The sequence below is a fragment of the Patella vulgata genome, chromosome 4 (genome assembly GCF_932274485.2).
Source record: "Patella vulgata chromosome 4, xgPatVulg1.2, whole genome shotgun sequence".
Classification (NCBI taxonomy): domain Eukaryota; kingdom Metazoa; phylum Mollusca; class Gastropoda; family Patellidae; genus Patella; species Patella vulgata.
Genome location: NC_065882.2, coordinates 19,467,784 through 19,611,962, shown reverse-complemented (window position 1 = coordinate 19,611,962; position 144,179 = coordinate 19,467,784). Strand labels below are relative to the sequence as shown.

The 144,179-nt window shown below is 34.5% G+C and overlaps 3 protein-coding genes and 1 long non-coding RNA gene across 8 annotated transcripts in view; 2 read left to right on the top strand and 2 right to left on the bottom strand.

Moving 5' to 3' along the window:
- Positions 1-5,751, top strand: part of LOC126817463 (tetraspanin-3) — a 10,752-nt gene extending 5,001 nt beyond the window's left edge. Inside the window, exons 5-7 of the mRNA XM_050544454.2 lie at positions 195-350; positions 465-548; positions 1,153-5,751. Of these exons, the coding sequence (XP_050400411.1) occupies positions 195-350; positions 465-548; positions 1,153-1,251 (339 nt within the window). The 3' untranslated portion in view covers positions 1,252-5,751. The remainder of the gene's footprint in view (positions 1-194; positions 351-464; positions 549-1,152) is intronic.
- Positions 5,752-10,728: 4,977 nt separating this feature from the next.
- On the bottom strand, positions 10,729-34,440 carry LOC126818404 (uncharacterized). Its single transcript, XR_007679220.2, has 3 exons — positions 33,688-34,440; positions 14,038-14,238; positions 10,729-13,048 (listed from the first exon to the last, which is right to left on the bottom strand). It is a non-coding gene; the product is annotated as an uncharacterized LOC126818404 (long non-coding RNA).
- Positions 34,441-38,471: 4,031 nt separating this feature from the next.
- Positions 38,472-53,124, bottom strand: LOC126818932 (protein FAM81A). Of its 3 annotated transcripts, none has more exons than XM_050546629.2 (7): positions 53,069-53,124; positions 48,494-48,588; positions 47,115-47,674; positions 45,454-45,702; positions 44,724-44,963; positions 43,677-43,790; positions 38,472-41,949 (listed from the first exon to the last, which is right to left on the bottom strand). In XM_050546629.2, the coding sequence occupies exons 3-7, from the start codon at positions 47,646-47,648 to the stop codon at positions 41,734-41,736; spliced, it is 1,353 nt and encodes a 450-aa protein (XP_050402586.1). In that variant the 5' UTR covers positions 47,649-47,674; positions 48,494-48,588; positions 53,069-53,124; the 3' UTR covers positions 38,472-41,733. The 3 variants fall into 3 exon arrangements, with proteins under 3 accessions (XP_050402586.1, XP_050402588.1, XP_050402587.1); XM_050546631.2 differs by having other exon boundaries at positions 53,076-53,108; XM_050546630.2 differs by lacking the exon at positions 53,069-53,124 and having other exon boundaries at positions 48,494-48,624.
- A 111-nt stretch (positions 53,125-53,235) lies between these two features.
- On the top strand, positions 53,236-140,163 carry LOC126818930 (ras GTPase-activating-like protein IQGAP1). 3 transcript variants are annotated; one of them, XM_050546625.2, is made up of 44 exons: positions 53,236-53,625; positions 54,151-54,247; positions 87,063-87,219; positions 88,495-88,572; positions 88,778-88,854; positions 89,437-89,504; positions 90,164-90,255; positions 90,931-90,952; positions 91,526-91,704; positions 92,178-92,268; positions 94,322-94,482; positions 95,771-95,864; positions 96,188-96,348; positions 96,910-96,949; positions 97,954-98,117; positions 99,822-99,903; positions 100,623-100,786; positions 101,242-101,332; positions 103,571-103,738; positions 104,472-104,522; positions 106,831-106,973; positions 107,760-107,930; positions 108,550-108,633; positions 109,114-109,185; positions 109,336-109,405; positions 109,632-109,718; positions 110,422-110,543; positions 111,212-111,510; positions 116,885-116,959; positions 118,151-118,300; positions 119,442-119,582; positions 120,327-120,411; positions 120,783-120,947; positions 121,775-121,842; positions 122,766-122,898; positions 123,982-124,084; positions 124,529-124,655; positions 124,830-124,917; positions 126,968-127,080; positions 129,673-129,787; positions 130,086-130,252; positions 131,599-131,739; positions 132,456-132,564; positions 135,612-140,163. In XM_050546625.2, exons 1-44 carry the CDS (start codon positions 53,559-53,561, stop codon positions 135,735-135,737), a joined length of 5,058 nt encoding a protein of 1,685 aa, XP_050402582.1. In that variant the 5' UTR covers positions 53,236-53,558; the 3' UTR covers positions 135,738-140,163. The 3 variants fall into 3 exon arrangements, with proteins under 3 accessions (XP_050402582.1, XP_050402583.1, XP_050402584.1); XM_050546626.1 differs by lacking the exon at positions 104,472-104,522; XM_050546627.1 differs by lacking the exons at positions 53,236-53,625; positions 54,151-54,247; positions 87,063-87,219; ... (8 more) ...; positions 95,771-95,864; positions 96,188-96,348 and adding an exon at positions 96,470-96,493.
- The last annotated feature ends 4,016 nt before the right edge of the window (positions 140,164-144,179 follow it).

Below are 144,179 nucleotides of genomic sequence, written 5' to 3'. Positions count from 1 at the left end.
TCAAGGTTGAAGCCACCAAATTCAATTTGTTTTTAAGGGTATATGTTTTCCCATCAAAATGCCACCGAAATTATCTGTTTATTCTGTGGACTTGTCTCACTGTTGGCTTGTTTTTTATAGAGTTACCAAACTTACTGCAACTGGTGTAAAACATTTATGTGCAGTAATTAATGAGATTGTTTTTATCTTTATAGCTTCATTGCTGTGGTATTCAAAATGCTTCTGACTGGAGTCATTCAATCTCCTGGGGCCACGAACATCCTAATCAAGTTCCTACAAGTTGTTGTAGAAACGAAACATGTACAATGAATGGAACTCTGGTACCACGTGATCCTGCAATTTTCAAAGATGTAAGAACTTGTATGTTATCGTTGTTGAATTTGGTTTTAATCATTGATACACATATTTTCAGTACCATATATTAAAGATATATTATATCAGTGAAAATACATTGTTATTTTCAGGGTTGTTTGAGCTTGTTGGAGAATAAACTCAATACAAATCTTGTATATATAGCTGGAATTGCAGTAGCTTTTGCAGTTATTCAGGTATGCATGGTCATTATATTTATATCTCTATTAGTCAAGTATCTGGATGTAAACTATTGTACACCTGACTGGGCACAAGTACTTTTCATCAGAAATTTTCCACCTTGTATCATATCATACTTATAACTTGTGTACTTTAAACAAGGAATGAAATATATAGTTAAAAGCCTCTGTCTGTACCTCACAACAACTTTATATCACTCATTTCTCTCTGGTTCCTTGGGAACAGCATCTAGTAATTTGGATGGGTCCTGTGTATACATCGAGATGGGACAGGCAACCCTACTCCTTGTTACGTACAACCAGGTATTCGAAACCACGCTAGTTGACTCAATTACAGCCCTTATGATACAGCGCGCACATGCTAACCATTCGACCATCCACCCCCCTCGACATGCATGTAAAACAACCCTCGACAGTTGAAATTGAATTGCTGCCTGGGCATTATTTCCCTCATAGCACACTGTATGGCATATGCCCTTCTTAATTAGCCTGACAGTGCAGATAAGTCGCACATTTGTAATTGTCCTAATCATTCTGCTCTTGTTGCAAGAACACTGTTTGTTGTCTGGATGGATCTGTATGTGAATTTTATATTTTACAGATTCTTGGTTTAATATGTGCCTGTATTCTGTTATGTCGCAGTCAAGAAGTTCGCTATGAAACATTGGTTGGTGCCGAAAGAAATGGTTTAAGAGTGTAAGTTGGAGATTTGAAGGAGACGACAGTTGATCCATCCATAGAAAAGAAATTATAACCTTTTAACGATATAGCATTCACTGATTGTCCTTAACTAATAGTGCATTCCACATTTCTATTCAATTAAAATAGAGAATTACCATGATACTAGAGTTATATGTCCATCTGTAGGATTCAGTATAGATTTGTTTTTGTTTAAGCATGGAACTTGTTAACTACTTGTTAAAGTAATCTATCAGGGGCATATACAGGAGGACGACATTCTGGTTTCCTGACAATTGGAATTCTTTGTGGTGAATCATATTATGTACTAGAATAATGCAATATCCTGGATTTTAAATACAAAAAAATAAAATTTATGTTATGCCTTTTGACGTTTGTGTCAGCTGGACTGAAGTTCTAAATCTGTCTCAGGTTTCGATATTAAAACTTGGATGTTTCTCTTTTCGAAAAACACCAAAAAGTTACAGCAAAATTAAAATCCTGTCAGACCAGCAAATTTATTATTGCTTTAAGCTTAATGGTGTTGAAATATGTAATGGATGTAATGTGGTAGTTCTCTGTTTTTATAGTCTCATATATATGTGTGTTTTTAAGTTGCTATTAATTATTATAATGTATATTAAGAAGAAAGTAAACTACACTAGGGCCTCATTATTCCAATGTTTGATATAACAAGGATGTTAATATTAAGAAAGAAAAAACTATTTCTTCTAGGGGGAAAAATTTGGGCAGATTTAAAATTTTATCACACTTCAAGGAAAAAGTGAGCACTGAAGACAGGGTTGGAATAGGAGTGGAGCTTTACTTTTGATTGTATTTTAAGTTTACTTTCAATTTATTACAAATATACTTTATACAATTGTTAGAGCTGGCACAATATATCATTGCGATTCACTTTCGCTATATTGGATCTCAGGATGCTTTAGTTGAAACAATAACACTGCAGTAGAAGCGTTTCGGTAGTGTGGCATGTTTAGTATATAGATCCAAATGGCACACAACGAAATCAATTTAACAAACCCTCAAGCCAAATTCAGTTTAAAAGTTTAAAAGATGACACAATAAAAGATCATGTAAACGTTCCAACGATACAAATCTCAGTGTGAATGGTAGTGCTTATACACAGCGCTAACAATTTATGTGTTTTCTTGCTATGTTTTATATACTGTTGGCTTATATAGTTAATTGGGATATTTTATCTAAAAATTTAATCAGGAAGGGGAAGTTTGATCATTCTGCCAAAAGTGCTAGATCTACTTAAAATTGAATTATTTAAATAGTAAAATAATTTCAGAGTAACATAAAAATTATGTTTGATAAATAAAATATCAGCCCTTAAAAGCCTTTTGTGACTATATTTGATCTAAGTTTAATATGATTGAGGATAGATAGAAAAGATGTGACATCAACTACAAAATTAAAATTCTTTCTCAGTGATATTTTAATAAAAACATAGTTGTCTTTTATTTGGTCTCATCATTAATGTTTTATTGTGTGTACCATTTGGTTCTGTTCATATGATGTTATTAATTTAATGGTTTAATAGTTTTAAGAATATTTCTCCATATTAAGTTAAGTTAATGTATTACAAAGTTACAGTGAGAAAAGTGTTAAATTATCATGAATAGCTTAGACTGTATCATGTTGCATGGAGTTATTTTTCAAAACGCAATTGATTTAAGAAATCTTTTAGACCTCGCCTTTATGGATAAAATGTATGTATTAATTTTTGGATTTACAGGATTTTTGCTGTTTAATTTTAATTTTCGTCAGAATGATTATCTAGTTACTCTGCAGTTATTACTTGAGTGATTAACATCATCTCAAAACAAGATAAGCAATATAATATATTTATGTGTATATACAACAACCTCTATTTAAACTAGGCCAATTCTGTGTACTTGTAGTATCTTCACAACTCTCAGACATAAAAAGAAAGTGTTAATCTATTCTATATTCACCCTTGACTACTTTAGAACTGTTTTTCCACCAACAAACTGACACATTTGATGCAGCAAATGATGAGTACACATGCATATAATCTTGTGTGCTATTTCTATTAATATTTCTAAGTGTCGCCAAGATCATCAGTGATAAAAATCCTGTTCTTTTTACTTAGCGCAAGCGTCACTCAAATTTTGATCGCCTGATCAGTACTACATCAACCTAGTCCAAAAAATGTATAACATTTATTGTATTTAAGGTGTAAGGTGAGACAAGCTGTTCGGCCTATTTCAAGATGAATGTATTATAGTATTTTTCACATTTCAAAGTCATGATGCATTGTAAGCTATTTTAAAACTGTTATTTGCACCATTCGTTTTTGGCTAATAAATTATAAGGGAAAGTAATTGTTAACTCCCCCCCCCCCCCATCCCCACTGTAATAGGTACTCAATACTCTTTAATGATATGCATTTTTTTAAATGGGATATAAGAGAAATGCATGATAAAGTAATTCTCTATTATAACAAGGTAATTAATACGAAGTAATATTAAATCAAAATGAACACAGTCAGTTTATTCAAAACTCTTCGTATTGATTAGTCAGGTTAGATAACTGTGTAATTAGGTAATATAATACAGACACATTAAAAATTGACTAATCCATGTCCTTGTCAAATATGTTCTCTTTGCCCTTTGAGACCTTATTGGACTGACAGATTTGGGACAAGGTTTCACTGTATCTGTACATAATTCTATTATTAGTTTATATACTGTATTGTGATATTATTTGAGGCCTGTACAGTGTTTAATCTATTGAATATATTAGTATATATATTATATGATATGTATTAGATCATTATATACATATATATTATGTATTAGATCTGAGTTGTAGATAAGTAATATAAGCTTTTACATATATATGTATTTTCCTCATTTAAGCTAACTGTGCTGAATATGGAATGGATATTCCTTTTTTTTTTCTTTCTTTCTTTTTAAATGTTACTTTTTTGAATTTTAAAGCTTATAAATTTGGTTTCCAATACCATGTGTTGGTTTAGAATTTGATTGGGATCCATAGCTTATATTATTATTTTGTTTGTATATATTCAGCAGTGTTCCTTTAATTGAAAGAATTTGAAATATGAATATGTTTATATATAACTGAACTCTAGACATTTTTTCTGTGACCTACTAAATTTATAGATCCTAGTATATATATGTATTTGCCAGACTAATGATGGTATATATATAGAGGCTAGCTAAAATTTGATTTCTGTACTCTGTTTGGGTGTAACAGTAAAAACTAAAAACTGTATGTTACTTATGTACAGCTTATTCTTGTAGAACAAGAAATATCATAAGTGATAGGGCTGGCTGACACCACATATTGTTGAATCAATGTATCACAATTCATATGACAAGGCACCACAATCTGAACTGTTGATAAATTGAAAGTAGACGTAGATCATCTCCTACAGTCAACATTGTGACCTGGTTATGAATCGTAATAAGAATTGTGTTGCAGCACCCGAATCACAGTAGGTAATTGAGACTGCTACAATACCCAGCAATAATTAGTGATAACTGTTCATAATTAGTTAAAAATTTGTATGGAACTAACTGAAATTATTGTCTTTGTGCTAGTCAATTAGATCTTGTTTGTTTCTTTGTTGCCTTTTGGTTTCTGTTAGGGCATTTAAATTTAAGGCCTTAAAATAGTACAAGACTATATGCACCACACTTGCTTTAGCTAGCACTGCACTTTATTTATATATTGAGTCTATTGGAAATGATGGCCAGATTTGCTTAACAGGGTTACATAACACAATTAAGAAATAACCATCTTTGGTTGTATGAGTGACTTAATAGCACAACAAGCACTAGATATGGATATCAAGGGAATTATAGCCAAACCCACTTGCCAATGATAAAGGCTTGTAGTCTTTCACCCCGAATTAACCAGTTTTATTTACTAAATATATCTATAGAGGTTCCTTTAAAAGTCCAATTTTTATTATGGAGTTTGGAAGTAGAAATACCTAATGGATTACTACTACTCTATAGCATTAAAAATATTGTTTAAGGCAAGTATATGACACTTATATAGTAGATTACAACACGGGTGTGTTCATTGTTGGGCATTGCAACAAATTATTTTCACAGTAAGATTTTGTTTGTATATATTTTCGTGTTCCATTACATTTTAAATAATAAGGCACACATATTTGAATTTTATAATATCATAATTTAGAACAAATAACACATTGAGATTATCATTTAAAAAAACTGAGATTATTTTTTTGCTTTGTTAAGACTGAATATGATATAATTCTCAAAGGATGAATGAAAAAAATTGTTAAAAAAAAAAGAAGGATGTGCCTCTACATAATTTTTGTCAAGGATTGTTGTTTAATTTCATTAATGATTTTTTTGTTCTTAATTTGATTTGTTTGAAGATTTTACCAGTTTATTTTAAGTAAATATTTAATAGCACTGATATTATATTATAATTGTCATCACTAGTCTGCAATAAAAATATTTCCACTTTAAAGTCACTCTTGTTAATATTTAGTTAGTTGATATATCTAAAAAAAACAAAGAAAGATCTACTTTTAAAGTAGTGTACATCTTTCATGATGATATGATTTTTAGACGTAAGTGAAATGGACTCAACGCAAGAGGACACAGAAATGTAATGGTGATGATACTAGTACTACAGTACCTTGATACTATAGTGACACAGGTGTTTATAGATGTGTCCGAAGAAAATATTCTTGACTTTGTTTTTTGATTTCCTGCATATTGGTCCCAGGAAGGAATATTAGGAAATCAGCCAAGAGTAAGGAGTTTTTTTATATTTACCCAGGCTATTTTGATAATAGAATGACTCTTCTACTGGTGAATGATCACTAAACTTATAATTTCCAATGAAAGATGATGCATCTTCTTTGTTTTCAATAAGATAATTGAACATCTCAATTTCAGCTAAAAGTCTTTCCACTTCATGGACAGTTTGAGTCTGGGGGTTAAAATCATGTCCTAGATCGACAAATTGATGACCATGGTAATTACTGAAGCATTAGATCAACTGATTGATCAGGTCGTTCTTTGGATGGATGAGCTTCTTGTGAAGTATATAGTTGCAGGGCCATTTGAAAACGCGGCGTTTTTGTGACCTATGTCAGTCTTTATTTCCTTCGTTGCTTTCGGGAGCATTGTCTTTTGAAACATGTATCCTCTCCTTTTTTCAGAGAATCTGGTTTCAAGATATTACAAGGTGAATATCCATCCATGATCTTACATGTGCAAATGGAACTGCTTGTAATGTTCATCTTGCACCCTCTTCCTCGTACGATGGTTTTTCTTTCTTTGTTGGTCGTATAACACCGTTCCCTCCCTTATATTTGGAACTCTCGAAGAGTTTCCTATACAAATCCGCTATTTCGTCCGATCTTTATATGCTGTCTTGAAGAATGATAACCCTGTCCATGAAATCAGGGGGACAGGCATACTCCTTGCATAATATAATCTTGGGATGGAAACCAAGGCCTTACTTTTGACAGAATGAAGAACCCCCGATACTCTAGTAAGAAACGTTCCAGTGATTGGTCTAGGAGATTGACATGGAGCATTTTCATTATCTTGTCTCAGAGATACCATAGCTCGATGTCCTTCTAATACTTTCTTCTTAAAACCATAGATCCAATCCATTCTGTTATGACAGCACACAAATATAAAATTCTTCTTTACCTTGAATCCATAGTTGTATAAGATTACGATGTAAAAATATGTGAATGATAACAATTTTATCACAGAAATAACAAAAACACGTCTTACTAATTCTAAAACTTGTAAAGTTGTGATACTGATAGAACAATGGAAATAACGTCATTAGTTTCATTATCCCGTCGTTTTAATTGTGACGTCATAATGAGTAAACTTTGAACCCCACACTCCTGTTTTATTACCTTACTATGTTATACCTATATTATTATTATTATTATCACAGCATATTTATAACGCGCCCTTTCATATAACATGTTCAGGGGCACTTTACAAAGTGACAATGTTATCATAAATAAACAAATAATCATATATACTATTCAAAAAAAGTAGGGGATATTTGATTTTTAAGTGTTATTAAAGTCACCTAATGAAACTGACGAAGAAACAAATGACAAAATGAAATGAAGTTCACATTCATCGATTTATTCCAAATGATCGTTAGACTAAGTAAGGCACAGACTGACCATTATAAGGGTAAAATGATACCCGGGGTCAAACAGCAAAGTTACCACAGCATCACAACCAAGTCAGTAACGGGTAAATCCTCCTCTGTTTGCCAAACAAGCATTGATCCGACGTGGCATACTCCTAATGAGACGTCTAAGGTCATTTTGGTCCAGATTGTCCCATTCCTGTTGCAACGTAGCAGCAAGTTCTTGGACATTGGCAGGACGTTGTTGACGTTGACGTAACCTCTGTCCAAGCATGTCCCAGACATGCTCGATGGGGGAGAGGTCGGGACTCAGTGCTGGCCAAGGTAATGTGGTGATGTTCTGTTGTTGGAGGTAACCTGTAACGATCCTGGCCCTGTGACATCTTGCGTTGTCATCCTGGAAGATGAAACGGCGGCCATGACGTCGTGCGAACGGCACAACATGGACTGCCAAGATGTTGTCCCGGTAGTACTGGCCTGTAACACGCCCTGCAACAACATGTAAAGCCGTTCTTCCAGCAACAGTGATGCCTCCCCACACCATAACAGAACCACCCCCAAATCGATCATGTCTGATGACGTTAACGTCTTGGAAGCGCTCGTTTCGACGATGCCACACCCTCCTACGTCTGTCCAAAAAATCAACAGTGAACCTTGACTCATCTGAAAACATCACATTGCTCCAGCGTCGATTATCCCAGTGTTGACGATCCCTACACCAACGACGTCTTGCCTGAATGTGATGATCTCTCAAACAAGGGATCACGCGAGGACGTCGGGCACGAAGGTGACCCCTATGCAGTCGATTCCGAATCGTCTGGCCACTCACTCTCACACCAGTGTCTGTTTGAAGACGAGCGCTGATCTGATTTGCTGTGATGACACGATTTCTCAAGGCCAAGGTACAGATAAATCGATCCTGGGCTTGAGTTGTCGCCCTTGGTCGACCTGAGCGTGGTCTGTCCTGTACAGATTGTGTATCACGGTATCTGGACCATAGCCTGCTTATGACAGACTGAGAAACATTCATCGTCCGCGCCACAACCGCCTGTGTTGTGCCGATCTGTAGCATGCCAAGGGCACGTAACCTTTCATTTTGGGTAAGCCGACGCATATCAAAATTTGTTTTCTGGTCAGTAAAACAATTAAACTGATGTTTCCACCCTGGAATTCAATGCCACAATGACTGTAACATTCAAAGTCAGAGTCGTGCAAATCTTGGGTTGGACCCCCATGATGATCCCAATCATCACCTGTATTCCATGCGGTAGCTATTGGTGCGTTTGGGCGTCACATGTAACTGGAAATGTTTCTTCTGTTAGGTTCTATAGTGACTTTTTTCGTAGTCATTTGCATATTTTAGTATTAAGCCCCCAAAATCAAATATCCCCTACTTTTTTTGAATAGTATATAAAGATTCCATACTTATTATATTCCTATACCTATATCTTATACAATACCAACTAACCAGGAGGTCCGAGGTTTGATCCCGCGATATTGGCCTAGAAAGTTCTCCGGAATTTTCCAGTGTGGTTTACGTTTGTCATTGGATGTAGGACGGAGGGCCTAGTAAGGCCAGTGTCGAATAGGATGAAAAACCGAGGTCCCGTTTACATGTTGGCGTGCAGGTAAAAAAAAACCTTGACAGTTAGAATTCGAAAATTGGATGGAACGTCCTGCAATTCTGCAGCCGACTAATGAAGATGGGCATACGCCACGCATTGTGTGAATGGAAATTTGCCCGAACTGCATCGTTTTCGCATATTCTTCTTCGAGATCTCGTGTTCGATCCTGGCGTTGGCCAAGAAAGTTGCCGGTGCAAGGCGGAGGTCTGGCAAGACAGAAGGGCCGCTACACTAGAGTCAAAGGGGTTCTTCTCTCCGATACGAGGGGACCCGTCTCATTGGCTCCGTATCAAGTTTTCTCCCCGGATTTGACCTTTCCTTCTGTTTTCTTTTCTGAGATTTTCCAAAAAATGTTGTTTAATCCGCTTCTGAATGATATGCTATTTTGTGGAAGACGTAACGATATATGCCAAGTTTGACACTTGAACACCGAGAACGCGCCATTCCTTTTATTCAAGAGGGCATACGCACCAGGGCCGTCACTAGAAGTTTGGATGATTTTAATATTACACTACCACCATCCTAATATCTCGCGCGGACCCTTTCTGTCGGAAAGGATCGACCAAGGTCTGCAGGGCAACGCGTCACAACCAGTGGTGTTCCATTATGTGATTACGCCCTACCCCTTGAACAATAAATGGGGGACGGTAACATGGGTTCACCAGTGCTGACATTATTTGTCGCCGACTACGCTCTGTGGTAACTAGTCTTGTAGAGTCACATAGATGTGAAAGTTTATTGAGCAATTTCTTCAGGTCGTCCATTGGGGTTACCATCAGGCAATTGTTTCTGTTTCGAATAAAGATCTCCCATCTCTGGACCATCGAAGGTTTATGGCAATGAATATTCGTTTGGTATGTCCATCGAAGCCATTATGGTTTCTGTTTCGAATAAAAATCTCTTATCTCTGGATCATCTCTCGATCGGAATGGCGGTGGTTCAGTGAGTAAGACGTTGGCTCCCCACCGGGCGCTACCGTGTTCGATCCTGCTGCTTGCCGAGAAAGTTCATCGGTGTTTTGCGGCGTAGTGCCTATTACGTAATTTTGAATAGTGAATTTTATTTCGCCCGGCTACTTGGCGTTATACTATAATGCAGTCTTACGTCTATTATACAGTCATCGCTTCGTATTAATTTCTGAATTAAACATCTGATCAGGACGCACTGCATTTGACAGCAGAAGGGGTGGGCGAGATAACCGCCAAGAGTCTGTCGAAATAGTCATGAACCATTGGCTGATTGCTAATTGCAACTTACCTATAGGCATCGAAACTCCAGTCGGAAACTGTATGTGCTTCTGGACTCGGTCATCCAGATTGGCCATGTGCGTGGCCACCAATCAATCATATTGGATAGCTCGACTCAAGATTTGATTTCTGTTGCTGAAATTCAGTCGATAAAAAAAACGAAACAAAAAAGAAAAAAAAAATGACGAAAAGCGACAAAATAATAAAATACTAATCAGTAAATTATTGTGAGAAATAAACATTATCAGTTGGTCTGACGACATTCAAGATTATCAGAGATACCACACACAGAAAACAATCCATCGGTACCACCTGCCAAACTGTACCATACTGGGGATTATGCACTGGAGAATCGCCGAAAAATAACTCTAGTTGTGAGTTGGTCCTTACGCCAAACTATGTTAATCCTGCTAAAAAAAACTGAAAATAAATTATACATTATCTTATGTCAATGTGTATCTGTCTAGTATTTATTCAACATGATAACCCTGTAATTACATTGTAATTAAGCTACTGTCTCTTCACAATTAAACAATCACTTCTTTCGAAAACAAATGTCAACACGTATCTTATATTTATTGTTCATCTTGATGATAACCCTGGAAATACATTTTAAATAAGCCAGAGTTTCTACACAACTCCGATAGACATTCACCTCTTTGGGAAGTATCCAGATGTATCCTATGTTTATTGTTCCACTTGATACCTTTGTAAATAGATTGTAAATAAGCTATTGTCTTCTCAATACTTATGATTTTTTTTTGTAAATAGTAACATATTTCTAAAACTATCCTAATCTAATTTATTATAGTACCGTAGTTGTTACGATAATAAACCAAGTCTCGATTATCCACTTTTAAATTAAATAACTAAATGGCGATCGTGTTTAAATCCATTCAAAATCACAACCATTCGAAGATCTAGAGAGTTGATTATGGGCTTGTCATGTGAATCAGCCCCAAAGAAAGACCTGCAACAGGCAGATTTAGCTCTTGCATAATGCAGCTTTAAGTTATGTAAAGTATATTAAACATACATTATGCAAGAGCTAAATCTGCCTAATGCAGGTCTTTCTTTAGGCCTGAAATGTTATATAAACTATTAATTAGATATTTAATAACATGAAACGACCACAATCGACTCTCCATGCCATCGGATATCTCCGATATTAAGTAGATTAGAACGGTTCAGCCATATTTTGATTTAATTTAAAAACAGAGAAGCGAGGCTCGACTTCGAACAACCAGTATACGGTGGTTGCAGTTAATGCACACATCTTGTCAAACCTTCAACGGCTAATATCTTCACTAGAAGTAGGGTAATTTGAATGAAATTTTCAATATATTCATTTTGCATTATCGAACTATTATAGCAAGAACGGCTAGCTTTTTAACTAAATCTTACATAATGTATTTTTAAGGTGTAAGAAATGTGACAGTATTTGATATCAAGAAATTATCTAAAGCAACTTTATACACAAACATTAACAATAGGCATTAAATCACTGTATTATGAAAACGGATCTAACAAAATACTCATGTGTTGCTCGAAACAACCCTTATAAATATAACTGATTTATTTATATATCACAGAAACTGACATAATTTATCACAGTATCAAAAAAAAAGAAATATTATTTACATATATTATGATCAACATGAATTCACAAACGTGAAGATGGTATCGTTTATATTGAAATAGCTAAATTCCTATTCGAGCTAAAAAGAATTATGCTCATTTTTTATACAAGCTTTCGTTGACTATACGACCATGATTTCAAACTACGCATAACATTAAACTTTTAAAGTCCACGTAAAGTGTTACATTCGATAATTATCCTTGTGGGTTGGTTGATGCAGAGACGCATAAAAACTATAGCAAAGTTGCATTGTGATTAGCCAAAACAATTAAACAAAATTAAGATATTATGCTTATTTTGACAAAAACAAAATTCACTATACCAAAACTGGAAACGATTTATCTACTAGTGTAAAGGGCATATAATAATATATATACACGAAAAACACAAAAGTTAAATCTTGAAATTCATATAAATTTGGACACGCCATATAAAATATGTTAGTAAATAAAATATAGAGAGCGAGAGTAATATTTTTACTATGTTTTACTAAGACAACAATTTGCAGATTTCGTGACCTATACAATTTATCAATGTACTACATCAGTAAGTACATAGACCCATATACTAGAGTGAGCATTTCTTAAACTTAAAATACTTGAAAAAAAAAGAGCCCAAAGCTCTGGCTAACACTCGTTTTTAGCAACGGGCTCATTCCAAAAACAGGGTAGAATTTCAAAAGAAAGGTCTTCGCACACACATGCCACAAAATGCGAACACGCGACAGAAATTGCAACGCAACATACCCTTGTTACTGTATGTATGTTAGTATGCCACATGCCCATTTTGATAAAATCAGAAACACAAAATAGAATCACTCCGGATCGTTAACATGCCCCTTTCTGCGTAATTCACATATGAACGGTCTTTCAATTTTACAGTGATCATTTTCTAAAAACAATTTTGTACTGTTCCACTTCAGTATCAAACAATTTTTCAAGTTATTGTTGATTATTGGTGATACGTCCGTTTTCGGAACTATATGAATAACCTCCCTATGGATAGGTTTTGTTCTCTTGGTATGAATCTTCCATACCCACGGCGCTTGTGTAATATCTGATGATATCGGCTGATTCTTTATCATTCCTGATGTGAGGAATTCTGTGATATGTGGTTGCTCTGAAATAATTGTTTTAAAAATACTAATCATTTCGTGGTAATAAACAATGTTGTTTCAACTTTTAAATATTTAAAGCAGTATAAATTCTACCATTTCGGTAACGGTAACCAAAGATAACACTTTATTTTGTAAGAAGCAAAAGAACTCTAACATTAATTGAATTATGGAGGGGGCGGGGGGAATAAGCGTCTACTGGATTTACATGCCCGGGTGTGTGAAAAATGACTAAAGTTAAATTGTAAAAAGGGAAGTAAGCAGTGACGTACGAACGCTGAATTTCAGAAAAGGAGAGAGAGAGAGAGAAATGGGGTTTAACGTCCACTCGACACAAACTAGGTCATTTCGGGACTAACATATGGTTTAATTTTATTTACATAATTCGCTTGCGCGTAGGAGTTTTTACCAGTGGGAGGAAACCGGAGGACCCAGAGAAAACCCACGAGGTTGGACAGGCGACCCTACTCCTTGCCACGTACAACCGGGGATTCGAAACCACGCCAGTCGACTGAATGACAGACTGTATGATACAGCGCGCGCACGCTAATCATTCAGCCATCCAACCCCCCTTTCAGAAAAGGAGGGGCAGATATATTTTATATTGTAGAAAGGTAATCAAATGCTGATAAGTGATTTTTCAAAGCGTCGCGGTCGTCGGGTAGGGAATATATGATCGAGTGGTCTAACATGCGCCTATTATCTTCGATCCAAAGTTTGAACATGAGAAGGAATGATCAGGCCCGTAGCTAGCGGTGGGAACAAGAGGGGCGCGTTGGACGTTGGCTCCGTATTGCGTCCAATGGAAAGGGCGCCGGTGCGCCCATTGGGGGAACCGATTATTTCCCCAATGGGAAAGACACCATTGGGTGCGCCGAATTTTTCCAGGGGAATGTAACATAATGTCATATGAACCGACCCCGCTGAAGGCCTATTTTGTGTTGAGTGGACCATAAGCTTGTTCCCATTTAACCCCCAAAAAGGTTTTACTTACTAAAGTCGTTGATCAGATAGTCAAACAACCTATTTCCTTCTCTTTCTTGGTTTATAACGAGCAGATGAGAGTCACATTTTCTTTTACAATATCTGACTGCATCCTCCCGTGATTTATTTCTGTGTGTAACAAATTTGTAACAACTGTGCCCGATGCCAACAAACCCCTTTGGACATCTTGTTTTACTATCATGTAAGCACACTGAAAAATAAACATAATTTAAATATTATTTTAGTAGTAGGTAAAAATCGAAAAGATTAACCACTCAGAATTGTAATGTTAATCGGCTACCAATAAGTTTGTTAAGACAATGAGTGCTGGAATTCAATAATATTAAACTGAGACTAAAGTCGATAAGGAATTCAAATAAGTAACCTAGTGATATTCATGTGAATTAAGTGTTAACTTATCTCATTACATACACAGACAAGTAACGTTAGGCCGAGATATAACACTAAATAAATAAAATCAAACAAAACCTTATTGACAACATAAAACATATAATACCCATAATAAATATATATTAAATATGTTTTATGCAAAGGATTGCTAGGGAACCCAACTCACTCCTACACCAAATACGGTATTTGTGTTATATCTTTATTTAAAATATATAATGTGATATAATTGAAATGGGATTAAAGTCCTACTTACGTAGAGACGCAATGTTAATGTGAATTTTTTTTGGATGTGATATAATTGATGTTACAGAGTTATCTGGATGTACAATGTAAAATGACAATGTTTGGTGTGATATAATTGATGATACAAAGTTATCTAGATATACAATGTAATATGACAATGTTTGATGTGATATAATTGATGATACAAAGTTATCTAGATATACAATGTAAAATGACAATGTTTGGTGTGATATAATTGATGATACAAAGTTATCTAGATATACAGTGTAATATGACAATGTTTGGTGTGATATAATTGATGATACAAAGTTATCTAGATATACAATGTAATATGACAATGTTTGGTGTGATATAATTGATGTTACAGAGTTATCTAGATATATAATGTAATATGACAATGTTTGGTGTGATATAATTGATGATACAAAGTTATCTAGATATACAATGTAATATGACAATGTTTGGTGTGATATAATTGATGATACAAAGTTATCTAGTTTTCGTGAAATCCCGACATGTAAAAACAGGACTTAAGAATCCCCGAAGCTTCTCCTCGACCAATACCGGAATTCGAACCCTGGATATTCAGTGTCCTAACCAGTTGGGGAAAGGAGCATACAAAAGTACAGATATTGATATTTATCTTCTTAAGTGCCTTTAAGGACATTACATTAATTCAATTTAGAATTAGATATCAGCTGATATCTATATATAAATATGTATATTTCATACGTTATTATACCATACCATTTCAATAATAATGATTAATACATGAATCGGTGACCTTTCGTACATTGTTACTCACTTTTACAAGAATACAAAATAATTGTTACTTAATAGACGAACTAAGTGAAAATATCTAATAAATGTAACAAAAGGAGTTAAAGAGAAATAAATTTGTTGAGTGACACCCAAGAAATGTTACACCTCCCACAGTTTATTATGCGTTCGCTTAGAGGGGAACTATTTAATGGATGAGTTTGTCTGGCCGAGTGGTCCAATGCGGTCTGTTATTGAGTCAAGTAACATGATAAAATAAATACCCCTTGTCGGAAGTAAATATTGAAATAAAGTCATACCATATTTTACCCTTGAAATAACCTAGTTTGTGTTAACTGGACGTAAAACCCCCATTTTCTCTATTTTTTAAATATCCATAACATTAGTATTGTGAGGGTTTTAGTATAATTTGACTTCACTTTAAACCTGGCAACCCAAATTTGATTGTATGCAATGTTTGTGACAAATCTGCCAAATCATCCTTCGGATACAGACATTTTAACTTTCAATTGACAACGCATTTGTACAAGGTCTTCTTAAAGGGAATTGAAAGGAGCTCGAATCTGCCAATTGTTCGTTCGGATACAGCCATGTTAACTTAAATTATTTAGTGGCGCTCAATGAACAGACGTGAAAAATACCTTATTCTCTGGGGGTCACGGTGGCTGTCCCATTTCGTTTCATTTTTACCTCACTCTCTAAGTAGGGTAGGGATTGGGCTTTCGGTAAATAGTTGTGTCTGAGATTAATTTGAATATGATATTATCCAACATTAATGATATATATTTTCTTGGAAAGGGTGATAATGCATCTTTAAATTGAGCCGAAGTCTTTAAACAAATAAAAAAACCTTACTCGTAATGGATCCATAATCAAGGTAAAAGATTAATGTTAAAGATATGGTTGCCAGGCAAGGAATACCGTTTATTAGAAGCAAAACGTGTTACAATGTTTCGGTGACAGGGTCAATTATTCATTAAAATAATCGGGGCCGGCGGAAGCAATTCTTGATAGGGGGGGGGGGGCTACCATCCTAGGAGTTTAGGCGATGGTCCAGGGGCCGCCTAGGCCCAGGAAGCTCCTGTGGATCTAGATTGTCAGAGACGCTTTCTTGCTAATGAAATTACTCAGCAATGAAGTGAAATTTTATTGATTTTCTAAATCCCTTACCATGCAAACACAGTCGATGGTGGTTTCCTGCGATGCTGAACTTGACAAATATATGCATAATAATACCAAGGTTGTGGATACACTAGAGGTCACAATTTTTATACGATTTTAATGAAACTGACAATGTATAACCTAAAGATCTCGACTTATTTACCTTGTGGACTCTCTAGACCTCTCAGTTTTTATTTGATTGTCAAAACCGTTCACATATGTCACCGTTACATCATAATTACGGCAGAGTTCAAATTTAGTGAAAATCGGACCGAAACTGACCGACAAAATGGTCGCTACCCTTAAAAGCATGTAATACCCAGGTTGTGGGCCATCCAGAGGTTCGAATTTTCATCCAATTTTGATATATCCCAAAGGTCTGGATTCCTTTCGATATTGGCGCGTATTGGACTGTAAACTTTCTGGATTATGACCCTTGATTGTACGATATATCCCGGGGTTTTTTAGCTTCTGGATCCCCTAGGGTTCACCATTTTTATCTTATTTTCAAAACCGTTCAAATATATCACCGTTACACCATAATTTCCTGAAAATCGGGCCGATACTTTCAGTCAAATGGCCACTCCCCTTTACGCAAATAGTATAAAAGCATGTAATGCCAAGGTTGTGGACCATCCAGAGGTCAGAATTTGTATCCGATTTAGATGAACTTAAAACAAGTATCACTAGCTCTTGGATGAGTTCAGTTTTGGTGCGCATTGGCCTCCTGCCTCTTACGCAAAATGTGAAATATATGAATGAAGTTTGTGGACCTTCTTGAGGCTACAATGTTTGTCCGATTCATGAGATGAAACTTTAACTCTCTGTTGAGGATCAAAAGTTCTTGGATGAGTTCGACTTTGGTACGCAGCCAACCTCACATTCTAGAGCTACATTTCCTGCTTTTTACGCAAAATGTGAAATATGTATGAATTTTTAAGCTGTCCAAAGGGGCTACAATTGTTGTCCTATTCTGATGAAACTTAATAAATATGTCAAGGATCAAAAGATCTTGAATGAGAGGATGAACCCTATTGATTTTACCTCTCCCCATACATTCTTGAAAATGTGGGCGTCTTTTGCATGGCAACCGCTTGTTTTAAGTGGTCACAAATGATAGCAGTTTGAGCATATTCTCTTTTCATTATCTATATTTTAACTATTATAGCAATAACTGCCAGCTCTTTATATAATCTTACCTAATGCCGCTTTAATAATTGTAAACTCAAAGATGGAATGTTCTTTCTTTACTACGTTGTTATTACACATCTACGAGATTTACAACCTTACAACGATTCAGCGATTCATAAAGATCTCATTAATATTACAATAAACGCGTGTCATCTTTCTATCAAAATAGAATAGTTTGTTGTAAATAATATAAATAATGTGTATGAAAGAACAATATACTAGATGTTTTATACTGACGTCCAACAGAAACTATATATATCAACACTTTGAGAGACCACTGAATGGCCAAACAAAAACATTGATCGATTATAATAATTATTGAACTAATCACGGTAATAGTACGGCTGATTGAATAAAGTCTATATTTGGTGTGTTGTCCCTTGAATGTAGGATAAAGTAGTCTAATATCGTATATTGATACCTATATCTTGAAGGGACCAAGAGGAGATTAGTTACTACAAACATTTTATTATAAATCTCGCCAAAACACCCGTTCATTTCGCATTCATTTCATCACGTTTAGTGTAATAATTCAAAAATTATTCAGTCATTTGCAAAAGTTTAAGACCACAAAAGTTTTTTCCATGTTTTTCCCCCAATTGCTCACTCGGAATATCATTTCAGCTCTTTTTGTCGGACTGAGTGGGGGGTTTTTGCCCATTTTTAAAATGCTTGATTCGTTGCAATAAATCCTCGTGTTTATGGATGCAATCACTTCTAAGGACTGATTAAAACTGATGCAATAGGAGGAAAAAACAAAAAAGTACGCAAAAAACGCTTGGTGGTCTCAAAAATTTGCAAATAACAGTAATAATGTCTTTAAGGTTTGACATTCTGTTTTTAAAACTATGTTAACACTATTGCGCTGGAACTATAGTTTGACATGAAGTTGTCGAACATCCATTGTCCCACGTGAAATGTTAATGACACAGGTACAATGTTGTTTTAATTATTCCACTTTAAATATATTTACTCGGTTTTTTTTTCTCGACTAACCCATATATTAAATATTCAATTTTTTTTAATTTTTTTTTTCTTAGAAAAACACCTATAAATTGTGATATTTATACAATTCCTAATTACTTTAAACTCAAATTACCTTTTGTTATGCAGATATAAATGGTTTTAATATAGAACGCCGTAGTGATTTTAATACTTTAATACGACACCGTCAGTATAATGTAACCTCTTGTTCAACAATATAATTAATATTTGATCTTTATTTCGTTCAAGTTTTAATTCGTTATTCTATTGAAATCTAAATTTAGGCACTGTGATTGATTAAAGTCATTCTAGCCCATGTCAAAACATCTTTTCACTGGCTCGGTGAAAGGTCGGGTCAACTGAACAGAAAGTCCTGTTTAAACATTCTTTTTAGAGAGAGAGAAATGGGGTTTAACGTCCACTCGACACAAACTAGGTCATTTCGGGACTAACATATGGTTTAATTTTATTTCAATAATTCTCTTGCGCGTAGGGGTCTTTAGGAGTGGGAGGAAACCGGAGGACCCGGAGAAAACCCCACGAGGTTGGACATTCTTTTTAGTCCCTATATACTAAATCGTAAACGCAAACAGAGAGATATAGAAATGGGGTTTAACGTCCTCTCGACACAGACTAGGTCATTTCGTGACTAACATATGGTTTAATTTTATTTCAATAATTCGCTTGCGCGTAGGGGTCTTTACCAGTGGGGGGAAACCGGAGGACCCGGAGAAAACCCACGAGGTTGGACAGGCAACCCTACTCCTTGTCACGTACAACCGGGGAATCGAAACCACGCCAGTTGATTCAATGACAGGCCTCGTGATACAGTGCTCGCGTGCTAACCATTCGGCCATCCAACCCCCCTGTAAACGCAAACAAAATAAAAACGAAATTGAAACGAAGGTAAGAAGGTTTTCTTCCACCGGGCTCGAAAGTTTTTGAAAGGTGGTCTCTAGCGTCGTCTTGGCATGTACCTCGGGTAACTGGAGGTCACTTTGGAAAAACACAGAAACTGAGATTTAACACATCATAGTCCTAACGATCCATCTACTTCATACCTCAGGCGGAGCTAACTGTAGACAGGAGTCTAAGTTTGGGATGATACCACTAATACCCACATTCAGAAAAGTCAACGGTTTTCTTCTACTTTACCATCAAGTAAAAATGTACTTTTTAAAATTAATTATACCAACAACTTTTCTTTAAAACATTACTCGGCATACCCCCAGAAAAATCTTCTACTTTACGATCAATTTATACCAACATTTTTTTTTCAAAATGCCCTTTTAGGCACCGGACCTCTGGACAAATGTTCCCCCCCCCCTCGGCCCTCCGTGCAGTAGTATGTCCATTCTCTAGCCTTCTGTTTGTTTATTACCCAGATCTTATCTTATGCTAGAGCTTGTACATTATCTGTACTTTCGAGTTACTGTACGAGCCATCTACTTTATAAATTGGAGATTTTGATTCATTTCAAAACTGAACAATAAACAATTATAAACCACGGTGTTATCTCCGTTTGCATAAAATAGATTTTGAAGAACAGGATATTTAACACCAGGAAATTGTTAAAATGTCTGTGTCTTCTATCATCATAGATTTATTTCACTAAAATTGTGTTTTGGGACTTTTTTGGGGCAGGGTATGCTTAAACATTTTTAAACATGGTTCTCTGAAAAACTCTTCAATATAACCCTATAATGTCATTTTTTTTTATAGACTTCGATTTAGAATGCCCTATATTTTATTTCATTTCCCACCAGAGGGACAACGGTATTTACCTAATCGACTTGAATTGGTCGTCGGCATAACATCTTTAAAGGAGCTAAATCTGTATTCTTTGGCACCTAGAAATGGACAGAAATGGGCTGCAACGCATAATGTAATAAGAATGTATATTGACTGTTTTTACTCTAATTTCTAATCAGTTATATGCTTATTCTAATCTACACCGATAGTTTTCTCCTGGAGGATATGTCTAGCCTCGTTTATCGAGTCGCTTCATTACAAATGATGCTCGAAAGCATTCTGGCACGCGATTCGTGTGCCAGCTTTAAAATTTTCATTTTGTCTTAAATATTGGATATCAGAGCCCAACACCAATGTTGATGTAATTTGACCAATATGTCGTGTTTGCAATGTCGAAGACTGTGGATGATATTGAGTTAGAGACTTGCCTCCTTTAATAGTTAATTGCAATAACAAATGAGTTACCGACAATATAGAATATACAGTGAATATGGCCGAACATACTGAGCAAGACCACATATTGGGTCTGATTTAAGAATATTCCGCCAATGACATGTTCTAAATTAAAAACAGTCTGGTTGGTTAGTCACACTGACGAGAATAAAAAAAACAAATTATGCATTAAAGCTGGATTCACTCAACGCTATTTGCTACTTTTGTTTACCCCTGCGAACTAATTTTTATCAGAAAAATTGTTTTTCGGAGATTCCATGCAGCTTTAAGTGCATATGACTCTTTCAAGTTCACCTATATGTATAGTGGTATAATGGCTGACAGATATGGAAGGGGATCGACGCCACATTAAAAGACATGTAAACACGAGTAGAAGTTACTATGTCAGCATATGAAAGTGTTGTTTTGATGATTTTTCCATGTTCGATTTTACAAAATAGAAAAGTATTGTCCACTAACGAAAAAACACATGTACAAATGCGCCTTGTAACGTTTGTATTTTCTACATCTGATCTTTCAACTGTTGTAATTTCTACTAGTGCATAATCGACATATGTAACTTCGACATCGGTATTTTCTTCCAATGTAATTTCTCCACATGTCACATCAACGACTGAACGAGTGTAGAACTGTAGTGTAGATAGTGCTACCATCTGACAACCAAAAAAAGAAGAAAGACCTGTGTCACTTATGTAGTATATTTGTACGCTTATGTGCTCTAAGAACAAGTTTTTTGTGGAAGATATTCAAACATAAATATACCTGATTATTATTGTCCATGGCTACGATTGAACGATGTCACCATTGTGGAGCAGACGACAGGGCCGACAGGGGCGGTTCTTTATTCGAAACTATAACTATGCATTCAAAATTATGTTAACGACATGAACACCAGAAATGGTGAATTCAAGACACATACAAATAACAAAGAAAGCAAACTATTAAAAGTTGTATTAAAATTTAGCATAAAACAATATGTTAGTGTTAACTTCCGTTAAAAATTATTGATGCTCCCCATGCAACTTTCTGGTAGTAGGAATGACTTTCCTCGAAGGGTAGCCTCGGTCATCCAAGCCCGTTAGTCGAGGGAGCTATCGCGGAGGAGCCATATTGTCTGGATGACCGAGACTACTTGAAGGGAGGTTTTGTTTTTATGACGCAAGCTTCGGCTAAAATCGGAACCACGCCTTGATGGATGTGACATGTGGAGAAATTACATTGGAAGAAAATACCGATGTCGAAGTTACATATGTCGATTATGCACTAGTAGAAATTACAACAGTTGAAAGATCAGATGTAGAAAATACAAACGTTACAAGGCGCATTTGTACATGTGTTTTTTCGTTAGTGGACAATACTTTTCTATTTTGTAAAATCGAACATGGAAAAATCATCAAAACAACACTTTCATATGCTGACATAGTAACTTCTACTCGTGTTTACATGTCTTTTAATGTGGCGTCGATCCCCTTCCATAGACAGAGAGAGAGAGAGGAATGGGGTTTAACGTCCACTCGACACAAACTATGTCATTTCGGGACTAACATATGGTTTAATTTTATTTCAACAATTCGCTTGCGCGTAGGGGTCTTTAGCAGTGGGAGGAAACCGGAGGACCCGGAGAAAACCCACGAGGTTGGATATAATGGCTGACTGTACATTAACAAGGTCATTCTGATATTACACAATTAAGATCAGTTTCATTCAGATTTGGACCTTTAATATCAACTAATGTAGTTGTTAACCCCGTATATCCAAATTCAAATTATTATTACTAACAAAATATAAGAATATGTAATAATAGAAACTTTGTGTGCGATAGGTGAACCAAGCGGAATAAGTCAACACATGCACAAAGTCTGGCCCATTCACAAAACCAGTGTGGAATACAGCTAATACGTACTATGGGTATTATTAAACCCATAATATAAAGGTGATTCGATTTTAATATGACGCACAGTTCTTTGATTTATAGTATGGCTGACTTTGATTGTCTTTCTTGGCGGTGATTTATATCTATACGTGGATTACTGAAAACTTGATAAAATTCTTATGTTGAATTTACGGCGCCACCGGCCTTAGCATATTATCATATAGGTGATAGACTTTACAAGACGATCGTCATTCATAAATAGATAATAAGGCGTAAATCGGCTACTGTACTATGGACATACATACATGTTTAAACACTGTAGGTGTAATGTTCAAAGATAGTAGACCCATTGAGAACAATAAAACTATAGTACTTGTCTGCCTCGTCCCACAAAAACTTCTTTTATAATATTTTATGAACACGACATTATAGATAGTTTTGCCCTTAATGATCTGCTTACGTGGCGGTTTATCAAATTGGTCAATAATTAAGAAACGTATATTAACTCAACTCATAGAAATCTTTGAGCTTATTAATATGATGCTAACAACATATTGTGGATTAACTCAAAGAACCACTGCCTTCAAGATTCATGATATTTCAAATATTAATTACCATTCACATCTGCAGAAATGATCTCTACATTGCTTAGGCCAATCAAATCTGAAATCCATTTTTTGCGTGGCTATGACTGATTACATTTGACCAGACCAATTAAATCTGAAAACAGCTCTTCTCAGATGTAAGACCAACCAGACGAAATCATCCAAATCACTCATTCATTCATTGCTATACCCAATGAGATCTGAAACCTCTCTGTTTATTTTTGAGGTAAATCACATTTCAATTTTTATTGATAAGGTCTTTCAGGTCCGAAAATATTTCTTTTGATTACTATGGCAAATCAAATCCGAAAACTCATCTACATGTATTAATTGCTATAGCCAAACACGTAATAATGAAAGTCATCCATTTATTGCGAGGGCTAACCAATTCTCAAACGCTTGCATTAATTTACCGCTAGAACCAATCAGTTCTATAAACCTCGTCTTCATTTCTGAGGCCAGTCAGATCTGAAAACACCTCTATAGATCTGAAAATGTCCTGTTGCTTGTTAAGCCACGTTTGATATGAAAAGGTTTCTGTTCATCAGATCTGAAAAGCGTTTGTTCTTTGTTAATGTTAGGTTGCCACTGTCGTGCGATGCGTTATGCCCCCATCAGACCGGGGTGGCGTCCTTACTGCGCTGCTGCAACCGTACGGCGACCAGAAAATGCACAAGGTCGCCCGCAAACGTGAAAACAACGCGAGAAAATGTCCCAAAAAATTACAAACTGTGCAGTTATACAACGTTATCACGTCGCGCCCGTCACGACCTCTCCGCGCTTCTGGCGTTTCTATTGAGATCTATTGGCTTAGCCACGGCGATCATCGGCGAACCCGCGGCGCTCTAACCACGCTCATGGGATTCTTCCCACACGTCTTCTACGTGTATCGCGACTGCACGTGTGTTTCTACCACGTGATCACGGCGACAATTTTAGCTGGTCAGATTTTGGGAAATTTCAAGATGACGACATACACACTGATGTATGAACTACTACTTCTACCTGGTGCTTTAACGTCTGCTTCCACAGAAGTGATATCGCAGACAAGACATAGGAGTGCCGAAGCTTTTTCCTGTTTTTAGAAAATGATTTTGCATTCTTTCCATTTGCGGCCTTAGGCGATGGAGTGGGTTTACTGGGAAGTTTTAATCACCTGTTTTTATACTAAGTCGCACATGAAAAACATGGTCGCCATAGGAGCGTAATGCAAGCTTGGTAACCGCGTCATGCTTGTATTAAGAACTCCATAAACGTAGTAGGAACTCCATAAGATCACCATATGCGCAATGGGAGCCCCATGAGTACGTGGTGCAATCGTGCAACAGTGGTAAAAACGTTGTAACATTGACATGACGACGCCATAAGGACTACGAACGCTTGGGAGGGTCGTGGCAGACACACAAGGGTCGTAGTGAAGACGCCATGGAGTCGCAGTTGCAAATGTTACAATTTTCGTAGCGTCTTTGCCACGTGTGTACTGTGCTTGTACTATGTTCATGGGTTCATGGAGATGTCACAACGCTTGTCTCACGATCTTTGGGACCCACGACCTTCTCACAGCTTTTCATGTCAGATCGCAGAGCCTTGCACAAAACAAACGGCGTTACTCGGCGACCATTGACGAACATGGAGACCACAGCAAGATATCTGGCGTTTCCATCACGCTATTACCACGCTTATGGTAATCGTGACGCGCTCTGATGCCATTTTCTGTCGCCGTAGCAGCGCATAGCAGTAAGATCGCCACCCTGATTTGACGGGGCATTACGATAGGATCGTCGCTATTAAGTCCACAATCTGATACGTGCAGATACGTTCGGATACATTTCGATACGATCAACACGATTGCTTCGACTGACCACAATACATAAGACCTGATAGGATCACCACGATTACTCCACGATTAAAACCACGACTTCAATCGTAGCGCGAATCGTGATAGTGGGAACCTAGCATAAGACTAATGCTAGCTTCCCACTGTCGTGCGATGCGTTACGATGCACTGTTAAAAATAAATGTAAAATTACAGTGAACAATATGTAATTTCTTTAACATAACGCTGTAAAAATACCACTGCATGTTTTTATACTATAAATTTACTGTATTGGTGAGGTAACATGGAATTACGGTAGAAAATTGGTAAATTAACAATAAAAGTGTAGTTAGAACTGTATTTGTATTACATGTAACCTGTATTGATACAACTATGTTTGTTAACGTCGTGTATGTTGTATTTTAACCTTTTACACCAAATTGTAAATTAACTGTCAAATAGTGGCCACATCGGCACTCTTTGGCCACATGTAAGATTACATCAAACTTAATGTAGAAATACAACCATATGTCAGTTTACTTTATGTGAGCTGTATATTAACAGAAATGCCATTTGAAATTGTTTTTTAACAACAAATTGTAAATTAACTGTCAAATAGTGTCCAAATCGGTTATTCCCCTTGACCATATATCGAATTTTTTGCAAAATATTTACTTTCCATTATCGAATGATGTTTTGCATGCTCGGCTGGAACTCCCGCAAAACTTTATGTGATCGCCAGGGTAGAACCTAGGACTACTTAGCCGAGTGGGGACAAAAACATTCGCTTTATAAATGTCACCTTTTCAAAGTATATTTCAAGTAAATATACACTTCAAATTGTATTTTTACCGTAAAATGACTGGCAGAAAGTTGCCAGTAAAATCACTGTGTTTTAACACTGACTTGTAAATGTACCCCTAAATGTACACTGTGGTTGTAAATTTACCTCAAAGTTATTTTACAACCACAGTGTAAATTTACATTGAGTGTAAAATAACTTTGAGGTAAATTTACAACCACAGTGTAAATTTACAGTGAATGTAAATTTACCTCACTTTCTAATTACAAGCACAATGTAAATTTACATCGAAGTTATTTTACACTCTCTGTAAATTTACATGTTGTTTGTAAATCTTAATCTACCGCTTAGGTGTAAATTTACAAGTCAGTGTTAAGAAACAGTCATTTTACTGGCAACTTTCTGCCAGTCAATTTACGGTAAAAAAACACAAAAAATATTTACAGTGTAGAATGGTCTCTACTGAGTCCACGATCTGGTACGTGTAAATACGTTCGGATACGTTTCAATGTATACGATCAAAACGATTGCTACGACTGACCACAATATATGATTAGACCTGATAGGATCACCAGTTTTCAGTTTACTTTTACCTCCAGTAATTTGATACATTCAATACATAATATGTTATGCAATATGAACATTATTTACAACAGAGCTTTATTTGCAAATCTTGCATACATAGTTATTCTTATCAGATTAAATTACATAGCCTACTTATCAAGCCTTTTTCTATGTTTACCAATATTTTGTGTTAGGAAGGCCAACCCACTTGAACAGAAAATTATAGGGAAGGGCCGAACATGTTGAAACTACTCTATTAAAACTTGTCATATGCAAACACTAGTGTATAAATCCTAGTTTAACCCGGAACTAGGTTGAAAAATTTCATTGATCTATAGGTATATCGATCGACCGCGATTTATAAACGATAAAACCGGACATTTGTAGCACTACCGTCGTTGCGACATTGTTTTTAAAATTATAGACAAGGAATAGAGAAATAAGATGGCTTTATATTTCATTAGTTAATATCTTTGGCAAGTTGGTAGGTTCCCACATATGTAGAATTGTACTAAATCAACTTAGTCTGTAATTGACAGTTGACATATAAAAAAGAGCTCTTTAATCAAAACGTGTCAATAATTTACCACCAGAATTACACGTGAGTGAAATTATTCTAATTGCATCATTTGATTTAAAGTAACCAATCATTTTGTTAATTACACAAGTTCAGGGCCATGATCACGCTTTATTGTGCATGATATTCATATACCTTTAAAAGAAACCGGGGAACCCTGTAAGTCAGACTTCTATTAGGTTCCAGAGAGCTTCCATCTGAGTTCCTAGACAGCCGCGAGGCTGGCTGGGGTAGAGAAATGGTTTTAGCTAGTATTGTTATCTATTATGCTTGTATCCATATGTATTCAGCTATATATATATATAAAATGTAGAAGCAAACTGTTGCATTGTTATTCCTGGTAAGACAAACGTCTTAAGAAAACCATTAAGAAGTAAATACACAACGTGAAGCAGAAGTAAAGACAGCTAGAGACAAATTCTAGACGATCACAAGGCTACAGAAATATGTAGTAAGAAAAGATGCATGGGTCGTACATAGGATGTGGCGACCGGTTTCCTCATCCGCTCTCCATGTCAGACAAAGGACCTATGGTGCTACACATTAGCTTAGTCATTGTTTTCAGTATCTCGGTACTCTTGTTATCCCACGCCACACGAACGTCAGGGGGTGATACGGTAATAGGTCCAAACCACCCAGCCGTCCATTCGCCCCGTTTTTGTAACCGGTGCATATCTGATAACCGATACAAGATATTTTTTTTTTATAAAACTTTGCAATCTGATTAAATTACAGATCTATATTTCGTTTCGTTTTTTTTTATACTTTCGATGACCTACACTACATGAAGATCTGACAAGTTGTACTCGAAGGTCATATCAGGGGTAATACGAGAAGCTTTTGACCCTATGACGTCAGGCATTGATTAGTCAATCAGCGTTGACGTTTCTAGTGGTTTACCCACAGTTCCGTGCATGGTACGGGTGCATGGCACGCCAAGAATTCGCCGTAACAGACCGTTTCATTGGCTTATCCCTCACTTCAACTAGACCGCCGGTAATATAACAACTCTTCCAGATCCTAGTGTAGTAAAGACAAGTAAAACGAAATTTTGAACTATAAAAAACGAAACGAAATAGGATCAGTGTTTTAATCAGATTGAAAACATTGTACACACATCAACCTTTTATAGTAGTTGACTAGCCGTACCTTTTCGTTAATTAGAAATTTCTCGGATTTAGTCATTGTTTTGTTGTCCATGGAACCAAGTTTGAGAGCGTGATGTTGACGATACAGGCACTTGAAGGGATTAAAATAAAACTTCTTACTACTGCTTGGCTATATATTATGTACTGCTTGACTATATATTATAGTATTAGATAACAAACCTCATCTCTCAACCCTCCCTGTTTCGAGATAAGAGATGATGCCATTACCTTCAACGTAGCACATGCGGGAGCGATTCGCACCCGACATTTGTAAACAAAATTGACAATATTTTTAATCAAAACAACGATTATTGTTATTTATAATTTTTCTGCCACACCCAACTACAATTAACAATAAATCCTACCTAAAACGGGTACAAATCCCCTCTTTTTAAATCAAAGCGACAGTAGATTGCTTTTTCCGACATTTTAAAATTACGTCTGTAACACATAAAGGCGGGGCCTCGTGTGCAATAGCCAATCAAAGTACTAATCTGATCAGAGTTGCGCAGTAGTAATACGCCGTAATTATGAAAGTCCGAATCAATTTTGATAAAAACAACGCTTGATTTACTTTATTGTCAATATTTGCTGATAAATGAATGTTGTTTCAGTAGATTGGACTGCGTATGTGTAATAAGTACTAATAGTATAAAATTAACTTATTTTTAAGATGGTACATCTATATATATATTTGGGACTGTCGTTTGTCTGTCTGTCTGTTCGGGGTTGGCGGCTACACTAGGTCTGCCCCGAGTCTGAAATTTGGGGTATAAGGTTACCTCGGACCGGGGAGTAACATAGACCAGGTGGCGTTAGTCTACCACTTCCGGTTTCGGAGTTATGACCCCCGAGCGAAGCCGGGTATCCTGCTAGTACATTAATAAAGAAATTGAGTTTGCCACTTGGAACTAAAGGCATCCAATCGTAGCTAAAAACAAGCACATCGGTATATCTCAGCGTTTTTAGTTACGTTCTCGTAGCTAATTATAGTATATACTATAATATAAAGTCAAGCAGTAGTAATAAGTTTTATTTTAATCCCTTCAAGTGCCTGTGGTTGACGACTACTCTTCTTATTAACCTCTGGTTTGGGCAAGTAAAGTAGCATACTTAAAAAAATAGCTGGTCTTATCCAAAACAGCGTAAGCAGCTTTGAGAGTGATCATTAGCACATAAAGTAAAACTGGGGAATGGCGGAAATTCTTTCGGTCTGTGTTAGGGGGTTATTTGTGAACCCGGTGTAGTAGTGGACAAGTTCAGCTTGCAAAAGCACATGCTTGTCAAGTAAGGATTTCAGAATTTTATCGCACTGTGTGTCTTGACCAGACTTGACGTTTTATATAAATAATCAACAACAGTGGTTGCTGTAATAAAGGAATCGTTCTGTCATGATATAACCAGATAAAGAGAAATAAAATTAAATGGAATGAAATGGGGTTTAACGTTCTACTGTTCTGCACCAATCACCGGTGGCCATTTGCCATGCGACTTTTCCGTCTTCGCATCGTCAAATTCCAGTTATCTATGGTTCTTTTACGTGCACGCCAAAGTGTAAAGGGGACTTCTGTTTTTGTCCCATGTATATATTGAGGGAAATTGGGTTTTATGTACATTTGACACAAACTATGTTATTTCGGGATTAACATATTGTACAATTTTATTTTTTCAATAATTAGCTTGCGTGTAATAATCTTTAGCAGCTGGAGGACATCCAATCTGATTAAAACACAGATCCTATTTCGTTTCGTTTTTTTATACTTCAAATTTGGTTTTATTTGTCTGTATACGAAAGTATACAAAAACGAAATGAAATATAGGTTTGTTTTTTAAAGGCTCAATACTACTCTTGTTGTAACTGAATAATATGTCCCAATCTTTATTCTGTCAACAAATTGTACTATTTTACAATATTCCAATTAATTGATGATACAAATTTCATCTTAACACACCTAATTTAAAAAAATTGGAAAAATTCAACTAAATGATTTGAAAAGCCTGACGTTAAGCTTTTCAAATGTGACTTGGATTTAAAAATATTTTGGAACCCTCTGGACAAGTAAAATATGATTTAATGGATAATTTACACAACAGGTAGGACACTAACACATCTAGTACTTAGAATAAGGCTATTTTTTTTATTTTCTGGAGCTGTCAAGCCAGCAAGAGTGTTATTGTCCCTTTAATCAGATTGGAGGAAATCCCACGATCTTGTCACTTAAAAAATCGGGGTCAAAACCAAACCACCAAACTCAATGACATACCCTATGATCTAAAGCGCACGCTTTGGCATTTGCGTTTGTTGTTATTGTTTGTAGTGTGTCTTGTCCGTGGGGTTGTCTTCTGTAATTGTTTGTGTGGCGCGGTTCTTCTGCATTCACTATATAAGGTGCCTTTTAATGTGGGCGTATAAACAGTGTGGATGATACTATTCTTAGAGTTTTGAGATCTGGTGGTATTTAAACCTTTTCTATACTTATAAATAAATAATTTGGACGAGAAAGCAGTAAACCATAGTACTAATGAAATAAAACCCCTGTCCTTTACCTTATTGACATGTGTCGCTTTTTTAAACACTGTTTACATACAATATTTGATGGTACGGCGTGTTTAAATTAAATTCTCTGATGGTTTGATGGACAGAAATGGTAAAACTATTAGACGAGACACATTTGACATTCACAGATCGTCAACTACAATTAAGTTTAAGCTCCAGAATATAATGGGTGTCGTACAAGCTGATTCGGCACTATTTAAAATTTATCGGTATTGTGATTTTATCTAATAAGGCAACTCATCACACTCCCACTCATACAGTAGCGGTGTCAAGCCCAAGGGGACCCGATGCATATTGTGTCATTAACATTTCCTTAGATTAAAAATACATTATGTAAGATTTAGATAAAGAACTAGCCATTCTTGCTATAATAGTTCGAAAGTAGATGATGTAAAATGAATAATTTGAAAATTTCATTCAAATTACTCTATTGCAAGCGAAGATATTTATAGCCTTTGAAGGTTTGACAGACGTGTGCAATAATTTCAACCACCGTACTGGTTGATCGAAGCTAAGATCCTCCATATTTGATTAAATCAAAGTATCGCTGAACCATTCTAATCTATTTAATATCGGAGAAATCTGATGGAATCGAGAGTTGATTAAGGCCTGGATCAGTTAATTAATGTCTAATTAATACTTTAAAAAACATTTCAGGCCTAAAGAAAGACCTGCAATAGGCAGATTTAGCTCTTGCCCTAGCTCATTCGGTGCCGACGAGGGCTCCCGATTATGGACTTAACTTGCATCCAGTATAGACAAGGGCACGTTTCACATCTAATAACCATTGAAAGTTTCCATCAAAACGCTAAAAGTAAAAATCAAATTTAAAGGCCCAATATCCTAGAATATAATTTACAAAAAAGAGTTTTAGACCCAACCTAAAGAACTTGTATTTAAAATAATTCCAGTCCAAAAGTGTTTTTTTTTTTGTAAACTGGGTCAAATTAAAGTTTACGTTGGTTTTCTATTGATTTCATCCTGTCATCTTTCAGCCTCCCAACAAAAATGCAAAAAAGGGAAGCATTTTCCAAACATTCAATATTTTATTTGTTTAATTCTAGTATTACAGGAGGGCAACTATAGGCAGCTCTGAATGATGCAGTTGTGGACCATGAAATATTTCTGGCAATTCCGACACGATAAAACTTGCTTGCTATAATAAATTGCTCCGGGGAGTGGTACCCATGGTAAATATCTGGCTTCCGGTCCTTGCCAATACTCTGACACCGAATATTTTAGTCGAAGATTGGCCTTTAATCGTTATATTTTATTATGAAGACAAATTATAGTTGTTTATTTATAAAATAGACAATCATGAATGATAACGAATACTTAAATTTTTGGGGAATTTCTAATCTTTGTCTTTAAAGTATGAGATAACGGAAATAAAAAAGTAACATCTTTAAGATATCGGAGAATGTAATATTAATAAAAGAAGTCCTTTATTTTTAAATAAATGTGATAATGTTGATCAATTCATGGTATCTTGAAATCTATACATGACAATTTAATCACCGATAAGGACATCACAACAGCTATGCATTAAGTGAAAATGTCCTTGATAACCCAATTACATACAGACTTGAGTAATATATTTAATACCACCCGCACATTCTTATCACATACTAATTATTATGGCAGTAATATATACCCATGTCTTAAATAAATTATTCTTTTAATAGAATAAAAGAATGAACTAAAAAGATATAAAAAACATTTTTGTAATAAAAATAAAGAATATAAAGGGGAAAAGTAAACTTTTGAAATACTTTGTCAATTACGACAGAGTTGCTCTTCCAGATTGATTTAAGAATAGTATTGGTGAGGCAAATTCATTAAGGTGGCGGCTATTTTAATGTTTTCGTTGACCGGTTTGACTTGGGGTCTTTCAAAATAAGTTGCCATAACCATGATATTTTTGCAAATTAATTTGCAGGTCTATATGATACACAAACTAGTACCATGTTTTTCTAATAATTATAGGTAAAATAGATATACGTAAACAAATTAAGGGATACACTACCAAATTAGAGTTTTATACTAATAAATGTTGTTGAAAATCATTATTGCGGGGAATTGCATAAAGACAGTTAAACAAAGGTGAAGCAGAGCGACAGATCAGTTGCCGACCCTTATAGGTTCCACATAGACTTATATCCCTTTTCACCCGAGTCCCAGGTACAAGAAACCGATCCAAAACGGGCACAGATTCAAACCGCGACATCGGTATAAAATTAATATCGACTAATTGTTATAAGTATCGCAACTTTATGTACCTGACTTACAAAGGCCTACATAAAAATTCACGTCAATGTATTAAATGTTTTGGCATTGGTTTATTTTGCAGAAATATAAAGCAATTTCATTATTGAAATATGCATATACCTTTACTATAAGATTTAAAGTTATGACATGAATTTCATTACACTATAAAATGTAGACTATTATATACATATATATGTATGGAGCTACTATTGTTTGCTTTAGATATATTTACAAAGTTGTCCTCAATACGTAGATATAAAGATAAATGTATATTATAACAAAGAGCCTTTCTGCTGGTCATAGGTTAAAAGAATTTCCAAAAAAAAGCACCCCACCACTCCTTTATTTTAATCACTCATCTACCCCCACAATCGATCTTGCGATATGCAATTATACAATAAAAAACCCACACATTTTTATGCATTATTAAAAAAATATAATATATACTGGAATAAGAGTAAAATTCATTTAATTACCTTCATAGATCCATTTTTTTCTCTTGATTTGTTTTTCAAGTCCTTTAATTCTTTCTTGCATTTTTTTTGTCTCTTCATTCGTTCGATTTATGTATTTCTCCATCCCCTCAATGAAGTCGTCAACCCTTTTTCTCAGATATTCACAATTACAGTTATTTGGGCAACACACTTTAATAAATGTAATTAGAATGAGCAGAAATAGCAAAAGTTTCATGTCATAAACCTTTCCCAGTCCGAACCTTTGAAAAAATAATGGACTCCATAAAAGAGCTTAGCTGCACGCATAACAGTCTATTCTACTATATATATGTTAACTTTAACAATACAACTTCAGCGCGATATACACCGAATTATCCAACCTTGATCACAATTATTTAGACTCTGATTTTAACACCTGTCTGTACATGTTGATTTTGACTTCATTTAAGCCATTAACAAAATAATAATAATAAATATGCACTGCCCACACTCTGTTACACCATTTTTTAAAACAGATAACCAGGTCGAAATATTATACTGGATGTCAAAGGTTGAAATTTCGCCATGACGATGACAGCTGATTTAACGCCGGTTTTTTACTCTTTGGTAGGATTTGTTTCTGGTAATGACAACAACATAAATGTAGTTCCTTTCGAATAAAAAAAATGGCTACGATTTCCTAGAAATTGATGCACAGCTTACTTTAACTACTAAGATATTATAGGCTTACTTTCGCCTAGATATACGTGTAAGTTATAATATACCTACATAGCTGTATGAATGATGACATGTGACTGACATATATTGAATGGGTGGATCTACCATTATCTATAACGCTGTACATATATATATTTCAGGCCTCCCCGAAGAAATAAATTTACCTTTGTATTCAATGAAGAGAATTTTAAAATTTCTTTCATTGAAATCAATAAGCAAAGCTAAGCCTTGAAAAAAATGAAACATAGTCTACATGATTCATGAATAAAAAAATTCCACTCTGTTAGAAAATTTTAGACAACAGTTAAAGAGGCATTAGGTAAGATTAGATAAAGAGCTGACAGTTCTCGCTATAATAGTTGAAAAATAGATAATGAAAACAAAATATGCTGACAATTTCAGTCAAATTGCTTCGCTCTGAACCGATATATTAGCTATTCAATTTTAGGCTAGCCTCGGTCGTCATTGCTAACGTTGGTATGATAATAAACAAAGTCTCGATTAACCATTTTTACGTTAAATTATCCGTCACAAAATGTATTAAGATCCAGTAAATATCCGAGGCTAATGATTGCATCGAGGGTTGATTATGGTCTGGATAAGTTAATTAATGTCTAATTAATAAATAATTTAGATAACATTTCAGGCCTAAAGAAAGACCTGCAATAGACAGATTTAGCTACAGAAAAGCTAGTGGATAAATGTATAAATCGTCTTAACGTGAAAAAACTTCGAACGAAATATAACACCAGTCCTAGAAGATCATTACCAGCAATCCCTAGATATCTACGAAATACCTAAGGGGAGATAGAGACATGGGGTTTAATGTCCACTGGACACAAACTATGTCATTTCGGGACTAACACAGTAAAATTTTATTTCAATAATTCGCTTGCGCATAGGGGTCTTTAACAGTGGGAGGGAAACCGGGGGACCCAGAGAAAAGCCACGAGGTTAGACAGGCGACCCTACTCCTTGTCATGTACAACCGGGAAATCGTTTATAAACGACATTGCGTCTAATATATATTCTTCTGCTACACGTCTATTTGTGGGTGATTGTGTAGTTTACATCCCCATAACATCTCCAGAAGATCACTTAGTACTTCAAAAAGACTTAAACACCCTGGTAGAATGGCGTAACACCTGGCAGATGCAATTTAACAAATGTGCAGTCATGAACACTACAACAAAAGGGAACGTTTCCAAGTTTGATTACAAAATGGAAGGAATATCGTTAGAAGTTGTCAAAAATCATCCATACTTAGGAACAGAACTCCTTACATATAGTTTTAGGATTCCTGAAGCGTAACTTAGACACTGTCGAAAAAGCGCGAAAAAACGTGCCTACCAAACATTAGTACGATCGAAGCTCCAGTATAATTCAACAATTTGGAACCCGCAGCAGAAAAAGCACAAGCGAAACAAATAAAACAGATACAATGTAATGCAACTAGATTCGTACTTAGTAAGCTATATAACCATCAGAACACAAGTGTTACACTTATGATACAGCAGTTGAACTGGCCGTCCCTGGAACAATGCAGACAATATTCATGTGACAAAGACGTCTACTGGGTTCATGTCGATTGTACAGATGCGAAGGGACAGATGCGTAAACAAGGTCATTTCTGGACTAACATATATGGTTCAAGTTTATTTCAATAATTCGCCTGCACGTACGAGTCTTTAGTAGGGGGTGGGGGAAGGGGAGTAAAGGTGAAGACGTTTGGTAATAGAAGAATGGCATGATTGAAGAAAGTTAAAAGATTCCGATCGATATTTTCGAAAAAATCCCATAAATGATTTCCACACACCAAGTAAATTGTGCTAGACCATAGTCGAACAAAATCATAATAAGGCGCCTAATAGACAACCAAGCAGAAATTCCTTTTAAAGTCACAGAGTACCAACTTATCTCTCCATATCCTACTAGACTTTATGCTAAAATGGTGTTTAACGTCCTACTTTTCTGCACCAATCGGGATAATGCAGTGTACTGTGAGGAAGAAATTTGTCCGAATAACGGCGATTCCGCCTACTCATGTCAAGGTCTCTTTAACCTGCATGCCAGTGAGAACACTCATATAGCGACACTGGTGATTCCCTTGTTCAATATAAATTAAAAGCCGAAGACAGTGCGAAGTGAAACAATTTTAAATATCATTCACATAATTGTATACTATGTAATATAAGTTTTCAAACAAACTATAAAATGCATTTCAAATGTGTTATTTTTTTGTGGACAGTCTACGTACAGGTCACAATTTCTTTATCCGATTTTGACGAAACGTGAAATATATGTTTATATCCTAAAGATCAAGATTCCTTTGGCTATTGGTACGTATCGGTAACTTCATGGATTATGGCCCCTGATTGTACGAAAAATCAAGTTTTAGCTAGCGTCACAATTGTTATCCGATTCTGATGACACTTAAAAGGTATGTTTATAGTTTATAACCCAAAGATCTCGGTTCTTTTCGATATTCGCGCATATCGAACCGTAACTTCCTGGATTATGACCCCTGCTTGTACGAAAAAACGCATTTTAAGTCTGTGTTCCCTGTAGAGGTCACACTTTTTATTTTTTTTTATAAACCGTGGCACCAACTGTGCACCTTTGCTTGCTGATTTGTTTCTCTATTCCTACGAAGCCGATTACATACAGGCACTCGTAAAATCCAATAAACGATTAGTCAGACATTTTAATTTCACTTATCGATATATCGATGATGTACTATCACTGAATAATCCAAAATTTAGTGATTATGTAGAATTCATATATCCTGATGAGCTCGAAATTAAAAACACTACTGACAGTGACAATGACGCTTAATCCTACTTGGATCTGCGTCTCGATTTTGACAATTGCCATAAACTTGGTGTTAAATTGTACGATAAACGTGATGACTTTGACTTTCCGACTGTTAACTTTCCATTTATTAGTAGTAACATTCCAATATCACCAGCTTATGGAGTGTTTGTGTCTCAACTAATTCGTTACGCGAGAGCTTGTTCATTTTATTTTGATCGAGGCATTTGTCATCTAAGCTTCAACTTCAGGGATATTTGCGAACTAAACTTATTAAAACCTTTAAAAAGTTTTATGGGCGTCATATTGACTTGATTGGTAAATATAACATGTCTCTCTCGGCTATTATTCTAGATATATTTAATTGACGCGTATACAATCTCCCTGATAATATCTGTCTACTACATCGTTAACACTGTTCATCACGTGCATTTTGCATACCGATAGTCCATTGGCCAATCACGCTATTTTACCGAGATTTCGCCTAATAGTTTGGATGCAGCTATGGCGGGTGTGGCGCCAGGCAGGGTAAGCTTACTCTTCCGGACACCTGTTACCACTGTTTGTCGTGTATTTTGTACACGGTGAACAGTCCATATGCTGATTACACTATTTTGCCATATTACACTATTTTGCCTATACGGTTTTTGTTTTTTAGGACTTCGAATTTTGCCTAATGGTTTGGATTGTTCGTACTTGGTTTTATTTTATTTATATCACTGTTACAACCTAATGACTGTTGGGTTTTAATTTCGCGAAACTGCCCGACAAAATGGTCACTCCCTGTACGCAAATAGTGTAGAGGTCACAATTTTTATCCGAGTTCTATGTTTATATTCCAAAGATCTGGATTCCTTTTGATATTCCGTCTTCATTAGCCCAGTCGGAGCAGAACAGTAGGACGTTAAACCCCATTTCATTTCATTTCATTTCCGGGGCCACGATGGCTAAGTGGGTAGGACGCTGGCTCGCAAATCCCCCCACCCCTTTGCTCCGTCATTGTTTGGATCATTGATTATAATCCAAATTCGTCGGTTAGGATAAAGGGAGACAATTTAAAGACGTTTTGTAACAATTTTAAGGTGCATCTCCAACTAAATCTAATAAATTGATAGCCAGTTGTACACTTAAAAAAAATATGGTTGTGTGGTGTAATCAATCGGGGTCGGACACTCATTAAGCTAGCTGTCCAGCAACGCCTTTGCATCTTTCAGTGTCTAAAATAATTTTCCCTTAGATTTACAAAATAACATAATCTTTAACTGGTTTAAAGATTTATTTCAGAAATAAATGTTTCATATTATGTCATATATATATATACTAATTTCTGAATGATACTATAAATAATGTAAATACTAAATATTATAAATTATTTAAAATTTAACAAGAACTTATATCACAGATCGAAGGATTACATATTTCTAACAATTAACTAAATATTAAATATACGATATAATACTTGTTTTGTTAGGAAGATACCATATTTAAAATGTCTGAATACATGTACAACGTGTATTGTAAAATTAAATTTTAAGATGAGACATATTTGTTATAGATCACTACTTTGGTTTTCACCTATGGAAAAGAGATCAAATCAGTAAAAATACTGTAATTAAATATGATTTACATATTATGGAACACTTTTACAAATACATATTATGGAACACTTTTACAAATCACAATCACAGTGGAAGACTCTTTTATTGTCAATTAAAATACAATGTAACCTCATCCTTTGATGTTGGCAATGGTACGAGCAACATGCCAATCGTACATTATTTATATACCAGATGAAATATTGGCCTTGAGTGACGATTTCATTGAAATGCACGTGCGGGATAGTGTCTGTATTTCAAGTTGTTTAATGGTCTTGATCAAGACATTGTGTAATATATTAAAACAACACTTGGACTAATGTCCTTGTGCTGTATCAATACATTACTTAATGACTCGCCCTCAACCATAAAATCATACATAAATGTATATATAGCATACACTGAAATCTGAAGATATATTTTTATTAACATTATCAACAGATAATAAATATATTCAATTAAATATCCTAAATAGAACAAATGTGAATACATTATCAAAATGAACGGTATATATTTTATAGAATTGGGATGTCCACATAACATATATTATTCTAATCTATACATATACTATAGGGAGATATTATCTTATACTAAATATATTATTGTTTCTTATAACAGTGCTTAAAATGGTACTGAATACATTGAATATATTCTATTGGAAGTGATGGTATAATCTTATTAACATGTATTGCATATTAAATATAATATTATTGGATTGGATGGTATATAAAAAATGTATTGTATATTTGATATATCCTATATTTGATGGTATACTCTTATTATATTCTATGGAAATAGTATTGTGTATTTTATGTTATTACTTTATCATCTATTATAGAATATATATTTTTAAATATTATGTATAAAAAATGTATTCTATTATATTGAACTGTATTATTGAATTATCAGCTATTGAATACATATCTATAATCAATTTGACAAAAATAGAGATAACAATAAAACTAACAAAGAATTATAATAAATAACAATAACAAATACTAAAGTGGGGCTTATGTCGATTTTGCAACCCAAATGGGAGCAACTCATTTCGGAGCGCTTATGTCGACTCGGAACTGATAGCAATCACACGTGATTAACAAAATGGCGAATTACTTAGAAGAAGCAACCCAAAGGCATGGTCGGTCTTGCTACAATTCTATTAGTATATTATTGTCAACATCATCAAAACTTGAAAAGTGGGTGTCTTCGTTCGCTTCCATTTGCTTATTTATAAAGTCACATGACACGTGTCTCTTATCACGTGATGTTATTTCCAGAGAAACAAGTTGACTCCAGTTGCAAGAATGCTCATGTCGACTTCAACTAGTTGCCGCTAGTTGCAGCCAGTTGCAGAAAGTTCAACATGTGCAACTAGTTGCTTTGAGTTGTAAGAGGCGCTCAGTTCGACTTTTTTCAGTTGCATTCAGTTGCTTTCAGTTGCTCCCAGTTGCCGAAACGCCAGTTGCTTTCAGTTGCAAGGTCGACATAAGCCCCCCTTAACAGTTTATATAACAAAAAATTGATTTAATATGGTTAACTACTACTGTATTGTACAATAAATAAAACATACAAATGTTTACATACATGAATTATACATTAAAATACAGAAGTTATGTAAAAGCATATTAATTCATTGTTCAGCAAGCTAGATAAAAAGTATTTCCCTAAGTTCAGTGCAGTATGTATTAACAAGTATTTTCCATACAAGATACACCCACATTTTGCAATAGATGGACTGAGTACAGGGAAAATCAATAGGGCCCATTCTGTCATTGTTCCAATGTTTCATATCGATTTAGAAATAAATCTGTTAAAAACTGTAGCCGCTATCACTTTCACCAGGTTTTCAGAACATGGGAGGTAACTTCGGAACGGAATGTCATGGATTGCGACATGGGTTCGTCCTCTCATAACCCCAATGCTACACACCAAATTCTAAATAAATCTGTTAAAAAAAACAAACTGCAGCCTCCATCGCGTTCAGAAGGCTTTCTGCATGGATGAATTACTCAGAAACGAAATTTTGTGGAACCCTAAATATTGATAGGGTTCCTCCTCTCATAAACTCAATGCTTTACACCTAATCTGAAAAAGATCTGTTAAAAACATTGGCCTCTATCTCGTTCACAAATTTCCTCTATATGGTATACAATCAGAGGCCAGAATCCATGAAGTTGCAGTTCGATATGTGCCAAAATCAAACCCATCAGAGAGATTTGGGATATAAAAATACATTTTAAGTTCCATCAAAATCGGATAAAAATTGCAACCTCTAGAGTGTCTACAAACAAATGTTAGGACAAATGGACAATCTGACACAATAATCAGAATTATTTTTGGAAAGATCTGATTTTACATTTAATGAGTAAATATGAATACATGTACAAGTAGATATAAAATAATCACATATTTAAAAAAATACTGTCAAACTTGTTGACTTCTAATGAAATTTTCAACAGTAGAGATGGGGTCACTTCACAAATTTATTTATATATTTGAGCTATTTTTTTTGTTTTACAGTGATCTAATTAGATGGTTGGGTTATTTTTCCTGTGATAATGAGCAAATTTTCTATGAAACATTTATGAACACGTTATTTGTAGAGATTTGATGCTGTTACACTATTTTGTATTTCACCATGACAGGGCTTAACTGTAATGAGTTACGAGCATGATATCAGATGCTGATATGTAAAATAAACAAGGGCTTCACTCTAACAATGTTAGGAGCCATACGTTTCCCACCTTTGACCCAAACCTAGTTTATAGCAAAAGCGTGATATAGTGAGGTCTTATTGTATATTAAACACTCTAGCACATTGAAAGAATCAATATCAATTTATAAAATATAGCTCTGATTCTCCCTGATCTTGTCATACATCACATCATTGCTTTCCGTATTTTTTCAAGTTTTTTTGATTCTTCAGAAAAGACATGAAACCTTTTCACACAAGCACAACCATTTTTCTCAAATGTCCAATTTCTTTCCTTAATTGTTCTTCTAAAATTTTACGTTTACCATCATTGACTAATTTAGCGTTTGTGATACTCTCCTGTATAACTACGAAACCTTCCCTACATTCACGTTTTAATCGAGCAATGTCTTCTGTATTCATCAGAATTCTCGCATCCATTTTCTTAAGGACTGAAGCCTCAACATTCTACAATTTAAAAAAATCCAATAATTCAAAATATGAAGTTCAATAAATGACTGATCTTTTTCAAAATGGCTAAGCTATCACTTACAAAATACCAGTAACTGGTATTACTGGTACCCAGTGGCGGCGCCAGCCGTCGGTGATTGGAGGGGCAAAGCTGGGGCAAAGTCCAAGGTTATGGGGGCAAAGGCATGTTGCGGGGAAATGCAGCCTGGCAGTATTTCAGGCACTGATCGATGAGGTAAAGTGTCAAACGAACGGACTTGCGAATCACGATGAAGCCCATTCACGAGAGTCAAAGTAGGGAGTCCTCCCACAGAAAATTTTGAAAAATAGACTGCCGGAAATGCTGTCTTACAGTATTCTGTCAGGCACCGATCGTCGAGATAAATAGATCTGCCGAGATACCGTTCGTCGCCTGATCACTAGTTTATATCCGACTAGAGAACAAAATGTCAAACGAACGGACTTGCAAACCTCAACGAATTCCCCTTGTGAGCCCCAAAGTAACGAGTCCATTGGGACCTTGCCAAGAAAATTTTGAAAAATAGACTGTCGGAAATGCTCTACAACATGCAAGTTTATGACTGAGTGGGGATGTGGGATTTATTCACCATAGAAGGTATTGATTACCGTAATGTATCACAAATACTTTTTTTTATTTTCTAAAATTATTGGGGGGGCAAACTGAGGGCAGACCAGATTAATGGGGGGGCATTTGCCCCCCCTGGCCCCCCCCCCCCCCCCCTGGCGCCGCCACTGCTGGTACCTCATTTTATTTTGAGGGACACATTGCTAACAATTCAGATTTGCTTGACCCCATAGCGTTGGGATAAATTTCAGGGCTTTTAAAGTTTTTCTCTAAACTGCTTGATGAATTTCAAGCAAATTTAGTAGATAAGTTGATTGGGTGGATGCTTGTCAAGATTTGTTTAAATGATTTTATTTGGCATGAAAGGAGTGGGGCCGGAGAGCACTGAAGACGCAGTTTAAGATATTTTCATCTACTTTTCCAAACCCATTCAATTGATTACAACCAAATTAAATAGATATGTTAACTGGATGATGCTTATTCAGATTTCTTGTGAAAACATATTTTGACATACCGGTATCCATGCTATGTTTCACAAATGGTATGAAATGGGGTTTAACATCCTACTTTTCTGCACCAAATGGTCTATAATAGAGAGAGAGAGAAATGGGGTTTAACATCCACTCGACACAAACAAGGTCATTTCGGGACTAACATGGTTTAATTTTATTTCAATAATTCGCTTGCACGTAGGGGTCTTTAGAAGTGGGAGGAAACAGGAGGACCCGGAGAAAACCCACGAGGTTGGAGGTCTATAATACAGTGTTCCATGGGGGAAATTTTGCCCGTACGGCAGCACTACTGCCTACACCCGACAGTTGGATTCTTTTAGTACTTTTACGAGCAAGTCAACTTGTAGACAGGATCTCAGTTTTTTGTCCCATCCTAACGACTTAATGCTGTCCTTGCCAAGCCCTCTGTCCTGCCACACTGACAAGGGGAGACAACACCAGAAAATCCCGAGGAACTTTCTCGGCCAACACCAGGAATGATCCTGTGATCCCCAGGGAACTGCGATGGGCAATCCCAGGGAACTTCCTTGAGCAACACTGGGATCAAACCCTGTATCTCCTGGTTAGTGAGCTAGCGTCTTACTCACTGAGCCACTGTGGCTCCCGTAATGATCCACAATACTTACATTCTGTATATCAATAATCTGTGTAGAGTTTTCCTGTATTGGTCGATCTTCTAATTTCAATATTCTCATATCTAGAAAATGATAATTATCATCAATCTTTCTTTCTATTCTTTCCTGAAAATATATACAAAACAATTTCCTTCAATCTGAAATAAAATTTTTGTCAATACTATCACTGATCAAGTAATTCGTCAAGATAAACAAGAATAGATGTCGACAACATTTGAAGATTTCATCCTGAATGAAATTTCTGTCTTTTGTTATTATATATATAAAAAAAAAAAAATGAGAGAAAAGAGATACGAATATGAATTTTTGTTATTTGGTAATAATAATATGCATTAAAATTTTGCTTTCTAATTAAAGCAGTCAATATTTCATTCAACATATATCGTGCCTCACTTCGCTCGATGTGACATTTGTCTTTAATTTTGAAATTGACGATCAGCCAACACCCCACCTTGATATTGGTAAAAATCATATGCATGTCCATATTGAACACAAAATAAGTTTTATCTTAACACTGTGTGGATATGTTTAGTTCAGGGAGACGTGTAATTTCCCAAAACAAACTAAGGCATGAAATTTAATTGTGTTTTCCCCTATCTTAAATAGTACCGGTAAGTCCAGCCAGGGGAACCGCACTACACGCAAACCTGTGGAGACAGGACATAAACTGCAAGCAATAAGTGAATGGATCTGGGGGTCAGCCTTAAGCATCCACTGTGCTGCTGTTCAGTCCCGGTCTGTAGTGAGTGATCCAAGAAAAAAGGGGGGAATAATTCCCACATGTTGTATCATACTGGTGTAAGTCATGGTTGGCTATGTCCTACAACAAATCTCAATGTTAGCATATTGAACTAAAAAAAACCTTTTATAAATAAACTATTTCTGGAAATGTAATAAACAGACAAGTAAAGTGAAATGGCTATATATAGTAGTCAAAATTGGAATGAAAACATAAGCGTGTGAAATTAATTACAAATGTATTAATTACTATAAAACAGAGAAAACATAATTGTTTGATGGGAATTAAGCATTTCTTACCAAATCAGTACTGCTACCACCATATTGTTCAATAAGAGCTATAATTCTATCTTCCATTCTTTCTCTTTCTGTCTCCGTCATGGCTTGCATAGTAGTCAACGAATTCTGTAAATCTTCAATCATATGTCTAGTTTTAGCATCTAACATAGTGAGATAGTTTGATGTATCACCTTCTACGTGTTGAATCTTTACCCTACTTTCACCAGCTATTCTCTCTATATGTTGTACTACAGCTGCGATCTATTAAATCAAATAAATGGGGTTTAACATTCTACTTTTCTGGACGAATAAAGATGTGTCTATGCCATACTGTGTGCTATGAGAGTAATTTTGTCCAGACATGCCTGCTACAGCCTACGCTAATATCAAATTGCAACTGTCAAGGGTTCTTTAACGTGCATGCCAGAGTATACACTGGACATCTTTTTTTTGTACCATCTGAATAACTAGTCACTGTCCTTGTTTGTCCTACACCACTGAAACGGGAAAAAAAAAGTTCAAAAACTTCCTTGACCAACAATAGGATCGAACCCCCAGACCTCCTGGTTAGTGAGCCAGTGCCTTACTCACAGAGCCACCACGTCTGCTCCTATTAGATACGAGATATGGGACTTAAAATACGAGTCGCGATTCCTGTTGCAACGAGGCAATGATAGAGCGAGGGTATACCGACGACGAAATGTCACGATACCTTTCTTTTTTTTGAAGAGTATTTTTGAATTATGTGTACCTGAGTTTCAATTCCGTTCATTCTTTCTGACATTCTATTGGCCAATTCTTGTTGTTGATGTGATATTGTTCTGATAGACTGAACACAAGTTTTGACTTCTATGCCCAGACGACCAATAGATGTATCACATCGTACAATTCTACCTCGTACATCAGATAGCGCTCCAACATGATGGACTTCCAGGTTCTTCAGGGCATTATTCTGACCTATAGTTGCACCATCTCTTAGTCTAAGAGAATCTTCTATTGCCTACAAAATAGAACAATATACTTTTTGTGTCATATTTTCAGATGGACAATGAATATTAATACTTAGAGTCAATCTTCATTTCATGAAAGTTTGGAATATAAATAAATTTAAGCTCCGCAGAGTTACACCTTAAAATAAATTTTTTTAAACATACATTATGCAAGAGAAAAATCTGCTTATTGCAGGTCTTTCTTTAGGCCTGAAATGTTATCTAAATTATTAATTAGACTTTAATTAACTTATCCAGACCATAATCAACTCTCGATGTCATTGCTAGCCTGCAATGTTTATTGGATTAGGTTCCGATTTGCTGTTCGACTTCCTTTCATGATTTAATCATGAAATGGATAATCAAGACTATGTTTTTTTATCGTACCGACTTTAGTAATAATGATTGAGGCTAGGCCTAAAATTCAATCGCTAAAATCTTGGTTCAGAGTGGATCAATTTGACTGAAATTTTCAGCAAATTCCCTTTACATTATCTAGTTTTTAACTATTATAGTTGAACTGCCAGCTCTTTATCTAATCTTCCATAATGTATCTTTAAATGGGTTTATCTGTAATGTTGTTTTTGATTGATTAGTGATGATACAAACTCTATACGATTAAATTTTATTGGAAAAGATTGAGAGGAAATTAGTTTCATTACTAATTTTAGTTGGGTCAGTATGGAACACTGGCTTTTGTAATGACACTCCTGCTGCAATGCCCTTAATGGTGTACACACTGTTCATAGTAGAAGGAACCAGTTTCATCATTACATTTTTTACAAGGTGAAAAGGGTTGGAAATGAACTCTGGTTTAACATCCTACTTTCTACACCAACTGGGAATATGAAGACAGACATATGTCATACAGTGTGAAATGTGGGAGATGTATGACAGGATCACAGAGTTTATGCCTACTCTTCATCGAATTCCAAATGTCAGGGCTTCTTGTATGTGGACACCAATGAGTACACACATGGACTGGATTTTTTGTTATTGTCCAGACTTGCCAGACTCTACATCCTAAACCGCTAACCTGGGGGGCCTGTGATTGATCTCTGCATTTGCGGAGACAGTTCATCAGGATTTTCTGGCATGGTTGCCCCTTGTCAGTGGTGCAGGACAGATGGCCTGGCACAGGGCAACGTATAGTCGTTTGGATGGGACGACAACCAAGGTCCTGTGTACTCAATCCCGGCCACGTAAAAGAACCCTTGGCAGTTGGAATTTCCCTCATGGCACACTGTATGGCATATGGCCGTCTTCATTAGCCCAGTTGGAGCAGAACAGTAGGACGTTAAACCCCATTTTATCTCATTTCATTTCACCATCCTAAACCAGGCAGCAAAATCCTGAAGAACTTTCTCAGCTAAAAAGTTTTCATGGCTCCAAAAGGGGGTTGGAGGTCAACAATAATACCTACTGATATGTCATGATTAAGCCGATTAACAACTGCGGTTATACTACGAATATGTTCTTGAAGTAATGTACGAGCATGTTTTTCATCGTTCCATGTACCATGTGTAAAATTCAAACTATCTATCACATCCTCTTTGATTTTCATTGTTCTTTGTAATAAACCCTGTGTATTAACTTCTTGTTGAGAAATTCGGTCTTCTAGGGCATCCAAATGATTGTTCATGTCTGCTTGTATTAAGGGCAGTGTTTGATCGTAACCGCTATCGCGTTGAACAATAACAGGAGGCAGCTGTGTTGGTTGTTCCTGACGTATAATAATTGGTGCCATTTCTTGTTGACGATTGTTGGAAGGTTCTTCATAATGACGCAGAACATAAGGTTCCTCTTGATGACGTATTAATAATGGTCCATCACTTCTTCGTTTCTGCTCTCTACTACCACCCACTGCAATAGCTGTGAAGTCTTGATTTGTTTCATAAGGTGCATATACGGTCGGAGCAGGAGGTTTATCATAGCGTACTGATCTAGAAGAACTCATTTTTTGGTTAATTTAGAGATCCAATCCTGAATGATAAAAGAATTGTATCTATTAGATGCCAATAGAAATAGGATGTAGGGATGAGGATCTAGCCCCTTACACCACCGGAGTCACGAGAAAAGCGGTGAACTAGTTAAGGAACTGCTTTTATGACTTTGTGGCAGTACAGGGAGCAGTAGTTTAAAATGGTTTCTAAAGTGAACAACAAGACTAATTGCAAAGAAGATTACTTTTGTCTCAATTTTTCCAGGGAACTGTGGTAGTCAATACCAGGTATCTACATGTACCAGCTGCTAAAGGGTTAATAATATAAGAATTAGTTGTTTGTAATGCCAGCAGGGTGTAGCAAAGTTAAGCGGGTGTGGTGTGGTGGTAGGGTAGTCACCTGTGAGGGCCGGTTGGAAGGGGTGCAAATTTTTCTCTGGGCTCTAGCTTATAATACCTGTTAATTAACACCTCTTCCTAATATTATAATTATGCTTTGGTGCAATTAATAATATATTTCATTTTCGTAATTTAACCAAATTTAGTAAAATAGACTGAAATTATGTCTTTGCCCTCGGAAGCTGAGAATTCTTGCTACGCCACTGTGTGTATTTAATGTGAACTAATTGAAAAATAATACTTCTATGTTTGTAAACACAATATATAACAAGTTACAACTTGTGTTGTATTGAACCTTCAATAATATCAAATTTCCCTCATCAATCCTATTATTAGTAATTTGAGATATAATAATAATGATTTCAAAGATATCAGAAAAAATAATTTTACGGATATTATGTCAAAATATTAAAGTTCATACACCTAACTGATAATAATCAAAGTTTAAAAGATTAACTGACCTTATATAAAATATCCAGTCCCTTTTTATATCAATTTCTACACTAAATCCCTTTTTCTTCTGAAGAAAAGTCTGCTTATAGTTTTAAAACTTGATCTGAAATCGCGGAAAAATAAAAATAAACTGCATAGTGACAGATCAACAGAACAGAGTATTGTCTATTGTGTAGGCTATCACTATTTGGATTAGAGAGTTGAAAGCAATCCTCACCTTTGTTGTCAATAGATTATACAGACCATATACAAATCGAATGTGGAAAAATGAAAAGCTTTTCATATCCTGCTGTATTGAATGCTTCTATTATAAGCTCTATTCAGGGTCCTTATCAACATAATATCTTATGTTGAACATTATTATAGAACATTATTATTGTAGTCTTAAGAAAGCACAGATCTAGTATGTCCCATTAAAGAGAGCGACAGAGAAATGGGGTTTAACATACACTCGTCACAAACTAGGTCATTTCAGGACTATTTTATTACAATTTTATTTCAATAATTTGCTTGCGCATAGGGCCTTTAGCAGTGGTAGGAAACAAGAGTACCCACGATGTTGGACAGGCGACCCTACTCCTTGTCACGTACAACCGGGGAATCAAAACCACGCCAGTTGACTCAATGGCGGAACTTACGATACAGCGCGCACATGCTAACCATTTGGCCATCTAACACAACCCCCTGTCCCATTAAAGTGTCTGTTATATAGGGTTACTTAATATATGACAGCAGCTTGTATTCTTTTGTTTACCAAAGATTTTAGATTGCTAAGATATTTATAGTTGCAGTACGATAAAGTTACATGAATGTATCTTGGTGGGGGGTAGGGATTGAGGTGTTTACGATTACCCTAAAGTATGGTGGCTCATTGGTATCATGTCGTGGCGTTGTGGTGTAGCCCTTCTTAAGGCGACAACCCAACATCACAACATTTCATCTAAACAATACAACATTTTCACCCGACAACATGACATTAAAAAATTGTAATGTCGTGTAAAAATGCAATCTGTTTCACAGAGTATTAGGAAAGTCTTCTAATATCTCTGTAAAAGATGACTGCCTTCAACACATTATGGCATATCACGCGGCATCAATCATTGGCTCAATGGCGCGTGCATTGTTTACATAAGATGTTACTGATTCGAGCAGAATGGCACCTTTTACTTATTTTAATACCCATTTACACTAAAATAGGAAATAATTTTTACCTACAGATACTTCAAACGTCTTTATTTATTTTTCTAATACATAAAAAAATGTTTTAGAATTTAATTTGTCGTTGGAAAAAAGTTAATATTTGTGGCTCATTAAGTCGCATCGATGTCATCCTTATCAGTGATTGTCGCGGCCTAGCGAATATTCACTGCTGATCAGTGTGGTAAAAATGTTGTATTGTCTGATTAAAATGTTGTGATATTGGGGTGTCAGGTTATCGGCCATATTCCTCTCAATACTATGATTATGTACACTACATGTATCCTGGTGTTGGTCAAGAAAGTTCCCTGGGATTTTGCTGTGTGGCTTCTCCCTATCGGTAGTGCAGGACAAAGGGCCTGGCAAAGAACAGTGTCTACCCAAGCTCCTGAGTACACATTGGCGTGTACATAAAAGAATCCTTCACAGTTGAAATTTGATGAAGAAATGCCACAGTCTATTGAAAATTTCCTTCATGTCACTCAGCATAGTGTATGCCTATCTTCAATAGTCCGATTAGTGCAGAAAGTAGGAAAATGAAATGAAATGGGGTTTAATGTCCTATGGTTCTGCTCCGGGAGCCACAGTGGCTAAGTGAGTAAGATGCTGGCGCACTAGCCAGGAGGTCTCAGGTTCGTTCCCAATGTTGTTCGAGAAAGTTCCTAAGGGTTTTCCGGCATAGTTCCGTCTTGTCAGTGTGCAGGATGGAGGGCGTGACAAGGACAGCTGTTAGTCATTCAGATGGGAGAAAAAAACGGCTCCCATATCATTGTTGGAACTAATAAAACCTGTGACTTTTATACAGGAGAGAATGGAATTCTTAATTAGGGAATTTCAAAATTTTTGTATTGTAAATTTTAAACATGCTTTGCTGAGTTATCTTTCCACTCATAATTTTTAAGTTATGGGCAGCCTTTTTTAAAAAAAATTTTTTTGAGAAGTTCTGAATATTTCTATTCTAAGTTTAATAGTTATTTGCAAGATTGCCAAACACCATGGGTCAGGAGCCAAAATGATTAGGCAAGTTAATGGAGTGAGAATGAAGCTCGGTCAAAGCTGGCTTCACAATCATCAGTGGAAACTTCATAGGTCCACCTTATTCGGTTTTATTCAGGGACTATTTAAGGTAGACAGACAACTACACTGGACTGTCTGATATTATTATTATAGAGAGAGAGAGAGAGAGAGAGAGAGAGAGAGAGAGCGAGCACTGACACAAACTAGGTCACTTCGGGAGTAACATGGTTAAATTTTATTTCAATAATTCACTAGCACGTAGGGTCTTCAGCAGTCGGAGGAGACCAGAGGACCCAGTGTAAACCCACTAGTTTGGACAGGCGACCCTACTCCTTGTTATGTACAAGTGAGGAATCGAAACCACGCCATTTGACTCAAGGACAGACTCAGCCTCCCCCCAACTAATAAAGATGCTATTAAAACTAGTCAAAACACAGGTCTTAACACATACCGAGCACAAAAGAAATCAATTTCTTTTTTCATTCTACTTAAAGATATTATATTTCTTTGACAGCTCATTAAAATATAACCAATGTTTGGACAACATATTCAAAGTCATAAAAAATATTATATAGGCCATATCAACCTCAACAAACTAGGTTAAATTTTGTTTCAATAATTCGTTAGCATGTAGGGGTCTTTAGCAGTGAGATGAAACCAGAGGACGTTGGGACAGGTGACCCTACTCCTTGTCATGTACACGTGGGGAATCGAAACCATGCCACTTGATTTAATGACAGACCTCGGCCACCATAACATCGTTATTATACATCTTTTGTGACCATAAAGGCATAACATCATGTTAGATGCGTGGATAATCAAGCTGACAATGCATAATATTATCTTACACATAGAGCCAATCAAAAGAGCAATACAGAGAACATCAACAATTTCAGCCAATGTGGTTGTCTAAATAAACGAGCAATGAGCATGCACTGCTGTGTAAGCTTAAACAAGTAGTTGATACAGCTAAACCACAAATGTGGAACATGTGGAATCATATGAATATACACAATCTATAAATACCCATTAATAAGTATTTTATTATTAAATAAATAAATGAATTATTATAATATACTAAATAATGATGTCCCCAACAATTTGTAAATCCTGAAGACTAAAGGGGGATAACTCCTTATCCACAGTCCAAACCAAGGAAATCTGCATATCTGATATTTTCCATACTGACAAGTACAACAGATTATTCCTTATTATTATAGTATGTAGAATATTTTACTTTAAGACTTCAGTTTATTATTCAAAGTTAAAAGATGTGTGCTGTGTCATTAAGATGCTAAAAATATGAGATACTTCAAAATCTTACTGATGTAGGAGTATAAAAATACCTGGTGGTATATGTTTATTTCAAAATAAATAGATCTAAAAATAATGTTGACAATATTTAATTTGATGTTTAGGGTTCTAGACTTCTAATCATTTCAGAATTAATCTGGAAAAAAAAACAGAAAGAAAATTCCCTGTTTAGTGGCCATAGTTTGTGGACTAGTTTGAGACCTTTTTTCTCATTTCTGATTGACAATTTCAAGGGGTTTGATGTTGGCCACTGGATAAGTGGTCAATTATAATGGTCTATTATAAAGGTCTGTTACCAATTCTATAAAATGATATTTTATCGACTGGCAGTTACGATGTGTTGATAGTTTTGGACTGATAATCCTCTTATATAATGATGAATATACCAATCTTTAGTCCTACCCTATACTTCTGGAATGAACACTCTGGAGTTTATAACAATATCTATTTACCATATCATTAAAAAATAAAGAGGTCAATGTCTGTTCCTCAATCCCTTTCAGTTTCTAAATAAAATATTGTTTAAAAAATCCAATAAAATATCGTAAATAACATAAAATGGAAGAAATATTTTCAGAAAATATCCAGACCCCCCCCCCCCCCAAAAAAAAACCCCAACATAATATATTATGGTATGTTCGGTTTTTCGATACTTTCTGGAGATAAGAGTATTTTTGTCAGGTTTTATGTCTGTGAGTGACTGAGGTTTCTATATCGAAAAAGCAAAATATCCCTAGCTCTACTTGAACTTACTGGGAGTTTACGAAAATATGGAACAGTAATTTTTTTTTATTAACAAGGCGTTTACTAGCTAGCTTACAAAAAATAACTCTTATTATTTTCCACTAGGATGGACTCCATCCACAGTGATGTCACCATTTACCGTAATGGTTGCAATAAATTTCAGCCAATTTTGGCTGTAAGTAACTTGTAAGATTCGTATAGACTATAGACTCTAGATGTGGATTGATTGACAAGTTCAAGTTCTTTCTATTGAATCATCAACAAATAGGGCCTATGAATAGTGGTTTATGTTGTTTCCGTCAAGTACAAACCTCATACAAGTTATATAAGGCTGTTTTAAAACTTTCATCGGGAGGTTGCTACCATCTGGAATCCATTTGTAAACAACTCAACAGTGGCGCACTCTGTTGGTCGTTCCTGTAACTGTGTCAAAAGTCAGAGGTCAAGGTATATAGGTCTGTATACCCACAATTCCGCGAACAATGTTCAAATCAGTAGTCGCGCCTTTCATTCACTGAAGTTAAAAGACAGTTCGCGCGTATGCTAAGGAATATTTGTATTTATAAAGCAATTTATTATTGACATTTTATTGGAGTATTACCAGTAAAGAGTGTACACCATGTGGTTTTTAATTTGATTTTTATTTTTGTGTGTTTATTCGAGTTTGGGTTGATAAATAAATAAGTGAGTGCTTGTCACTTTTTTGTCATCGTGGACATCCATCCTTCATCTCGGCAAACTACTCCACATGTCGCGTTGTTTTGATGTCAGTAGCTGAAAATAAATTTATTTCAGAAAAGAATGGCATCCCACGATGAAGGTAATGGGGCACAGGCTCCTCATGTCGGTGGGGCAGCAAAGTATAGAAGTGAGTCTATTAATAATTGTTTGATTGATTGTTTGACATTGCATGCTTGATTGATTGACTGGAATTGGATTAATTGCTAGGGATGTCAAAATATGAAAAAGATTCTTAGTTATTATAACAATTTTTTTGCTTCTTGTCTTTATTTTTGATTATCAAATTAGTGTTCATTGATTGATATTTTTAAACTTGCGAATCATCGGTGTGCATGCAAAGTGACATATCTCATATTTAAAATTTTCAAGAGTAAATAAAGATATAAATCAAATCAGTCTAGATAGACCTACTGGTACTTTAATATTACCAAATTAGGATATCTAGATTTCAATAAAGTAAAGATGTAATTTTGACCAAAATCAGGGTTTCGATGTTTTCGAGGCGCAAAGGCACGGCTTTCCTACGAAAAATTTATTCAGAAATTAATTTTTGCACTGAAATATAAAGATAGAAAAGCTAAATAAAATCATGACATCAACATAATAATAAAATGATATTTTAAAAATGTAAACAATACAATATTTATTGCAGCAATTGATGATGAACGACTCACAGCAGATGAAATGGACGAACTGCGAAAAAGTAACATAGCTTACGAATATCTCTGTCATTTAGAAGAAGCTAAAATGTAAGTATTAAATTAAACTGACAATACAGCAGCAAAACTGAACACATCACAATAAACATAACAGTACCTATAGCAAATTGAAAGATCAACAGGTGTTAGTTCCTTGAAGTGCCACAGGATAATAATCAAATCCACCTCAAATATATAAGCACACTAGCATTTAGTGACACATGTTCAAGAAGGAGTAAGCATACCCTGCCTCCTGTATGCCACCTGTCACAACATGGTGGCATGAAGCCAAAACCTCATTATTAAGATTTAACCCTGTAAACCTACATGTATCTATCATACATTATTGGCTTTATGGTATATATGATATACCATACATGTATTTGTATGGTATACTGTGACCTTTAATACACAAAATACAACCAGATTATAAGAGATTAACTATTATTTGATAGTAGGCCTACACAAGATTAACGATTACTGTATAATATTACATATAACATTAGTTAACATGCAGAATATCAAGTATTAGCATTGAAAATTAAATAAAAATTTTTGATCACGTCATTTATGTACTATAATTGTTTCATATAATGGCAAGTATATGGTCAATCACATAGTTTTCCCAATGGGCAATAATGATGTGTTTGACTAAGCAATAGTGAACTAAAAATAGAATATTTTTAAGACGAATATAGCTGGAGACAAGTGTGCCTTACAATATGTTTAACATACATAAACATACTACAATACAAAGTGAAATGTACAGCAAGTCAGTAAACAAAAATTACCATATATGGTTCTGTCCTACAAATTTATATATACATGTATATATAGACATCTGGGTAACATATGTTAACATTTACAAAATTTTATAGCTAGGTTATGGTTTTTCAGTTCGACAAAATTCGTGTAACATGTATTTAGTCGTAGCTTGTACCAGTGACAATTTGATAACGAAAAATTAAAATTATATGGATTATTGAGGTCAAATAATGAATATGGCGAATATGAAATGACTGGGATGTATTTATAATGAGATGAAAATGTAATAGTTATAAAGATAAATTATAATACATGTATGCATGGTTGACTATGTGACTAGCTAACTTTACAGACTTATTTTTATAACACCAGTTATGAATTACATGCATGAGAGATTATTTGAGGCTGGGACTTACTGTAGGGTTATTATTTTTCGACTAATTTGCTCGAAAGGTCAAATAGGTAAAAGTAAATTGTGTTTTACCCATTGTTAAAGGGACCAGAGAGATTGAGTAGATGATTTTTGAACCTGTCAAAGGTGAATGTGAATTAACAAATCTCTAGTGAGTCTACTAGAAAACATGCCTCGCTCACTAGTCTAGTAAGAGACAAAATTATTATGTACCTATATAAATTTCTATGTGTCATTTCATTTCATTTATTCATAGATAAGTACTGGGGAAATGTGACGAAAATATCATAAATTCAGAACCATACACTGGTTATACTTTATATCTGGTCTGGTTGACAATTTCTCACACAGTTGCAGTCCATTTATGTTTGTTCATAATCTTACCATAATTTCATTTAATTCACCTAGCCTAGTGGTCCAGAGTGTTGCGCTTCGACATCTAGCTGGCAAGTCACCTCTGGCTTGCGGTTGTGGTTTCGATTCCAGGTGTGAGCGAATGTGGCTTGGAGATAGGGGCGCCTTCTCACCATCATGGGTTTACTCCGGGTACTCTGGTTTCTTCCCACAGGAAAGATCCCTACATGTGCGCTAAGATAATAAAAATGAAAATAAGACAACTTGTCTGCAATATCACCTTCGGTGGTAGCAGATGTTAAACACTAAGAACAACAACATTAACCCAGTTGATGCTGACTAGTAAGAAATGATTGTCCTACACATTTGTTTCTCTACTTGCTTGAAAACACTGAGAGGATACTATTTGAAATGCTGTCCAAATAAATAAGTAATTCTTCTTCCATAAGTACATGTATGTGTTATAGTTTAATCTCCATTTCGTGTGATTTAGTTTAAACATGCATTATGCAAGAGCTAAATCTGCCTATTTCAGGTCTTTCTTTAGGCCTGAAATGTTATCTAAATTATTAATTAGACATTAATTAACCTTTCCAGGCCATAATCAACTCTAGATGGCAGCACTAGCCTGCGATCTTTAGTGGATTGTAAGCCGATTTACTGCATAACTTTCCTTCTCTATTAAACGATTAAATGGATAATCGAGACTATGCTGTTTATCGTACTGACTTTAGTAATGATGACCGAGGCTTATGGGAATTTCAGTCGCTTAGTTCTCGGTTCATAGTGGATCAATTTGAATGAAATTTTCACCAAATTGCCTTTACATTATCTAGTTTTTAACTATTATAGTGAGAACTGCCAACTTGTTACCGAATCTCCCATAATGTATCTTTAATGTTTTTCTTGTATCTAATTGGAGGCAAAACTTACAGTTTTAAGAATAATTTCATATGTTGTATTGTAAATGTATGTCATTTTTTATCAATCAAAAATAATAATGTTCCTTGGTCTTCAGTAAAAGATGATAGTATTGTGTTTAGTTTTTGTAGCCTTTGTTCCTTCTTATTAGCGTACCTAAGTTAAATATACATTATACAAGAGCTAAATTTGCCTATTGTAGGTAGGCCTGAAATGTTATCTAAATTATTAATTAGACATTAATTAACTTATACAGATCATAATCAACTCTTGACGTCATTGCTAGCCTGCGATATTAACTGGATTTGAATACATTTTCTGATGGATGATTTAATGTCAAAATGGATAATCAATACTTTGTTTTTTATCATACCAACTTTAGTAATGATGATCGAAGCTAGGCCTTAAATTCAATCGCTAATATCTCGGTTCAGAGTGCAGCAATTTGACTGAAATTTACAGCATATTCTCTTTACATTATCTATTTTTTAACTAGTATAGCGATAGCTGTCAGCTCTTTATCTAATCTCCATAATGCCCCTTTAATTACTGGTTGGTAACTTGACTGTTGAGAGGGTGTTGGATGGTTGAGTGTTCTAAAGTGTGCACTTTAGATCATAAAGTCTGTCATTGAGTTAAGTGACATTGTTTTGATCCCAAGCCTATATACATGTATGACAATGAGTAGGGTCGCTTGTCCAACTTTGTGTCTTTTCAGCAGTTTCCTCCCACAGCCAAAGCTAATTATTGAAAGAAAATTGTACCATGTGTTAGTCTCGAAATAACATAGTTTATTTGAATGTTGAGTGGATGTTAAACCCCATTTCTCTCTCTCTGTCTCTCTACTGCTGGGAGGCATTAAGATATAACAATGATAATTTCATACCACATATTTTCTTTCTACATTTAACAGTAACACTATATGTATATTGTTTTGTCGACACAACTGTATTTATATCAAATCTAATCAAGTATTGCCTGTTGTCAGATCGAATTTGAAAATCAATCGTTTCCATACAGACATACATAATTGATTTGTAATCATTTTCAGAGACCTGTTAGATGTTTAAATCCCTAAGATTACTTGGTCTGTGGCAGACTGGAAGATCTTTATTTATTTTGAATGAGATCTATGTTGTACATGTAGACTTGAATGACAAATAAAGCAATACTTGTTACATAGTCATCCCAATTGATCTGTTAAACAAAAAAGCGATTAGAGCATGTTTTGGTTGGGAACTATGGTAGGTTTGTATTGCATGATTTAGTGGCAGTATATTGTACCTGTTTGATGACACAACGTCACTTGTTTATCAAGGAAATAGACAACATTCTATTTCTGTCAATTATCATCTGTTTTTAGACAGCCATGTCGTTTGTTCTTGTGTGACATACATATCCACTTTTCATATTTGTTCATTCTCTCCCCAAGGGGTTTAGATATTTTAGAATTTGATTGTATAGGTCTAATTACATACAAAAAGTACACAGCATAATGTAGACTTAGTTCTGAAAAGAACTGCCTGGTCCTTAAGTTACCTTTGCTAATAGTGGGGTGGGGGACTGGGGTTATGTAGCGTTATGGTGTGCATTGCAGATCATAATGTTTTTCATCTTTTCAAGAGTTTGATTAGAATGTAATGTTTGTATTTGAATAGGACTAGGTTTTTCTGACTATATTTGTGTTTTCACTTTATGCTTCCCTAATAAACACATTTTTAAGTTTTAAAATAGTAAATATCACAAAAGCATTTGAATCGGCATTAGGTAAGACTAGATAAAGAGCTGACAGTTTTCATTATAATAGCTAAAAATTGATAATGAAAAGAGAATATTAGTGATAGATTTATAGGCTAGTCTTGATTGTCATTACTACCGTTGTTATTATAATAAACTCTTGCATAATGCATGTTTATCCAAGAAAGTTGTAGATGACCAATGGTCATATACACATATTGAGCATGGATTTAATGTTTATTCACTATGTAATACACACTTGGGTGTATTGGTCTATGTGGTTAACACTTTGAACATTGTATACTACAAGTTGTGGTTTATATGTGTATTTATATTGTACACTAAAATATTTACTTATTGGACTTTAGTACTAGCTTTTAAATTGTGAATTGAAACTAATAAAGTGACATTATAATAGTAATCTCTGTGGTAGTATTTTTAGGGGTGATGCAGTAAAATAAAGTTATTTTGTACACACTGCAGTGAGAGGGGATGTCATAACATTAACTACACATTGTAGTAAATCCCTTAATAAATTTAATGTGCATGACAATAAAAATTTGAGATTGTAAACAGAGCAATGTTTAGGGCAGTCATAAAATTGCCCAGACTAATTTTGTACATAAGTATACATGTAGCAATTATGTATACAAGTACGTTTATACAGGTTAATGATAGTCTCAAAATGGTCTTTGACAATATTTTAAATTAAAATTTAAAACTGTATATGACTCATATAAACTGCCGTTTGGGCTATTTTGATCTAGTATACATAGAAGTTGCTGTGACATCCTGTAGTGACAGCTTGTGTCAATCAAAACCACTCGGCTATTGTACTATATATAAGTTTATATATATGGTATAGAACAGACTTAATATTCTAATATAGTTATCAATTTGATTATATAGCCATTTTATTAACATAAATCAATACTTTTATATTAATAAATTAAATGATATAATCGTCCGATATACATGTTATGCAAATTAAAATTTGTCATGTACTCCTAATGTAACTATACAATTTTGATATTTAGATTGTGAATCTTCTTTTTATTACAGTCAATATAAACTTATTTCCTTCCCCTTTCGGTGTCCTATCTTACACTCTTTGTGATTGAAGTGTCTTTTTCCTGGTAGAAATTTGTGCTTGATTTTACATTAGGACATTTTTGGTTTTTGAAAGAACAGAATAAGCCATATCGGATATGTTTTTTTTATTAATAAGAGCACCCTTGAAATTTCTATTTGAAAAATGTCTAAATATGAAAATATGCAACAACAATAAGTCTTTGTTAAAGATACATTCCAAGAAAAGTATTTATCGGGTGGTTATTTCCTATAAAAGTATGGCAATTTTAGTATGTATGGAAATTAGAAATATCTAATCTTACTAGAAAAATACTGGATTCCCTGAAAAACACTCATGGAGCGCATGCAGGACAAAAATGTAAGTGTTTCTCTAAACGACAGCCCGACGATTAGGAATGTCTGCTTGCGTGATGTCGACGGTTGCACACGGAGATTGAGCGCTTGATGTACATGTTGATAAACTTTATGAAGAGTTAGACGTACAACACTTTCTGAGATAAAAATCACGAAAAAAGACGTAGGCAGTGGATAATCTGAGAATTTAATTAGGCTTCGATATTTATGATAAATGGATAGCAATTAAAGACAACATCGTCTTATGTATGCAATGAATTCTCCTCCGACTTCGCACCCGTTGCTAGGTATTTCATCAGCAAAGTCACACAATCATGGCCTCTTTTAATAGATTGTTTTATTGCGAGGGTATTCCCTCTCGTAAACAGTGTTTTGAGAAGGATTTGAAGGAAAACTTTGATAGATTAATTAGTTTGAATATGTTTTTAGTCCAAATACATATTCAAATCACACATTTTGTACACGGGATACGTTCCCGTGTACAAAATGTGTGATTTGAATATGTATTTGGACTTTAACCATTGTCATTCCTCAATGAAACTACAGAACACTATAAATATTTTGTAGAAATTCTTTATTTAAAGATGCATTATGTAAGACTTTCATATAATTTAGGTCTTATGCACATAATGCATCTTAATCTGTTGCCACACTCACAACTTTTGTGTTGTTCAAAATCATATACATTACAGCTGGATCAACATTCTGTATCATGATTCAAGCCAAAGTGATACAAATACACTTTTGCTTGCAAGGAATGAAATAAAAAAGACAGTTGAAGTCAATTCAACTTGTATTTCAACATTTTTTCTAATTACCGAGATAGTGAGAGTATTTTAGAACTGCCACACATGTTGCGGGCTACACGTTTTTAAACCAATTCACAAGTGTGAACAGATTATTTGCATCTTCAGTGTACTGAGAATTAGTACTATTTGAACAGTGTGTCCTCACTGAATTTTACTCGTGTGGCTAGCCTCATATATGTATGGCCTGACAAAATTCTTCTTCCTCCGCTCACCTTTTTGTTCATCACCTAGACTTTTGTTTGTTGAGAACAAGTTTGGGGCAACAAGACGAATGATGGTAATACTATTAGCCTCAATTATGTCAATTAACATGTTAAAACTTAGAAAAAATGCACATAAAAAATGTGGATTAGGATATCATTTGAACTGTATTTTGTTCAGTCCCCATGCGATATCTTTGTATGTTTACTGTAAAAAGATAAATAGTCCAAAAACCCTATGGGAGAGAGAGAGAAATGGGGTTTAACATCCACTTGACACAGACTAGGTCATTTCGGTACTAACATATGGATCAATTTTATTTCAATAATTCGCCTGTGCATAGGGGTCTTTAGCAGTGGAAGCAAACCGGAGGACCCGAAGAAAACACAGGAGATTAGACAGGCGACTCTACTCCTTGTCACATACAACCGGGGAATCGAAACCATGGGATGGGATAACCATTTGGCCATCCAATCCCCCACTCCCCAAAAACGCTATGATTTTCTTTTTTACTTAGTGTAAGTATGTTGTGGGTGTGTTTCTGGGGAAAAATCATCTGATCACCTTAAGAAATAAGCCATAAATTATAATCATAATATTTGGTTTCTAAAGTATTTTTTTTATAAATATCATACGATTTAAAGGCATTAGGAACTAGATACAAAAACAAGCTTAGTAGGCCTATGCTCATACTTATTTTCTTACCGGATAATATATGAATCTATGGACTTTTGATCCTTATGCTTTTTGAGAACTGATTAGAATTTTAATCTTGCAGCGCTAATCTTCTCAATTTTATTTTTTGCAAATGGCTTCTGCATCCAGACTATATATATGTATAAAAATTTTGTAATTTCCTATTAATTAAGTAATTGACTTAAATGACTATGAATAATGTATGACTGACTATTAGCATTTTGTTTACTCAAAATCTTTTAACATTCCATTATATAAAATATGTTTCATGAAACATTACACAGTCTCTCCAGTTACAGGAAATTATAGCATGATCAATTGATGTTTCGAGGCATACATCAAGATGGCTACTTCAAGTATTTACATGCTGTGATTTTTTTCAAAATAACATTATGACCAAGTCACCAAATCTGTGTGACTGTAAAAAGATGAATTTATGACATGCACACAACAAAAGTCAAGAAAGGCTATTTAAATATTTTACCATGGATGTGTGGCTTGCCATATGTTTATGTGGTTGAAAATATAGCAGTGGTTTAGCTAACAGATGCGAACTGATAAACTTGACTTGAGATAGATACCTGTGATGATATAGAGTTTGCGAACAAGTGGTGATATCTTGTTAAGAAAACTTTCTGTTGTTTTTTGTTTTTGTTTCTAAAACTTACACAATACATTGGGTTAAAAAAAAAGAACATTCTTGAAAAAACTTGTTGATGAGTGTGTTTATGCTTGTCATATAAAATATTACATGTACACATGTTCATTAACCTGTTCATTTATAACTCTGTTTACTTTTTGAAATATTTTCCTCATGCAATGTATAATGTTTTATTTATTTAAATTAAAGAACATTATAAGATGTTCGAGGTACAAATATGTAGTCTTGATATTAAACAGGACATTTAATTTGAGTAAGCAGGGCTAAATATTTAATGTGTAATGTGAGATGGAGAGATACACGTACATGTAAATCAGGTTTAACGTCCACGACCAGATTTTCCGACGTGGTTTCCTCTTGTCAGTGGTGCAGAACGGAGGGCCTGACAAGGACAGCTGTCTAGTCCTTCGGATGAGACGAAAAATCGAGGTCCCGTGTATATATTGGAATGCACGTAAAAGATCCCCTGGCAGTTGGAATTCGATATAAGAGTAGGCGATAGTGCCGCTGCCCGGGCAAAATTTCCCTCATAGCACACTGTATGGCGTATGCCCGTCTTCATTAGCCCAGTATAGGAGCAGAACAGTAGGACGTTAAACCCCATTTCATTTCATTTGACGTCCACGACACAAACTAAGTCATTTCAGGACTAACATATTGGTTCAATTTACAGTTGGGACCTAGAGAAAACACACCAGGTTGGACAGGCAACCTTACTCCTTGTCTCGCACAATTGTGAGATCGAAACCACGCCTCCAGACTCAATGACAGACCTTGTGATCTAAAGCACACAAGTTAGACCATGGCATGAGGCCACCCCCACATCTCATGTGTAATTCTGTAAGGAATAAAACCTGGTTTGAATTTAACATTAGATGCAAAGTTGTGAATGTCACTGAAATTCAAATTTCGTATTACATCTGACTCAATACGCATTCATGGTATTATGTCTTCATCCATAATAGTGAGGGGGTTGGATGGTCTAGTGGTTTAACACGAGTGTGTGAAACCACGAGGGGTTTCATTGAGTCAAGTGACGTGATTCCCTGCTTCTACGTGACAAGGAGTAGGGTCGTCTGTCCAGCCTCATTTTTCTCTGGGTGTCCTCCGGTTTCCTCCCACTGCTAAAGACCATTAAGTGCAAGAAAATTATTAAAGTAAAATTGAACCATATGCTAGTTCCATAATGACCTACATGTACATGTAGGTGGAGGTTACCCCCCTCTCTCTCTCTCTCTCTCTCTCTCCATAATAGTGATATGGGCATATGGCAGACAATCCTGTGTAGTTGTTTGTCTGCCTTAAATAATCCCTGAATAAAACCGAATAAGGTGGACCTGTGAGCGTTTCCACTGATGATTGTGAAGCCAGCTTTGACTGAGCTTCATTCTCACTCCATTAACTTGCCTAATCATTTAGGTTCCTGAACCATTGTGTTTGGCAATTTTGCAAATGGAAATGCTTTAAACCAGACACTGCCTATTTTATTCACAGGAAATGCTATTTATTCGAGTACAATTTTGTACCTGTTTGTAAACTATATGTTTTTTAAAAGCCATTATAGCTCTTTATTGATTTGAAGATATGTTATTATTGTTTGTTGAGAGGAAACCTGAAAAACATGTAATTCAAATGATGTGCATGATGTGTCAAAATTATTTTAAACAGAATTCCATAAATAAGTAAATTGGTTTAGAGATTTATGATTTTATCTGGCATTGATTCTGGGAAATAATTTATAGAAGTAATTATATAGAAGCGCTCTATGTCTCTGTCGAGATGACTACACCCAGTTATTTGCTTGTTACATCATACAGTGTCGGAAATCAATAGTTTTAAACTACTTTCCAGCAAAAAATTTCTTCTTAATTTTCAACTGAGCTTTAAATCAAGACATCTGCAATTTACTGATAAATGAAATGGGGTTTGACGTCCTAGTGTTCTGCACTAACGAAGACGGGAAGTCACTGATAAAGATTTTATTTATGAGCTAACAGTTACATTAGTTTTCGCTCCTCAAGAAGTAGAGTGAGGTATGGTAAAGATATCCAGATCAATATCCAGTGATTACGCAAGGGATTAAGGTCATGGTTATGTGAACTATGATTACCAAATCATTCGGCTGACTAATGTAATGGCTTTTTATAGAGCGTGATTTCTCCATTTCTAGCATTCTCACACGTGGCAGATATTATACATGAATAAAATTATGAATGGGTTATTTTTCTAGGTGATTTCTTATAATCGCTATTCACCTTTGTGATCTTGTTTAGTCCGTTTTGTAGGTGAAATCAATAACAAATCAGCCATGAGTAGGTGTATCGATTAAAGTGTTTGAAAAAACACAGTAGGGTGTGGCTGTCTCAGTGGAATATATGGTATCATCTTGCCTTGGACTTTAGGGAAATGTTTACTTGATAATTATTTTCCTAGAGTAAAATATTTCATTCAGATGTTATTTTCTCAAAATTGGAATAGACAGGGAATCAGTATCAGTATTTTGAAACCGACATATGGTTACCTTTATTTATGTTCGTTGGGGGTAAGGAGAAAATTTTGCCCAGCTAGCAGTATTTTAACCTAGTCTTTAAAATTTCTGTCAGTCTTATATTTGTACTGTCAATATGCCCATTGAATTTAGCCTTATCAACCCATCCGAATGACTAGTTATACATGTACCTTTTCTTGTCCAGTACGATTTATCCCCCATGCTTTAAAAATCTGGAACTAATCAGGACTACTAGCATTATAGCATAAAGCCCATCGCACACGAGCAAAGAAAATTTGACAAATTTCTTTGACGGTCTCTTCAAATTTTCTTTGACCGTGTACAAAGCCAGCAATTTATTTGACTGCCTATCGTACACGAGCATAAGTTCCAAATCTTTGACACATTTATTTGACGAAAAGCTATGCATGCCAGCTGTTGTCATATGGCAAATGAAAATGTGGCAAATTTCCTCTTGTACACGAGCAAATTTCTTTGACAAATCTCCATTTGTTAAAGAAAATTTGCTCGTGTACGACAGGCTTAAAATCCAAGTCATATATGTCAGTTGGGACCGATTGTCTTAGAAATGGCAGTAAAACTAACATTTTTCCAATCCATTTTCATAAATGGCTATGTTTGATCACTACATACATGTAACTCTATAAAAATCAACGGCATATACAGATTAGTGCACACATACAGAACCCACGTCATTACGTGATCGCTAGTATACATTGTCTCCTGTTGACTCTACTACCATCATACTACACCAATCTCAGTACAGAAATAAGTTAATTCTTAGGTACTATCCAGATCTTCAAGTCTTAATAGCAATAACGTACTTTGTAAATCACAACAAGTATTCAATCAATCAAGATGATCTTAGTTAATGAACTGTAGTCTGGTGAAAGATACTGGAACTACATCAAAGACAATGGCCATTAATAAGATTATCTAAACTCAGAACTTACATATGGTGGCTATAAAATTATTCTCAACATTGCTAATAGTAATTAACATCATAGATGACAGCTGAGAAATTTATATAAGATTTGAGTTGTGATTAATCAGTAGGTACAAAAAACAATTGGTCAAAATAATCTGATCTATGATAACCAAAACTCAATTACACTATGAATGGTAGTGGTACTGAGTGTGGATCTGGATGTGTGCTATTTAATTCTTAGTAGTACAAGCAAATTGAATCGTACCCAATTTACATGTAGATCCAAATTGGCACACTGAAGTGAAGTGGTCTTAATCCAGATTGAGTTTGATTCAGTTCTATTTTGAAATTTTAAATGGGAACCAAGTCGAGCTTTGTTGAATGCGTATGTATTTATTAGTGGCCTTTATCTATACCAACTTATATGAATTTTCTGTGAAGAGTTCCACCCATACATGTAGGTCAGCCGAGTACATTTGAATTTTATGGCAGCCAGTTTCTGACCATGTAATTTGTAATACTATGGTCCTTGCGACCATATTGAATCTTTAACTAATTATTTGGTTCACACTTTCTATAGACTCAAATCACACTACTTAATGAAATGAATGATATATTTACATGTTTATGGTAAAATCCTTACCATTGTCAAAATATCCGTCAAATTCTAGCTTGTTTAGACATGTGTTTGGTGGACCAAATAAGGTAATATTCTCCCCCTGGTCTTTGGAGAATGGGGATGTTTATTCCATATTTGAGAAAGAAATTCTCCTCAAGGTCAGTCTATGACGTACAGAAATTAGGGGGTTATAAAAGAGGGTGTTGAGTGAAATTCATCAGAGCTCACCCAGATATTCCGAGCAGCTATCATCTATGAGAACGAGGACCTTCGAAGCCAAGCAGTTTATCAATAAAGTTGTAGAAATTTACGATCACAAAGGAAACACAACAAGGAAGTCTGATATTACTACAAATTATATGCAAACAGCCATCGTTAAAGTGGTCATTGAATCATTGATATTAATATTACTGACAGTTAAATTTTCATTTGCTGTTATGTTAAACTTATTTTTGCAAACAAAGCTTTCAATTGTTCTGTAGACAATTTTAATATTAAAATTATTCATAGTGTATAAGTAATTGTGTCACTGTTTTGTTATTTATGTAACTTGGATATAAAGTTATGGTTTGTGGTAGGATGGTTAGTATCATGCCGTTTATTCACATCTACATGTACATGTCTGGATTGAGCTTGTCAACGAGTCAACAAGTTTTACTGCCTCCAGCTATAAAACAGAATTAATCTGTAGTATATTTAAAAGTGAAATTGACAAATGGCTGTAAATCATTCTGTGACATATCAATCAAATGACATGTACATGTAGATTACAGATAGATAATGTATACTGGATACATGTGAACTTCTTATATTTAATGGTTACTTTTATTTGACATTCTTAAGTCTTCACATGTAGATGTTGACATAAAAGTGGTATCATTTACAATTCAAATCTCCAATTAAAAATGCCATCAGTACAATTCTTTATTTGTGTCTGTCCTGTATTATTGTAATAATGAATCATTAAATCAAAATGAAATAAAATGGGGTTTAAAGTCCTACTCTTCTGCTCTGACTGGGCTAATGAAGACGGGCATACACCATGCAGTGTGCTTTGAGATAAATTTTGCCTGGACAGCGGCCTACTCTTATATCAAATTCCAACTGCCAAGGGATCTTTTAAGTGCATACCTATGTGAACACAGGTCCTTGGTTTTTCATCCCATCCAAAAAACTAGACAGTTGTCCTTGTCAGGCCCTCTGTCCTGCACCACTGACATGGGCAAACCATGCCGGAAAATCCTGAGTAACTTTCTCGGCCAACACTGGAATTGAACCCACAACCCCAGGCTAGCCAGCATCTTACTCACTTTGCCACCATGACACCCGAATCATTAAATCCCCAACATGCTAGAACAGCCAAACTTTTAATCAAATCATTTTGGTCCAAAATATATTCCAATGACAATTGGAAATCACAAAAATAATAGGCCATGAGGCCATTGTTAGAGCAAAATTGCCCTCATAGAACACTGCATTTGATTGGTTGGTGCATAAAAGTAAGTTGTTAAACCTCATTTCCTTCAATTTTCACTGTTCAGAATATATAATGGACAATTGTGAGGGATCTGGGTTTTTTTTACTGTTACATTGATTCATGAAGAAGGTTCTAGTGTAACAAGTTAAAACTCATGTGCATGTAATGAACACATCCATTCACTTGTAGTCATTTAAAGTGTTTTTCAATATAAATAACCAACAGGCAGTGTCTGATTACAAGTCGATCCTATGAATCAGATTTTATTGACAAGTGTGGTGATTAGTGATGATGTAACGGTAGCCTACAAACTATCAACACCCACCATCAACATTTCTCAGCTCTGCAATGCAAGCCATATGTTTCACCACATCCAAGACAATTACTTTATTGATTGTTGTAAAAAAACTCATAATATTTACAGAAAATGATAGAGTGCATGTCTGGGGTCATACCGAGCCTACACAATAAGCGCCTCAGTGGAATTGGTTTTTATTTCTTCTTATTTGATTTGATTAATTCAATAAAACCAACAAACCATTATGTTCTCTTGGGATTTAGATGAAGTTTTATGATTTATGTGTTAAGTAATTTTATTAATTTGAGAGTCATTTAATTCAATTCAAGACCTCAGTCAAAAAAAATAGCTCATTTGAGCTTCATCAAATAAATGTTATCAGCATTTCTCTTGTGTAGGAAAAATAGAGATACTTTTGAAGGTTCAAAGTAAATTTGTCGCTTTCTGCAAGTAAAAGGTTCCTTTTAGATTTGTGCATGTTAATTGTCTGTAAATTAGGCGATATGTTGATTATTACGCCCGTTGTTTTATAGAAAGTGACTCATGATGTTATATATTTAGGTCACTGGTTGTAGTTAACATCCGTCTAACATTGTAAAATGGTATCCTGTTTTTATCTAATTCCTGTTAAAATTTGAATTCAAATAATATGACCGACTTAAAGATGCATTATGTACATGTAAGAGCTAAATCTGCCTACTGCAAGTCTGTATTTTGGCTTCAAATTTTATATAAACTATTATTTAGACATGTATTCACTGTTCAGAAGAAAGAAATTTGAATGAAATTTTCAGTATATTCAGTTTGCATTATCTACTTTTAAACTATTATAGTAAGAATGACCGGCTCGTTATCTAAAGAGGGGGTTGGGTGGCTGAATGGTTAGCACATGTGCGCTGTACCATAAAGTCTGTCATTGAGTCAACTGGCGTGGTTTAGAATCCCCGGTTGTACGTGGCAAGGAGTAGGGTCGCCTGTCCAACCTCGTGGGTTTTCTCCGGGTCCTCTGGTTTCCTCCCACTGCTAAAGACCCCTACGTGCAAGCGAATTATTGAAATAAAATTAAACCATGTGTTAGTCCCGAAATGACCTAGTTTGTGTCGAGTGGACGTTAAACCCCATTTCTCTCTACCTCTCGTTATCTAAATCTTACTTAATGCATCTTTAAAAATGGCTTGTTTAGAAAAAAGTGTTAATAGTTATGTAAAGCTTGGTAAAGAAATAAATGTTAACAGTTCAAAGCTCTGGAATTATTTCTGATTTGTACAAAACAAAAATCTCCAATCAGTGTAACATAAAATAGTTGAATGGTGTCGACTATAAACAGTTGAGTGGTTTAGTCATGCAGGCACGCAGTGGCAGAAAAAAACAGAAGAGAAATTGGATTGCTATTGATTTCACGCAAAACATCATTTTCCCCCATGTATGATTGCCTCACTGGACCTAAGACTGAAATCCTGGAAATGAAAGAAAATTGTATATCGATATCATTTATGATGTTCAAGTAGCATAAAATAGGACGATTAAGATGAAATGAAATGGGGTTTAGCATCCTACTGTTCTGCTCGGACTGGGCTAATAGATATGGGCATATGTCATACAGTGTGCGATGAGGGAAATTTTTCCCAAACAGCGGCGCTACGGCCTGCTTTTATACTGAATTCCAACTTCCAAGGGTTCTTTTATGTGCACTCTAATGTGTACACAGGACCACGTTTTTTTTTGTCTCATCCAAACAACTATATATTGTCCCTTGCCAGGCCTTCCATCCTACAACTCAGACAAGGGGGAATAGAAATATATGTTAATAATATACATGTATGTTAATAATAGATGAAGGAAAAATGAAATCATGCTCGATGAGTTTTCGCCTGTCCAACCTCGTGGGTTTTCTCCGGGTCCTCCAGTTTCCTCCCACTGCTAAAGACCCCTACGTGCAAGCGAATTAAAGAAATAAAAGAAAGACCTGCAATAGGCAGATTTAGCTCTTGCATAATGTATGTTTAAATGTAAGTGGTATACATTTTCCTTAAAACTTTAAATGATTTACTGTCTAAACCCCATATTACATTGTCTATGACTACGTCTTTTCTCTAACCATTTCCATCTTTATTATTCATGTTGGAGCAGAAAAGTGCTGAACTATAGACCTTCCTGTTTTAGAAAAAAATGTTAGTATTTAAACATACATTATGCAAGAGCTAAATCTGTCTATTGCAGGTATTTCTTTAGGCCTGAAATGTTATCTAAATTATTATTTAGACATTAATTAACCTATTCAGGTGATAATCAACTCTAGATGGCAGCACTAGCCTAATATCTTTAGTGGATTGTGAGCCGATTTACTGCATAACTTTCCTTCGCAATTTAACGATTAAATGGATAATCGAGACTATGCTGTTTATTGTACTGACTTTAGTAATGATGACCGAGGCTAGAGGAAATTTCAGTCGCTTAGTTCCCGGTTCATAGTGGATCAATTTGAATGAAATTTTCAGCAAATTGTCTTTACATTATCTAGTTTTTAACTATTATAGTGAGAACTGCCAACTCGTTACCGAATCTCCCATAATGTATCTTTAAGGAGTCAAACATTTGTAAAGAAAACAAATAGATACAAATTAAATGGATCTGTGTATTGTAAATTCCAGTTTTGCAACTTAAACGCTTGACTGTGTTTTTCGTTTTGAATGTCATAGATTTGATGGATGACGTACATGTACATCAAGACCTTGTGTATATTGAGAAAAATGTGGTTACAGGTGACGATTATTTTATAATAAATGTCAATATTATGGTGGATAATCAACTAGTTGGTAAAACGAAGGAACGATTAAGTGCTTGAAAATCAATAGGCAACTTTTCTCTAATGTACTATATACAGTTATAACCTATTTCAAATATGGTGGCTACTTGACACAGGATCAATATGAAACACTGTTCATTTAGTCTTTAAGCTTAAAGATGTATTATGTAAGAACTAAATCTGCCTATTGCAGGTCTGTCTCCTGGTGTCAAATGTTATATAAATTCACATAAGTCCATTATCTACTCCCTACAGAATCGGATATGGCTGAGATATTAGATGGATGAGGCCATCCACAACATATAATTGGTTACCGTTAAAATGGACATCGTTTATTTTCGTACCAATTATCAAGAATATTTAGGCTACTAAACTTTTGTCAAAACTTTAAACATTCATAACTTTGTTCCAAATACAACTTGAATGTAATTTTCAATATATTAATTTCTCATTATCTATTTTTGAAATATAATAGCAAGAAAGGCCAGCTCTTTATCTAAATCTTCCATACATGGATCTTTAACTTTACTTACCGGTACATATAGATGGAATTTTATATAACATTTGAATTATTCATCAACTATACAGTTGATCAGACGTCTTTTTGTCATATAAACTTACAAGGGCCACATCATTGCAAATTAGACATTTAATTAGCATTGTTTGCATAGAATTTTACAAGATACTGAGTATAGATTTGTGCTATAGTGCTAATCCATGTCAGGTTCTCTTGGCGTCATATGGTTATTACAACACAGGAAAAAAAGAAATGGATGGAGATGTGAATAAATTGCTATGCTTTTTTTTTTTGATAAGACAAAATGACTAAAGTCGCACAGTTCATCAAAATCGAAATGATTGTATAACGTCACAAAATAACCCATATACTACATGTTGCTACAAAAAGTAATCATTAGGCAATGATAAAATTTAGAGCCACTGCTATAATTTCATCCACAGGAAATATATCTTACTATAAAGTGTCATATTATGGGTAGTCTAATAAAATAAAGTGTTTGGGTTATATACGTGTACCAAAGTAAAAGCACTATTGTTAGCTTAGTGGTATGTTGTTTTTCTTACATAGTAAGCATACCCTGCCTTATGTACAATAGCTGTTACTAATCATAATCAGTTGATAAATGACAGTTTGTGATATTCCTAACATACAATGTAGCTTTCCAATTTTCCCCATTATAGTTGTGTTGAGACTTGTTAGAAAAATAATATACAATAGTGTACGTAAGTAAATCATATGAGATTATTGATTACACATAAATATGGTAGGGAATTATAGTATTATAAGTACGAACCACAGCTATAAATTATAATTAAAGCTAACTTCTAATTCCCAATAATCTGGGTTGAATTAGATTATTTTCGAGAGTATATAAATTAGTTAACACTACCAACACCTAGTATTATTAAATCCATGGTATATAAATTATTCATTGTAAAACTTGTGGGTAAAGGTCGTATATCACTCTAAGATGGACTAATTATTTCTTAGAACTTGGTTAATTTATTTCATTGCTTTATATTATTCTTGAGACCTCAATAGAATGGTTGATATTGTTTTCAGAAGAACCCTTGTTAATTGTTTAATTATTAATTTCAAGATTTTGAAATATGTGAATTTGTTTAAATTAACACATTTCTGATGCTTGTGACTTTGTTTAAATTAACACATTTTCGATGCTTGGTGATGGGCAAGTTTTGCCAATGGAAGGTTTGATATTGTAATTTATAGATGAGATACTAGAATGGTTTCTCTGAGCTAACCTCTATTGCATATAAATTACTTTTAATCAGTACAATTCCTTTGTACCAGTAAAAATTAACGTGAAAGTAAGAAAAAATTGACCATCAACTCCGAGAGTCATCCTATTTTGATAGTAACTTTTTTCACAGAATTCAGAGATGATTTCACACATCCAGCATCAAGTAGACTGTTGTGGATAACTTGTTTTAAAGTATTTTACTGCTGTAACAGTTTTATGTAATGATTATATTTGCATGGAATGTATTATATCATTAAAATGAACACAAGAAAATCAATAATTTACATTTTATAAGAACATAATGCTGTAGAAGTACAGTAATTATTTTATCTCGTCCAACTTTCATCTGTTTTATGTCTGTATTATTAAAACTTAAAAAGAGTAATCCTAGATAGATTTAAGTGAATAAGATGGGTTAAATCCCTATGGAAGACATTTATAATCCTTATTCAGGTCTCAAGCAAACATCTGAAGCTCTGTGGTTCCTTTTCAAAATATATGTAATACCAACATCCATTTATCAAGTTGAGTTAGCGACACATGCCCGCATCATGTTGTAACAATGTCAGTCATTGTTGTTTGTATTAGCCAAAAAAAGCTCCCCTTAATCAATGAATTGAAAAAATCGCTCCCCTCAAAAAACTCACCCAGTTTTGATAAGAAGAGTGAATTAGAAATTAAGGAGAGTGATCTGATATTAAGGAGGGTGATTAGTTATGTGCATGGGAAATGGTTCTAAGATCAATAACTGCATGTAATGGGGTCATTCCTGGTTTCATAAATGATAATAAACCCTCAATGACTATGTAAAGGAGAGCGATTTTCGGTTTTATTGGGAGGGGGAAAAAAACTCCCTTTGGTGGACATTCAGGTGACCAGCAGGTGCTCAAGAGCGATCGCTCGCCTTAAAAAACAATGACTGCAATTTCCAGCTATACATGTACTTTTGTATTTTTGTTTGTTGTTTTCATGCAAGTAGTAAGATTTGCACATTATTGCTGTATGTTAATTACCTCTTGGTAAAGTTTACAAACAGTATTACATAGTCAACTTCTTAGAATCATTCAATGAACAATTGGAGGCGCGCACCACAAAAGAGTAACATCATGCCTATAAATGGAGGAATATTTTAAGCTTAATCTTTAAGACAAGATAGATAGGTAATTTCTTTTATGATTTGGATACTTTTTCCCTTGTGACCTGGTGAAATCGAAGACTTGTCCTTTGTTAATCAGTAAATGTTTTGATATCCAAGTTCACGATAAAGTTGTCCACTGGGATTAGGTATCAGGTGCAATGTGTATAATTTACTGTCAAGAACAGTGGGAGTTTAAGTTAATACTTAAATACTTTGGAATTAGACTTTAAGATTTTCGATTGTCGATCAAGACAATATTTTCTTCATGATTAACATTTTAGTTTACTATAAAGTCGTACACTTGGTTTAAACATACGGTGCAGTATGTATAATTAATTGCACTGAGAACTGTAGGAGTTTAAGAGAATACTTTGGGGTTAGACCTCAATAATTTCTTCATGATTGACATTTAACTGTTGTCTCTCCACTTCATGTATGAAATAGGTGGAAATCCCCCTACAACTCTCTCTCAGTCTACAGATTGAGCCACTAAACTGACATCGCCATACAGCTCTCTTGGTGTACTGGATGAGACACAAAAAAGGGCATTTAAAGGGCATTGCCATACATCTGAACCAGTCTACTGGGTGAGTCACAGAAAAGGGCATACACATACAACTCTATTAGTCTATGGAGTGAGCCACAGAAAAGGGCATCCCTGTAGTACTCTGTCAGTCTACCCATGGACCTTATAATACAGTATTATAAGGTCCAGGGTCTATCGTGTGAGCAATAACAAATCATACAACAATCACACTGCACACCACATCATTGCTGATCTATAGTTGTATCTCAGCAGTAATCAGGTGTTGAGAGAAAATATTAAGAACACCATATGTTTGCCTCAAAATGACCCACTTCTTTTCACAAAAGAATATTGACAGCGTCATTGACTACTTATATGACAGTGTCATTGACTTGCCTAATAAGATTTACTAAAGACCTTAAGAAGATAAACACCATATTATTACTCTATTAATGTTGTTATTGCTAAGATAAATGTTTTGTATTCAATATGTTTAATCTGGTGTGACATATTTAGCCTAATGGTGAACTTTTTACTATTATTTAAACCACTCAGTCTGCCTACACATGGTTGTAATAAAATAAAATTGTCACACTATGTGACCAGTGAAAGGCGTTGACTGAATAAATACTACCATGATGACAAATAGTTTTCTATATACATAAATATACAATTTGTGGGTTTCTCACTTCTGCAAGACCTCTGTGGATTATGTTAACTAAGTAAATATGTGGGCTGCTTCAATTGAACTGGGATCAGTATCTTTTCTTTGTGTGTAAGATGACTCAATCAATCCCTGTACCAGTAGTACAATTTTCATTTAATATTGCTGACTTGAATGGAAAATAAAACTAAAAAAATATTTAATGCCCCATATAATAAAGGTTAAATAAATTGTTTAAGATGATACACCAAAGGTTTCCATTGCTGGAAGATTAAACTAAAAAATATCTGTTGCCCTAATATACCAGAATATAAATAAAATATAGAGTTTAAGATGATACTCCAATGGTTTCTATCGTGACTCAATCGAGCCCTTTACTATGTGGTATTATTTTCATTTAATATTGCTGACTTCAATGAAGATTAACTAAATAATATTTGTTGCCCCAGCATGCCAGAATAAAGATTAAATATAGAGTTTAAGAGGATACTCCAAAAGTTTCCATCAAGGGGTAGATTTTAAATGCCGAAGAAAGTTAGATTCTGGATTTTTACAATTTCTTTTTCAATTATAATTTCAAAATTTAATTTTAAGTTGAAGAAAAGGAGTGAAATTGTATCACTGGCAGTGCACAATACCTTTCTTACATTACCCTCACTACCTACAACTAAATGGGGTGTTGATTTGGATTCAAGAATATAAAACTTCTGTAGAAGAAAACCTGGGTCAATTGCAACAAATCATTCATTACCGTACTGTATACGTTCTCATTATTGGATGTGATTAAAGTTTTTTTTGGAGAGGATTTATATTACGAGTAACATTCAGATCAATTATCTTTTATTTACATAATAGATAGCTTACTACACCAATACTTACATAAGAAATCTATACGGTAAATAAGAAAATCTTTTTTGAGGGGTAGATGGCATGAGAAAGTCAGGCTTTACAAGAGTAGTCAATATTGGTGGTGTAAGAAATGAAAGCTAAAAACTTTGAAATGATAAAAATTGTATTGTCTTCTTCGGTTTGATGTAAATTTTCTGGCATTAATGTGTGTGGTTAGTTTGGATTTCAACAGCTCAACAAATTTCTTCTTCTTACTTCAGGAATGTTGAATCTTGTTTGAAGTGGCTTCACCACCTATTTCAGTATTGTGCTAACTAGGTCCAACTTGCTAAACATGGTCTAAAAAATACTGGCCCAATCCTTAATGTATTTGTATCGAATTGCATTTCTATTGACAATGAATATGACACATAGACTGAAAACTGTTTAAAGAAATGGGTGGGAAGATTATTAATGTTGTGTTGACTATTATAAGATTAGTTACGCATGTTTGATTGCATTTTCCCACTGCTAAAGACCCCTACGCGCAAGAGAATTATTGAAATAAAATTGAACAATGATTTGTCCTGAAATGACCTAGTTTGGGTTGTGTGGATGTTAATGAAGGAAAAAAAAGACCTAACGCTGTGCAAAATGTTACACCATTTACCCCTCTGCTACATGGAAATCATCGTGGTTCATCCTCTTGTGTGGCTGTTATTCTCAGATATTTGTCTATCTACATATATAATTGATTACAATCTCGGCTCCAGGGATAGTTTACCCTTTGTTTAGCTCTGGGAAAACTCATCGGCCATACGTCCAAAATTTGGAATGTCACATGATGTATCCTTCCATCGGGCGCTATACAAAAATGCAAGATGGCGACTCAAACTCATGTTTCTTCAGAAATTATGCGTATTTAGCCGAATCACTCACATTGCGCGCTAAAAATAGTTCCTAGTAAACCATTAATACGGCTGTTTTTGAATGAGCTTTTGATGTCAAGATGTGGGAAATGTTCTAAGGATGATCAATATGTAACTCATATGACGAACCGATGCCTAATTTCATTCAAACAAATCCATCTAATCAGAAACCACTGGGGGGCGGAGCTTAGGAACCGATTTAAGACTGATTAATGGCCGGCGAGTTTTCCCAGAGATAAAGAAAAGGGTAAACTTACCTCTGGGAGTTGAGACTGCATTGATTAATGATTATTTTGTTGTCAAATAGGTATATCTGCGTACAATGGAATGTATAACAGCTTCGTTGAATTAAAGATCCAGCCATAAAACCATTGTTCTTAATCAGGTTATTTCGTCTCCTGTGGATGATTTCTTTTAAATGAATGTGTCTGCATGAAAGAGAAAAAAAAGTCTTGTCTGAATGTTGTATTTACACTGTGGATTGTTCACAAAGTTTTGATTGTAAAACTTTCGGTGATTCAGGAGGAAATAGTCTGTAAAAATAGTCTGTAAAAACCTTGATTTGATTATTGAGTAAAAGATTGTCTTTTTCTCACTGGTTATTTTGTGGATTTCTGGTTTTATTGAACAAAGTCTTTATTTCATTGACTTGATTATTATTTGGACTGGATAGAAATACTGGCAAAATACTGAAAGCCCTCTGGAAATATAGATATGGCATAATATTAACACCAAATTATTGTTTAGCTTTGGTTATCTCCTGGGAGTAGCAGATAATGCAGCCTAGTTTCAACAACCGTGCCACTAATACACAGCATAGACAATCCAAAATGTCTGAAGTGAGACTAGAGGAGATATGCAATTTAACATCCACTCAACTCAACTAGGTCTTTTAAGGATTAACATAAATATTAATCAATATTTGGCTTGTTCTCCGGGTTCTATAGCAGTGGTGGATAACGGGAGAACCCAGAGAAAACACACATGGTTAGGCAGACCACCAGAGCAAGTGGTGTCCGGTGTTTTGTAAAGTTTGTAAAGTAAGCACTTACTTCCGCATACATGACAACCATTTCTCATCCAACAAAGAATATATTCGACTATGTAAGTTAAGATCAGCATAGTTGACTGTACATTGTTCGGGTATTTATTTATACTAAGACAGTCGGATTGGATAAAGATTAAGATTTGTAATCTTATAGGAATTTAACTCTTCATTCATCAAATGTCTGGTCACTTTCCAAATAAATAGTTGTCTCAGTACTTGCCAAGTCTGCTTTAGGTCAGCTAATGTTGTCTATAACCAAATAAAGTAATACAAATTTTACTTGCATTAAAGAGATATTTCCTTGATGGTCGCAATTCTAAAGACAAACCATCAACTGGAAAAAATCTTAAAACTGCCATAAAAATGGAATGTCAAGCTCTTTATTTCTTATTCTCGGAGACGGGTCTGTTCAAACCTGTACTGGTCAGTGTAGGCAGGTAGATGGCATGCCAGGTCATAGTGGACCACTGGTCAGTTTGTTTATCTAAACAACTCAATAAGCATGGCCAATTTCATGAAATATGGACAGCATTCACCTCAACATTTTATTAAAACATGCAAAATTTAACCATGTATTGGTTTAAAAATTGGGGTGGGGTGGGATGGGATAGTCGAGTGATCTAATGCATGTACTTTAGATCATAAGGTCTGTTATTGAGTTAAATAGTGTGGTTTCATTCCCAAGCCTGTACAGGACAAGGACTAGGGTAGCTGGCCCAACCTAGTGTGTTTTCTCCAGGTGCTCCAGTGCTAAAGACCCCTACACCCAAGTGAATTATTGAAATAAAGTTATACTCAATGTAAGTCAGAAAATGACCTGTTTTTTTTCGTGTTGATGTTAAACCCCATCTTTCTCTCTTTGTTTTAAAATATAACTGAAATCTAATTTGAAAAAATGCAGCAAAACCATATATTCGAATGAGATATTCTTGATAATAGTGTCACTTTAAGCTGTAGAACTTAATTTGATATGTTCGCTTGTTTGTGATTTCTGCGTATTGTGTTTTGTCTGTATATTTGTTTTATGTAAATTATGTGTGGTGCAGTCCCCCTGCACTTACTGTAAGATAACAAAATATATAAGTAATGCTTAACAGAATAAGTAATGCTTTGTTTAAATTGATTTGCAAAAAAATTGTTGTTGGTGCTGGCAAGAAAAGTGTTTTTATTTGTAGTGGTGTCAACCCTCCATGTTTTAATATCAACACTTTGGCATTTGAAATCTAAATAATAGTAATGTCAGTCCCTGGTTCCCATGTAATTATTTTGAACAAATTTCACAAAAAATGAATGGAATACCGCTAAGTATAAATTGATTGAATTTATTTCTGTCACATTAACCACCCCATTTAACATCAAACAAATAACATACAACTGTTTTGGTTTACCAGTACGACCTGAATTTTAAAGGTCAACATACACATTATACACCAATTAACGGACATAAAAAAGGTAGATTTATTAAACAATAAGCTCATAGCTTTAACGATTTTTGTGATAAAGTTACATGAATGCTGTTTTTGGTAATCTAAAGTAGAATTATAAATAATTGTTGCATGTAATAATACTGTTATTTATTTTGTTATGTGAATTCTTATAATAATGTAATAATACTGTTATTCCATTTTGTATAGGCTTCTAATATTGTAATAATGTTGCTATTCTGTTATGGATAGGCTTATAATTATGTAATAATGTTGCTATTTGGTTATGTATAGGCTTTTAATAATGTAATAATGTTGCTATTCTGTTATGTATAGGCTTATAATAATGTAATAATGTTGCTATTCTGCCGAGTCTAAGCTTTTAGTAAAATTATTTATGCCAATAATATGTTGAAGTTACCCACAATCAACAATCATCATAACTTCGCCATATAAATAAATAAAAAGGTCTATTCCAGTTAGGAAAAAAAAGATATACTCAAATTTATTCGATGAACGGTTTAATTTACATAATTATATACTTTCTTGGTCTAATAGGTAGATGTTGTTTCCCTCTAAACATTAAATATTTATATCTATGTGCCCCTACAGCCTTTCATCAGAGGTTTTGGTTTGCACTTAGATATTAGCCCTGCATTGAATTGCTTCTTATAATAGTAGATACTGGGCTGCCACCTGTAAGAAGTAAGACACACACAAACAGGGTAATCAATAAAGATATTATAAATATATACAGTATAAAACTGTGTACCTATTAAACTAATTGATTAACAGAATAGAATGGCCTAGTTGATTCTAGGCTTGACATTTATATTGACAGAGCAACCATAGAAGTACTGTAAAAGTGTATACAGGGTGGAATAAAAAGATATATTCAATTTGAAAATTGACATCATCATTGATGAATTAAGTAACACAAATATCCAAGATAATATATATATTTATATAGTAAGCAACAAAAGCTAAGGTAGCCGTAATCATCCTTCAGTGTTACTTACTGCCCATGCACCTTGTTAAATATTGGGCAGAACCATATTTGCGTATATACCATAGGGCATAAACAATCAACTTGCCTGTGTTTTCTTTGATTGTCACAAAACAAAGCAAACATCATGAAAGATACATGTAGAAATCAGGCACATTACAAACAATAGTAAACAATCAAAAACATCTAAATCAAATACATTAGATACTGACACTAACCATACAATGGCCAACAAATTCATATTAACAAATTGCAATATACACAGAGGATTTCAACCAAATTTAACAGAAATCCATTTAGTCGTTTGTAATGTATGTATCCCTTGACAAATGGCTGTTGAGTCGATCAGAATGAGATGAATTTGACTTGATATAAACTATGTCAACAAGTCTATATAAAATATACATTAAAATAAGATCCAGTTTAATGCTAGTGCTGCGAGTTTTTCTGCAGGTTACAATAATCAACCATTACAGCTTTTTGAAAAAGACTTTTAGCATCAGGATATTAAATTAACAAATCCTTTGAGCTGTAATTGTCTGGATAAATTTTATCACGAAACCTGGCTACTAGCTATAGGTAAAAAATAGAAATAGAATGAAATGTTCTGCTCCGACTGGGCTAATAAAGACGGGCATATGCCATTCAGTGTGCTATGAGGGAAATTTTGCCCGGACAGCGGTGCTAGGGCCTACTCTTATATCTAATTCCAACCGCCAAAGGATCTTTTATGTGCACGCTAATATGTACATAGGGCATTGTTTTTTGTCCCATCCGAATGACTAGACAGCTGTCCTTGTCAGGCCCAACATCCTGCACCACTGACAAGGTGAAACCACGGCGGAAAAACCTGATGTACTTTCTCTTCCAACCCCAGGAGGAAACCTGTGACCTCCAGGCTAGCAAGCCAGCGTCTTACTCACTTAGCCACTGTGACTTCTTGCGAAAAAATAGATTTTATTTCCTCATTGAATAATGTTTTCAAGGGCCTCCTTGTGATAGATCCATTTGGCATCTAGACTCAATGCCACTCATGTTGCTCTAAGAAATGGAAACTACTACTTCAAACTTAAATTTTAAAGAGAAGCTGTTGACTTTATCTGAATTTTTCAAGAGAATTTATAAATTTTACTATGATATTTATATCTCACTATCAATATTTTCTGATAGGATTGTTCATTTATTAGTTAAAAATTAAGTGCAGGTAATTTGTGGCTTAAACATTTAGTAATATGTATCGTACCTGGTACAAGTATTTTGTCAAGCTCAGTTGAATAGTTAGGCGTGGACAACTTCCTAAAGCGTTAATTATTTTATCAGGTATTTTACTTTTATACATGTATTGACTACAGGTAATTAGAAATAAATTAGTGTCACTGATCACACCTTAAATAATATATACGCCTTTTGAACCTATGTTAGTATTTTTAAATGATTGAAATTAAAATGGAATTAAATTCTATTAAAAGTAGAATTATTGAACTTAAAAAAAAGAGTAAATTTCATTAATATTGAAGCAATTGGTTACATATATATATAGTCGAATTGAATAATATCGTCTGCATATACAGTAACACAGATGTTTTCATAAAAATGCTAAATGTGAAAGAATTAATGTCAAAAACATTTCAAGTATGATTTGTCAATAAGACCAAATTATTTAACAGCTGTTGCTGTTGTGAAAAAATATTTATTTTGATCCCAAGCTTTTACTCATGGCTTTCCTCCAGGTCCCCCAGTTTCCTTTCAATGCTGAAGACTCTATGCACAAAAAGAATATTAAGATAAAATATTTCATAAAATATATATCTCTCTTTCTGCAAGATTATCTTACTCTTTCTGGAACACTTGATACTACTTCTCATTTGAGGAGTTTGTATGTTTGTTGAGCTTTCGTAGTAGAATAGACTATAGGAATGTATTGTTGAGTGATAAATCTATGTCTATATTTGGTTTGACTCAAAATATCCTGCATCATTTGACACATCTTGACTTAAAAACAAAGATAAACAAAGAATGTAAATTTAAGTTTATAAAGTATAAATAAATATGAAGATAACAATGTTCATTTCACAAATACTCAAAATTAATGTGTACAAAATGGATTAATAATATGACATTCTGTTATAATTATTGTAACTAATACCTTGGATATGAATTTTTCACCAAATATGGTATTGTTGGATGTTAAAAAAAAGTTTTATATTTGTTTCTGTATTTGGCATTAAAATTTGATACCTTGACTACATGAGCTGATTTTAACTGGCCAGATTTAAGAAATGCCTGTAATAGGGAAGACTCCCCTTAAAAGGATATTGTCAGATAAATACAATGATATTTAATTATTCTGTTTGCATTGAATAACTTTTACTGCAAAATACTTTCTCCACTTTTAATTACGGTATGTTTATGTCAAAAAGTGTCTGAGCCACCTGATTTACAAATTGGATATTAAATGCTCTTGTATGTCTCTCTTCCCCTTTGGAAAATCCCACAAATCTGTCAAGACAATTATTGTTGTAAAAGATTTATATGAAATTTTTGATAACTTATTAAAGAAAGTGAAGATTTTTTATTATCGTAGCAATGGTACTTGACAATCAAGACTAAGTTGAGATTATCTATTTTATTGTGAAAATCTTAAATGGCCACAGTGTTATAATCTATTTTAAAATCAGAGCCATCTGATGACTCAGAGAGTTGATTATGGGTTGTCATGTTTAAATTAAATAAGCTATATAAAAAGATTAGAAGCCAGAAGGAAAAACCTGCAATAGGCAGATTTATCACTAACGTAATGCATCTTTAAGATATTACTATATAATAACATTGATGAAATAATATATATTATAAGTAAAGTGATACCTTGTTTACTGACTACTGGGAATTGTCAAATCTAAGCAGGGAGAAGTAGATCAGATATTATGTAATTTGGAATTCTCCAGTGAAAACAATTATGTAATTTGGAATTCCCCAGTGAAAAAAAATTCAGGATAGCAAAAATGAAAAGTTAAAGAAATTATGAGAAGATGAATTTGGTTGACAAGACTATTACTAACCATGATGAAATGTTATGAATAGTAACATTATAAGCCTGTCTTTCCCTGATGAATTAACATTTGGCCTCTAAGTGTCATGTATCAGTAGATAGTCAGTACTGATCTTCTACAATAACAAGTAATGATGACTTCTGCTTGAGTTTGATTGATTAATAGCATAGTTATATTGTATTGAATGGTTGATTATTTGTACATAGTTACAAAAGCCATTGTAAGGTTTGATAATGTTTTTTACTTAAAATAGATATATCAATCCATTACTTGTAAACAATACACCGATTGGACAGAAATCATTGATTATTACAAGCTTTCTTAAAGCAGGTTAGCACGTTAAAACCCAATTTCATTTCATTGAAGCAGGTGCTCTTGTTGAAAATAATCCACCGTCTTTTACTCTTGAACATTTTAATAATTGTTAATCACCGGTAAATTTATTCCATCTGGATTCATCAATATTTTTTTTAAAAAGCATTTTTGGTAATGTATTCACGTAGTCAACTACATTACGATACCATCTGTAGCTGAATTTCTGATGTTATATCTTTTTTTATCTACGCATACATTTCCATTTAATCTGAATTTACCGAAGTTGAGATCTAAATGATTATTTTAACATTAACCCAAATCTTTAGTTTTATTTTTTTTTTTACCAGAAATGGCTGTTTATATTGATTATCAACTTTGCCACAACTGCTTGATAAGTTTCATGAACAATAAAATCATCAGACTCGTTAGTTTAGTCCGGTGGTTGGGATAGATGTAAACAAGGGAAAACATGTACACACTGCTGTCTACAATTGCAAATACATGTATAATCGCCATGAGGAAAACGATATGAATACTAAAACAGATTGTACAAAAATTCTTTCAAATTGTATTAAGAGGGAAACGTTAATAGAATAAATAAAATGAATTTAACAAAACTTGCAACAGTTACATTAATGTCTGCATGAGATTTCACATTAAAACATGTATAAGGAAAATGCCTATTGTGTAGTTCAGCGAGTTCAGTATTTGAGTTGAGTATTTTATGGTGTGGAGTTAAGATGTAGTTATGGATGTCACAGTAGGCTAGCCACATAATAAAACTATATCGTTATTGTTTTCCTGTTCTGACTGTGGGAACAGTTTCTATACTAGTTGACTTGGGTTTGTTGTGTCTGTTAAAGGAAATGTAAACACATGAGCTGTCTCGTCTGTCCTTGCAATCTGGTCAGTTACATTTAAAAATGATGTATGAGGGTCTAGGTCAGGTTATGAAGACTTTGCAAGATTATATATTAAATTTGCCCATCCCAATTGTGCATTGTTGGGACGATAAAAACAAAACTAAAATGTCAACAGCAGGTAATCTTCTGACTTGAATTAAAAAGAGACCCTTCAAAATATTTTAAACACCACATATGAGTGGCACTGGTTTGTTTATATGGTTAATGCTGCAAAATATTCAATTAATCAAATCTTTGTAAAGTTAACAATGAATGGAATTGAACCATATTTGGACTGATATTTCAATTTTCACAATATGGTAGTTTGGATGGGATTCAAAATCATTTGAAATGACGATCGGCATTGCAACAAATCTGTAATCAAGCGCTATAACCTACACTATTGGCCACCACCCTTCTTGTATTTTACTATAGTTATGATATTAAAATTATTACTTCCTTAAAGATACATTATGGGAGATAAGATAAAGAGATGGCAGTTCTCGCTATAATAGTTAAAAACTAGATAGTGTAAAGGTAATTTGCTGAAAATTTCAGTCAAATTGATCCACTATGAGCCCAGAAAGAAGCGTGTGAAATTTTTGCATAGTCTCGGTCATCATTACTAAAATCATTAATATAAACAGCATAGTCTCGATTATCCGCTTTTATTGATTTAATTATCAATAGCCGTTAGCGGCATATAGGAATCTAATCCAGCCAACATCGAAGGCTAGCCTTGACATCGAGAGTTTATTATGGTCTGGATAAGTTAATTAATGTCTAATTGATAATTTAGATAACATTTCAGGCCTAACGAAAGACTTGTAATAAGCAAATTTTGCTCTTGCATAATGCATGTTTAATGGAACTAACCTATTCTCTATCTTGGGGAGGAATTTTAATTCCTATTCCTTTTATAGGAATTGTCCACTTGTTGAAGACCACGTTTAATGTATTATTAGAATTTAATCACAAAACACTTGCTCAGAGTTTTGAAGGGGAAATTCCTTGTTCATGTCTGCGGATACACACAAGAGGTATATTTAACTATTAACTGATATGTGTGCACAATGTTACAATGTACTGTGAAATATGAGCTACCAAAATATAATTGACCAAATTGTATAGATCACAGTTTGAACAGGATGCAGCCTACATGAAACTATAATAATAGGATATACCAGCAGTTGATTACCATGCATTATAATTTATGACTAATATTCAATATTCAGTATGTACATGTACATGTATAACCGGTACCGTACTATTCAATGAAACAGAAACCCATGTAGCAGACTGCATGTTCCAAAGAATCCCTTCTGTCTGTATTAGTTCTGAGATTGTATTTCAAACATCATGAAATATACCAGAATTTGACATTATAATCAGAAGTAATTCACTCAAAATTTATATAGATAAGATGATAACTGTGACTTCTAATAAACCTCCACAAGACAAATATGGACGACACCCTTCTACATGTAGATATGTCAGTATAGGTGTATGGGTTTAGAATGACATTATTACGTAAACAACAAGGACAAAACAAAATTCAAATGAAGTAGTGTATAAAGAAAAACATAAGTGTTAAAATCCTGGATGACTAATAATACATGTAGGGTGTACATGTAGATAACATTATTTACATGGAGGCCTACATGACTTTTAATTTTTAGCTTAAGTATGGTAATAAACTTCTGACAGTCTGACATTTTTGTAAATCGTGACATCCTGGTGCAAAATTCATGAAAAATTAAATGTTTTTTTAAGGGATGATGATTCTCCCCCCCCCCCCTCATTCAAAATAGCCGATAAAATGTGGATAAAATTAAAAGGTTCCTAAATGAAAATTTAATTAATGGCTATTTTCATTAATTTGCTGAAAAAATAGCTAACAACCCAACTAGTGGAAAAGAACATCCCTCTCTCTCTTTCTCTGCCCCCCCCCCCCCCCTATTTAAGAGATAAAAAAAATCTAATTCATGCATATGCATTAATATATTTCTTACATCTTAACAAGTTATTATTGGAAAACATTAAGTTGATAGTCAAATGGAAAATGGTCATCCTAGTCTATCACTATCATATACAAATCATACAGTATTAAATGACATAAAATACTCTCAGGATCTGTGTTTAGACAATACAGGATAATTACTTACAGAATGAACAAAGAATTATCTGTGTTTGATGCATCTTGTGCCTGACAATTGGACAAGTTTGTTTCATATCAATAGTGTAATGTGCGTCTCAGGTGCTGCTACCAGTTTTGAATCAATTGTGAGTACTACGAGAATGCATCATCTCCTTAAAAAAAATAAAATTTGAGGGCGGTGAGTTACCTCACACTGGAGATTGCCAATTACTAGTGATTGTACAACCATAGATCATTTAGTCTCTGGCAACCAGCACCTCCAGGTCTTCAAAATATGGAGGTTCTGGGCCAGTTGTCCACATTTCTTAGAACATTTGTCTGAATGATAGAGACTATAAGTGAATCTGAAATTATATGGGAGATAACTTTGCTTCATTTGCAATTTTCAACAATGGGGTACCAGACTAAAAGACCGAATAAACTATAACTTTAAATTTGATATTGTTTGTATTTTTCAGATGGATCCAAGCATGTATAAACGAAGAATTACCTGCTACCACAGAACTAGAAGAAGGATTAATGAATGGGGTATATCTTGCCAAACTTGGTCATTTCTTTGCTCCTCAGGTTGTAAAAGTGAAGAGAATTTATGATAAAGAACAAACGAGATATAAGGTAAATATAATAATCTTTTTCTTGAAGGGGAAAACATGTGTTTGGGAGAGTTTGGCACCATATGGTCCAGTTGGAAGTGACATGCCATAAAAGTCCATTTCATTCATTCATTTTTGGAGGGGAAATTTAATGTCTGCTGATCTTGACAAAAATTGGACCATGTGGTTTGTGAAATTACAGAAATTTGAGAACTTCTGTGTTTACAGACCAACTTTAAAATTCAACTTGCACTGGCAAGATCATCCAGTTCCATTAAATCTCAACCCATAGCTAATAAAACCAGTATTCCAGTGACTCATTGAATGTAGATATTTTGGTAGTGATTGAATATTTATTTTGAGGGACATAAATTAACATACATGTACCCTTTCTACTTCTACATATACATGTATACACAAATTATAACAAAGATGTTAACTCTTCAAAGAAGGGGTGGTCAAGCATGGCCTGCCTCTTGAATGACACCTTCCACTACTGATTACAAAGTCACCAGAAAGAGAAAAATGGGTCTAACATTCACCTGACACAAACTAGGTCATTTCGAGACTAACATGGTTCAATTTTATTTCAATAATTTGGTTGCTCGAAATGGTCTTTAGCAGTGGGAGGAAATCAGAGGACCTGGAGAAACCCCTCAAGGTTGGAAAGGCAACCCTACTCCTTGTCACGTACAAGCAGCAAATTGAAACCATGGCACTTGACTCAATGACAGACTTTCTGATCTACATGTAATGCACACGTGTTCAACCATTCAGCCACCCAAAATCACAATCACTGAAGAAAAGAGAGCATATTTATTCAGACTGATGCCAGGAACTCATTTAAAGTCTACTATTGTGACTTTACAGTTCATGTTTGGTCACCTTCCAGACAGTTGATGGTCAAAAGGATTAGAAATTGAGTCAAGTTGTGTGACCAGAATTCATTCATCAATTATTTTCTAGCTGGATATGACAATATTGTCTCGTCACCGAGTTGGTTGTATTGAACTCTCATTTTATCTTTAATACATTTTCAATTCTAGACATGTGGAAATTATCAATTCAGTCAGATGACAGCCAATGTGAAAGTTAATTCCTTGTTGCATGTAGGAAAAGGGTAATATGATAATATTTGGTGCTATTTGACCTTGAACATGTCTGATATTGATATCAAATATGAACACCAAAGTCATCCAGTTGTATCCAAACTGAAAAAATAAAGCAAAGGTTAATCTAGTAAAGATGAATTATACGCTAGTTGCTAAAGTTAACAAATTCTTTTGTTGCATTTCAGGCGACTGGTCTTCATTTTCGACATACTGATAATATAAACCACTGGTTCGTTGCCATGGAAGAAGTTGGTCTTCCCAAGGTATATAATATCCTCTTACTATTTAAAACTTTTGTGACAACTCCCTGCATTTCGTAAAATAATACAGAACTAGAATTACTATTTTTTTCAGTTGAATTCTGCGCTCTTTTTTTTCCAAGAAAATAATTGTTAAACTTTGTTTATGTATTTTATTGTTGGAATAGTCTTAATGTGATTTAGCCATATTCAATTTTTCATTTTCTAGATTTTTTATCCAGAAACCACAGATATTTATGATAGAAAAAATATGCCCAGAGCAATCTACTGTATCCACGCTTTAAGGTGGGTTTTAATTGTTTAGTTGAAAACATAAGTCATGTAAATTGAGAACTATTTATCTCCTAGTTCCAATGTCTGACAACTTTAGTAGTCAAAACAAATCTTAAGAAAATGAATGACTTTGACCCTGTGATGCCAGCACCATACAGGATTTCAAATTGCTGCTTGCATCCCGTCTCTCCGCCTCTACTTTCCTCTCCACAGTCCCTCTCCTCTTTTTTCTTCTGGTGTCCTCTCCTCTCTTCTCTTCACTGTTTGCTCTCTCCTTCTCTTGTGGACAGTTTGTTTTTGTAACCAGAATCGGCTGGTCTTTATCGCAACTTCCTCCTCTTCCATCCTCTCCTCTCTTGACCGCTACTTGACGAAGCTTGTTAGAAACCATATAGGGATATTCTAGAGAGTCAAACTTGTTAGTGCATTTCTGGCTTTATTGTTTGACAAACTCAGAGGTGCTATATTTAAAGGAACATGTCACACTTTGTTCAAGTAGAAAAATATTAAAATGTTAAAAATAAATAGTGAAATAACCAATAAGATAATATTTATTTTGAAGATTGTTCAAATGTCAACTTTTTGTCGTTTCAGTTTATATTTATTTAAATTGGGCCTGGCACCACAGATACAGGATCTTTATGGAAAAATCAATTTCACAGGTAACTAAAATCATAATAAACATAAAACTAATAGTCAAATGAAAATTCCAACGGACAAGTTTGGCAAAATAATGCCACATCAAGTGGATTAGGTATAGGTATTGCAGATAGTGTTACTGTTAAAAACAACAACTAAAAGATAATAAGTTATATTGTTTGTTCAATATCTAATTTTTTTTTATGTTGTTTTGAGTATTGTTTTCTTTTTTATATACTCAATGGCTACTCTTATTTAACAAGCTCTATCATACTTCTTGATAGTGTTTATATACTCGATTTGAATTTTTGTCTTTCCCATTTCTTTGGGAGAACAGAATAAAACAACAAAAAGTACTTGGGTACTCCCGTCAGAAACTTTTAGTTCCAAAATTTTAAATAAAACATCATTCACAAGACTTGTGTGGCTATTTATTTATCTAGACCCTGAAGAAATGAAAATTAAATTGATTTGGCTAAGTTGTCATAACCAGTATTTTCAAAGTGATAAAACTATATATCTTTGAAATTGGTCTATATTATAGATAATTTAAACTTTGTACCTGATTTATTTTACCTCATAAAGTGATTGACTATGTACATGTATCTCTTAACAAAACAGTAGAAAAGTAACGATTATTTTATTGAGATTTAGATTTATATGATTTGTTTTATTCTAATAGAGGAAGAAATTAGTGCAATGAGAAGAGAATTAGATAAGTATGGTATTCAGATGCCAGCGTTTGGTAAAATTGGTGGAATTTTAGCAAATGAGGTTTGTCTACATGTTTATATATATGGAATCATAACTATGAATTCAGAACAATATTTAATCAACAAAATCAAGTTGTATCAAGCAGACAACTACATTTACATATATTTAAAAGGAATGATTGGATCAGCCATATTATAAAATAAAAGGAAATGAAATGTGCTATGATAGAAATTTTGCTCCGATAACATTTCAACTTGATTTTCCATCCCATCCGAACAAAAAGACACTGTTATTTGCCATGAAATCCATCCTGTGTCACTGATAAGCGGAAGTCAGGCTGCAAATCCCGAGGAACTTTCTTGGTCAACTGGTGTCAAATTCATGACCTCCTGGTTAGTTAGCCATCACCATATTTACGGAGACACCCTGGCTCTGTTATATTTTGAAGTGAAAGCCCTGATTCTTTGTAAACAAATTTGGGGTGTAGGGTGGCCGAATGTTAACATGGTCTGTCATTGAGTCAAGTGGCATGGTTTTGATTCCCTACTTGTACGTGACAAGGAGTAGAGTTGCCTGTCCAACCTCGTGGGTTGTCTCTGACTCCTCTGGTTTCCTCCCACTGGAAAAGACCCCTAAAATTGAACCATATGTTAGACTCAAAATGATCCAGATTGTGTCTGTAAATAAATTTGAGTATGTTTATACTGGTATCAATATTATCATTTTGTTTTTCAGATGTCGGTAGATGATGCTGCCTGTAAGTATTAGTATTTCACATGTCTTGTAATGTTATTAAAGCTAAGTTGAGTAAAGTAGTATTACAAATCACCCTGTTTGAGTCTCAATATTGCAAAACCAAGAAGCCGACTGTGGGGCTGTAAATATCGTAGTACATGTATCTATATACATGACAATTTTGGGGGGGAGACTAGCATATTTTCGTTGACATCTTTGATGAGTCGTGTATAAATTCGGAGCCATAATGATTGAGTGAGTAAGAGTAAGGCACTCGCTCACTCACCAGGAGATCCCAGATCGTTTCCTAGGATTTTCCAGCATGGTTTCTTCTCGTCAGTGATGCACGACGGTTGGCATCACAAGGAACAGTGTCTAGTCATCTGAATGGGCCTAAAAACTGAGGTCATGTGAACCCTCGACAGTTGGAAATCAAAATAAGAGTAGGCTGTAGATCGGCTATGCTGAAAAGTAGGACTTTAAATCCAATTTCATTTCCTATATAAATTTGTAGGTTACCTTCCCTCAGTTTATGAAATATACCATATTAGTTGTTAAGTGAGCGTAAACAATATAGATCTGATTTACATTACAGTACATGCCGCCATTATTGCCATTAATGAAGCAGTTGAAAACCAGAACCACAAAGAAACCTACACTGCTCTACAGAATCCGTCTGCCATGTTAGTTAATTTAGACTCAGACACTTCTAGTGAATATCAGTCCATCCTGTTTGAAGCCAAACATACCAAGTCTGAAAACACCAGAAATAAGGTATTGTTGACCGATTGTCTCAATTTTGGCTTTATTTAATTCAAAACTGATTCTAAGCATGATCGTATTTCTTCTGAGTAAAGTAAATTTTGATTTCAGTATTTCAATATCAGTCATCCATGTGCAGTTAAGATAGAATATTTTGTTACGATTTTTAAGAATCTAATGTTCTCTGGTTCCCATTTGTTCTCTATTCTGCAGACAATGAGAAACTGACTTTGAAATCTATCTGTTAGTTAATTTGCATGATTGGAAATTTTCTGGTTATGCAAATTCACTAACTGGTAACTTTCACACATTGAATTGATCCTAATAAATGAATTAAAAAATAGAGTATTCTTTCAACATTATTAAGTTAATACATTTCTAGCTGTTTTCCATAATTAAATGTTATAGTTTATTGCTAAATGCCCCTAAAAGATTATGTAACAGTCTTTTAATACCCTCAGTATATCTTATACATGTATTTTTAGAGTATGGATGCTGATCGTGTAATGGAGAAAGATGTATATGATGAATTATTAACTCAGGCTGAAATACAGGGAAATATTAATACAGTTAACAGTAAGTTTTTACATTGCACGTTTTATAGAGATAATTTAATCCTGAAATTAAAGTCAGGGGTTTGTAAACATTTTATGCTGCAGACCTTTTCAGGATCTGATGGAAATGTTACAAGATATTTAATGGGGAAGGGGATCATTTGATTGAATTATGTCCACATGCCCCATTCAGTAAGTTGACATCTGAAAAGAGACTCTCGGCAAATATACTATTAAAAAAAAGTAGGGGATATTTGATTTTGGGGGCATAATACTAAAATATGCAAATGACTACGAAAAAAGTCACTATAGAACCTAACAGAAGAAACATTTCCAGTTACATGTGACGCCCAAATGCACCAATAGCTACCGCATGGAATGCAGGTGATGCTTGGGATCATCATGGGGGTCCAACCCAAGATTTGCACGACTCTGACTTTGAATGTTACAGTCATTGTGGCATTGAATTCCAAGGTGGAAACATCAGTTTAATTGTTTTAGTGACCAGAAAACAAATTTTGATATGCGTCGGCTTACCCAAAATGAAAGGTTACGTGCCCTTGGCATGCTACAGATCGGCACAACACAGGCGGTTGTGGCGCGGACGATGAATGTTTCTCAGTCTGTCATAAGCAGGCTATGGTCCAGATACCGTGATACACAATCTGTACAGGACAGACCACGCTCAGGTCGACCAAGGGCGACAACTCAAGCTCAGGATCGATTTATCCGTACCTTGGCCTTGAGAAATCGTGTCATCACAGCAAATCAGACCAGCGCTCGTCTTCAAACAGACACTGGTGTGAGAGTGAGTGGCCAGACGATTCGGAATCGACTGCATTGGGGTCACCTTCGCGCCCGACGTCCTCGCGTGATCCCTTGTTTGAGAGATCATCACATTCAGGCAAGACATCGTTGGTGTAGGGATCGTCAACACTGGGATAATCAACGCTGGAGCAATGTGATGTTTTCAGATGAGTCAAGGTTCACTGTTGATTTTTTGGACAGACGTAGGAGGGTGTGGCGTCGTCGAAACGAGCGCTTCCAAGACGTTAACGTCATCAGACATGATCGATTTGGGGGTGGTTCTGTTATGGTGTGGGGAGGCATCACTGTTGCTGGAAGAACGGCTTTACATGTTGTTGCAGGGCGTGTTACAGGCCAGTACTACCGGGACAACATCTTGGCAGTCCATGTTGTGCCGTTCGCACGACGTCATGGCCGCCGTTTCATCTTCCAGGATGACAACGCAAGATGTCACAGGGCCAGGATCGTTACAGGTTACCTCCAACAACAGAACATCACCACTTTACCTTGGCCAGCACTGAGTCCCGACCTCTCCCCCATCGAGCATGTCTGGGACATGCTTGGACAGAGGTTACGTCAACGTCAACAACGTCCTGCCAATGTCCAAGAACTTGCTGCTGCGTTGCAACAGGAATGGGACAATCTGGACCAAAATGACCTTAGACGTCTCATTAGGAGTATGCCACGTCGGATCAATGCTTGTTTGGAAAACAAAGGAGGATTTACCCGTTACTGACTTGGTTGTGATGCTGTGGTAACTTTGCTGTTTGACCCCGGGTATCATTTTACCCTTATAATGGTCAGTCTGTGCCTTACTTAGTCTAACGATCATTTGGAATAAATCGATGAATGTGAACTTCATTTCATTTTGTCATTTGTTTCTTCGTCAGTTTCATTAGGTGACTTTAATAACACTTAAAAATCAAATATCCCCTACTTTTTTTGAATAGTATATATAAAAGAATTTTTCATAGCTAATAGTGTATAGTGTCTGAAAACATGTTACCCGATATTGTGTTTTTAATGTTGTATTATTATTCAATACTTCTTCTGAATGAAACAATTCTTTAATCTCTTCTTTAAGTGACATTTTAATTTGATAAAGAGATAGTACCATCGTAGAAACATCGCTAGTACAATAAACTAGTAAATGTGTTAATGTTTTAATCCTAATTAATCCTTTCAAAATTTAACTAAAGTAGATATAATATTGTTATAAAGAAATGAATCTTATCTTGTAATCAATGTGTATGATTTTATTTTTACAGCTTCCAAAGCTTTAGATTCGTTAAATGATGCTTTGTTAAAAGGTGATCGACAGTCAATATTAGCAGCTCTCAAGTCATCTCATTTAGGTTTAAAAAATATCGATGAAAGTAACCTAGATTTTTATATTGATAAATTACGGGAATTAAGAGATAATAAAAAGGTATGTAAGATATTTACTAGATTTTAAACATATTAATTCATATTCTTTTAGTGGCATTTGGCGATCGGGGAACACATTAACAGAACACAGTTTTTATGGGATACAATCACTAGTTTATTCTAAAAGCATGACGTTTCGACAAGTATCCTCTTATCGTTATCAAGCACAAATGACAATTTAGTAAACTTGTGGACAATATATATGAAATTAATAAGAAACCATCTGCATGGATTAAGAATAACAGTAATAGAAATAATCTAGGTGTAAGGGATATTTAACAATAACAACAAACATAACAAGGTAATTAGCTACTAATAAACAATGATACTGCATGATATTAATTCAGTAACAGTTCTCATAGAAAGCAGTGGGAGGGGGGTAGTCTTAGGCTTCTATATTATTATTGTTCTGGTAGCAACATTCTGGAGTCTACCACTACTACCATTACCACAACATGACTTTATTAAATGGTCGGTGCTTCAGAACTTTGTAATTTATATTTCATGGATATTTTTTGCTTTAGAATTAAAATAATAATGGTATATATTTCATCTTGTAATAAATCAACATGAAACTTGACAAAAATGACTTGATAAATATTACGAAGCTCAATGGTCATTGTTCAACCATAGAGATGTAAAATGTAGATTTGTTCATGGCACCAGTCTTCATTACAGAATATTAGGATGCTAAAACTCAATTGGTTTTGTCCATCTGCCGCTCATCCTCAGTATCCCCAGTTGTATCTGTTCTACTCCACTAATCCCTGGGTCCATTCATAGGCTTTTCACAAATTCAAATAATCTGCCCTTGATGATTTCATTGGCCATGTAGGTTGATTCTATAAATCAATCATAAAACAGTTTACATACCAGTTTTAGCGTCATTGATTACGTTCACCACAATAAAGCAGATTGTATGCTTGATTATGAGAAAGGTTGCAAGATATTTAATGTCAAAGAAGTTAATTCTCTTGATTGGTCGATAAAAATAGTACATTTATCAAGGGCGGATAATTTGATTGTGTCTCCCCTGTGAATGGACCGAGGGGTTAGTGGAGTAGAATGGAATAATACTACCGGGTATACCGAGGATGTGTACCACTGTGATTTGTGTTACTCCCACTGTCAGCTGTTGTCTTACTCCCACTGTATATATTCATTATCTTTGACTTCGTTATGCTTATTGAAAAATTCGCATTTTGTGACCTTCCTGCATATATTTTTAAGTGAATTTCTTTCTTAGACTGTTTTAATTATATTCTATATATCCCATCTTTATTTTTCAGAATAATAATAATTTGGAAGAAGTTACATTAGATAAAGATGAATTACAGGCAGCCATAGATCAAGCTAATTTAGAAGCAGATTCAGAATATCAAAGTAATTATATATTGTAGAGTATAAAATTTTTGTGGCATGAAATGATTGTTGTAAAGATTATGATTTCAAAATTTAACTCTGTTACCAATGTGCTCCTGAAATCATCCCATGCTTGTGCCTGTCAAGAGGTGCGTGTGTCTATCCTCATTGGTTATACTGCCAAACAAACCTGCACAGAAGCAAACTAAGATATACTGTCAATCTGGATACATAGTTGTGTTCATTGAACACTGAATCTAATGTTCACTAATGTGACTTTAATGTACTAATTCATTCAATATTTTTTCCTATTTTTGTTTATTTCTTTGTCTATCTTTTTATAGAATCGCAAGCAGTGAAGGCCATAAATAGTGCTTTAGAAAGTGGTGATAGAAATGCATTATTAAAAGCCTTACAGAATCCTGCTGCTCAGTTACCTCCAGTCTATGATAAAGCAGCAGATCTATATCTAGAAGAATTTCTTAATATCAAAAAGGATAAAGAGGTAAGAACAACGGACGAATTGGAAAAGAACTCTTTTCTCTAACTGAGAGTATACATGCATACATCACCTTGACTGAAATTGCTTTCATGCTTGCACTTTGAGCACTTCGAGTTAAAAGTTTCTTAATATCAAAAAGGATAAAGAGGTAAGAACAATGGAAGAATTGTAAAAGACTTTGTTTTCCGTAACTGGGTGTATAAATGCATACATCTGCTTTGACTGAAATTGCTTTCATGCTTTCACTTTGGGCACATTGAGTCAAGCAAAGAAAATGATCCAGATTAATGTAATGTAATATAATGAATATACAGATCACTTTCACTCTAACAAGGATGTCCTGCTCAGTGTTGCTATTATATTTTGTGTAAAAGATATCAAAAACGAATACAATACAGAATGAAAAAATATTATTATACTTTGATAGGACATTAGTAAATATTAATGTGTACACATACTTACTATTGAATTTAATATACTTCCCTGGTCACTGAGAAGAACAGTCTCATGCTCAATGATTGACACTTAATAAAGGTTTCTGATTATTTCCTGTTTTTTTTAAAGGGAGAATTAGAACATGAGGAAATATGTGGAGCTTTAAATGGTAAGTTTCAATAGTTTCAACAGAGATAAATTATGTCAATTTAACTGCCGACATTTTGGATTTTCTCATATTACCCCTCACTGCTAGAGACACCTATGAGCAAAATTAAACCCGAAATGACCGAGGTTGTTTCAATTGGATGTTAGACCTGTTCCTCTTTCTCCATCTCTTATTATTAGGGTGCCCCACCATAAATAAATATCTCCAAATATTTCAACAATTATACCACAGTATTAATAACAAGCGTTAACTTACTTTCTCACATTTATAGTCATTAAGTAAACGGCTGTGTTGTATTTAACAAGATATAACCATTTAAACATCAATAAAAAAAAAATAGACTGAAAACGTAAACCACAAGCAGCCATTAAGTATGGGCATTTTTGAGTGCAAAGACGATTTTCTACGAAACATTACAGAAAGCTAAATCATTAAAACTAATTTGTATCTCCTTCTTTAGACAACCTTGTAAAAGCAAAAGGAAAATACTAAGAGTATTCTATTCTTGCCTAACGAAGGAGCTTCAGAGATTTTAATTTTACTAAACCAAAAGATGCCGCTTCTAATGGTATAGTTAATAATAAAGTAAATTAAAAAACAAAACACACGTAATTTTCCAAAGCCGGTGTAAAAACTGAAAAGCTAAATATTATTGTTATTCAAAATCTTTAACAAAAGATTTTTTACAGCTTTAATAGTTGATATTTGTGTTGGAAATTCCACGTGCGATGCTGTTTGTAGCCCAATAGAAAATACTCCAAATTATGCACGCGGACCATATCTGCTCTGTAATCACTTGACAACTTGACGTTATAGCGTAAACATAGACCAAATTTTATATGTGTGGGGCACCAACCGTTTCATGTGCTGTCAAAAAAGAAAAACAGGATTTCAAAACATTGTGTGTAAATTTGAACAATTTCCAAATAAAAATCCATGACTTTACTATTACAGTTAAAAGGTTCCTGTTCAGTAATTTGACTCCATTTCTTGTTTATTTATAGTATTGGGTGCTGTAGCTGCTATCAATCAGGCTGTTGATGCTGGAGACCCTAATAATACCTATATAGCTCTTAGTTTACCGGCAGCGCATATAGAAGATCTAGATGAGCACAATATGGAGAAATACCAAGCAACATTGGCAGCTAATAAACATGAAAAATCAGGAGTAAGTCTATAATTATAACAAGTACTATATGGACCAGGAACCAAGCATGACATAATCGCAGCCAACTTGGAATTGTGACATAGTAAAAATCAAAGTCTGTCTATCAATGTGCAATTGTCCGAGGACAGAATGACATTTTTCATATTGATTTTACTTGAATTGGCAGAGCCTAAGACTTTTTTTTAAAAGAGTGTTGCCCCCCAAGAACAGCAAAGAGGGACTAGTCTCTTCCAATAGTATCTTTTGATTTCTGGCAATTTATGAATTTTTTGAAAAGTTATAAACTATTAAAATATGCATTATGTAACAATTAGATAAAGAGCTGGTCATTCTTGCTATAATAAATCAAAAAATATACAGTAGAATCTGCATTAAGCATCCACCCAAGGGAATTTTCACAACTGACCGCTTAATGGGAGTGGCCTCTTAATAAAATCTCGTTGCTTTTTGTGCCGACATAAATTAAATATTACGCTTGGATGCATTGGAAGCGGTAAATTTGGCCGTCGCTGAATCTTGCGCCGAACGAAAATTCTTTACTCAAATCTCGGACATAACTTAACGGGAGTGGCCTCTTAATAAAATCTCGTTGCTTTTTGTGCCGACATAAATTAAATATTACGCTTGGATGCATTGGAAGCGGTAAATTTGGCCGTCGCTGAATCTTGCGCCGAACGAAAATTCTTTACTCAAATCTCGGACATAACTTCTGTAAACTTGTCATTTTGTACCAACCTTCGATACTACTGTCTACCATTGTGATGCATTCGATAATATTTATCCATTTTTGTGAAGAAAATCGATGAATTCATTTTATTTTATCAAAAAAGCACATGAACAAAAAACATCGCTAATTTTATCACCTATTTACAGGGGGTGTAACTCTGTATGTAATGTTATAGGAGGCGCTAAGAGAGATACTAGATGATCGTGACAAAACTCGGTACTTTTATTTTATTCAATCAGTATCAAATAATGTGTCGTTACGCGTGAAAACAATGATCAGGTTAGTCGTTTAATAAAACAAAAGATTAATTAACAGATAATCCCGGGTTGATTGTTATTTTTACATTTCTTTTTACCTGATCAGTGGGGGTCCAGTTAATTAACTACTACTCACGGGATTAGCGGGGGTGTTACAAAGAACGACAAGATGGTATCATTCAACAATGGCCGTTGAATGGGCGATGTTTTGTTGAATTTATTAGTAAAATAGTGACCGCTGGCCGCGTTAGAGGAGTGACCGTTGAATAAAGAGATGAAACAACAGAATTTCTACAGGGGGAATTTATCGTGACCGCTTACAAGTAGATGTCGCTGAATAGGAGTGGCTGCTTATACAGATTCTACTGTAGATGATAAAAAATGAATATACTGAAAATTTCAGTCAAATTACTTTATTCTGTATGAAATTATGAGTGTTGAAGTTTTGACAAAATGTCGCATAGATTGTTTATTATCTTAGTTCTTAAGATACTTAAAATTGTAGCCGTCAGAATGTTGATAGAGTTGATTATGGGCTTGTCATGTTTATTTAACAACTGAAGCCAGAAAAAAGATCTGCGATATGCAGATTTAGATTTGTCCTCGGTGACATTCAATAATTGCTGTATGCTGGTTCTGAAGAAATGACTTGCTACAGGTATCTATGTATTTCTGATTTATTAGAAATGTTATTTCATTCAAATTTATTTTTATTTGTAGTTACCTTGTGAACTATTAACACATTATGAAATAAGTCAAACAGTTGAAGCTGTACATAAACAGGTACAAGAAGAACATGAACGTAAGTGTCTAAAGATTTCAAGATATCCCTATACAGAGGAATGACCATTTAATCATAATTCTCCCGACAGTGTACTGTAAAAATCAAAATCCTGCGGTGTTTATTTTTCACAAGTGAAAAGCACAATACTACAATGTTTATTTTTCACAAAAAGCTGTGAAACTTTGTATGTGATCTATCCCGAGTCTGCCAAATTGCTTTATATTGCCGAGATCCTGTGAGCCATACAGTGTGCTTTGAGGGAAATTTTGTCTAGACAGTGCCGTTACGACTTAGTGTGCTTTGAGGGAAATTTTTCCAGACAGCCAGACAGCGCCGTTATGACTTACTCTTATTTCGAATTCCAACTGTCAAGGCTTCTTTTACTTGCATGCCAATGTGTACACTGGACCTCAGTTTTTCATCCCATCCTAACGACTACACAGGGTTCTTGCCAGACCCTCTGTTCTGTACCTCTGACCAGGAGAAATCATGCAGGGAAATCTTGAGGAACTTTCTCGGCCAACACCGGGAGCGAACCTGAGACCTAGTAATTAAGCCAGCATCTTACTCACTGATCCACCGCGACTCCCTGAAGTTCAACCCCCATTTCATTTCATTTCATATATGATTTTGCAAGAAGTAGTGCTGATCATTGTTACGTATTTATTTGTCCTTTGTTATTTTACAGAAATGTTACAATTGTTACTGTAATAACTAATTATTGTAATATATTACAGGTATTATAGCTATAGGTGTTATAAATGATGCTATAGAAAATGGTGAACCAGATGAAGTATTGCAAGCGTTGCTGTTACCAACAGCTAAATTACATGCTATAGATGAAAAACAGGCATATCATTATCATATTCTACTTGCAAAAGAAAAAGCTAACAAAGTTAAGGTATGAAATAACATACTAAATAACAGAATAAGCAGGGCAATCTTCGTGGTAATCTTCTGAACTTGTGTTGTTACTGTCATAAAACATTTCCTAACTTTTTAACGTCGAACGTAATGTTAAAAAAACTATCATATTAATTTTTATGGATTATAGTAGATCATAGTTGTATTGACCCTGGGAGCCATGGTGGCTAAGTGAGTAAGGCACTGGCTCACTAACCAGCCCAGTTTTGATCGACAAAGTTCCACAAGGCCTAACAAGGAACAGTATCCAGTCATTCCGATGGTCCGGAAAAACCAATGTCCTGTGTGCATGATGACATGCACGTAAAAGAACCTTTGACAGTTGGAAATCAATTGCTGTCTGGGCAAAATTTCACTTCATTCATGCTGATATTGATATGTGTCACTGATAACTTGATACTAATCAATATATATGTATATCTATTTTTATAGAATACAAATGATGAAAGTGCTGTATTATGGTTGGAAGAAATACAAGAATGTGTTGAAAGAGCCAATCAAAATGCTATGGATGGAGTCAACAGTAAGTTTACAAATATTTTAGAATTGTAGAAATAAATTTCAGCTTTGTACTATACTATTCAAAAAAAGTAGGGGATATTTGATTTTTAAGTGTTATTAAAGTCACCTAATGAAACTGACGAAGAAACAAATGACAAAATGAAATGAAGTTCACATTCATCGATTTATTCCAAATGATCGTTAGACTAAGTAAGGCACAGACTGACCATTATAAGGGTAAAATGATACCCGGGGTCAAACAGCAAAGTTACCACAGCATCACAACCAAGTCAGTAACGGGTAAATCCTCCTCTGTTTGCCAAACAAGCATTGATCCGACGTGGCATACTCCTAATGAGACGTCTAAGGTCATTTTGGTCCAGATTGTCCCATTCCTGTTGCAACGCAGCAGCAAGTTCTTGGACATTGGCAGGACGTTGTTGACGTTGACGTAACCTCTGTCCAAGCATGTCCCAGACATGCTCGATGGGGGAGAGGTCGGGACTCAGTGCTGGCCAAGGTAATGTGGTGATGTTCTGTTGTTGGAGGTAACCTGTAACGATCCTGGCCCTGTGACATCTTGCGTTGTCATCCTGGAAGATGAAACGGCGGCCATGACGTCGCGCGAACGGCACAACATGGACTGCCAAGATGTTGTCCCGGTAGTACTGGCCTGTAACACGCCCTGCAACAACATGTAAAGCTGTTCTTCCAGCAACAGTGATGCCTCCCCACACCATAACAGAACCACCCCCAAATCGATCATGTCTGATGACGTTAACGTCTTGGAAGCGCTCGTTTCGACGACGCCACACCCTCCTACGTCTGTCCAAAAAATCAACAGTGAACCTTGACTTATCTGAAAACATCACATTGCTCCAGCGTCGATTATCCCAGTGTTGACGATCCCTACACCAACGACGTCTTGCCTGAATGTGATGATCTCTCAAACAAGGGATCACGCGAGGACGTCGGGCGCGAAGGTGACCCCTATGCAGTCGATTCCGAATCGTCTGGCCACTCACTCTCACACCAGTGTCTGTTTGAAGACGAGCGCTGATCTGATTTGCAGTGATGACACGATTTCTCAAGGCCAAGGTACGGATAAATCGATCCTGGGCTTGAGTTGTCGCCCTTGGTCGACCTGAGCGTGGTCTGTCCTGTACAGATTGTGTATCACGGTATCTGGACCATAGCCTGCTTATGACAGACTGAGAAACATTCATCGTCCGCGCCACAACCGCCTGTGTTGTGCCGATCTGTAGCATGCCAAGGGCACGTAACCTTTCATTTTGGGTAAGCCGACGCATATCAAAATTTGTTTTCTGGTCACTAAAACAATTAAACTGATGTTTCCACCCTGGAATTCAATGCCACAATGACTGTAACATTCAAAGTCAGAGTCGTGCAAATCTTGGGTTGGACCCCCATGATGATCCCAAGCATCACCTGCATTCCATGCGGTAGCTATTGGTGCGTTTGGGCGTCACATGTAACTGGAAATGTTTCTTCTGTTAGGTTCTATAGTGACTTTTTTCGTAGTCATTTGCATATTTTAGTATTATGCCCCAAAAATCAAATATCCCCTACTTTTTTTGAATAGTATAGTATAAAATATATATCATATGTTTACAAGAAGATCTAAGTTCGACTCATTTATTTAACGTCTGGGGGGTTGTATGGCCGAAAGGTTAGCATGTACGTACTGTATCATAAGGTCTGTTGTTGAGTCAACAGGTGGTTTCCATTCCCCGGTTGTATGTGACAGGAGTAAGGTCGCCTGTCCAATTTCGTGGGTTTTCTCCGGGTCCTCCGATTTCCTCCCACTGTTAAAGACCCCTATGCGCAAGCGAATTATTGAAATAAAATGGAACCATATGTTAGTCCCATAATGACCTACTAGTTTGTGTCAAGTGGACGTCAAACCCTTTTCTCTCTCTCTATTTAACATCTATTAGTTATGTGAGACAGTTATTTTACCATGGTATATTATATATTTTATGGTTGTATGAGGTTATTATTGCACAATGCTGGTATAAGGAAGGATGGATGTAATCAATACAGAGATTTGTTTGATCATAAAATTTATGTGACCGGTTATATGTTCTATGATGAAGTTTATGTGACTGACCATTAGTGCTATCACTAAAGCTTATATTATGGAAAAGTATAATTTTCTGGCGACATTAGAATGATATGTAATGTGTCAAACTCCATTCATTTTCCTGTTTATTTATATTTACTGTTATATTTATTTCAGTGTCTAAAGGAATTGTTGATATAAATAAAGCCGTTGATGAAGAGGATGATGATAGTTTGTCATCTACGTTAGGTAATAAAGATGTCGGTATACAGAATATTACACCTGATTGTACACCATTATACCATACTAAACTACGAGAAACAAAGATAGAAAAAACACAAACAGGTAAGTCAAAGGTCACATTGGCGAATTACTCATTCTATGTAAACTAGAATTACAAGTTTTGAACAAGGGCTGAATCCCAAAGAGGGTGGGTCACATTGGCGAATTACTTATTCTATGTAAACTAGAATTACAAGTTTTGAACAAGGGCTGAATCCCAAAGAGGGTGGGGCAATGTTTCAGATTTTTGTAGAGTACTGTATTGTATTGTAATTAATGTCTGTTGCAATTCTTCATAGAACCGACTAAACCTGGAAATAACAAAATGGCACACACCTGAGGAATTGTACTTGACAAAGCTGGAATTTGTGCTTGATAATGTCAGCGATGGTTGACTTTATTTCCAGGCTTGGAACCGGATGTACTATAATACTGAAAAATTCCAAAAAATACTGGCATTTAGTGATTTTTCCGGATTTGGGGGGTAATTAGAATCAAAGAGAAAAGTTTCGGTCTTTTTTTTATAGTATTTTTCAGTATTTTTTTCGAATTTGGTTAAGGGGGGGTAACTTTTGGGTGTTTTTCAGTATATAGTGTTGGACCTTGGAACCAATCTGTACTTCTTCTATGTATTCTTCTTGTCAGCTGTCATTTTGATAGTAATATATATTTTTTATGTTGACGAAAAAAATGAATATTTTGAATTTGAATTGTATATTTAAAATTGCATGCCACCATATTTATTTACTGCACAAATCTGAACATGGTGAAATAAGACTGATTAATATTTTGTCAGATGGTGAGATAGAATTAGATATAGACAATTCATTTAACTCAACAGGCCAGGGTATGTTTACCATTTCTAGATCACCTGATACCACTTCCTGTATTTTTTGACACACTGCTTTCCTTGTCCACCACTTTAGTTTCTACCTTCCACCAAACATTGGCCTGCAATTACACTTAATTGTGGATGCCAGTGATAAATATTGAAGCTATTTTGTACAAAACAAACAGCTTCAAGTTTTACAGATAGAAGTTTGGATTATCACACAGTTTTTACACATTTTGTTTGAAATCAAAATAGTTGATATTTTTCACAATTTCTCTTTTTTTTGCACATGTTACAAATTCTGCTTTCACATGGTAACATTTTTTTTATGCTTAGGGGATTATTTCATACCCTGTTTGTCGTCCATTGAATTACATTTTCGAATACTTCTTCAGATCCACATTGGTAGATATGTCAATTAGGTGATACTAATTCAGATTTGTTTAGATTGAGTTGATTTGATCCATAGAGGTACCGTATTTAGTAGCTGTGTTATTTTGGTTGTGCAAATTCTGACTTGTTCAATTAGAGTTAATTGGCTACTTAGGGGTGGAGCAGAGGTACCTTATATATGTAGATATTTTTTCATATTATTAATATATTGATAGCTCAACCCAAATTACCTGATAGGTGATTAATGCCCACTTGGACTCTTGTTTTAGATACATTTACTCTGCTAACATTTTGTTTTAAGCTAACCCCATAGAAAATTTTAGTTTTTATTAGTCTTTTTTGCTAAAGTAAAGTAAAGAAATGTATACTTTTCTTTTCAAAATATGTTTTTAGTTTAGGTGTTTTAAAAACAATGATATTAAGAGTTTTTGTCAACCAGTATTTGTTGCAACCAATGTAATAGTTTATTCTAGATATCTGGCCAATCTCTGTTTCTGATCAGAGGTTTATATGAAATATTCGTTCTTCTGGGAGAGAATTTATGAACAAATGTGATTACCTCTAACTAAATGAAACACATGTCACAAGTCCATTATTTGAGATATTGCACAAAATATATCAAAATGTAACTCTTATATGGTTTTTGATGTTCACTCATATTTCCCCAATGCTCATAGGCAAAAACATATAATTAATGCACAATATTTGCTGTTTTCGGTTTCTATGGATTTTAGCTTTGTTACAGTATTTTCCGATCACATTTTCTTCTGAACTATGAATTATAAGTATGTCGGCCATTTACAGGGGTGGGGGTGGGGGCAGCTGGGACACGTGTTGGTATAAATTAATAAAACAAAATACACTGTTACTTGATAGTGAATTAGAAGAAAATCAGTGACTTTCCTGAATGTGGGTATGCTTAGTGGAGTTGGGGGGATTAGAATCACATTCTGTCAGTCAATTTTTTTGTTAAAAATTGGTGAATTAAAAGCTGTAAGCCACATGCCGTGGGGCCCCAGCCCGTCCTTTTTCAGCTTGAGGTTCTCGTCACCATCAGTTTATCCAGCCCCCCTTCCATTTGAATCCAGTTGAACATGATTTTGGGTATTGAAAAAAATAAACCAATAGTTCATGTGATGAAAAAATTTTCTTTTTGATATTTTGGCATTCGATGGTCACAGTTTTGTTTTTCCATTTGTTTTCTTGTTTAAAATTTCCTGTCAAAATCATGTACATCTGATATTATTACTGTGTTTTATCAAATTGACCTCCAGTTACCCCTGATATGTGCCAAAATGACACTAGAGACCATGTATCTTTCAAAAATTTTCAAGCCTTGTGGGGAGACCCCCCCCCACCACCACCACTCACACCCCACACCCTTGCCGAATTGCCTGTCCCAGTGCCTGGAAGGTCGTGTCGTGCATAGCAGTGTTTTGATATTTTGTATTTTGACCCATGTCCCATTAAACAGAGCTGTTAGTGCTTTTTTGAAGCAGGCTTCCTTTATTTAGTTTCTAGATGTTAGACCGTTGGTATCTTTCCTTTCTGGTTCAGGGTGATATATTATATTCATAAAATTGGATTGGATTTCAAATGTGATCAGAGAGAAAACTGGTGGATTCAGTTTCGCTTTTGAGACACAGCTTTACTGGTGACTGGTCACTCTTTAGTTATATTTGTTAAAAATTAAATGTGTTGGTTAATGGTGATCATCTCCTACCCATCCCATATGTGAGTGGTAATGAGTCTACTAATGGATATGAAAATATATAATCTGTTTGTCATTTGATCTGCAGACTGACGATAATAAAAGTTTCTAGTTAATCTGTTACTTTAATAGGATACATGTAGAATTAGTTTGTCAAGTATCCACAGGAATGGAACATTTTAGAATGAATATTATCGATGTATCTATCTTATCTTACAGGAGAAAGTGGAAGTGGTTGGATTATGAATAGATTAAAAGATGGTTCTAAGTTTTTTTATAATGCTAATACAGGAGAATATGCATGGCACAGGAGAGATGATATTGTTAAAGATCATAATATATTAACTAAAGATGAAATACAGGTATTGTATCTTACATCTTTATTTATAGTTTATTCTGTTATTGACTTTAATACAAACTTAAGTAGATGGGAAAAAGTTTGATATTGTTAAAACTGTCAACACTAACATTTCTTGTCTGCTGATCAAGACTGAAATCTGATGATAAAATGATCATTGCTGAGTAGTTTGTCTTCTGTACTTTATAGGAGTGTTTATAATGGATAAAATAAATACCAATAGTGGTAAACAGTGTGTCACCGAAACTATTAATGCATAAAGCCGATGTACATTTTTCAAGTGGGGGTTGGATGGCCGATTGGTTAGCATGTGCGCTCAGTATCATAAGGTCTGTCATTGTGTCAACTGGCGTGGTTTCGATTCCCCTGTTGTACATGACAAGGAGTAGAGTCTCCTGTCAAACCTTGTGGGTTTTCTCCGGTTTGTGTCGACGTTAAACCCCATTTCTCTCTCTTACATTTTTCTGGAGATAAACAAGTCAGCAACCATTAGAACTGAATTAACAATTTTATTAACAATTTAGATTATAAAGTTTACCAATCTCTATGTAGAGACTTTGATTAAGAACTTCAAGTCTGATAGCACATTGTTTTAATGATAAATTCTAATCTAGTCCTCCACCTTCTCTTTATCCATTTTTATCAGTTTCTTTTTAGCCCATCAGCAGGATTATGCCTTTGACATTCTATTTCTGGACTCAATTTCCGATGAAAGCCCACCTATTTTCAGACAATCCATATTTTTTTTTTTTCCACCGTGTATTTATATGTATATATGTTATATTAACAGACGGTAGTAAATGAAATCACAGCAGACCACAATAGAAAATTATTATTTGAAGCAAATGAAGACTTTATTGTACAATCACAAGCTATGATTCGAGGTTATCTCGCTAGAAAACATTATAGAGATAGATTAACATATCTTAAAGACCAGGAACCAAATATAGTCAAATTACAGGTATATTAGCTTATATCTACTATAGCTTATCATAAGGATGGTGACAAATATTTCATGTATAAAATAAAAGATAGTGTTTAGGTGATGTTATGATCATATTTTGCAATAGTCAGTTGATAAGTTTACAAATAACGGAGCTATGGAGGTTGCTATAGTAAGAGAGGTTATCTAGCATGTTCATCCATTTTATGTGAATAAGATACTTATTACAAAAGATAAAAATATATTTCCTTGTTATAGAATTATAAAGTTTATCGAAGTCAAAATCTGCTTTAAGAAGATTTAGCGTTGCTGATATCATTAAAAAAAATTGATATTTTGATGGCGATATAGCAGAAAATTAGACATACAAGTACATTGTTGCAAATGTATACAACAATATTGATTTCATATTATTGGTTGAATCCACCCATTGCTGTGTTTATATCTTATAATTTGATGTCATAATTGTTATCTTATGATGCAATGATAATGAGAAAGAGATCCAATCATTGTTGTTTATACTATATTATCTGATGAAACATCTTGGTCTATTGCAATAATTACATGACAGTAGGCTTACTATTCAAATTAAATATATACAGTTTGGTGGAGTTAATAAGATTTTTGTATTATTTAGGCTTGGTGGAAGAGTAGGAAACAACAAAAAGAATTTAAAAATAGAAAGAATTATTTAGGAGACAACACAGATGCTGTCATAAAGGTACAGTAACTGTAAAATTATTTTTATATTACAAGTTAAAGATACATTATGTAAGATTTAGATAAAGAGCTAGCCATTCTTGCTATAATAGTTCGAAAATAGGTAATGTAAAATGAATAATTTGAAAATTTCATTCAAATTACTCTATTGCGAGCGAAGATATTAGCCTTTGAAGGTTTGACAAGACATGTGCAATAAATTCAACCACCGCACTCGTTGTTCAAAGCTAAGTCTCGCTCCTCCATTTTTAGCTTAAATAAAAATATGGCTGAACTGTTCTAATCTATTTAATTTAAGAGTTGATTATGGCCCGGATAAGTTAATTAATGTCTAATTAATAATTTAGAAAACATTTCAGGCCTAAAGAAAGACCTAGCAGATTTAGCTCTTTTAAAAGATCCTATTGATGTTTAGTAAATGATATTAATTTACTAACCCAGGATGATCTTTATATTCTAAATTGTGATATATTTTTAATAGATTCAATCATATGCGAGAATGTGGAGAGATAGAAAGAAGTATAGAGACAGACTGAAATATTTTAAAGATAATGTAAGTAGGATTTGTTTATTTACTTTTGTAAATAAAAGGTTACTTATCATTAATTGGTAATATTTTTTGAAACGTTAATTTTATATGATGATTCAGGAATATCTATTTGTCACAATATACTTAAAGATGTATTTTTCCCCATTCTTTCAGGAAGATAAAGTTATTAAAATCCAAGCTTTCTTCAGATCTAATCTGGCACAACAGGATTACAAGGCATTGAGTAAGTATAAGTATTACTTTTAATACTGATATTGTCCAACTACATATTATTATTATTATTAAAAAGAAGCAGCTCTGCTGTTACAGAAAATCAGTATTTGTTGAAAATATTAAGTGTTTTATTTTTAACTAATACTTAAAACGTGCAGAAATTTTCTTCTGTATTTTTTTCGGCAAATATTCAATGGCATGACATAATATTTTAATGTTTTTTTATTTTTATCTAGTGCAAGATAACGATCCATCATTATCTGTTGTTCGTAAATTTGTACATCTACTCGATGCTAGTGATAATGATTATGCTGAAGAATTAGGTTAGTATTATTCTTTCAATTATTACTGGAACCCATTGCTATATGTTATATTTAAACAGCTAGTCTTGATCACTCTAGTCACTTTTATCTTTGCTTCGACCCTATGAATGTTGGTATTATTTCTGGAACCCATTGATATATGTTATGGTTAAATAGCTAGTCTTGATCACTCTAGTCACTTTTCTCTTTGCTTCGACCCTATGAATGTTGGTATAGAGATATCAGTTCCCCTTTTGATTGTTTTATGAGGAAAATGCAGATCTAAAGTCATTGTATGACCACAGCTAGATATCGTATATACAGTTAACATTCTTTTGTCCAGACCAATATCTATTGTATTCAAGTGGACATTATTAAAACTGAGACAGTCAAGACAATAAATTAGCTGAACCTTTGAAACATTTTGTTGTATAGTCTTCGCATTGTTTAGATGGCTAGATTTTGATAGAAAATAAAAATGTTGATTAGGACCAAAAAGATGTAACCGATTTTATGTTCCACTGCTGGTACAGGAAACTAATATTAGTAAACAAATCGACTTCTGTTTCATCTTTCCAAACAGAAAATGAATTAAATAGAGCTTGCCCCCATTACTAATCAAAATAGCACGTCAGATCAATCTAATTCATCATTTGGTGCATTGTGTACTTCTTTCTCGGTAATTTCATTGGCTTATGTTTTTTTTATATTGTTAATATTACAGAATTACAGAAATTACGTCAACAAGTCGTTGCTGAAATCAGATCTAACAATCAACTTGAACATGATTTAGATCAAATGGATATTAAAATCGGGCTCCTTATTAAAAATAGAATCACACTTCAGGTATGTTAGTGTTTAGATACTAATACTAAGGTGAACTGACTCAAACAGTAATCATATAAAGAACTCAAATGGGAGCTGTGGTTGTTTGATAAATAAGGCACAACCAGAATGTCTAAGGTCAAATCCTGGCATTGATCAAGAAGAACCTTCAGGGTTATTTAAACCTTGTGGTGCCTGTCGTTGCAATTGGGAGAAGAGTATTAGGAATTACTGCTGTCCAGAAAAATTCACCACCACCACCCACCCCGCTTGCATTGTAAATGTAGCCAAAGAAATAAAATTTAGAATATTTTAGTCTGAAAATTTCAGACAAATGACTTAACCCTGAGCTGAGAAATACTAATTTTAATAACACTGTAGCCTTGTTTGTCATCATTACGATAAAAACGATTTCTCGATTATTCAATTTTATGTTTAATCATCAACAGCTGTTGATGAGCAGATCGGATTCAAATTTAATAAAAATCAGTTGGCATCGAGAGTTGATTATGGTCTTGTCATGTTAATAAGTGTCTAATTGATAGTTCAGGCCTAAAGGAAAACCTGCAATTGGCAGATTTAGCTCTTGAATTATGTATGTTTAAAGATTCAACCATTTCTCTCTCAACACATATTTTAGATACTTTCATTCTAGATTATATTTCTGTATGTTAACGCTTGAATTTTAGGATGTTGTCATGCATAACAAGAAATTAACAAAAAGAGCTGACCAAGAGCAGGAAGGACCTAAAGGTTTGAAGGCTTTGAGTAGAGAAAGTCACGAAAAACTTCAAACCTACCAACATCTATTTTACCTACTTCAAACAAATCCAAATTACCTTGCCAAGTTGATATTTGAGATGCCTCAAGTGAAGACAACGAAATTCATGGAGTCCGTCATTTATTCCCTTTTCAATTATGGAGCCAATCAGAGGGAAGAATATCTGCTATTAAAGTTGTTTGAAACAGCCTTGAGGGAGGAAATATTGTAAGTTTATTTTTTTCTTGAATTACAAGTTTCTCACTAACAGCTACTTTACATAATTTTCAGTTGCTGAAAATATATTTCTGACTGCCCTTTTTACGATTAATACATTTTTATTTTGTATTTATTTTTCACAGAATGATGAATGGCATATAATAACATTTTTTTTTCTTCAATGTTGTCTTTTGTTTTTTCCTTTTTTTTTGACATTACTAACTCAAATATTTTTTTTTTAAACTTGCCTTCAATGCTAATAACATTTTTTCTTCTTCTGCTGCTGCCATTTTTAGCCGACTGTAAGTAAATACCGTCTGTTTTCTTATATCATTTACAAAGAATCATGGGAAAAATAGAGGTTACATTTGATTTCAAATCCTTATGTACAGAGAAATCTTGGATGAAATAAAGTTAACCTTAAAATATACATAATAATGAAACTTTTCAAATAAATGATAGTTGTGGAATTGTTTTTTCATTTGTCAAAAATATGATCTAGGGGATATAACTCTACTAAGGCAATTGGCATCTGTGTCCGTAGATTCATGAGATTGAAATTGATTAGTAGATTCCATGCACATTGGTCTGTTAATTTTGGAAATATGGAAGAAATTCAGTCATATTAGTGGAATATATTAGTTATCTCCATTGGAGACTTTGATGTTTGAAAGAAAATAAGAAATATCAATGAATTTAATTATTTTTCTCTGTAAAACTTCCAGATTTCTCTGTACTAGTGTAAATCATTATTGCATTAATGTAGTCATATAATTAGGTATTTGGTGAATATATCTTTAATGTTTCGATTATTAGACGAGGTATGGTAAGAATAGGTACTGGTACTTTGTAGAATCAGATGAATATCTGACATCACTATCATCATCTGCATATTCCTTATAGATTATGTGTCCAGATTTACATTGTGTACCATTAAACTCCATTTGTTCCATTTAATTTCATAATTTCTTCTATACATTAAATTGTGTATCATATATTATGCATGTGTTATAATCCCCTGTAACTGTATACTCTTTCGTAATTTAAGGCATGGGGAACAATCTACACATAGTTTTCGATCATAACAATAATAACCCTATACAATAACTACTCACAAGCCATCTTAATAATGTCAAGGTAATACAACATGTGTCTGATACAGTGACTATGTGATAAGATATAGTGCTAAATGATGCATCAGGCCTTTAAAGATTCATTATGTAAAGAACTGGCCATAATTGCTATAATAGTTTAACAATAGATAATGAAGAAGGAGAACATTGAAAATTCCATTCAAATTACTTTATTCTGAACTACGTTATAACTTTTTGAAGAATAGTGTAGTCTCGATTTTCAATGCCACTGTTGTTACGATAATAAACAAAGTCTGGATTATCTATTTTTAACTTTTATTATTAAATGGCGAGCATGTTTCAATCCGACAGTCTAGAGTGTTGATTATGGGCTTGTCTTATGAATCAATGTCTAATTAATAAAGCACTGCAAGAGGCAAATTTAGCTCTTACATAATGCATCTTTAATTCTGTTATATTCAACATCTTTCAAAGATCTTTGAACCCCCAAAATGCCTGTGTTGACTTAAACTGTCAAGGTATGGGACATATGTTGTATTTCCTTAATACTATAAAAGTGCTAACAAGCATACAATTTAATTCTAATAACTTGCATAATAAAATAGTTTCAGTATTCTAGACCTTTTAGAACTATTTTATTAAATAAAAAAAATAGGTGAAAATCATCAAGACTATAAAAATTTCATTTTTATACGCCCACATGTAAATGTGGTCGTATATTGCCGTCGCCCCGGGCTGTATGTCTGTCCGTATGTCTGTATGTCCACAATTTCTTGTGAAGACTCTACAGGTTAATTTTATCATATGATTGTTTTGAAATTAGTATATGTTGTTTACATTAGTGAGATGAAGAAGCCTGTTGAATTTCAATAATTTCCGTTGATTTCTTCTGGAGTTATGGCCCCTTGTTTGACTTTGTTACACCTTGTGAACGCTCTAACGACAAGTTATCATCCAATCTGTATTAAATTCATATGCATTATTTAAATTAATAAAACAAAGACGCCTCTTGAATTTCAGTTTATTACGTCCAGTGTTATGGCCCTTGTTTCACTTTATTGAACCTTGTGAACCTTTAAACGATGAAAGTTATAATTTCATCTGTATGAAATTGTCTTGTAAATGTTACTTATTACCTACAAAAGACTTAATATCCTGTGGGCATATGATTCATTGCCTGGCAATCTATCTTTTTTGAAAATAAGATGAAAATATCTAATTATTTATAGAAGTCAGTTGCAAATAAATTTGCTTTTACTCTGTCACCCTATAAAATTCCTTTTTTTTGCAGAATGATTTACTGTAAGGTGAAATATGAAATTTGGTTTAAAATACAAAAAATCTCTTTTCATTTTTTAACATTAAGCGAGAACATATTTAGATTTCATATGTACCAGTATTCAATTCTATTTCTGTCAAATTGAGTTTTGTTAGATTGAAGTGAAATATGAAATTTGGTTTGAAATAAAAAAAAAAATCTCATTTCATTTCTTAACATTTAGATTAGTTTCTAATAAAGGAGTTGACATGTAAGAACTACCTTCAATATAGTAACATTGTATGCTTTATAAATACATAAACTTCAGAATAATTTTTTGTCATATTCAACCTATAATATAAGAAGAAAGCATGCCGGTTGGATTGGATTCTTATTCTGTTGAGTTAATTTCTTAGCTGAACTTAAGTTATTTTTATACGCCCACATTGAAAACATCGTCAAAGGTATCACAAGGAAGTATGTTTTTTGACAATTACAAAGCATTAGATAAGATGGTTTTGTGATACCCATGACTTTGTTTTTAACCACTACTCCTAATGGTGTCACTGTATCAAGTTTATTGTGACATGGATCCCATCAAAGTTTATATTTTACATATGGTTTTAGATACCTCGGATCTCACTCTATTCTTATTACGATTCACATTCAAATGTGGTCGTTTATTGTTGTCATCCTGGTCCGTCTTTCTGTCCACCAAAATTTTGCCCTTCATCACTTTGAAAATTCTTGTGTGGAAGCTCTAGAGACCACAGTTAATTACTTCCAGAGTTATGGCTCTTGTTCACTTTAAAATATAAGTTTGGATTTAGCGTCTTGTAAAGGCTTTCATTATCGACAATATTTGACAATTCACACCTTGTGGACTGCTTGAACGACTTAGCTTCTGTGTGTTGTATGTTTCGTTGACAGGCAAACTATCTTTTGTTTCAAAAATTGTGTCGTATTTTATGAAGTTATTAGCTCTACTTACATTTTGTAGGACAAAAGATGAACCTGGTCAAACGTAAGATTGGGAACATTGGGATTTGTATTAAATATTTGCACCAATAGAAATTTTTGTTTTTTATATGGAAAATGTGGGAATTGTTTTTGCATGATCTTATTTATAAAATTTACTTCCTTCTAGAGAAATAGATAGGCTTATTTGAGATTGTGCATTTTACTGACATTATTGAGTAGCTTTACTTTTATTTTATGCAGAAACCAATCATTTCTTACTATATATTATTTTGGACTGATATTCCTTTTAGAGGTGAACCCACAAACTCAGGGTTCCTCCTTGTCATTGTTGCAGCACAGATCGTCTGGCAAGAAACAGCATATAGTCTTTTGGGTGGGACGGAAAACCAGAGGTCCTGTGTACACGTAAAAGATCCCTTGGCACTTGGAATTCGATATAAGAGTAGGCCGTAGCGCCCCTGTATTAGTATAATTTTCTTCATGGCACACTGTGTAGTATATACTGTCTTCATTAGGCATTTCATTTTCATTTCTTTTTAGAGGTCCAACTTTACATTATTCTAGTTAGCAAATGGTAACCCGCTGCTTTGATAGATTTTTGTTTTCTAGAATTTGACAAATTGGTTTTGCTGTTGCTTTCTTGTAGTTTCACCAACTAATAAGATAGGTTGTCATTTTTAAAAAAAAGAAAAGAAAGTACAATGCTGCCCAGTCTTACAAGTACAATTTTACGGCCATCTACAAACTTTTTATCTGCCCGCATTTAAGGAGAAACTCCATCAACATTCAGAATTTTGGGATGGCTAATTGCAGAATTGACTCCCCCTTATTCTTTGTTCAAATTTATGAATTCTTGTAAATAGATACAGAACAAAAATCTCTGTAGAATATTAAAAACACTAGGCAAGATTGTGACTTGGGGCATCAGTAGGATCTTATTAAATTTCAAAATTCATAAATTTTGTTGAGTTATCTTTCCATTCACAATTCTGGTTTTAAAGCTCTTTTGAAAATTTGCACTATAGACGATATAGAGCCTACACAGGCAAATTTAGTGCTGATTGGTATATTTGGTGAGCCTGAGAAGTCCCTGTCTATGTTTGAATCTTAATAATTTTCTAAATTGGTTGCCAACCCTAATTGTTAGATTTCTAAAATCCAGATTTTCCGACGTGGCTTCTCCTTGTCAGTGGTGCAGAACGGAGGGCCTGACAAGGACAGCTGTCTAGTCCTTCGGATGAGACAAAAAAACGAGGTCCCGTGTATATATTGGAATGCACGTAAAAGATCCCCTGGCAGTTGGAATTCAATATAAGAGTAGGCGATAGTGCCGCTGCCCGGGCAAAATTTCCCTAATAGCACACTGTATGGCGTATGCCCGTCTTCATTAGCCCAGTATAGGAGCATAACAGTAGGACGTTAACCCCATTTCATTTCTAAAATTGAAATGCAACATTTATTATGGTAAAAGATTAATAGATGATGACAAATAATTTCGACTCGCATATATACTCATTGCATAATCGTTGGTTATTCACGAATCTAGTACAAAAGAAGTTAATAGTCTTTCTCTTCGTTTCCCTTTTGCATGGCAAATTTTTTTGACTTTTTGGTGTAGAATTGGAGATACATACATTTTCTGCCAGGTTTTGGTGAATATTCATGTTTTTGAGGTGGATGGATTAAAGAGTTGAGAGGTTGGTTACGTAAAAATGTAGGGCCGACAGTTGTATGTTTACTAGTAGTAGTATACTACTTCCAGTTTGTATATCTCAAGATTTTCATGGTTACCCTAACCCTAGCCTACAATCTCGCCAGCAATCACGTGCCCTTACCTTATTTACATCTCGGCCTTTAGATCTAGCCTTTGTTTGAGCAAGAGGTTGCCACATGTTGTGAAAAAGTTAAGCACTGGTCAAAGAAACGAGAATTAACATTAGAGTCAATGGGATATTAATGATGTAATGTGGTCGTATACCTTATTAAATGTCATTTAAGATTTCTGAAATCTGATCTTTCAGTGAAATCTGTGATCTCTTGTTTGTTTCAGATCCAAGGTGGATAAGATGACAGATATTGTATCGGGTAACCCATTAGTTGTTAAAATGATTGTAGGGTTCAACAGGTAAGAAAATAAATTAATCCATTTAATATATTTTTGATGTCACATGAAGATTTTGTTTCTTTTCTGTAATACATAGAAATTAAAGATACATTCCCTGAAGCCTGATAAGGTCATCTATTGCAAACTCAAAGCTTGTTTTTACCTTAAAACTATTTCTTATAAATGGAATTAATAAAACTGCAGACTAAAGTGATTAATAAGCTCAAAGCAGATACGGTGAAATTCAAGATACCAGGTAAATTTCCTCAGGGCTGATAGGGTCATATATGGCAAACTGAAAGCTTGCTTTTAACTGAAAATATTTCTTATGAATGGCAAAAAAACCTGTAGACGGGGGATTAATAAGTTCACAACAAATGAAATAACAAAGAAACCAATAAAAATTGTGGTTATATGTTGGAGCAGGATGTCAAAGAGTACAGCACATCATTAGTGTCTTGTAGCTGTATATGACATGCCATGCCTGGTAATTTGGATAGATCTTATTAGGCTTTTAAAATCATTATTTTCAGATTAGAAGTAGTTATATTTAGAATTTCATTCATATCCTGAGGACAATTTTGCTAATATTCATGTAAAAGCTGATTTAAAAAAAAAATAAGACAGCAATTTGTTAAAAAAAATATTTAAAAAATTAGGTGACTTTTTTAATTCTAAGAAATTAATGATCCAACTTCTTGGATGATTGGTAAAATTGTCCAATTAGATTTGTAGACAGTATATTATTTTGAGTCTCATTTTGAAGCTAGAATTACTAGAAAGGAAATTTTTTGTCTGGGAAAATTGAATTTAATAAGTTGTTTTCAAGCAAAAATGCGTAATTCATTTTATGGACATGAGAATTATTATGGCACTAGAATATGGCGAAACGAGAGGAATACTCGGATCTGAAGGAAACAATTTTTGAATTAATATATGAAAATCTTTGATACAAAATGGACTAAAATGTAAATATCATACTATCATACAGTACACAACTGACTAAAGAGTATTGATAATATTTAAGATACATGTAGTACTATTAGTTCTAGCAAACTGTCATGTTTTAAAGAGAAGTTGAGTCTTTGTGGATCTTGAAAATTATGGAAAAGCTGTAAGTATGAATGAATGAACCCAGCTTTCATCGGAGTTGAAAGAACATTCTGAATGACTGGACTGTTATAAATTCTATCTTATGTCTTGTAATTACAGGAATCAACGTGGTTCGAATGCCTTAAGGGAGATGTTAAATCCCCTGATTAATTCCGTGATTAATGATAAAAATATACGTATTAATACCAACCCTGTTGATGTTTATAAAGCCTGGATTAACCAGACAGAATCAGAAACTGGTAAAACAAGGTAAATAAAGAATACACTGTATGGTATAAGATGGTGTTCAAAAGTAGGATGTTTAATTCATTTCATTTGCAGACACTCTGATTGACTTTAAATTTATACATAGTGTTCATAGAAATGACACAAAAATCCTGTTCTTGTGTGTACTTTAGCTGCTAACTAAAGTTAAACTGATTTAAAATCCCTGGCGATTGTTAAGTATGGTTTAATTGTCGAGAGCGAGACATTAAGTAATATATTGAGACTGCACGAGGCATTAGCCGAGTGTTGTTTCAATAATATTACACAATGTCTTTACCTCAAGACCATTAAACAACTTAAAATACAGACACTATCCTGCACGTGCTTTTCAATGAAATATGTCATGCGAGTCCAATATTTCATCTAGTATAGATAATGTACGATTGGCAAGTTGCCCGTACATTATTGGAAATAATGGTATGCCAACATCAAAGGATGACGTCACATCTGTATTTTAAACCAGTTTAACTTGCACATCTGAAGGCAAATGTGCGGCATATAAACACAACATTATCCTGTCCTGAAATCTCTGCCTATTTTGAACTAGTTTATAAAAGGGTCTATACTGACTATTATTTTCCAACAGACTTGAAATTCATATCCATATTTTCAACAATTTTTTTTTATGTGTTGTATATTGCCATCGCACCTGTATCTATCCATCTGTCATTCACATTTATTTTTGAAATTTATTTTGAGCAACTATCCTATTGAGTTAACCAATTTTCAATCATAACTTCAAGAGTTATTCCACTTTTATGAGTTTTTCTTACCGGTAATTGTCTTGTTGATGTGTCATTTATAAAATATCACTTATCTTTGTCACGCAGTAAGACAAAATGACATTATGTGAAGTTATGTGACCTTGGGGCTTTTATTAAGCCTACTAATTGGATTCAAAGTAGACATTTACTTCATGTTCTTCCTTATGAAAGTGATTTGTGTTTCTCATCAAGAAAATAAATAGACTATTATTAAACGGCTACAATTTTAGAATTTTTGTTGTTGATATGGAAGCTGGGAGGTTAACAAGCGTTTATATCGACACACACCCCCCTCTCCCCCCACCCCCCACCCTCTTCACATACATATACTTTGACTATGTTTTCCATGTTTATTGTAGTGATTTACCGTATGAAGTACCAACAGAACAGGCGTTACAACATCCAGAAGTCGTACAGCAAGTAGAAATATCTATTAAATGTTTACAAGATGTTACAGATAAATTCTTATCTACAATATTATCATCTTTAGATAAAATTCCGTAAGTTGGACCATCAATTGAATTGTGATCATATTGTTGTCACTCACATCAATCAGGCTGTCGTCCACCATTGCTTTTCGACAATCTAAAAGGCCAAAGTTAGAATCTGTTTGATTTGAAATTTACACATAGTGTCTATTTTCATAAGATGAAGAAACCTATTTATTTGTGGATGCTCTGGAGGTCATTTTTATAAGATCGAAGTTCTCCTATAGACAGTGTTTATGTACGAGAAATCTTTTCTGATTATTATTGTTAGAGTTATAGCCCTTGATAAATTTGATAAATCTTGGACACTCTAGTGGCTTAAGTTACTATTTAATTGATTTGAAATACATGAGATGAAGAATCCTATTGATTTTTAATGTTTTCAAGTAACTAGTAAAGTTAAAGTTATCATCTGATTGTTGCACGTTTTCTATAGTAAATTGTAGCACATGGAAGAATTAATAACCAATCAAATTTTAATTATTTTTTAAATTCTTCTATTACCTACAAAATAATAATGGACTGCTTAGAGAACTTAATTAGCAGCAGGATGTGTTTTTGAATTCCTAAGCGCAGGTCTGAACAGATTTGATTGATTAAAGATTGATTAGGCCTATTGAGAAATATGATAACTTGTTATTATCAATGTGGTCTTTGTTTTGATAATAAGGAAGATGACTTTCATTAGTCTTTGACAAAATGTAAATTTCTTCTTTTTTTTTATTTCGTGTAATTGATTTTATTTGTGTTAATTAGATATGGTATGAGATATATGGCTAAAGTAATGAAGAGTGCTTTAATACAGAAATTTCCTGATGCAGCAGAAAAAGATGTTCTCAAAGTAAGATATTGTATATTATTGCTCAAACAATTCGATTTGTGCAGTTTGTGCCATGAATTCTTGACTAGATGTCACAGGTTCGAGTCTGCAAGGAATCAAGTTCAGTCTTCATTTATCAGAGGTGTTGCCTGGGGGATTAACAAGGAGATCGATTCGTGTACATATTGGCATGAACATAGAAATTAGAAATAAAAGATGAATATGGTCAACTAGAGCGCCGATGTCATGGCAAAATTCTCCTACCTTGCATTGCATACATGTATTATTCTCAAAATGCCCAAAGTATTGATAGTACTTAAACTCAATTCTATTCCATTCAGAACCAGAAATCAACATTATAATGAAAACTAAGTATATTTATTTAATTTCAGATTGTTGGTAATTTATTGTATTACCGTTATATTAATAGTGCTATTGTTGCTCCGGATGCCTTTGATATTATAACTATCGGTGCTGAGAAAGCCTTAACAAACGATCAAAGACGTAACTTAGGTTCCATCGCTAAAATTTTACAGTTTGCAGCTTCCAACAAAGGGGTAAGTTATGTGCTATAACGTTTGTCTTGATATATATGGAATTGTTTTAATGATTAAAGATGCCTTATGTAAGTGCTAAATCTGTCTTGTTGCAGGTCGTTTTTCTGGCTTCATATGTTATATAAATTACTAATTAGACATTTATGAACGGACAGCAAAATGGCCACTCCTCGTACGCTAATAGTGTAAAAGTATGTAATGTTGTGGTTCCACTAGAGGTCACAATTAAACTTCAGATATATTGGTGCAAATGAACCTTAACTTTGTAGATCAGGGTCCTGATTGTGTGAAAATAGCATTTTTAGCTTGTGGACCCTCTAGAGGTCACAAATTTTATCCAATTTAAATGAAACTTAAAATTTTTGTTTATATCCCAAAGATCTTGGTTCCTTTCGATATTCGCGCATATCAGACCATAACTTCATGGATTATGGCCCCTGATCGTTCGAAAAATTACTTTTTTTTTTCTTTTTTTTTTATTATTTTGTTCTATGTCCATGTCTTGCAAAATATGGACATATCTTGCATGGCAACCACTTGTTGAACTATTATAGCAAGAACGACCTTTAATAGGATGTATGTTAGTCACTGAAACCTTATCAATCTACAAATGTCTTTCAAATATAAACAGCATTCATGACACATGTAGAAGGTTTCAGATGTCGGGCAAGAATATTATCACATACTGCAAGGATGTCTGAAAGACAACACCATTGACATTTAAGTTTAGGTTTCATGTCATGGATTCTATTATAAATCAAAATGATGAAACTCCTGTATATCTAGACATGTACAAGCCATAAAAGTTTTAAATGTTTATTTTTCAGTTTGGTGGAGAAAGTGCATATTTATCAAGTATGAACGATTATATACGCCAGTCTCATGAGAAATTCAAGTGAGTGTTATTTTATCTTACAACAGATCAATTTATATTTCCACATTTAAACATACATTATGCAAGAGCTAAATCTGCCTATTGCAATTCTTTATTTAGGCTTCAGATGTTATAGAAATTATTAATTAGACCTTTATTTACACGACAAGTTTAAAATTAACTCTGTAGACCCACTGATGGCTTGGATACAGTTTGGATTTAAACAGTCTTGTCCATTTAAAATTAAATCAATAAATGGCGGACCAAGCTAACGTTTACTGTTACTCGCTGATGTCACTAACGGAAACTGGTGATGAAAAGCCTGCCAAGCAAGGCTACCGTAGCCATTGAGCATGTTACTTGATAATTGAGAATATGTGGGTGGAGTTATCGTTTGTCAATCAAAACGATCGCCAATTCTCATAGACGCTGAAGACACAATTGATGGCTATTTCTAGTCCAAACTTCTAACATTGACAATTCCGTTCAGAACAAAGTAATTTGACTGAAATTTTCAACATTTTCTTTTTTTATCATCTATTTTTGAATTATTATAGCAAGAATGGCCAACTTTTTATAAAACTCTTAACTAATGTATCTTTAATGTGGATGTATATTATTATCCCCTGTGTTGTTGTTCTATTGATCTGTTAAACTTTTCTTTTGAACCCTGTACAAAATACAGTTTTTTGAGTTTTTGTCTTTTTAAGATAAAAGGGATAAATTGCATTTCCATTATTCATCATTTTTATACGCCTACATTGAAATTTCATATATTGTCATCACTGCCGGTGGTCTGCAATTGTGGACACTCTAGAAATATTATCCGAAATATTATCCGACTGACCATGAGACAAAGAAGCCTATTGATTTTCAGTTCCAATAATTTCTGCCAGAGCTATGGACCTTGATCACTTTGCAAAATCTTGATTTTTTAATTTCAGGCGATATTGTTTAGCAGCTTGTGAAGTAGAAGACCCAGAAACTAAATTTAATATTGATCAGTATACAGATGTAACTATGATCTCTAAACCTGTTATATATATATCTGTCGGAGAAATAGTTGATACTCATCAGGTATATATATACAACTGTTTTCATTTTTCACCTGTTACTGTTTATATCCTAAAGATCTTGGTTCCTTTCGATATTCACGCATATTGGATCGTAACTTCCTGAATTATGGCCCCTGATCATACAAAAAATCAAGATTTTAGCTTGTGGTCCCTTTAGAGGTCACAATTATTATCTGATTTAAGAAAAAAACAACGTTTAAATATGTCACCATTACCCATGAATTCGAATTTCGGGAAAATCAAATCTAAACTGCCGGACAAAATGACCACCCCTTGTACGCAAATAGTGTAAAAATATGGTATATCAAAGTTGTGGACCAGGGCTTCCACTTCAAAATTTTCCCAGCCGGTCATTTTTCACACAGTGAAAGTGGTGCTATTTTTAGCACATAAAGCCAGAAAACATGCCAGAAAAGCCAGAAAAAAACAACAAACAACAACATGTTGATCAGGTTTAATTGGGTCAAGGACAATCACACAATTTTGATTCGATTTTGATAAATCTTTAAATATATGTTTATAACCCAAAGATCTTGGTTTCTTTCGATATATTCGTGCATATCGGACTAACTTCTTGATCATGGCCCCTGATTGTACGAAAAATCGTGTTTTTTTAGCTTGTGGATTCTTTAGAGGTCACAATTTTTATCCGATTTTAAAAAAACGTTTAAATATATCACCATTCTACCATAATGAAGGGAAAATTAAATCTAAACTGCCCGACAAAATGGCAAATTGTGTAAAAGTATGTAATACGAAGGTTGTGATGAAACTTAAAATCTAAGTCCCTTTTGATATTTGCGCATTTCAGACAGTTGCATGTTTGATCCTCACACTTTATTCTTGTCGCATCTCTAATTGTTATTTTTTAAGAAGACGTGATTCCTGTTGATCCATCTCTAATTGTCTGCTGGTGGTAAGAATACTGTATTTTAGTACAGAGCCTTATAGAAACAACTGGGATAATGCAGTATAAGTCACCAAAGACTGCCTGAAGCTGTACATTACTTCATATTTAACTCTTGTTATCTTGTATTGTAGTTGTTATTTTGTACTGTACCATAGTTATTATTTTGTATTATAGTTGTTATTATCTCATCAAGATGTAATATCACCAGATCATAACGATCCTTTACACGAATTATTAGAAGATTTAGGAGAAGTTCCTGTTATTGACGAATTATTAGGTGAGTAGAATTGTCTTGGAGATATGATCAAATTTATTTATCATTCGGAAATGCTACAGTGATAATTACTTATAGATCTATTGATTATATCATAGAATCTTGTCAAAGCACCAATATTATTATATACAGTATAAAGATTTTGCTTTTTATATTTTGTCAAATGAACATCAAGCCCATATTCTCGCTAGCAGTATGTGCCTATATGTTTAGTAAAATAGATTGAAAGATTGTTAAGTCACATAAAATAGATTGAAAGATTGTGTGCTTGAAAGTCACTTAATTTACAGACGACAGATTTGATTGAAGACATACAGAAGAGGTAGTTGTTGTTCGAAGACAGACAGAGTGGGTGGATATCATTTCGGATATGTAAACAAATTACGACTTTAATTGTTTGAAAAGAAATAATGGATTAGCTAGCTGACTTATTTATTTTCTCTACAGGTTTAACTGGTGATGAATCAGATGAATTAAAAAAAGATTTGGCAAAAACTGAAATTTCTATGACATTGTCTAATAAATTTGATGTACAGCAAGACGAGAGGGCTGATATGAAATCATTATTGATTAGGTTAGTGGCATTTTGTTTTACTTTTTTTTTTATTAAGCAATTGATTTCTTTTATAGCTTTCTTGTTATTAAATCTATTGTTATTAGGGATTTGTTGTAAAGCTTGAAAGACATTATTATATTTCACATTTGAAACTCATTGAAATACATTCTTTTTCTAAATGTGTTATTTCAGAACAAAAAGAATGATAGTGGATGTAATAGCATGTCAACAAGGAGATGATCTTATTAAAGTTTTAGATTTACCATCATCACAATCTCAGGTTTGTCCTACATGATGTTGTCTGCATGCACATTTTTTTAGAATATGTATAAATTTTAAACCAGATGCCAAAATATTAAATGATACTGGAAGGCACCAGTGAATACACAATCTTCAAATTTGATGCACAGTTAGCTGTCTTAAATTTTGGAAACTACTGTGATTCAATTGTAAATCTGAAATTGTTATGCTGCTCTGCACATACTGTAACAATTTGTCTATTGTTTAGATTCATAACACAAATTCTTAAAGGTGCATTCCCACGAAGGTATTTATACGGTGGTTATTTCCAATAGAAGTATGGAATATTTGAAAGTAGAGACACCCTATGGGGCACACTCAGGACAAAAGTGTAAGGGTATCCCTAACTGGCTTGTCTGCTGGAGTAATGTTGAGAGCGTGTGATGGAATGGGTAGCGGTTGTGGGAACAGTGAGAGACTTAAATCGTACAACAGACTGCAATTAAATGGTGTGAAAAGAGGTTGACAGAGGATAATCCAAGAATTTACCTAGGCTTTGATATGTATGACAAATGGACAGCGAGTAACATGAAATACAGGTTGAAAATGGACCCGCCCACAGTCAAGTCAAGTGACATACAAAGCAACTTGATTATAATGGCTTGGGGTGCTTTCTTGCTGTTAAAATGTTTTGAGAGGGATCTGAAGCAAACTTTTGTTAGATAAATTAGTTTGAATTAGTCTGGTCGCCAAACCCAATTTTTCGAGTGAACCTGGAAATTATATACAAAGTTTTTTTTATGATTGATTTTAGTAGCCTTGGGCGTTTTGAGAAATTCAAGATGGCGTCCAAGACGGCCGCCACATCAAATAATTCCCTATAGCTCCCATAATATTTATTCTAGGATGATAATTTTGGTGTCTAACTGTATGTTTTTGGGGTCAAGAAATACACTGAAATCATGTATTATGTTGTGGGGTGATTAGATGATATTAAAATCAAACATGCCGGACAACATGGCCCTTTTCACTAGTTCGCGCGGTTGGGGGCAAATATTTCACCGAACCAAACTATATCAGGAGATAAACTATGTATTTCTGGACATAATAGCGTATGAGTGATAGAAAAACACCACATACATCCCTATCAGGGCATTCAGGGCCACATGGGTTGGTCCTGAAAAGGGAGTCACAAGCTGATTGTTGAAAATTTAAAAAAACAAATTCTACCCGCAAAACAGGAACATAACTTCCACAAAACTAGATAATATCCAGTTTAATACTTTAGTCGTGTTTCTGGCTGCAACCTGTGACAGCACAAGCGCAAAATATTGTATATTCTAAGCCCTTCCTAGTGCAGCTACAAGCACACGTACTACATGAGCTGTCACTATTGCATCCACATCTGATAAGCCACATTGCAGACTCCGGACCAAGTTTACCGTTTGTGATGTTTTCAATTTAGTGTCCTTCTCCCGGCCCCTGTGACACCGTAGCCCCTGATAGGTCTGCATTTGGTGTTATCCCATCACTCATGCGGTCCTATGTCCAGAAATATATAGTTTGTCTCTAGATTTAGTTTGGTTCTGTGAAATAATCGCCCCGAATCGCCGATAACGCATTAAAGGGTCATATTGCCTGGCATGTTTGATTTTAATATCATCTAATCACCCCACAACATAATAAATGATTTCAGTGTATTCCTTGACCCCAGAAACATACGGTTAGACACCAAAATTATCATCCTAGAATAAATACTATGGGAGTTATAGGGGATTATTTGATGTGGCCGCCGTCTTGGATGCCATCTTGAATTTCTCAAAACGCTCAAGGGTGACCGAGGTTCACCCGGCAGATTCTGAACGAGGTCACCCTAGGCTACTAAAATCAATCATAAAAAAAACTTTGTATACAATTTCCAGGTTCAGTCATAGGTCTGCCTGACTAAATGTCCAAATATATCAGACACTTTGTACTTGGAAAGGGATCTGTTCATATATATTTTACCAATATTTTATTTTTATTTTATCAAAAAGAGTAGACCATCACTTTAAGCCGACCTGTCTATGTATATGTATATTTATTTTTAGGAAGAGAGACATCAGGCTTTGGTTAAAAAAAGAGATTTGATAGACAGAAAAGCCCAGAAATCGCAAAAAGAAAGCAAACTTGTGCGACATGAATCTATATTGGGTGACACACGGTAATTAGACTTACATTGTCTGTCAATTCTATAAAGTACATTTAAGATGCATTATTCAAGAACTAATTCTTCCTATTGCAGACATTTTTGACGTCCACATTCATAATGTAAACGTAGATTGCTTTCGCCCCTGGTTGTGTTTATGTATTGATCGTCTTGAAACTTTATGTACTTATTCCTTATACCCTAAGGATGATCCCTATTGTTTTTGGTGTAAGCCCAACCCCCAAGGGCAGAGTCACGCCCATTTATTGTATTTGCTTGTTTGTCTACAGGCCGCATTTCTTAACGTATCATCTTGAAATTTAGCATACTTATTCCAGTTATACCTTACGGAACATCCCTATTGTTTGTGGTGCATGCCTAACCCCCAGGGGTAGAGCCACACCCATTTTCTTTTTGTGTGTCTGTCTGTGTGTCGCCTACAGGTCGCAATTCTTGATTGTCTTGAGAACTTTTCATACTTATTCATTATGCCCTAAGGATGATCTCTATTATTTTTGGTGCATGCCTGACCCCCTGGAATAGAGCCATGCCCAATTTTTGTGTGTGTCTGTGTTTCGCCTTCAGGCCGCAATTCTTAACAGATCCTTTTGAAACTTTGCATACCTATTCCTCATACCCTAAGGATAAATCCTGTTGTTTTTGGTGAATGTCGACCCCACGGGACAGAGCCACGCACATTTTTCTCTGTGTGTCTGTGTCTTGCCTTCATATCATAATTCTCAATGGATCGTCTTGGAACTTGGCATATATATTTCTAATAGCCTAAGGACGGCAACTATTGATTTTGGTGCATGTCCTTGACCCCCAGGCGCAGAAATGAAATGGGGTTTAACGTCCTACTGTTCTGCTCCTATGCTGGGCTAATGAAGACGGGCATACGCCATACAGTGTGCTATGAGGGAAATTTTGCCCGGGCAGCGGCACTATCGCCTACTCTTATCGAATTACAACTGCCAAGGGATCTTTTAAGTGCATACCAATGTATACACGGGACCTCGGTTTTTCGTATCATCCGGAGGACTGGACAGCTGTCCTTGTCAGGCCCTCTGTTCTGCATCACTGACAAGTTGGAGACACGCCAGAAAATCTGCATGAACTTTCTCGGCCAGTGCCGGGATCGAACACCTGACCTCCAGGTTAGCAAGCCAGCGTCTTACCCACTCAGCTACGTGATTCCCCCCCCCCCCCCCCAGGCGTAGAGCCATGGCCAATTTTTGTGCTTATCATATACAGGCCGCAATTCTGAATGGATGAGCTTGGAACATGACTATGTATTTCTTAGCCTAAGAGGACGGCAACTATTGACTTTGGTGCAAGTCTCGCTCCCAAGGGCAGAGTCACGCCCATTTTTTTTGTGTTTAGCACTCGAAGGCCACAATTATGAATGGATTATCTTGGAACTTACTTATTCCTTATACCCTAAGGACAGTATCTATTGATTTTTGTGCATGACACCTCCCCCCCCCCCTCTTTTTGGGGTGTGCCACACCTACTTTTTGTTAATATTTTGTCTGCAATTATTAACAGATTTGGATCCAATTCGGAATGATCCTTCATATGGTTGTACCTATTCATATTGGTCCATGTCCAACCCCCAGGGTGGATCCCCCTTGGAACTTTTTGTTGGTATAATAAATATCAATTTCATATTGGGTATTGTCTTCGGATCTATCCATAGCATTGGAAATACAACACTTCTTGAAGGATTTCACAATCATATCAGGATCTTTTGACTCCCACACCTCCACTATCCAACTGTAAATGACATTTAATTCTGGTTTTCTTCTCGCATCCCCTTTGTATACGAGTGCTTGTAGCCTACCATCAAGTCTGACCACAGCTGTCTCAGTTTTACTTTCATGGGTTTGTTGATGTAAACATCTAAAGGTTGCAATATTGGTCATACCCTCAGGAATTATGACTAAATCTGTATTATGCTTTCTCATAAGATTTTTTATTACTAAATCAGAACGATGACATCTAAACACATCCAATACCAGAAGTCCCTTCTTTTTCTCAGTGCTCTCTGATACCTTTTCAAGCCAATCGGCTGTCAGATTGTTTTGACTATAATGCCTTTATAAGTGAGGGGGGGAGGGGAAGGGGGTGACGGATTGGTTAGCGTGTGTGCGTTGCATCATAAGGTGTGTCATTTAGTAAACTGGCATGGTTTTGAGTAAGGCTGCCTATCCAACCTCATGGTTTTCTCCAGGTCCTCTTGGTTTCCTCCTACTGCTAAAGACCCCTACGCACAAGCAAATTACTGAAATAAAATTGAACCATATGTTTAAATCCTGAAATCACCTAGTTTGTGTCCAGTGGACGTTAAACTCCATTTCTCTCTCTCTCTCTCTCTCTCTCTCTCTCTCTGTGTGTTGAGGATGAGTTAGTTGCAACCTATCTTTTATCAAACATTTTGTCTGGGTAAAATTCTCCCTCGTGCATTGTACATATAATCATTGAAATAAAACTGACCATATTTTGGTCTCCAAATGACCTAAGCAGTATGTTAACGTAACATAAAGACCCACTCCATATCATTTTATAGGATTTCAATATATTTCTGTCTTTTATTGTCATATACAGGTTACCATTAGAAACTATGAAAGAAAAAATACGTAAAAATTTACAGACATTGGAATTAGCAGGAATGGTTAGCAGAGAGAAGAAATATCAAGAATTAGTTAATGCCATTGTACAGGTGAATCTTAAAACTTCTGTCAAGCAATCCATTTCCAAGAAATGTATCATCAAAGTGATTTAAGTTGAAGCCATATTGAAATTTGTTTTTCTCACAACACCAGTGTTATTTGAACTGTCTATCTTTGTAATTTTATCCTTTGCAGCGAATCAAATTAGTATCTGTAATTATCTCCCTTCTTTATTAGGGCTTCAAGGTCAAAAATTACAATTGGAGTTACACTTACGCTACTTTTGACTACACCCATTGTGTTTGAAAAAAAAAATGAAAGACTATTTTTAAATTTGTTATATTTCAGGATATCCGAAATCAGAGAAGATATAGAAATAACAGGAAACAGGAATTATTGAGATTACGTGGTGCCATTAAAAGTCTAAATGAGAAACGGACATTCTATGAATCTCAGATAGATTATTATAACCAATATGTAAAAACATGTCTTCAAAATCTTCAGCAGACGGGAAAGTAAGACATGTTTATTTATAATAAACTTTTTCATTGATTATCAACATAGTTATGGCTAAAGCCAAACCAATTTTTTTCTTAGTTCTTTGGGATCTGCCTGTCCAACCTGCCTTTTCTCCGGGTCCTCTGGTTTCCTCCCACTGCTAAAGACCCCTACGCGCAAGCGAATTATTGAAATAAAATTGAACCATATGTTAGTCCCGAAATGACCTAGTTTGTGTCGAGTGGACGTTAAACCCCATTTCTCTCTCTCTCTCTCTCTCTCTCTTTCTCTCTCTCTCTCTTTGGGATCTTTATAAATAAAAATGTTTTATTTAGAATTTGAAAATGTGAAACAAAAAGCTTTTTAGAAGTACAACCCATGTATTTTGGGTTTTTAGATCTTTATTTTTTCCCGAAGAAATAGAACACAAAATTCAAATTGCTGTAGCCATAATCTGACAAGACGGTTTGTGTACTGTTAATAGTTATATGATGAAAATTGCTGTTTACATATATATGTAATTATGGTCTATTTATGTCTGTAGCCATTTGAAATAGCAATAGTATATGTAAACAATTTTCTGGTTGTCTAATTATATTGCAAATACACAAACTGATATTGATTATCTAATTTCAATAGCGAGAAATCTACTTAGAGGAATTAAAGTTCTTTGATTTACATCATAATAAAGTATTGTATTAGGTTGATATGTGTTATTTTCATATAGCCTACTATGTGACCAGATCAATAAAATTGAATTTTTGTTGCTGAGCATTAAGTGGAAGGCAATTTATTTACTAATTTTAGGAAGACAAATGAACACATCCAATTTGATTAAAGAATTTAGTACTATATAACATACATTTTAGTCAATTCAATGATGTTTATTCACTTATAAGCCGACACTATAGCCGTAAAAATGTACATTTATTGTTCTCAATATACCATGCCTTTTAAAACTGTTCCGTCTGTCGATCTGTGTCTGCCTGTCCATTTGTCCATATAACACTTTTTGATAAACAATTTGATTAGTCAATGCCTTGGAACACAATAGCTTTGATTCTAATTTAGGGAGAGTGATTGAACTTTGTGTATAGTTGCCAACATGAAACCCATGACTAAATTCGATCATGAGCATTTTCTGTGTAAGCTAATTGTTGATAAATTAATGTTAGCTTATTATTTGTTATATTTTTTTGAAATAACAGCACAAGATTAAGATATTATATCCCATACAGTTGTCACATTTGATTAAGATTGCTACATGACAGAATATTGACCTGAACACAAAATATCATAAATCTTAGCTAGCTGTCCATTCAAAAGTCCTTTCACTCATTGTTGTATTATGTTTTTTTTCTAGGAAATCTAAACGTCATGGGTTATTTAAACGGCAAGATAAGTCCGAGAAAAAGAAGAAAGTACAGGGTTCCATTAATTACAGTGCTGCACGGCTACATGAAAAGGGTGTTATTCTAGAAATTGAGGGTTTACCAACTAATCAGTAAGCAAAACCATTTTGTAGACTTGTGTTATGTAGTTTGGTATCTCTGTTAACTGTGAATATAACATGAACCTACATCATCGAATTGAAGCACACAATGATGTTTTCCTTAATTAAAAAAATAAAAAGCAGTACAAAGTACAAATATTGTAATATATCATTATTTCCTTACCGCTGAGCGGGGTGAGGTGGTTTCGGTTCCCCGCTTGTATCTGACAAGGAGTAGGGTCGCCTGTCCAACCTCATGGGTTGTATCAAGGTCCTCCGGTTTTCTCCCACTGCTAAAGATCCCAACAGGCAAGCAAATTATTAATGTAGAATTGAACAATATGTTAGTCCCAAAATGGCCTACTTTGTGTCAAGTGAAGTTAAACCCCATTTTTCTCTCTCTCTCTCTCTCTCTCTCTCTCTCTCTCCTTACTGCTTAAATCTGATTTTAGATTCATTTTGTTTCGACACATTTAAGTGGAAGTCCATTTGTGTGCTACTTTTAGTTTAGCTTTGTTCCAACACAGGTTTTATCTATAGATGTAAAATTTTCCACAAAGACAGATTATCATTCCAAAAAGAAAAATCACCATTTAGAATTCAGTGGAACCAACAATTTTATTTTTGACCCTAAAGAAAGAGTTCTAACTATTTTAAATCTCACATGGTTTTCTTTTTGTTGACTGGGTGCTTAGAACCGTGTTCCAAATACTGTTTTTATCTTACAGGTTTAAGAATGTTTTGTTTGAAATATCTGCAACAGAAAATCCTGGTGTATTTGACATTGATGCTAAATTTATGGGCGTGAATATGGATAAAGTTGAAGTTGTATTTCAGGTAAATAGTTTATTAATGATTCTCGGTGACGAGTTGCCAAAACGTTTGACAGATCTGGGGTTAGGTTTAGGAGGATCCTAAGGTTTATAATTGATTCAGATGTTGTGGTTTCGATCTCAAACTGCTGGGGTTTTCTCTGCAGAAGTCCCCTGCATTCAAGTATTTTATTGAACTAAAGATGCACTATATGTTAGTCCCTAAATGACTTTAATAGCATTGATTGGACTTTGAACCCCATTTTTCTCTCTTTTATTTATTATTTCATTATTATGACAATGCAAAATGAAATGAAATGAAATGAAATGGGGTTTAACGTCCTACTGTTCTGCTCCGAACTAGGCTAATGAAGACGGGCATACGCCATACAGTGTGCTATGAGGGAAATTTTTCCCGGACAGCGGCACTACGGCCTACTTTTATATCAAATTCCAACTGTCAGGGGATCTTTTACGTGCACGCCAATGTCAGGCCCTCCGTGCAGGATAGTTGCACAAAACTCCAGATATATAACAAATATTAGGGGAAAAAGAGTTGAGAATCACTATTAGATGTACATTCTCTCAGAGAATATAACATTGAAACGGAAAAAAAAAATTCTACGTATCCATATTGTACATGGTGAATGTACTTTTAATATTTGTAGTTCTTGTTTCTCATGCAAATATGTCAAAATGGATATATTATTGTCCTATGTATTTATCATGTCTTGATTTGATGCCTAAATACCAGAATATAGTTTAAGACAGTGGCCAAATAAGGCACTTGGACCTCTGTTTTTAGAGAAAACATGTCAAATTTGATATACATTGTTTATTCTTTATATTTATCTGGTCTCAGTTTGTAGCTGTAATAATTGTGTTAGTTGAGATTATAGATTCGTCTTAAAATCTGTCTTCTTTTGTCACTTACATTTCCTTTCATCTCAAAATAACTTTCCCTTGTTTTTTGTTTGAAGTCGTCTTGCAAACCTCTGTACTAACAGACTATATATATAAAATACATTAATTAATGCATTAGCGTGGGATAGTTAAATTAACTCACAGAAGCCAATTGGGTATACTTTTTAGATTAAGGCCATTTTATTATGCGTTCTAGACAATTCTTACCAAGCATCTGATGTGTGAGAGAGGTTTCAATTTGACTTAAATTATTGACGTGGAAACGAAGCTCGTTCAATCATGTTATCAATGTTTAAAATCTGTTCATTTTAAAAGAGCATTTTGTTCCTTGGTTATTATGTCGAATCAGGACTATATATTGGCATTTACCTCGTTATTGAAACATCAATGAAATATCACATATCTTTATTAAGGATCATTCCAAAATGATTTTACATTTTGATGAGAAGATCACCAATAAAATAAATGAACACATGTTCCATCTGAATGATTTTTTCAGTATTGTAACTTTGATTGCTGTATGATTCTGTAATTTAACTGGAAATATCTTTACTTGTATTTATCCCAAGTTTTCTTTGAATACTATTTAAAACATTTAAATTATTATCAGAAATATTCTATTTTTGGAAGTATTTTTATCCATTATAAGTTTTCCTTACTAGACAAACATGGCTTTAGAATAGATATTAAGAAACATATTACTTTTACCATTTGTCAAACAATATGTTATAGCTCTCTCTAATTAGTTTTCAGAAATAAAAAAACAAACAGCCATTTACAGATGACGGTGTTATCTTTAAGCCAAAACTGCCTGACAAAATGGCCGCTCCTCTTAACGCGAATAGTGTAAAAATGTGCATAACCAAGATTGTGAGTTGTGACCCTCTAGAGTTCACAATTTTTTATCCGATTTTGATATATGTTTATATCCCAAAGGTTGCATTTCCAATGTTTGCGCATATCGGATCATAACTTCCTGGATAATGGCCCCTGATTGTACAAAGAATCGTTTGTGGAATCTCTTGAGGTCACAATTTTTATCCAATTTAAAAACCATTTAAATATATCACTGTTACACCATAGTGACAGTTGAGTTCGAATTTCTTAAAAATTGCCCAACAAAATGGACGCTCTTTGTACACAAATAGTGTAAAAGTATGTAATCCCAAGGTTGTGAACTTTCAAAAGGTCACAATTATTAGTCGACTTTGATTAAACTTAAAATAGATATTTATATCCCAAAGATCTGTGATCCTTTCGATATTTGCGCTAATCGGACCCCAACCTCCTGGATTATGGTCCCTTATTGTATGAAAAATCACTTTACTGTTTAGCTTGTAAACCAAGCAAGAATCGTTTGCCACAATATTCTTCAAGCCAATGACATTAATATAATGTATCCACTGACAGACTTAAAGATACATTATGTTAGAGCTAAATCTGCCTATTGCAGGCTTTTCTCTTGGCTTCAAATGTTATATGAATTACTATTTAGATATTTATTCATATGACAAGCCTATAATCACCTTTATAAATCATCGGATGGCAGAGATTTAAATGAATTTGAACACCAGCAAGGTAAAAAAAAAATTAACATTGAGGTGGATAATCAAGGCTAAGTCTTGGTTGTCAAGTACCGTTGCTATGATAATAAACGATCTACTCTACATCTTCAAACAGTCATATAGTTTTATGAATAAAAGAATGGCCAGCTGTTTGTCTAAATCTTATATAATACATCTTTAAAATAATGTCGATGTTGTCTGTCACAGGTGGCTTGAGTATAAGAAAGCTGAAGAAAAAAAACAAAACTTATTAAAGACGAACAAATTTTTTTAAAAGAGCTATTGATCCTTTAGAATAAAAGCAGTTTTCAAATGGAATTCTTAAAACCCACAGTGATGATAAATTAAATGCTATACAGCTTTTCATATAAGACTTGGCACAAAAACTGTCATAGTATTTCTTGAATTGGTTAATAATTTTCTCTTTAAGCATGGGGAAGTTGGGTGGCCGAATGTGTAGGCACTTAGATCATAAGTGGCCTAGTTTATGTAGTGTGAATGTTAAACTCTCTCTCTCTCCCTCTCTCTCTCTCTCTCTCTGCTATAAATACATTGATTAACCTCCTTCTCATATATTTTCCAGGATTTATTGCAACTACAATATGAAGGTGTAGCAGTGATGAAGATGTTTAATAAAGCGAAAGTAAATGTCAACCTTCTTATCTTTTTACTGAACAGAAAGTTCTACGGAAAAACCATTGGCAAATAAATTTCAATGGATCAGCCATCAGAAGAATTATTGACTTTAATAACCAGTGTATATAGTAATGTTGCCATAGATGTGATGTCTTAGTATCAGAGAGTAGAAGAATTTTAAACTAGCTTGTCTCTTTAAAAGATGAATATATTATTATTATTAGATGTATATAGTGTTATTTCTAAAATGGACTGCTCCATGTACATTAATCTGTCCATTTTATTTCATAAAAGAGCGAAAGATTTGCGCAATAATTCATAGCTTGGTACTTGTTGGTGTAAGAAGTTTTTATATATAGTTTTATTCCAGAGATTGCACGATTTTTTAAAATATTGTTATAAAACCAATTGTAGGATGTCATAATGTAAAAATGATAGAGTAAGGAACAAGTATGCGAACAGATCTGATGAAATTAGACATCAAACAAAACACAGCTGTGTATAAATTTATATTATGTCTGTGATATACAAAATTATCTGATAAAATGGCAGATATTTATCTTTTAATTTGGTATACAAAAAACATAAATTTGTAATTTACTGACATACAAAAAACATAAATTTGTAATTTACTGACATACAGAAGTGAAACATCATAGCCACAAATTTTATGTATTACAAGTTTTTGCTTAAAAGGAATTGTGAAATAAAAATCATGTTTTAAGACAGAACTGAAACCTTGGTTGGATAAAAATGCTATTATTAAATTATTCTGCTGTATCTGAGAAAAGCTGGTCACATGCTTTCATTTCAACAAAACAAGCAATGATTGTAATTTGTCACATATTTCAAACCAGACAATGTTTTATGTTGCATTTAGTACTAAAGTTTACAGACAGATATTGTATGAGTTATGAAATTATATAGCATACATCTTTGTTATTAAAATCCTTATACCATTCAGGGTATCCTTCAGTATTACCACTTTTCTCATGTTCATTGTGTTATGGAGGATGCTTGATTTATGTTTGTTCACTTACTTATTGACCGAACAACTGCTCCAGAATAGTGATATCGTAGATGGGAACGATGGTAGCTTAGTAAGTAAGATTTTGACTCGCAAAACTGGAGGTCCTGAGTCAATGCCTGCATTGGTCGAGAAGTTCATCTGGATTTTCCAGCGTTGTTCTTCCTTGTCAGTGGTGCAGGACCGTGGGCCTGGCAAGGGACAATGTATAGTCATTCGATGAAAAAGGGAGGTCCCATGTACACATTGGTGTGCACATAAAAGATCCCTTGGCAGTTAGAATTTGATATAAAAGTAGGCTGTAGCGCGCTTGCAAAATTTCCATCATACCCCATTCAGACAGACAGTTTTGTTGATAGGGACCAATATAATCAGAGCATAGTTAATTGCATGCTATTTTCAGAAAAATAACCAAGAAACGAATCCTATTAAACTGAAGAAATTAATTTTGGTCAAGGCATCCATAGTAAGTAAAGTGGGTATAAGACAATACAGGGGATATTAGAGACTGTGACGAGAAAGTATATAGATATATCTTATATCAACCACACTGGTGACGTGGCTTGTTGGTTTTTGTGTAAAATAGATTTCCCCTACCCCTATTGTTATGTACATTTCGTTGTTGAGTCCATTTAAGTGCTTTTTATGAGAGTCCTTTTTTTTGTAGTTTATATTCCTCAAAACTATTTCAGAGGGCTTTTACAATATGTATAGATCTGAATAAATTAGATATTTTAGAAATAAAGAAAAAATGAATTTAATTAATTGACGCTTTATATTGCAAAGGATTTGAAAGTATGTTAAAAGTGCATCTTTATAAATTTGCTAAAATTATCTGTTAATAAATTCTAAGATTAATGAGTACTGTTTAATCCTTAGTGCCCTGTCTATTCTCTCTGTCAATTAATGAGCTAGGTCTGGCATTCACAGGGTACAGAGTCGTCGAAAACATTACCTATAAATCTCATATATCTTAGGTTTAAAAGGGTTAGCTCTACCTTAATTGATTTTAAGAATTTCCTTAAAAGATAATAAATTGTCAAAGACTTGAGGTAATTTTTTGAATTTTCTGGGAATTCATAGACTGAAATTTGCTACAGGAGGTGCCAGATTAATCCGATAAATTTCTCTCAAATTTAATTACACAATATTCAAGTGAAGGTTGATGACAGACTTTTTTTATTGTTATTATTTAACTTTACGTTTTATATACATTTCATTATATATTATATGCTTTATCATTTGATGACCAAACTTTATATTTTATTATTATGATGATATAATACTATGAACCAATCTCAAAGAATAAATGATTTGTATATACATTTTGCCCTGGGACCAATTCTCTCTAAACAAAACCCCACATATCTCATTCTGTTCCCAATTTTTGTTAATTTTGGTACATTGTTTTCTGGATAATTAATCCAGACCTGCAAACACAATTCCATTCTTTTAATTCCAAAACTAATTAAACTATTCTTTAACAATACTTCATTGCAATGTCATTCCTCTCTTTAAAGGGTATATGTTAAAATATTTCTGGCATTCCCAATACAATCATGGTACTACAAATTACTGAAACTTTTGACCATATATTTTATATTGATACCGGTTTTAGAAATGTTAGTGGAGTTTGACCATCTTTAGATCTCATGTACATGTAAGAAAATATTTATTATCCCGCGCCGAACGAAGTTAGGGAGGGATATTAAAATGGGGTCCGTCCGCCCATCTTGATTTCGTTTCGGGAGCATATCTCATAAACTGTTCAAGATATCTTTCTGAAACTTTGTACACACATCAACCTTTTGCTATTTAGGAATTCCTGGGATTTATATTTTTTGTGTTTCCATGGAAACAAATTTGACTTAGTTTTTGGTGTATAATTTTGTTTCCGAAGCATATCTTTTTGAAACTTTGAACACACATCATCCTATTACAGTAGTTGTGCCTTTTGCTAATTAGAAATTTGTCAGATTTAATAATTTTTGCATTTCCATGGAAAAAAATTCTTTGTTGAATGATTTTTACTACACATTTGAATTAGTTTTTGGTATATAATTATTATTCTAGAGCATATCTTTGAAACTGTTCAAGATACCTTTATAACACTTTTACATTCATAAGCTATTATTTTATTTTTTGATGACCTTCTTTCTGTCCCGATTTCATTTCTAGAGCATATTTCATTATCTGTTCAAAAAAATCATTTTAAAACTTTATACAAACATCAAACTATTAAAGTATTTTATTTTCGGATGTATAAGTTTATTGTTTAACATACAGCAGCTGATTGAGGTAGGCAAAGGTTGTTGTGCAATCCTTACAGAGAGTAGCGACTTGCCGAGCTACTATGATCAGAGTATGAATCTTCTGACTAGTCCCATTGATATTCCAAGAAGTTGTATTTTCTTATGCCTTCCAAACAAGTTCAAGGGCACGGGATGGTAATGACTAGTCATCTTGTTCATATTATATTAATGTCTTTTAATTCCAACAACATCTTAATTACAAAAGGAAAGGTTAATTAAGTATAGATAGTGTAATACATGTTTTCTGTTCATCATAAGAATAGATCTTGTCAAGATGGGTTCTTTCTTTATAATGGGTCCAGTTTTATAATTATATTTGTCAGGATGCATTGACGAGAGCTTATCTTTGAAAATATACTGATTACTGGAAAATTGCTAAATTGTTGTGTTAAAATGTTAATTTTGGTACAAGTCAATCAGCATTGAACGTAGTTTAAAAATCAATAATGCTTTTAGAAACCTCCCGTAATCAAATCTTTTAATCTAATATTGGTCGGAAACAGTTCTGTGAAATTGCGTGTATTAGAAACAGAATTGTGACTCATTAATTCATATTGCATGTTAAAAAGTAATTAAGTACAATGTTTTTCCTGGGCATTTATCCGTGAATACTTTACAAGGTATCGGTATTTACCAGACACTTTTGATTTTTTTATATAATTACATCAAAATAGCAATCTCTCTTAAATTATTAATTTTCTATACACTTTATCCAATTATGTCCTATTCTATGTAATAAAGTATGTTTTTATCTTGCCTTTTCTATCTGAATTGATCTGACAGCTTTTATTATGTATCTATGATTGTTATTAATATCTTAATCTTTCTGCAAGAAACATCTAACTTGTTAGTCCTAACATATTTATGACTATGTATCTTCGGTAATAAATATATCTGGCAAACATGTACCTAATGAATTGTTTTACTTGTGTAGATCCATAAGAACAAAATCATTGAGTGAGTTAGGGTTTAGAATGTTAGTAGCTAAAAGATATAGATGTGTTTTAATCATGTTTATATATATATATATATTTCTATATCTATATTATATATAATGTACAGTTTATTAGACATATTTTACTACAAGGGCTTTGTGTATTTCTTTTTGTATCCATTTTGTCATCTGATTCTTGAATGCAATATAAATTCTTCATTATTAATAGTTTTTTTTCTGCCTTTTTGACAACAAGAAATGCTTCATCTCACCAAAATCACCTTCCCGCCAGGCCTGAGGTAAAACTATGAAAATCATTTTTTGAATTATTGGAATATGTAAGGACATGAAAGAAATGAGGTTTAATGTCCTGCTGTTCTGCACTGACGGGTCTAATGAAGACATGCATATGCCATACAGTGTGCTATGAGGGAATTTTTGCCCCGACAGCGACACCAGGGCTTACTCTCATTTGAATTCCAACTGTCAAGGGTTCTGTACATGTGTACACAGGACCTGGACTTTTTTGTCCCATTGAAATGACTTTATGTTGTCCCTTGCCAGGCCCTCCGTCCTGCACCACTGACAAAGGGGAACCACCCAGGAAAATCCTGATGAACTTTCTCTGCCAATAATGGGATATGTAATGAGTAATTGGACTAAAGCATGTCTCGACCCCCAGGGGTAGAGCCACGCCCATTTTCTCTTTGAGTGTCTGTGTGTCGCCTACAGATCCTTTTAAAACTTATACCTGTTCCTTATACCCTAAAGATGATCTCTATTGTTTTTCTCTGTGTGTCTGTGTGTTGCCTACAGGCCATAATTCTTACGGCATCGTCTTGGAACTTGGCATATGTTTTCTTTATAGCCTAAGGGCGGAAACTATTAATTCTGGGGCGTGTCCCAACCCCTAGGAACAGAGCCACGCCCAATTTTTGTGTTTATCATATACAGGCCACAATTCTGATTGGATTATCTTGGAACTTGGGATGCTTGGACGGCAACTATTGATTTTGGTGCATGTCACACCCACTTTTTGTTAATATTTTGTTTGTAAATAATCTACAAGTTGCAATTATTAACAGATTCGGATTCAATTCAGCATGATTCATCATAGGATTGTACCTATTCACATTGGTCTATGTCCACCCTCAAGGGCAGAGCCATTTACAGGTTTGAATTCTGAATGAATTATCTTGGAATTTGGCATTTTTATTCGTTTTACTATAAAGACAGGAACTATTTATTTTGGTGCATGTCCCGACCCCATGGGGTGGTGTCACACCCACTTTTTTTGTTAATAATTAGTCTGTGAATTTGAGCAAAACAAACTCAACACCTAGCCGTCTTTGCCTCTTGTCATATTACAGTCGTTGCAGCTATTTCATATTTCATAAAAAATTTTTACCATATCAGGAATGTATATTGCAGCGGTAGTGTTGCTCTTGTTACGTAGGCCTAAAGTTTACGTAAATTGGACGCCATAATGTTATGTCTGTAATAACCGAAGAAGTTGGCTACACAGAATTGAAAAATAAATTGATGAAGACCAACTATAATGAAGATATTGTAATCAGTGTTAATCCCGGGACACGTTCCTTTTACAGTAAAAACAAAACGAAAAAGTTAATATTTGTGGCTCATTAAACATACATTATGCAAGAGCTAAGTCTGATTATTGCAAGTCTTTATTTAGGCTTCAGATGTCATAGAAATTATAAATTAGATCTTTATTTACACAAGAAGCACAAAATCAACTCTGTAGACCCACGGATGGCTTGGATTTAAACAGGATTTCATTGATTGATTAATTTTTTAAATGGCGTCGTAAGCGGAGATCAATATAGACGTCATTGGCGGAGATTAGCCGTTACGTTGACGTCATACTCCCGGAAATCTTTAGATCGAGGCTAAATTATAGAGTGTACGAAGCGAGGCCGCTGTTGAGCGAGGCGGCATGTCAGTCAATTTGATTGAAAATTCGATATATACGGCCTTGATATTATGTTTAGTTGTGGTTAAAATGAGAGTTTGGATGTCGGTATTATACGCTCTTTTGTCACTTGCGTTGACAGAAAAATTAGGGAAATTGACACGGGAGTTACGTAGGCCTACCAGTTACAGTACAACAGTACACGAAGGCTAACAAGAAGTCGGCTATAATTATGCCTCATTGATTTGGTCCATTCCTTTCAAACTTTCGCTTCTTATCTATATATTAAAAGTCTTATCTTTAATTTGTAGTAAAAAAAATCTGATACGAATTGAATTGCAACCCCGTCTCAAACCGAATATGCTAACTGTACCACAGCCATTGAAAACGTTACTTGATAATTGAGATTAACGCCCGACGATCAAACAATCGGCCATTCTCGGAGACGGCGAAGAGAGAGTTGACTCCTATTTTTAGTCAAAAATTACAATGGTGATAACTTTGTTCAGAATAAAGTAATTTGACTGAAATTTTGAATATATTCTTCTTCCATCATCTAATTTTGAACTGTAATAGCAAGAATGGCCAACTCTTTATTAAAATCTCCCATAATGTATCTTTAAGTCATCGATGTCATCCTTATCAGTGATTGAGGTCGCCTAGCGAATATTCACTGCTGATCAGTGTGAGTTCATTCTACACGTTTTTATTATTATTTTTGTCGTTTGTGAATCAACCATTACTAATTACTCCCGCATTGTCTTGTAGAATATGTTTTTCTTTCTTCATTGCAAATGGCGCCCGAAATCATAAATATATCCAAATCAGTATAATTAAAATGGACCTTGATATTGAATTCTTATTCGTGTTTTCCATTTCAAACATTTTCATCAGCCACTTTTTTATGTCCATGTTCTTCATCCATATCTGACCTAATATTTTCTAATGAAGATAGGCATACACTATGCAGCGTGTATGCTACAGCGAGTGAAAAGTTTGCCCTGTTAGTGGTCCTTTTTGCATCTACTCTTATTTCGAATTACAACTGTCAGGGATGAACACGGCACCCAGATTTTCGTATTAGTAGTAGTAGTTTATTCGTACCATTCAGGTGACTAGACACCGCCTGGCACCATTGACAATGGGAAACCACACTGGAAAAACACGGGGAACTTTCTCGAACCCTGGATCTCCTGGTTAGTGAGCCAGTGCCTTATTTACTGAGCCAGGGTCATAATATGTGAGGTTAAAAGTATATAGTGTTACAGAAAGTTTTTTACGTCATGTAACGGTAGTGTAACATTAATCCTCTACAGTATATAGTTTTATTGAAAGTATATTGACGTAATGTAACGATAGTGTAACTTTAATCCTCAAACGTATAAAGTGTTATAGAACGTATTATGACGTAATATAACGGTAGTGTAACTTAATGCTCAAAAGTATATAGTGTTCTGGAGAGTATTTTGACGTAATGTAACGGTGGTGTAACTATATAATCCTCAAACGTATAAAGTGTTATAGAAAGTATTTTTCAATTTGTTTCTAATCGTCTATAAAATTACAAGCTGAGGTTTCGTACCGCTCGTGTTACCAGGAACAAATTACAACATGGCTTCCTCTTATGCCGCTTCCTACTATAAATTGACGAATGAAGACGGGATGTCTTGTGTTTTTATTTTACAGGTTTAACTATGATTGTTTCAAATATCTTCTACAGAAAATCCGGTGTATTTAAGGGTGTGAATGTGGATGAAGTAGATGTTGTATTTCTGGTTAATAAATCCAGTGTCGACGTTATGCACTGTTCAGCCCTTAGTCCTGACTTAAACCCGATTGAACATCTTTGGGATGAAATTGAGAGGAAACTTAATAACGTTGTACAAATACCAAACGCAGCCGATTGCGCCAGGCTTTTCTGAGAGCGTGGTTCCAGGTGCCAATGACGTTCATCAATCGTCTGGTCCACTCCATGTACAGACACTGTGCTGCTGTTATTGACACTCACGGTGGAAACACCAAATACTAATGTATAGACTGTGACTCTAAACCTTTTCGTAATGTCTTGGAGATGTGATGAATTAAGCACTAATGTGTCAACATACTGTTCACACAAAATTGCTTTGATCTATTTAGTACGTCGTTTTCTAGAATAGAATGATTTGATTAAAGTGCCTCTCCGATTTTGAAATCGTACTGACCTTTAATTTTTGGGGTTTTTTTTTGCTGTTTAGTATATTTAGGTTTGACATTTGAGTTATATCACGTAACGTCTCTGATAATAATTAGCATAATTTATTTGACATTAA

Coding starts and splice junctions, on each gene's coding strand:
- LOC126818932 (XM_050546629.2), bottom strand. CDS start 47,648: ATGAGTTCTTCTAGATCAGTACGCTATGATAAACCTCCTGCTCCGACC. Junction 45,703..47,114: donor GGCTTAATCATGACATATCA/GTAGGTATTATT, acceptor TCTATTTTGTAG/GCAATAGAAGATTCTCTTAG. Junction 41,950..43,676: donor AGATTATTGATATACAGAAT/GTAAGTATTGTG, acceptor TTTAAATTGTAG/AATGTTGAGGCTTCAGTCCT.
- LOC126818930 (XM_050546625.2), top strand. CDS start 53,559: ATGGCATCCCACGATGAAGGTAATGGGGCACAGGCTCCTCATGTCGGT. Junction 94,483..95,770: donor AATTAAGAGATAATAAAAAG/GTATGTAAGATA, acceptor TTTATTTTTCAG/AATAATAATAATTTGGAAGA. Junction 95,865..96,187: donor AGCAGATTCAGAATATCAAA/GTAATTATATAT, acceptor ATCTTTTTATAG/AATCGCAAGCAGTGAAGGCC.